This window comes from Hibiscus syriacus, unplaced genomic scaffold (genome assembly GCF_006381635.1).
Source record: "Hibiscus syriacus cultivar Baekdansim isolate YM2019G1 unplaced genomic scaffold, ASM638163v2 tig00110327_pilon, whole genome shotgun sequence".
In the NCBI taxonomy this organism is placed as follows: Eukaryota; Viridiplantae; Streptophyta; class Magnoliopsida; order Malvales; family Malvaceae; genus Hibiscus; species Hibiscus syriacus.
In genome coordinates this window covers 75,640-177,368 of record NW_024062684.1, presented here as the reverse complement: position 1 = coordinate 177,368, position 101,729 = coordinate 75,640, and the positions used below count along the sequence as shown (strand labels likewise).

Genomic DNA, 101,729 nt, shown 5'->3' with positions numbered 1-101,729 from the left:
CGTGCATGAATTTAATTATTTTTTTTATTAAACAATCCCAGTTTTTACTCGTGGAAAGTCAAAGGATATGGCCCCATATGGCTGTTGTATATTTTCTTCGATCGTCATATATTTTATATAAATTTTTTTAGGATTAAATTTAATTATTTTATTTTAATTTAAGTTTTAAGTTATATTTATAAAATCATTTGTCAACGTATCATATTATTATATCTATTTTTATATTAGTTAATAGTTTTATTTTTATAAACTTTTTTAAGATCCTGATTTTGTTATATTTTATCTGTATTTGTTTGATAAAATAAATTATTTTATTAATTCAAAAAGAAAAGGGAAGATGAATAAGATAGTCTGTAGACACCAATTTTTGTCCTGGTTATAAATATTATATTATAATTATTACTATTATATTATTATTATATTATTATTATTATAACAATTATATTATAACAATTATTAGTATTATTAATATCAGGTATGTTCTTGCAGGTTGTAAAACAAGCCCATGCTTCTCACGTGCTGCTGTCACTCACCGAACAAGACCCATGCTTTAGCCAATAATGCCATCACGTGGAATCTGCACAAATCAACAAAATCATCAAGGAATCAAAATCAAACAAATCCAACATAATCCCTAAAATTTCGGGATGAATTCACCTATACTTTACCTGCTCCAACCAAAGTCTCACGAAACAGAAAGAAATTGGCATGCAATGACAAAGGAGGGGTGGAGAAGAACAAGAAAAAATCACCAAATAAGAGGAGGCTCTGAAACGAAAAAAAGGAGGGGAAAAAAGGGACGGAAAAAAAAAGAAGAAGGAAAAAAGAGGGGGGAAGGGGATTATTCTTTCTCTTGTATTCAAGGATCAAGCAGTGAAATTGGGGGGGTTTCCCCATCGTTTTTGAAGTCAATAAATTTCAGTTTTAAGGTATTCCTTAAATTTCTTTTAATGTTGATAAGGCGTTATAGTGTAGTGTGTGTTTATTTCTAAATTAATAAAACTGAAAAAGAGAGCCTTCCCTTTCGTTATTTTTGACAGAGAGCTATACGAAGCGTTTTCTATTTTTTTCCAGAAATCAAGCATTTTTTTTTTCATTTCGAAAGTATTAAGCATTAACTAAACTAATAGATTAGAAGGTAATTTTTTTAGTCGGGTTTTGAAACAAATAAAAAATAAATATAGAAAAAGTGAAGAGATTCGATGTTGTTACCTGGGTTCATCATCCAAGTTTTCTTTTCACCAAATTAGGAACCGAGAACAAGGGTTGACATCGTCCAAGCCTCAAGAGTCTTAGGCTAGCAGCGTTGGCTTTCATAAGTTTAGATCAAAATAAATAAAAAAGGGTTAGAATTAGTGACTTACCCGGTTGATTTTTGAGGCGTCGGAGCAAATAAGGCCAGTAGCGTTTGGTGGCTAGCTGATGGTAATGGAATTTTTGTAAAGGTTTCGGTTGACGGCGTGTTGACCATGAAAAATCTTGGTCTCAGATGTGTACAGAATGAAGAGGGAAGCAACGAGAGAGTGGGGGAAGGGAAAACAACACATGGTTTTGGTTTTGTTTTAAAGGAAAGTAAAAAACATATTGAATAAATTAGGTTTAGTTTTTATATATTATATATATTATAAAAGCAAAACACGTTTGACATCCAAACACATGCCTTTTAGTGGGTTAATTTACAAGTGTTTTATAATTGGGATAATAGCGTGTAAAATCTTTTAGTTTTAGACATGTTATGTTTTAGTCCTTCAATTGAATCTTTCATGTTTTTATTTTGGTATTCATATTTTAAGTGTTTTTCTTTCTAGTCTTAAGTTTATGGTTTTGTTTATTTTATGATTGTTCTTATATTTGGTCTGTAATTTTGTTACTTTATTATTTAATTATATAATATGTTTAATTAAGGTACTATTCAATTTACATTTTGGTAGTTTAATTTCATTATTTGTTATTTTCATCCTTTTTGGTAATATTAAATTTAAGATTAGACTTTTGGCAGTACATTTAATTTTATTTTTAAGTTGTGACATTTATATTATTGTTTTGTATGTGGTATGTGCATTTTTATGCTTTATATTATTATATTTTATTTTTAGCCTTAAGTAAATGAGATTTATATTATATTTGTAGTTATTATTTTTTAGTATAAAAGATATTAGTGGCATATTAGCATCATAATGGTTTTTTTAGTATATAGTTATATATGTATTTTAGACTTTAATACTTATTGAAATGTATCATTTTTTTTGTATGATAGTCTCACGTGCATAACTCGACCATACGACATAATTGGCTTAAGGGTAATACCCTTTTAATTTAAATCGTTTCAAGCGGGTTGTCTTAACTATTAGAGGTCCGCTTTCAACGACTTAAATTAGAAGTGTATCCCATTAGTGACACCTAAAAATTGATTTATCACTTTAAAATTTGGGAACGGAAGATAAAGAAATGTTCGGCTATTTAAATTTATCGAGAAAAGGTTGTTATAACTATTTAAGATCTGGTCTCGATATTTTTAAATAATCGAATATTCTTTATCTTTCTAAAGGTTAGGTAATTTTAATTTAATCTATTTTGGTGATTTTAAATATTGTAAAATACATGTGTTGTTAATTTTGTTGGGGATCATAAATTAAATTAAACTCGAATTTGTAAATTTCATTGCAAAGACATTAATTAATTGATGAGGTACCGATTTAGGGCGATGTGGGGGTGCTAATCCTTCCCCACACGTAACCGACTCCCGAATCAAGATTTTGGTAATGTAGACCGCAAATTTGTCGTTTTAATTAAAATTATTTTTTTATAAAATGACAATGTTTTTGGGTGCCCAATCACACCCTAATCAAAGATTGGTGGCGACTCCTCGAACCATATGTTTTTATTGTAAAGGAATTTCCAAATTTTTCGAAACGAGAGATTTTCTAAAATCACATTGTTTTTAATTAAAAATCAAACATAAAGAGAATAATTAAAAATGATGTGGTTTTTCCAAATCTCACCTCGTTTAAAAATCGTTTCGACAGCTTGGCAACTCCGCTGGGGAATTTTTTTTTAGAGAGTCAGGCCTATAGTCGATTAATTGATTGTCTTTGCAATTGAAAGTTATAAATTCGATTTAATTTGGTTTTTAATCTCCAGTTTGGTTTTTTGTAATTTGATTTACAAATAAATAGTTGTACTGATTTGTTTGTTAATGGTTTTAGATTAATTGTGTTGAAAGAGGATTGATCTTTTAAGTATTTTGAGAATATGGGTTGTTTTATTTTCGCTTTTCCTCACACACACTACACAGTTGCATTTGCATAACATGAGCTAAAACCCCGCTCCGTCCTATTTAAGTAAGAGTGAAAGACTACTCCCTCGTGTGGTTTTCACCTCCGCATGGGATAGTGGATCGCTCCTGGAGCTCACACCTTATGGTCCTCGTGATGGTATTCACCTCCGCATGGACATAAGGAGGTGTGTTCCCTCGAAATTGAACTCGATCTACTAAAGCCTGTGATGGGCCATGATTGAGGGTTCGACAGCCCAAAGGGGCACTGGCAAGGACAATTCGAGAACCTATTACTTTAGAACTGAACCCAGCATGTAGTAAACATAGAGCCTGAACTTAGGTCGAGCCTAACCTGAACCTTAAGAATCCCGTGAGGAGTGTACACAAGGAAAAGCTTTTTGGGTCATTTATTTTCGTTTTTGTGAATAAATGCATGCGAACTAGAAATCATGCGGTTAGGTTTATTTTCTCGAACAAGCATGCGAATTAGATATCATGCGGTTAGGATTATTTGCAAATAACAAAAGCATGGAGGTAAATATCATGTCGGGTAGGATTTACTAAGCATGATTGGGTAGTCAGCATGTGAGGGTAGGTTTTATTTGTTACGATACTCATTATTTTGTTGTTTATATTATGTGTACTAACCCATTTTGGTTTTATGTCTATTTTATTTTTAATTTATTGCATTTGCATATTCATGTCATCCAAAGGTGTTAATTCGCAAGTGATTGACTAATAAGAAGGCTGGTCATAATGAGGCAAGAAATTCTTAACCATGTAATCAAAATCGAAGATCCGGAGGCGTTCAGATGATTTATGAAGAAGGATATCTGATGAATGAAGAAATTTGAACCTGATTGAAGACCGATCCACAAAGAAAGACATCCTGAAGATGTTCCCTCAGGAGATAGATGCAGTAATGCCAAAGACGAGAAGACCCTTCACAAAGACGTAAAGAGCACTTTCCATTGAAAGTGGAGATGTAGATCCCAAGATTCAATCCAAGGACAACCGATTCATCAAATGTGATAAAATACGCCGACCATTTTGGAGATGCAATGCTAGATTCTATGAAGAGTACGGTTCAAGTAAATGAAGAATCACAATTGTATTTTGATTACATGGTGTAAATAAATCTTGTTGTCTAAATGAAGGTTGTTCTATAGCGGTCACTGTTGGGATTAACACCTTTTGCATTTGCATTTGGCATCCACATTTGCATTCGCATTGCTTTAATTTAAGCATTTTTACATGCATCAATCATGAAAACATGAGAGTAACTCGTGAAGGAACTGTGGCAGAGAAATATTGGGAAAGTCCAAGCATCACTATAATACAAGGGAGAGAGCCATGGAAGATAGGATTGCTCAAATTGAAAAAATTCAACTGCAGTTGCAAGATGATCTAAGGAAAATGCAAGATGACATGCTTAAGGCTCAAGAAGATATGCTGTCTAAGTTGGCAAGTTTGTCGGAAGGGAGAAACCCAGAACATGGAAAGGCCCCTGAGCAAATAACTGGAGAACCACTTTATCCTCCAGGGTTTACCCCAGTACAGTCTCAAAATGTCCAAGGAATGTCTGTCCCTACCAAAGTGCACATCAATCCCGTTGGCGTTGCTGTGAATCTTCAACCGGAACCTAGTTCGCACCCCGAAGAAAGTCCATGTCACCAAGTCTCAGACCTTGATGAAGAGGCCAAAAAGAATGAAAACAAACAATTTCGGGAACAATTCGAACAATTAGCAAGTGAAGTCCAGATTATGAAGGAAGTATGTATCGACTGGACGCTAAAGAGTTTAGTTTAGTTCCTGATTTGGTCCTGCCTCCAAAATTCAAAACTCCCGACTTCGAGAAATTCGACGGTACTAGATGCCCTTCTGTCCATATTACAATGTTCTGCAGAAAAATGACTGGGTACATAGGGGACGATCAGCTTTTGATCCACTGTTTCCAAGAAAGCTTGACAGGCCCAGCTTTACGATGGTATAACCAACTAAAAAGAGCTGATATTAGGTCATGGAAAAACCTTGCTAAATCCTTTCTCGACCAGTATGAACATGTGAAAGATGTCAGGCCTAACAGATTGGTGTTGCAAGGAATGAAGAAGAAGCACAGTGAAAGTTTCAGACAATATGCTCAGAGATGGAGGGAGGTAGCAGTGCAAGTGCACCCACCATTAGAAGAGGAGGAAATGAATATGCTTTTCATTAGTACTTTGAAGGCTCCTTTTCTCTCTCACCTTATCGGTAATCCTTCCCGAAGTTTTTCTGATGTAGTTACGATAGGAGAAATGATCGAAATGGCAATTAAAAGCGGGAAGCTCGAGGGAGGAGAGTCCAGCAACAAGCCGCTAAAGAGGGAAAAGGAAAATGAAGTCACCAACGTGAGCCAGTACGATTCCAATAACATCACAATGTCCCAATCTCAGGGAACGGTAGCACTACCTCAAAATGACAATAGACAAGGGGCAAGGGACCCGAGGAGAGGGAGGCCTCAATTTGATCCAATTCCTATGACTTATAAGGAGTTATTTCGTGATTTATACGATCGACATCTAGTCTCTCCTTATCATGTGGTACCCATACAACCTCCTTATCCAAAATGGTACGATGCTAATGTTAAGTGTGATTACCATGGTGGGAATCCCGGACATTCTATTGAAAATTGCACTGCATTCAAAAGGGTCGTCCAAGCTTTGAGAAGGAGGAATGTTATCAATTTTGGTGACAGTGGACAACCAAGTATATCCCAAAATCCATTGCCAAACCATGCAGGAACTGGAATTAACGCAATCGCTGAAGGAAAAGGATGAGTTTTGTATTGAACAATCGGACTGTGGAGAAGCTGCCTGTAGTTTATAAATCTTTTGCAGAGGAGCGCGCTATAACTTTTTTCTATTGTCCATATCCTGGGGCAATAGTGATCTGATGTAAAGGGTTAAGCTGTGTGTTTTTACTTGCTTTTAATAAAGGATGCATTCCATTGGTCCAAAATGGCAAACATTCTCCCATGCATTTCATTTTTGGTTGTATAATGTATATATTATTTCTTTCTACTTACTTATATGGGAAAGATTCTCCCATATATATATGTATGTATATTCTCTTCCGGTATTCTTTCAGGAACTCAGATATCAATGATACAAATGCTAATGATTCTGACCCGGAGATTGATTTCGAGATGCCCATATGTTAAGGGGAAGTCAAAGGTTGTGATGACAATGAGGGATGTGAACTACCTTTGGAATTACTAAAGATGGTGGAACAGGAAGATAAACAATTCTGCCTCACGAAGAGCTTACAGAGATCTTGAATCTGGGTACAAATGAGGAAAGAAAGAAGTAAAGATTGGTACCACCCTGTCTGCTAGAAGGAAGACATAGCTTGATGGAGTTGCTTCAAGAATTTAAAGATGTATTTGCTTGGTCATACGAAGATATGCCAGGTCTGGATACAAGACTAGTTGTCTATAAACTGCCGATAATGCCTAATGGTAAGCCCATACAACAGAAATTGAGAAGAATGAGACCTGAGATGCTGCTCAAAATTAAAGAAGTGAAGAAACAATTTGATGTCAGTTTTCTCGCAGTGGCCAAATATCCTGAGTGGGTGGCGAATATTGTCCCAGTGCCAAGGAGGGATGAGAAAGTTCGAATGTGTATCAACGACAGAGATCTCAGCAGAGCGAGTCCAAAGGATAATTTTCCTTTGCCACATAAAGACACTTTAATGGATGATATCGCTGGAAATTCTTTATTCTCATTTGTGGGTGGTCTCCCTAGCTACAATCAAATTAAAATGCACTTTGAAGATATAAAGAAAACGACGTTTGTCACTAATGGGGCACCTGCATTGTATGGAAGATTAGCCCGATGGCAAATCCTGTTGCCTGAATTTGATATCCAGTTTGTAAACCAGAAAACGGTTAAAGGGAGTGCCATAGCAGAATTCATTGTAAGTAGGGCTTCCGAACAATATGAACCGTTGAATTTTGATTTCCCAGATGATGATTTAATGGATATCTCGATGGAAGAAACAATTGCATCCACTAGGAAATACTGGAAGATGAACTTTGATGGCGCTTCAAATGCCTTGGGGCATGAAATTGGGGCAATCTTGGTCTCACCAGATGAAGAGCATTATCATTTTACCAGTCGGCTCAATTTTGATTGTACAAACAATATGGCCGAGTAGGAAGCTTGTGTCATGGGTCTTAGAGCTGCTATTGAACTCAAGGTGAAAATGCCCAAGGTATATGGCGATTCAGCTCTCGTAATCTACCAACTCAGAAGAGAATGGGAAACAAAGATCCCAAACTGTGGAATATCGTAAATTAGTCTTGGAACTTATTGAAGAATTTGAAGAAGTGACTTTCAATTACCTCCCCAGAGAAGAAAATCAAGTGGCAGATGCATTGGCTCCTCTGGCAGCAGCCTTTAAGATGAACGAGCATGCAAATATGATGCCTATTGAGATAAAAGCTTATGAGTGTTCACCCCACTGCTTTAGTATTGAAGAAGAAGAAGAAGAAGAAGAAGATAGAAGGCCTTGGTACTAGGGTATCTTGCAATATATAAGGTATCAAAGTTATCCCAAGTAGGCGACCAAGAATGACAGCGGGATATGTGCCCAATGAGGAGACCCTATACGAGAAAAACTTAAATCAAGTCCTATTAAAGTGTGTGGACATTGAAGATGCCAAGACCGTTCTTGAAGTACATGAAGGAGTATATGGCACCCATGCTAATGGAATTACGGAGATAGAATGCACACCCCTCCTCATCCGTTGCATGTGATGACAGCTCCGTGGCCATTTTCTATGTGGGGCATGGATGTTATTGGGCAAATTTTTCCGAAAGCATCAAATGGCCATCGCTTCATTCTGGTAGCGATAGATTACTTCACCAAATGGGTAGAAGCAGCTTCCTATGCCAGTGTTACCCAGTCAACGATATGTAAGTTCTTGAAGAAGGAAATCATCTGTAGATATGGCTCACCGGAAAGGATTATCTCCGACAATGCATTGAACTTAAACAACAAGATGATGAAATCTGTATGTGAGCAATTCAAAATAAAGCATAATAATTCCACGGTTTATCGCCCAAAGATGAATGGGGCAGTGGAGGCGGCTAATAAGAACATTAAGAGGCTTATAGAGAAGATGACTGAAACTTATAAAGATTGGCATGAGAAGTTGCCATTTGCTCTGTTTGCCTATCGGACATCTGTACGGACGTCAACTGGGGCAACTCCGTTTTCTCTAGTTTATGGGATGGAAGCTATCCTCCCTATTGAAGTAGAGATTCCCTCGCTCCGGGTTTTATCAGAGTTGAAGCTAAGTGAGGCAGAATGGGTGCAGGCCAGATATGACCAATTGAATTTGATTGAAGAAAAGAGATTGAAAGCTATTTGTCATGGTCAGATATACCAGAAGCGGATGATACGAGCACATGGTAAGAAAGTTCTCCCTCGATAAGTCCATGAAGGGGATCTGATGCTCAGGAAGATATTGCTCGTTCCAAAAGATTTCCGAGGGAATTGAATGCCCAAGTGGGAAATATCCTATGTTGTCAAGAAAGCCTTTTTTGGGGAGCTCGAGTCTTGATTGAGTTGGATGAGTCCGAATTACCTTATCCAGTGAACTCTGACGCAACTAAGAGGGGTTTTGCTTAAAGATAAAAAAAATAAAAAATGAAAAAAATAAAAAAAATAAAAAAAAAAAGAAGAAAAAAAAAATAAAAAATAAAAGGGGGGTTCAAGATGCAAACTCGAAAAGGGCATTTTGAAACCAAATGAGATCAAGTTGAAAACCCGCAGAGGGCGGCTTGAGTTAAATTCAGAATTCGTGCATGGTGGAGGTTCTGAATTATTTTTGGAAGTGGAAAGAGCTCATGACATGTGTAGTGACAATGATAGTTGGTGATCAGGATTGAGACTAAAGATTAACGAGTCTCTATGAAAGCAACCAGAGGAGAAATTGAATGAACATGAGATTCAACACTGGTTTACGGCATCCAATAATGGGAGATTTTAGGGTTCAGAAATAGCTTTGCACTCTTAGGTGTCATCACAATTTTGGAATTCCTTTTGACAGAAGCTATGCTCGGGTCATTCTAACGGCGTGCCAGTTCAAAAGCATTTGTGTTATTGATATTTGAATATGCCTAACATTTTGTTCTTTTTCCAGTTAAAAGTTTGTCATATAGTTGCTAAAATTCTTTGCATTTATAAATAAAGAGATATTTTTCCTTTCCAATTCCCCTTTTACAAGCATTTGATTTTGAAAAAGTTAAAACATATAGCTTAGCTTGTGGTACATTAGATCATTTTGTATTGTTATGCAAAAGATGTTGAAAAGGAAGGTATTCTGAAGCTAACGTTGGTTTTAGCATGTATGTTTGTATGGCTGCGGGAAGCAGAAATCATGGGATTCATAGAAAATTCCAACCATTAATATATGACCCAAAGAGATTGTCATTCATCAGGATGGTCATGGGTACTGGCGGGTTTCAAGAAAGAAAGAAGTCAAAGTCCCGTCAAGCCGAGAGATATGACATTGAGATTGTTAACTGGGGTGAACTGGTCAAATGTCGGTGCCCAAGACGAAATCGAGGTTCATCAGAATCAAAGAAGATGATGTTCCTTCGAAGGAAAATGTGTTGAATTGCGTAATCGCATACATTTTAGGCATGAATAGGATCATGACATTGCATGGTGACTTAAATGTTTACAGGTTTCCCAATGATAGTGGAAGATTGAATATATTGAAGCATCAAGATGATGATGACTAGTTTTGAACTCCTAAAAGAATGATGACAACATTTGAGCCAGAATAGATCCATGTTCGACCTTTGAAACAAACCAAACTAAAGCCTTCACAAAAAGTAGTGAAGCAAAAGAAGATTGTTCGAGTCTTATACTCTCTGAATAAATTGGGGGCAGACGCGATCGTTGAAGATTATTCGAGTCTTATACTCTCTGAAGAAATAGGGGGCAGACGCGATTGATGAAGATTGTGGATCTTATACTCTCTGAAGAAATAGGGGGCAGACGCGATCGTTGAAGATTGTTCGAGTCTTATACTCTCTGAATAAATAAGGGGCAGACGCGATTGTTGAAGATTGTTCGAGTCTTATACTCTCTGAAGAAATAGGGGGCAGACGCGATCGTTGGAGATTATTGTTCGAGTTCTAGTCCCTGAAGAAAATTGGGCAGACCCGTAGGAAGATTATGTTCGAGTTCTAGTCCCTGAAGAAAATTGGGCAGTCTCGTAGGAAGATTATTGTTCGAGTTCTAGTCCCTGAAGAAAATTGGGCAGACCCGTAGGAAGATTATTGTTCGAGTTCTAGTCCCTGAAGAAAATTGGGCAGACCCGTAGGAAGATTATTGTTCGAGTTCTAGTCCCTGAAGAAAATTGGGCAGACCCGTAGGAAGATTATTGTTCGAGTTCTAGTCCCTGAAGAAAATTGGGCAGTCTCGTAGGAAGATTATTGTTCGAGTTCTAGTCCCTGAAGAAAATTGGGCAGACCCGTATGAAGATTATTGTTCGAGTTCTAGTCCTTGAAGAAAATTGGGCAGACTCGTAGGAAGATTATTGTTCGAGTTCTAGTCCCTGAAGAAAATTGGACAGTCTCGTAGGAAGATTATTGTTCGAGTTCTAGTCCCTGAAGAAAATTGGGCAGTCTCGTAGGAAGATTATTGTTCGAGTTCTAGTCCCTGAAGAAAATTGGGCAGTCTCGTAGGAAGATTATCGTTCGAGTTCTACTCCCTGAAGAAAAAGAGAGCGAACCTGTTGCCAGAATATTTTTCAAGTCTCACTTACCTTGAAGAAAGAGTGGAGCAGATCCCTTATCAAGTTTCAAAGTGAAGATGAATTTGGACAAAAACGCGTTGTCTTTTTATCTTTGCCCTATTCTTGTTAACACAATGATGAGCAAAGAGGGGCAGCTGTAGACACCAATTTTTGTCCTGGTTATAAATATTATATTATAATTATTACTATTATATTATTATTATATTATTATTATTATAACAATTATATTATAACAATTATTAGTATTATTAATATCAGGTATGTTCTTGCAGGTTGTAAAACAAGCCCATGCTTCTCACGTGCTGCTGTCACTCACCGAACAAGACCCATGCTTTAGCCAATAATGCCATCACGTGGAATCTGCACAAATCAACAAAATCATCAAGGAATCAAAATCAAACAAATCCAACATAATCCCTAAAATTTCGGGATGAATTCACCTATACTTTACCTGCTCCAACCAAAGTCTCACGAAACAGAAAGAAATTGGCATGCAATGACAAAGGAGGGGTGGAGAAGAACAAGAAAAAATCACCAAATAAGAGGAGGCTCTGAAACGAAAAAAGGAGGGGAAAAAGGGACGGAAAAAAAAAGAAGAAGGAAAAAAGAGGGGGAAGGGGATTATTCTTTCTCTTGTATTCAAGGATCAAGCAGTGAAATTGGGGGGTTTCCCCATCGTTTTTGAAGTCAATAAATTTCAGTTTTAGGTATTCCTTAAATTTCTTTAATGTTGATAAGGCGTTATAGTGTAGTGTGTGTTTATTTCTAAATTAATAAAACTGAAAAAGAGAGCCTTCCCTTCGTTATTTTTGACAGAGAGCTATACGAAGCGTTTTCTATTTTTTTCCAGAAATCAAGCATTTTTTTTTTCATTTCGAAAGTATTAAGCATTAACTAAACTAATAGATTAGAAGGTAATTTTTTTAGTCGGGTTTTGAAACAAATAAAAAATAAATATAGAAAAAGTGAAGAGATTCGATGTTGTTACCTGGGTTCATCATCCAAGTTTTCTTTTCACCAAATTAGGAACCGAGAACAAGGGTTGACATCGTCCAAGCCTCAAGAGTCTTAGGCTAGCAGCGTTGGCTTTCATAAGTTTAGATCAAAATAAATAAAAAAGGGTTAGAATTAGTGACTTACCCGGTTGATTTTTGAGGCGTCGGAGCAAATAAGGCCAGTAGCGTTTGGTGGCTAGCTGATGGTAATGGAATTTTGTAAAGGTTTCGGTTGACGGCGTGTTGACCATGAAAAATCTTGGTCTCAGATGTGTACAGATGAAGAGGGAAGCAACGAGAGAGTGGGGGAAGGGAAACAACACATGGTTTTGGTTTTGTTTTAAAGGAAAGTAAAAACATATTGAATAAATTAGGTTTAGTTTTATATATTATATATTATAAAAGCAAAACACGTTTTGACATCCAAACACATGCCTTTTAGTGGGTTAATTTACAAGTGTTTTATAAATGGGATAATAGCGTGTAAAATCTTTTAGTTTTAGACATGTTATGTTTTAGTCCTTCAATTGAATCTTTCATGTTTTTATTTTGGTATTCATATTTTAAGTGTTTTCTTTCTAGTCTTAAGTTTATGGTTTTGTTTATTTTATGATTGTTCTTATATTTGGTCTGTAATTTTGTTACTTTATTATTTAATTATATAATATGTTTAATTAAGGTACTATTCAATTTACATTTTGGTAGTTTAATTTCATTATTTGTTATTTTCATCCTTTTTGGTAATATTAAATTTAAGATTAGACTTTTGGCAGTACATTTAATTTATTTTTAAGTTGTGACATTTATATTATTGTTTTGTATGTGGTATGTGCATTTTTATGCTTTATATTATTATATTTTATTTTTAGCCTTAAGTAAATGAGATTTATATTATATTGTAGTTATTATTTTTTAGTATAAAAGATATTAGTGGCATATTAGCATCATAATGGTTTTTTAGTATATAGTTATATGTATTTAGACTTTAATACTTATTGAATATGTATCATTTTTTTTTGTATGATAGTCTCACGTGCATAACTCGACCATACGACATAATTGGCTTAAGGGTAATACCCTTTTAATTTAAATCGTTTCAAGCGGGTTGTCTTAACTATTAGAGGTCCGCTTTCACGACTTTAAATTAGAAGTGTATCCCATTAGTGACACCTAAAAATTGATTATCACTTTAAAATTTGGGAACGGAAGATAAAGAAATGTTCGGCTATTTAAATTTATCGAGAAAAGGTTGTTATAACTATTAAGATCTGGTCTCGATATTTTTAAATAATCGAATATTCTTTATCTTTCTAAAGGTTAGGTAATTTTAATTTAATCTATTTTGGTGATTTTAAATATTGTAAAATACATGTGTTGTTATTTTGTTGGGGATCATAAATTAAATTAAACTCGAATTTGTAAATTTCATTGCAAAAGACATTAATTAATTGATGAGGTACCGATTAGGGCGATGTGGGGGTGCTAATCCTTCCCACACGTAACCGACTCCCGAATCAAGATTTTGGTAATGTAGACCGCAAATTTGTCGTTTTAATTAAAATTATTTTTTTATAAAATGACAATGTTTTTGGGTGCCCAATCACACCCTAATCAAAGATTGGTGGCGACTCCTCGAACCATATGTTTTTATTGTAAAGGAATTTCCAAATTTTTCGAAACGTGAGATTTTCTAAAATCACATTGTTTTTAATTAAAAATCAAACATAAAGAGAATAATTAAAAATGATGTGGTTTTTCCAAATCTCACCTCGTTTAAAAATCGTTTCGACATAGTCCATATCATAATTGTTGCTGTTAAGTTGGTATTTTGGCATAGACGGAACCGTAATTTTATTGATATTAATATTATTATTGTAACATAGAGGAGGGTATGAGTTTGAGGGTTCTTAAATTTAAATATGTATAGTGTTGCTTTGATAATTTACATATAAAAACCATTTTACATGCCAATGGTATCAACAGCACATGTTTACGAAACTTAAAAAGATATTAGTACTGAATTTATATTACACAACTACACACACACACACACACACGTTCCAACAGATTTATTCATAAGTTTGGATGATTTGTATTAACGTTGAAGAATATCTTCCTGGAAGTATAAATAATTCAGATTTATTCTCCACAGTTCTCTAGGTATGGTGGGTGAGCTTTTCTTCTCTCTTTTTCTTATTAAATTAAAAAAAAAAAGCGTCTTAAATTGTAATCAAAACCCACGAATTTCAAAAGCGATTTCTGTCTTTTTATGTGCTGATCATATACTATTACTGGCTTTGGGTCGTCTTCTACTTTGATGCCTACGCATGAAAGAATGTCTTCATCTCAGTAGAAAATGATGATTAATGATACTATTCTGTACTTATTTAAAAAAAGTAATAAGAGAAAAAATGTGACAAGTAATTAATGTTTGATGACTAATGTTAAAATTGCAAAACATCTTTCATGAAAGCACCAAGAAATGTGTTCAACAGCTAGCTCAAATCACTTAATTTCTTCACACATTTATTACGGTAGATGAAATAGTAGCACAAAACTCTCTCGATTTTATAATTTATCATCAAGGTTTGAACTCGAGATCATATCTAAAAATATCGAACTTCAAATACAGTTTTTATGTAAGATATATATTATAAATTATATAATATGGTGTAAAGTTTAATTTATATGATCTTCATTATTTAATATATTTGTCCTATTTAGGGTTCAAATGTTAGAGTTTAGGTTTTATAAATACGTGAGAAAAATTATTTGATTTATAGGATGCTTAAAATTTAAATTACAAAACCTTACTTATTCGATGTTAAATCCTAAAAATTATAACCCTTAATTTTGAATATGGCTGATAACATTAAAATAGTCATGTTTATGCATTAGATAATATTTTACCAACAATCAGTTGATCTAATGGGATGAAACGCTAAATCTTGTAAGCAATGTTATCGATTCGAATCTTGATAGTGTGGGTGGAGGAAATTGGGTTAGGAGAACTGCCCCGTAAATAAACCTATATAATATTCTATCTGAATTAATCGATCAATAGATTAGATGTCGATAATTAAACAAAATAATATTATTTTGTATATATATATATAGTTTAGGTACAACATATAATTATCTTTATTCCATATTTTCCGCCATGGATCACTTAACAAACTTGTGCCCTATCCAACGCCTCTATAGTAAAATTCTCCAATAAGTGCTTTGCCTAACACTTTCTTTCCTTTAATTGCATTTATTATAACAACGTGATAACCTTCAAAAAGGGAAGGACCAGATTTGAAATTTGACCAGCTGTATACCAAAACCAAAACCCCTTTTAACATTTCCGTCAATGTTAATTTAATATATCATGCAATCCAGCAGATAACCCTTCTACTTCACAGTTGTCCGACAGCTCCAAAGAACACCTAACAATCAAGCACAAACAGTGAAATAAACGGTGAAAACACTGCATAAGCCCTTGTATTATAGCACAACGTACATTTTAGCCTTTATGTTGCTGGAGTTTTTAGAGCCTCGATGAGTAGGGTGAGCCTACGACGATGTCACGTTTTAAACAAAATTTCTTTTCGTTGATTACAAAAATTATCATTTTATTCCGAAAGCTAAACCTTAATTAGTATGTTAAGCAACTCCATCCGACCACGGAGGGGCTCGTGCCCCCAAATTATTCCGAAAGGCAAATCCTAAAATGTTAAGCAACTATATTAGTTATGAAGTTCAAAGATTTATCCCCTCTTATTATCTAGTCTTTACATTTATTTCTTCTCTTTGAATGCCTTTGGGTATCCAACCCACGTGAGTTTTTATAAATAATATGACCTGTTACACTAGTAGGTTTGACATTCGGTTGCTATGAAAACCATTTTTGTCAAAAGGATGGGTCATCTACGATGCAAAAGAGAGAAAGAAAAGCAACCCCTCCGCTGTATATAATCATATTTTCCCCATTTCTACCTCGACTCAAGGTTTACCTAAAACATTTTAATAACCCTTTGATTGCGACAATGGAATTATCCCACTTCCTTTCGTATCATTCTTACTCTTTTTGTTAGGTATCTCTCGTATCTATTTTAGGATTCTTTCTAATCATGTCATTTACAATGGCATATCTCATCCTCATTTATGTGGGATCATTTTAGCATTTTAAATTTATTGGAGTCTGTTTAAGAAAATCTAAACTCGTGGAGACCAAACTTTTTGGTCCTTTTATTATCTTCAAATTTAAGACTTTATTCATATGCTTTAATATGACATAAGTTAATCTATTAATTAATCAAAACTTTAGAATGCAGCTTTCACTGCTTATTGTTTGTTTACTATTCCTTTTTATATATTATGTGCATGGTGCATGGAGGCATGAATAAAAAACGTTGCAACGTTGGAAAAACAATATTGTATTCTCTTAATATATTAAAATAATAAACAAAATTATCGATTATATTTATGTTTAACCCAACCCTAGGGAATGAACAATGATTGAAGAATGGGTTCCCACCAATATTGACTTTTTATACCCTGATTAGGTACAAGTTTGAATAATTGTGTTACTTTCGTTTTGGTCATGGAATTGTGATTGAATATTTCATGATTTTTCTAATTTTATTTAAATAAACGTTGGTTCCGTAAATTATCAATTGAATATGCGAGATCGGGTGTTAAATTTTTTAAGTAAAGTCATTATTTTTCAGATAATATAGGGTGATGATATGATAGTATATATTATGAATTTTTTTAACCAATTAATAATATACATTTCACAGTCTCAGCTACTCAAATTCAATTTTTTTAGGAATAATAATATTTCTTTTCACGATTGAAGTCACTTAATGAATTTAATGAGATCTCATATTTAAAGTTTAATTTAAAAATAAAGGGAATTGGATAAAAAAGATCATCTCAAATTAAGTTTATTCATTATACAATATAGATCAACCAAATATTTTTACAATAATACCTCAATTATGATTTAAATTTTCTAAACTTTTGAAATACTTCATATTTTTTATATAGATCATCTTTACACTAAATAATTTTTCTGTTAAAAGTAGAAAATTATTGATGAGAACAAAATAGTTTTATCAGTACTTGACAGTATATCTTTATATAAAATAATATTTTTTTTTTTATGATTGAGGTCACTTAATAGTTGATCGATAATTTAGTGTAAAGATTTAAAATTTATATCCGACCTTTAATGATGATGTCAAATTTAAAATCAAGATATATATTTATATACTAATAGTTTGAATAGAAAATACATATAATCATATCGTAAGATTATAAATAACCGAAAAATATGTAACTCTAAAAATTTCAAAACACAACATATATAACTTAACGTAACATGCAGAAAAAATATAACAAAAATAAACATATACATACACATATAATATGATATGCATTTAAAACTAATATAAATAGATAACATAATAATTTGTTCATTTCACTGTAAAGTTAAAAATATTATAAACAGTCTATTAATACTTTAATATTAAAATTTAACATTATTTTAATTTTTAATTTGTTGTCGTAATTCTCATAATTCTTTATGCAGATACGATCATACGACTCTGCCAAAATATCAATATTTTCCGATCAGAACAATCATTCCTTCTGCAAACCAATTACCTGAAAACTTTTATTTTATTAATTTTATTAAATTCAATATATAATTCTCTCTCTCTCTCTCTCTCTCTCTCTCTGATGGCCTCCTACATAAAGTTAAAACTTCATCATTCATCACATCCAATTTTTATTCTCCCCTTTTTCCATAATTTTATATTTTCTCACAAATTTATATTTTGTTAAAATATTTTTAATTATAATATAATATATAATTATTTAAAATATTTATGAAGTGTCGTATATTTAGTAGTTGAGTATTTTAATAATATGTATTGTATTCACGTAATATTTATACATGATTTTGATTCACGTAATATTTTTTTAGGTGGAGGGGGTTTATATGAACTTAAAACGCTTCAAATGTATTCATTAAATTATATGCCATATTATTCGAAATTTAATTTTTATAAAATGAGTAAACTACACTAGTTATCAGACTTTAGTTGGTGTATTAATTTTAATATCGAACTTAAAATACTTTAAATCTAAAATTAAATTTTAGTTCGTATTTTCATTAAAACGTTAAATTATTAACAGCGTCGAGACATATTCATTTATTCTCCATTTTTTAATGTAAAAAGGATGAATTGTTTTAGTTGTCATTGCCAATTAATCTTCACTTATTTTCATTCGTTATTAGGTTGATATCAAAACTTTCGTATTTCACACCATTTTTTTCTATTTATTTTTATTTAAAATTCACTCAAAATTAATGAAAAAATATTAAAATATTTGATGTTATAATGCTCCGATCTTCTCTAACAATCATTTGATTATGCTAGTTTCTAGGTATGTTGTTCATATTGTTGTTTAGATTTTTGAACAAATCTCTCAAATATGAGAAAGCTCACAACCCTAAAAAATAATGGATCTTTTGTGTTTTCTATAGGTTTTAAAAAGGTTTTAGAACATCTAAACCGATAAATTAACATAAGACGATGAGTCGAGTTCATTGATATTTATGATAAGAGTAAAAATCGTTGAAGAATGATAATTTTTAACAATCGAAAATGAGTGAAATGATTTTAATTTTAACGAAGAAAATGATGAGGCGTGATAATAATAATTTTTTGACTTTAATGTCAGTACATATTAATATTAAACCGTCACGTCATTTTATTATTAATAGTTAAATAATTGAATGATCTAATCCAAATCTAAACTAAAATTTAATATTAAAGTATTTTAAAGTTTAGGACTAAACTCGATTTAACATCTAAAATTTAATTTATAATTGTATACTTTACATCTTATAAAAATATAAAATACTTTGAAATGACAATTTATTCCAAAACTATACATTATTACTATTTTGAACGAAAATATAATAGTATTATCAGCATATGAAAACAAAATCGACACATATGTACCGTATAGTAATGATGACTACTTTGCTTCAGAGCTACCAAGAGTCAAACAAGAAAATATGTTTATGTTTTTGAGTAAACTTTGGATGTAACCTCACGTATTTCTCAGCTTTTTCTGGATTTCCTTTATGTTCTTTTAAAGTAGCATCATGATTATTTTCCACGTCACTATCTCTCAATGTCGTGGCATCTCCCTCAACTAAATAATAAAACAACTCTAAAATAAATAAATAAATACGAAGGGTAAAACTTTTTAGACAATGATGTGAGGAAAACAAATTCCTCAAATAATGCTCAGATCCAATTATTTATTTGAATAGGGTTATTGCTACCGGAGAAGGTTGTATCGCATTGTAAGCAATGCGTTCCAAATCCATGCCGCATGGACTGCCAAGCGTTTCCCATGGAAAAAACCGTGCTCACTATTAAACTATTTCATGCATTATGCATGCAAACAACAATATTAAATAGTCAACTATTTAGGTGGAGCTATATCGAACTATGCTTTTATTTATAAATATTAAGATTTAAACATTATTTAGTGAATATAGTTTAATAAAAATAAATAAAAACTTGATGACAAAACCAAATTTGTATTAAAAATGAAATGATTTACAAGCATTGTCTTGTCCACCATCAACAAGATACGGTACTGGAACACACACACCGGTGATGCTAAACCCGAAAGCTAAAGCTAAGTTTACTCATGGCAAATAGCCGATCCTCGGTGGTTGGAAAAAGCTAGAGCCACCCTACACCTGAACGGCATTGGCAAACCAAATTTACTAATCCCTATAAGCAAAAAAGAGAAAGAGAAAACTCGGAAAAATCTTTTGAATTTATTGGCAGCAGCCCAATGAATGCAGGTGCATGTCCCGAGGAGATGCAAAAAACCAACTGTTATTGAAGATAGGAGATGATAGTTCTTTGTTTTTGCAGGCAAAAAGATTTATGGATATTCTTTTTTTCTCACAGTTTAATGGTGCATGGTCATCATTATCATCACTGTTATTTGTACGTGCCCTTCTGGTTCGGCTTTCATGGCCAACAGGTGCCAGTTTTAGCTCTGCTCCTTTTAGTAAATGCGTTTTGTCCTCCCATGAACCACACAGTCCCCCCATGTTTAGAATTCCACAATCTAACTTTTTCTCTTTCCCCCTGTTATTTAATTCCACTCAGTTTTAGGGTTTTTTAATCTTTGTTCAAATAAAGGATTGATATTTTACTTGAATTCTATGATTTTTATGTAAAAAACGAGTTTACATCAAGTCAGTTTTTTGAAAGATAATGTCAAATTAGATTCGATTTTATGATGAAAAATATACACATTATAATCTTAGAACAAACTTTTAAATTTGAACCTCTTATACGAATACATTAAAGATATATAAAAAGTTTTGTAAACAATTAATGATAAACTTAAACAGAAATCGTAACAAAAAGAACAAACATATACAGAAATATTTGGCATATTTAAACCCATTTTTTATATATTAATAATTGTTCATATGGAGCAATTTCGTGGGATTTTTTTTTGAAAACAATTGTTGTCCCAATCAATTTAAATAACTTTGTTGTTTAAAATATCATCGTTGCACGTTATGTTGGTAGGGAGTTTATTTAGTCGAATGAAACTATCATTATTAAATTCCAACCCACCAAAGATAACAAATGTTACATTTAGGTAAAGGTTTTATTATTATTGTGTGTCTTAATTTTGAAAAATATCTGTTAAATGTTATTTATGATTTTTTTATTAAATAACAATAAATAAATAAAATAAGACCATATAAGAAATATCACAAACTATTCGAGTTATACTCAATCAAAGTTTGGTCAACATTCCATTCAAATAAACTCAACTCGAGTTCTTCACGAGTTAAAACAAGTTAATTAATACCTGACTTTAAAAGCTCATGAATAAATTGAAAAAATTAATTTTTTAATTTAAATTAGTAATAATATTAATATTTATATATTTTAAAAAAATTATATTCTTAATGTTAAAATTTAAGTTCATGTTTCAACCCGAAAAATATGAAAATATCTAAAATTGTAGCAAATATGAATTAAACTTAATGATTTTAAATATGTGAGTTTCCAACATAAGTTAAATACATTTTTATTTTTTTGCAACAAATCAAATCAAATTTAATATTAATATTAAAAATGGCTTCCTCTCTCGTATAAGGTTGTGGGGGAAAAAAATTGTCCATATAATGCATTAACCATATTATTTCCTGAATTAAGGTTTCTTATTGATATGAAGACGTTGTGCACTCTTGGGATCTTATATATTTGTCTGAAAACGTCATTCTGTCATAGAGTTTTCTTCATTTGTTTGAAAATATCATACAACTGTAAAATCTTTATATTTAACTTGAAGACGTACGAAACATATGACATCTTTAAGTTAATACTATTTAATGTATCCTAAATAAAAATAATAATCCCAAAATAAATTATATTAAGAATTAAAAAAATTATTTATAATATCTCTGTCATTTTGCCTATTAAAGGCTTGCTCGTCCGTATAGGATTGCGGGAAAGAAAATTTGTGATGTAGGACCCTAATTAAAAAAATGAAATAGGAGATATTTGTGACGAGAGTTGGCACCGGCTCTTGAAAGCAAAACCGGTGGAAATAATGTGATTGATTTGATGAATGAGGGGATGGCGTTTTTGTCTAAAATTGAATTGACAATTCAAATTCCTTATTCCCCGTTCTCTGTACACGGAAACCTAAACCATCCCCTATTTCATTTTATCGCCTGTGCTCACTATCACGTGTTCCTCTCTTTCACATCACCACACCATCATTTTCTATCTCCAAATCAATATCATGGACGCTCTTGATCTTCCTAACATCAATTCCATCTGTCTTCCTTGAGCTTTCACCGTCAAATTTGCCTAGTTCCCTCTAAAGTTGACTTTCAATGTTCCAAGCTACTTTTTATGTCAGAAATAGATAAATACATGAATATAAAATAAATAAATGAGTATTATATATATAAATATATTGACAACATAACTTCATGAAAAAAAATGTAAGATTAAGAATAACAATATCAAAGTTCATAAATTTAATACATATGAAACTACACAATATGTTTGATTTCACCATTCTTTTATTATATTATAAAATGTTTTGTTTGACGAGAATGATTTTTAACAAATGTTATTAATACTTTTGACATCTGTTGTCATTCTTAATGAAATATTTTGTTTTATTTTCTCTCTGTGCATGGTGAATTGTAATAAAATTCAGTTGTCATTGTTGAAAAGAAACTACAAAATGTACTAGAGATTAATAATTAATTGAATTGAGTTAAATGATAAAAAATAAAATAATCAAGTTTATGAATATACTTTAATGTTTTATATTTAAATTTAGTGTATTTAATTAAATTTACAAAATTATAGTCCAGTTGAACATAATATATTTGTTTAAAATTTTATTAAATTTTAAATAGAATTATACATAATATTATGATATTAATTTGTTATAAGTTAAAACTACTCTCTATAACCATATATGATATATATTCATATTTTTTTTACATGTGTAAGTAAGATTTGTAATATTACTTACTAAATTAGATGTCCTCTAAAATTATATAATATATTTATAATTTTTTTAATAAGAGATTTGGAGAACAAAGTATCGATGAGAATATAAAAGAATTGATAATTTATAAGAATAATAAATTTGTAAAACTTAATTTCAGATGATTAGATTTAATAAAACACAAAATTAATTAATGAAATAAAAAAAAATTGTAGAAAAATGAAATTTTGTTGTTAAAAAAGGTAATTTGGTTGAAAGCATGTTCTTCGAATTTATCTAAAAGTTGACTTAAAATAGTGAATGAATTAGAGAAACAATAGAGAAACAAGAAAAATAAAGACTGAATCATAAACAGTTAAATTATTAAGTTAAATATGAAAATAATATTATTTTAATATTTAATTTTTAATTATTAAAATTTTATTAAAATTTAAAATCGAAATAAAAAATTAAATTAACTAAAATATCTCGATTTAAATAAATTTAAATTAATTTTTTTAAATCAAATTAAGTATTACTTACTCTTAAACACATTATATTTTGTCCCTAGATTTTTTAATGTCACACAACTGCAACGAGTTTGGTTAATTTAAAAGTTGAGTTAAATAATTGGTAAGCCGTGTATATAGAAATTTTCTCTTATGATACTCACTCATCAAAGTTAAATATACAACGAAAATCAGATTAATCAAGACGATATTTTAAAAATGGGAGGGCAAAAAAAAGTGATTAATTTAAAATTCAAAACTTAATTATATTAAAAAAATCATCGATATTAGTTCAAGTGGTAAATATTTTGTTGTCGTTTAAACAAGTTAAAAAATTAATATTTGTATATGTAGAAATTTTTTGATGATAGACTTAATTATTAAAATTAGATGTATAATATGAATTGATTAAGATTATTTAGGATAAAGTTGTTGGGTTGAATATATCTTAAAACGAGTCACCTAAATTATTGTCAGATTTATCAGTTTGTACACACCACTCGCCTGAGTTGAAAAAAAAAACACATACTAAAACAGCACGTGTCGTCTTTTCGGAATCGGACAATTTAGAATAATGACTATTTTTACATGCTATATTCTGCCTTGACCTTTTTGCAATATTATACTAAAATAAACTTTTTTCCAGTATTATTTAAATATCTAAATAATCCAAAAAAGACCTACAAATTTTTAATTTCATTAATCACTTTCCCATGGGGTGTTTTGTGATCATATCAACGTTAGCAGTATATATATATATAAAAATATATTTTGTTTTGTATGAAAATAATATAGCTGATAGGTCTCTATATTTACAAAGAGAAAGAAGAGAGAAACAGCCAAAGGTCAATGCAAGGCAGTTGGGTGTAATTTCAGGGAAGACCGATGAGAGAAACTGGGGACAGAGAGAAAGTTGTTAATTTAGTTTCTGGGGATTTAAGCTTTTTTTTAAATATAATTTTAGATTTTCTTTTTCTTTTTTGATTTTGTATTCTCTGGAAAAGTGTGCAGAGATTTCATAGAGTAGTATTAGAAACAGAAGCAAGAGGGAGGCAGCGGTGTTTTTTGCAGGTATTATCAGTGCTTCTTAAGGAATTTTACAGTGCTTTCCTTCGTCTTATTCCTTTCCCTCGTGATATTTTCTTGTTCTCTTTCCTTTTCTTTTGTTTATATTTATTTTGCTCTTTTTTTTAAACTTCCTGCACTTTTCTTTCTTGCTGCTTTGTACCTAGACAATTCCAACAAGATTGAAACAACCCAGGGTTCCAGTTCCAGGTGAAAGATAGACCTTTTTTTTGTAAAAAAAATGGGTTTTTCTTTTTGTTTATTTCCAAGTGATTGTATTTAAGAAGGTGTTATGGGGTGAGAATCTTTGTGAAAGGGTTTGAAAGCATATACCTTTGGCCATAAAGGAGTAACTTTTTTCCATACCCCATTTGAAGATTTTTTTTCTGAGTGTTTTTGAAGAGATTGAAGAACTAAAGGAAGGAAAATGGGTAGCTGTGGGAGGAGTGGTATAGTGAGGCAATATATAAGATCAAAGGTGCCTCGTTTGAGATGGACACCCGAGCTTCATCACTGTTTTGTTCAAGCCATCGGCAGACTTGGTGGTCAAGACAGTAAGTTTCTTCTTCTTATTCTTCTTCATGTTGTTCTCCAGTGTTGAAATAATGGGGTTTTTCCCTCATATTTTTTTTGACAGAAGCTACACCGAAACTCGTTCTTCAACTCATGGATGTGAAAGGACTCACCATTTCCCATGTGAAAAGCCATCTTCAGGTTCTCCATGCTGTTTTCACTTATGTTTTTCGTCTATCTTTGATCCTTTTGTTCACATGGGTCTTTCCCCCCCTTCATTTCTAACCAGATGTATAGGAGCATGAGGAGTGATCCTAGCAGACAAGGTAACTCAGTTTGCATATATTTCCATGATATTGATGTACTTTCTTCTAATGGTCATTTTCTGGTGTCAAGACTCAAAGATCATGAACTCCATTTCCACATGGTTTTTGGTAAAGAAAAACCCAACAGATGTATCACTTCATTTATTCTCTCTCATTTGATGCCAAAATTGACATGAACAGCTCATTAACTTGTTCACTTCCAAAATCTTCCACTATTGGCATGTCTGATGAAAACCCAATAAAATACCATAACTCAAAATCATTTTTTACACAGATAGGAGTTGTTCAACCTATCAAAGAACACAATCGTTTGAGAAACATGTTGGATGTACTGTAGATGCTTCAAAGCCGATTGAAGAATCGGATTCTCAACTGATATACTGTCCTCTTCCTTCAAAAAGGTCACTGCTTTACTTTATTCCTTCCCCCCATGGGGATTCAGACTCTCTTTCATAAAATATTCATACATAAAGTTAATCATGTAGTGCTTAGAAACAAACAAAAAAATATTGTACATTGCATGATCTTTTCTTTTTTGAAATCCCTTTTTTTCTTCAGGGCTAGGATCGAGACCAAGAGTTCTTCAGTCTCTGATCAGATTCCGTACTTTGTTGATGATTATCTGCAGCAGACCATTTCTGTTCATAAAGGAATAAAGCAGCATGGTAATGGGGCTTTCTTATGGAAACATACTCGAGCACAATCCATTGCCACGCCCTTTTCTCCTCCACTTGATCTTTACAATATCAGCTCCAAATATTCATTGGAAGAATCTGATTTCCTTAAGGTAAACATACATACATATCGTACACACAGATGCATACATACCTTGTCAGTTAACCCTATTACCTAGTTTCATCGTTCATTAGGTTCATGAACCATAAAAGGATTATAATTTGTCTGTTAATTGTGTGCTTTCCTTTTGTGTCAGTGATGTATAAATATATATGTAGTCTGGAAATATCATATTCTCTTATCTTGAAGTTAAAAGGGGAGAATTTTTTTCCCTTTTAGATTGAAATTCTGGGTTTTCTTTTTCTTTTCTTGTTAGCTTTTTGTCAATAATCTCTGTGATTGTTCTTTACATACTGTTGTGGTCCAGTGTGATTCTTAAGTTTTTTTTCTAATGAACCGGTTTGGTTCAAAATGAACCCTTAAACGCATTTTGACCGAGCATTGCTTCTTTTAAACCAACGGTTTTTTCAGGTTAGAAAAGTGGTGGAACAAGCAACCCTCTATTGAATTTCATGGCTTTCATAGCTTTTAATTCCCTTGTCTTGCGTAGTAAATGTTTCCCCATTCACCGGCCGGTGTATTGGTAATGGCCGGAAATGAGTAAATAAAAAATTTCATGTACTAGTAATCAAGTTTGATGATTTCCATTTCTCAGGTTTCCAAGGTTGATGTAAAGGATCACAAATACGTAGGTGGCGAAGAAGACGACAAAGTCGGTGGCTGTGAATTATCATTGTCACTCTCGTTGCAACGTCCGTCTTTTTCAGAGCGAGATCAGCAGCGGCAGCGAGGCGTTGTCGTTGGTCTCGGGCTCTAATTACAAAGACTGCTCGGGCTCATGTTCATACAACCTAAGTAGTATGAACTTGGATCTGTCTATTGCTCTTTGTGGAACCTGATGTCTACTTCGTTCCTATCTTCAGTCTTGTAATATTTTATTGTAGTTCGCTGTTAGTTTTCCCTCTGGTTAAATTGGTTTTAAATTAGGATATATGACTATAATATTTAGAATTAATTTGTCGTTATAATAGTTTGATATGATGATAAATTCAAGTTTTGAATCGGTTTAAATTTAGGGGCTGTTTGTTTGCCTCTTAATGGAATTATTTAACACTGAAATTCAACGTTGAATACTGAATCGTTCAACATTTAAAGTGTTTGTTTAGTACCTTTAAATTATTCAGTGTCAATTGATTCAGTAAAATAGTATTGAATGATTCAGTACAAAAGTATATTCTGAATCATTTAAAGACATATATCAAACATGTCATATTCAGAGGTAAATCATTCAGAGTTTCTGAATTATTCAGTATCTGTATCATTCCGTATTTGAATCATTCAGTAATTGAATCATTCAGTATTTGAATCATTTAACGATTAATCATTCTGAAATAAACAAACAGCTCATAGTTTTTTTTTTATAAAACTTTGGTTGAGTCGAGTTCGAATTTATTATCTCGAGATAATTATACAAATATTTAATTCAGTAATATTTAGTATTAACTTCATTTAATTTTTTAGTTTAATAATTATACAAATATTTTTACATATATTTAATAATTGATGTGATATGTATTATATCATTTAAAGCTTAATAACTAATAATATAATTTATTATATTTTTTTAGTATAACTATTAAAATTCGTTCTATTGATAAATTAATTTAGATTGTATACCGTAAAGGTGAGGATAATTTTTTCCACCAAGTTTATTTTATTTATAAACTTTAGAATTCAAATAACTAATCTCAATTAAAAAATTTAATGTCTTATCTTAATAGATCCGTTGATATAATCTATTATATTTTTTAATCCAAACATAAAATAAGTAGAGTATAAAATAATTTTTTGACTTTAATACAAACTATTAGAAATACTAATAATAAATTAAAATGAGATTTAAACTCGAGAACTCAGTTTCTAAAACTTATTTCTTACCATTAAGCCAAGGTTTCGAAATAAAAAGTTCGCTGGTACGAGTCTAATTTATAGTATACGTAATCATTCCCTCAATCCTTGTACTCTTCGAACTTTTAAAATTTAATTTATTTACTTTCAATTTTAATAATTTAATCTCTCTATATTTGAATTAAAAATAAAGTCCATTCCTCTATTAAACTTGAATATGTAACATTTCAACTTCAAATGTATAATTTAAAAATTCTTTCATGGTTTTGACTGATAAAAAATATATTTATAGAAAAAGATTAAATATAAGTGTTTCTTTGTAATAGAAGCCGTCTCCTCCTTTCCGTTTTTGGTAAAATCGGAAATTAAGGAAGTTTGGTAATGAGCAATTAAATTAATGTAAGATCTGAGATTAACGATTAACACTAATAATAATAAGAGTTTGTCACCTTGTTTACGTTGGTTAACTGGTTGAAGTGTTCGTCTGTTTTGTTTTTCTCAAAGAATCTTAAAACAGTTTGGCTTTAGCAGGTGACACACTCGCTGTCCACCTCCAGCGGTTCCTCCGTTATGTCCGCCGAGATGTGGATGATCATCCGCCGTGCTGGAATGGTTTTCATGACCATCTCCCTCTCCGCTTTTCTTCTTTATAATCCTTCCGGTCCCCCTCCGTTTGCTTCGTTTGTCGTCCTCTTGCTCTCGTCCTTTGCCTTCCCAACCGCTTCCTCCGGTTCGTTCCTATCCCTCTCTCACCAATAAAGATTGTAATTTAACCTCGAATAACCTATTCTGATATGATTTGATTCGATAGAATTGAATTTTTAATAAAATTTAGATCAGATCGGATAGAATTTTATAGATGATAATATCGAGTCGAGTTCATGTTTCCAATGAAAAATTTTCAATCCTACTCAATTTGGAGTATTAGTATAATTTTCATCTAAAACTTTTGGGAAAATTGCTAAAATTCTCCGTTTTTTATAGGTTTTCTAGTTAAATCATTATTTTATCAAATAAAAATATTTTTATATATTTTTATCGAATCATGTTGAATTAGAGATGAGTATTTCATTTGCATCCGATGGGCTTCGAACTTACACAATCTGGTCAAGTCAATTTATTTATTTTAAAAATTCGAATTCAGATTGTATCGAGTAAGATTTTTGAGGATGTAGTCGAGTCAGGTCCAGTTTTAGAGTGAAAACATCTTATCCGATCCGATCCGACATGACATACTATTATAATGATCTTATATATATATAGAAATAATTATAATAATATTTCTTTCTATTTTATTTTTTCAATTAGGTTTTTTATATAATAAAAAATAATTCTTTTAATAGAGTGTAATTTTTGACCTAAACAAATCGGGTTAGAATTTGGGGCAAGTGAGCCGAAAATCTGAACCGACCCATAGTTATCTCTAGGTTATGTGTAGGTTTTACTTTAAAAATTCAGATTAGATAACTGTAGGCGGAAAGAAATACTTCTCGAATTAGGTTTAGGTGGTGGGTCTATATTTCTCAAACCGAATCAAATTTAAATAAAAGGCGTATACTTTTCAAATCGAGTTGGTCACAAACCCGACCTAATTCGACCATTTGCAAACTCTAGTTACGACTCAAGTTAGAAACCTGGAATATGTTTACAAATAAAATTGTTTTCTTGTGCAGAGAGCACTGGTAAGGCTGAATCAAGTTCTGAAGAGAGCTTCGATGAAGAACAACACAGTTGTTCTAACGACATTAAACAGTGCATGGGTTACACCCAATTCGGTGCTGGACCTTTTTCTGACGAGCTTTAAGCTGGGAAACGGCACACGGAGGTTCTTGAGGCATCTGGTGATCATCGCCTTGGACGAGAAGGCATACAATCGTTGCCGAATCGTACATCGCCATTGCTTTGCTCTCCGCACACATGGCGTCGATTTTCGCGAAGAAGCTTACTTCATGACCCCCAATTACTTGAACATGATGTGGCGAAGGATTGATTTCTTAAGAAGGATGCGGATATCCTGTGGTTCAGGGATCCATTTACACGGTTCATCCCCGATGCCGATTTCCAAATAGCTTGCGACTATTACAAAGGCTCCTCCGATGATATGGAAAACAACCCTAATGGTGGATTCTATTACGTAAAGTCCAACAATCGGACCATAGAGTTCTACAGATTCTGGTTTTCTTCACGTGAAACTTATCCCAAACATCACGACCAAGCTGTTCTCGACAAGATAAAATCCCATCCTTACATCTCGGAGAAAATCCGGTTGCGGATCAAGTTCTTGGACACTGCGTACTTCGGCGGTCTCTGTGAACTCAGCAAGGATTTAAACCAAGTCTGCACCATGCATGCGAATTGCTGTTATGGGATGCTTAACAAGCTCAATGATATGAAGATCATGCTTCAAGATTGGAGGACTTTCAACTCGTTGCCGCTTAAACATCGGAACGTGTCGATTTTCACGTGGCGAGTCCCTCGGTTCTGCAGGTAAACCCGGAATTGTTTTCTTCTATACTGCAGGTAAACTCGGAATTGTTTTCTTTTTAAGTGTTGTCGCAGGAAGAGCGACATCGAACCCAAACAAGGATTGTGTAATTCTCATGGGATGAGAATCTCACATTCCCATGTTTGGTTGGCCGGGAATCTCATTTCCGATAATGTTTTATTACTAATAGTAGATTTTTTTAGATATATTACCGGGAATGTCATTACCTCCATTCCATTAGGTATTGTAACATTACCGGCATTTTAGACTAAAATGTCTTTAAATTTTTATTTTTTTCCAAAAATATTATTCTTCTGTCATTGAATAATAAAAATTCTACGAAGGTTAAATTACAAATTTATCCTTAAATTATTTTAGATTTACAAAAAAAATCTATAATTAAAATTTTATATGAAGTTTAGGAGTTTAAAATTTATTTATCCTTTTATTAAACATTTTTTATATTTTTAATTTTGTAAAAAAAATTATATAAATATTATGAATTTAATTTTTTAAAGAAAATATATAAATATTTTACAATTTGTAATATTATACAAATATATAATAAGGACAATTTGGTTAAATATACATTCCAATAATCTTTTATTCCTTTAACCAAACACGGTAATCTTACATTCTTGCTAAACCAACCAAACACAAAATACAACATTCTCAGTAATCCTATTCCTTGGTAATCTTTTATTCTCACCGATAATCTTACATTCCGTAAACCAAACTCACCCTTAAGGTTTTGTTCATACAACTTTGAACTGAAAAAGGGATTCCTGTTTTTCCTACAGGTTATAATGCCAACACCTCCGACGCTGGAGATATACCGATGTTCAACAAGGTTGGAAGTTGTATTGATGTTTAAATTAAGCTTTCTTGGTTCCTCTTGACATTTGTGCTAATTTGGGGCATTTCAATCCGTCTAACTTATTAACTTAAAAGATCATTTATAGTGCATCAACAATTTCAATTTTTTATATACTATATACGTCGAAGTAGTCAATAGTAGACCGGTGGGTCTCCGGCTGCTAAAAGATCATTTCCGAAGCCCCAGAAAATTGTTCACATATCTGTTCTAACTCTAATCAGCTTCCATCAGAGGAAATGTAATCTTACAAATGGATAACTGAACAACACAAGAAACACTTTATTATAAGGATTCCCAATGTGTGCTATGAAGAAATATTGTACATAGGCTGAATAGGCTATACAAAAATACCTTCTGAACGAGTGAAAAACACGGGCTATATATATCACAAGAACCATATGACGAGATTTTATCAGAGAACAGCATCGACATCCAGTTGCTGCCGGTCGATGAGAACACCTTCATTCCAGATCTCGATGCACCTGTAAATATAGTACAAAAATGTGAGTTAAGAATTCCAGACATAAAATTCAACTCAAGAGCAACCAGGGAATTATCGCAGTTTGTGACACACAATCCGTACAGGATAAGCATTTATTCTCATAGTAGAGGAGTATTCCAGCACGGCTACTCGAAACCACGGTAGAAACATGAAGATTACAATTCCTATATCACAGTCAATATAGTCTCCAAATATTTCAAACAATTGTGCAATGCAGATGCAAGCGCATTTTGACACGTAATGTGCAGAACTCAACTTATTATTTTATACCAGAATTTATGTGCAGTTTGTGAGAAATGCCGTCTAGGTTACATTGTGACATGGATACACACCTTGCTCCATCAACGGTTATACAGAGAAAGTGGCCATGTCGCCAACCGTCTTCAAAATGGCCAAAGAAGACATCACCAGATTTTGAATAGAAGCGACCTTCGCCATTGGCCTTTCCCTTCCAAAAGTTTGCAAACCATCGATCTCCAGTGTGAAAATAAAACCAGCCCTGCAAGACCAAATGTAAGAGAAAGTCGTAAAGATTGGTGCATATATTGTTTATCAGATGCTAACAGATGCATATAAAGTATGGGGTGCATGGAAAATTCACATCTGAATATTAGCTCCGTGTTTGAAAAGAAAAGTGACGATGGCCTAACCTTGCCATGCATCAAATCATCCCTCCAAGATCCCTGGAAAACATCTCCGTTACTGGAATAGTATGTTCCCACACCTGACCTCTTACCATAGCGCCACATACCATCATAAATGTTTCCATCGCCAAGAACAAGACGACCCTATATAAAATTTACACAACTTTCATCTGAGTTTATATCCCAAAAAAAATATACATCCTTCACAAATTGAGTTTTGTTGAATAAACCAGGGTTATATCAAAGTACCTTTCCTTCAGGAAGACCCCCTTGGCATCGTCCCCTGTAGACTCCGCCTCTATAATGCATCTCCACAATAGGACTCCACTTTTTCGGCGAGTCTCGTTCGGCTTCCTGTATTAATAATTACAACCAAAATCTTAATGCACTCATCACTTAAAATACCTTAAAGCTGAACGAAATGAAAAAGATTGAACATTAGAAATCACTTTAACAAAATGCAGATTACCAGCATAGAAGCCGCACGAGCAGAAAGTACTCCTTGCTTCTTAGGAACACCAGTCTTTCCCTTTAATACTGTAGATCCGTTGTTATAAATTTCCTTCATCACTTCAAAACTTGCATCGGTCAATGTACCCCAAGGCCTACTGGAACTGGGAAGTGCTGGGACTTTGACACCATTTTCAGATTTAGATTCTGAAAATTCCTTGGCATTCAATGTATTAACACCCTCTTTCAGTTCTTCTGAAGACCTTACTCCAACTGGAAGGCAGAAGATGCTGAGATTATCAAGCACTGGTGTAGCTTCTGAGTCAGCTGCTCTTTCTTTGGCCCACTCCTTCGCAAGCTCATTCCCGGGACCCAAGTTCCAGTGATTCAGTGATTCCCGACGGAAAGTAGGAATACCTGGACAACATTTTTGACCATAGTTTGGAAAAGAAATGAGCTGATTCAGTTTTCTAATATGAAAGATCTGCAAGTTCTTTAGAGGTTACATAGATGAACATGACTCATCAAATTGTTAATAGTTAATCCAATCTAACAAAAAAATTGCCATTGCTACCTTCCGAATTTTCCTCGTAATAGCTGGAAAAGTCAGTTTTTCCATCTAATAACGCAACCTCGTTTTGATCAGATCCACTGTCATAATTTCTACAACAGAAAAACATTTTATAATTTTATAAGCTTTTTATGGAGAGAATCTTAAAAGGCATTAAAGTATAAATGAGTTACAACTGAACCTAAAAGAGTAGATATCACTGGATTTTCTGTTCGGTACATCCTCAATTTCACTAGCATCATCACCGAAACCTCCAAATATGCCTTGTAAAGCTACTTTGTTTCCCATTTCATTGGAATTTGTCCTATTTATCGCCTTGACATCTTTTTTGAAAGTATCATTTGACTGTGAAGGATCTCTCCTCAATAGATTAAAAACAAATGGGAAACGTTGTGCCAGTCTATTGAAGAAGCCGCTTTTCTTTAAAGTTTGTTCTTCAAGATGACTGCAGTAACAATAATTTAGATGAGACTAAGAAGAGAAGGAAACAACCAGCAGAACCTGGATTCATTACCTATAAACCTACATGTGAGCAATTGAAAACTGGAAAATGATGTTGCAACAAACAGCAAAAACAGGAACCATGAAAACTAAAATATATTCTACCTAAAAGTGTACAAAAATTCACCATAAAGATAAAATTTAATAATATACTGGTTGGCATCTTACTTTTAGAAATTAGAATTCTTACCCCAAGATAACAACTGTTGTGACTAGAAGGTTGGGCTCCAGCTTAGGATCATGAACTACAGATATAATAATGTCCTTTGTGTACTCTGTAGTTTGACGGAATGTACGCAAAAAGGCTTGCAAATCATCATTGCTGATAACATTAGAACTTGCAACAACACATATAACTATGCCATCGAGGTCCTATGTCCAAAAATGAAATGGTTAAAGCTTTAATGTAACACATTCAACAAAGAAAAAGAGCAGGCTGCCCCATACAAAGAAAACAGGAAAAACAATTATATTTGAACCGACAAAAAAATAGGTGAAGGAGAACTTAAATAACATAAAGTAAAAAGTCATACATGCAAATATATTGAAACAGTTCAAATGAAACTTATGTCACATCTGCATTAAAATTTCCTTAATGATACCTTTACCCCTGCACCAATAAAAGGGCAGTCATGCATAGCTTGCGAAATTGAAGTTCTGATGTTGTAACCAGCTCCAAATCCAAGTTTTGCATTTTTGTACTTCCCAAGAATCTGAGCAAGTTAGCATTTGTAGAAAAGTTCCAGGAAAAACAAAAGAGGGATAAACAATGAAATCTTATAATTTTGGATCAAGAAAGTATGCATGTCTAAGTCCCTCAAATATCAACCAAAGTCAAGAAAAAAAGGGTCAGTAGCAGATTCAAAGGACAATGAAACATGAAGTTCAAGAACAAAATATAAAAGTTTGAGTAATAATAAACCAACAGGTAATAACTAGTACAAAATGCAATGTCAGTTCAACTTACATTTATAACTTCTGAAACTCCAAGTTCTTTCATATTATCATGAACTGCATCAATAAACTTTCTTTGCATCTCCTGGAGAATTCCCAGAGTTTAAGCATGGCATAAATTTCAAAGCCAACCCAATAAAGCAAAAGAAATGCTTACACTTATGACAATTGATATGGCATTTATGGCAAGTATAACAGCATTATTGGCAGTTCTCAAAGCCTCATCTAGAGTTACCAATTCATTTTTGAGCAAGGAGTCGGTGTCAATTTCTGCAAATAAGAACTGTGAGAACTCCTGACATTATAATGGGAAGCCTTAGGAGTTCATAAATGATATAAATATATTATCAAGTAGTTTTTAAAAGAAACGGTAAACACTCAACTAACAAAATCTTTATGTCATGTTTACCTATACAAAAGCTTATCAGCTCTTGAAGTTTTCCCACCAAATCATTGACCTGCAAATTGAGTTAACAATCAGTTTGAATTGTTGTCATAGTTATAAGCCAATAACCTCAAATTTCAAACTTCCCCCTACCAGTACAAAACCCATAGACAATCTACAAATTTCCTTTCGAATCTTAGCATATCCAAATCAAATGTAAACTCCTGCAAGATTCCAGCACAAAACCCAGAGACTCTGGCTACAAAATTCCTTTTAAATCTTAGCATATCCAACTCTAGTTGATTTTCAAATTCTCATTCGTTATTCTACATACTTACCAAAGCTGAAAATTTTAAGCTTTAGCACAAAAAGATTTCCAACTAAGGAGGTCATCTCCGATTTGTCTTTGCCATCATTATCAACTACTATAGACTATATGAAGTCCCCAGCTGCATATATGCTATGATTCACGTGTCTAATCCCTCCCCAATATATATGTATGTGTGCGAAACTCACCAAGCAAATAATATCACTTTGCATATTGTTGCATCCAAGGTATTGGGAAAAAATTGATTTTGCAACAATGTGAGGTTTGGACCCCAAAACATATGCACCAAAATGCCATGGAGATAGGCAGGCATGTAAAAAACAATAAATCTTGTTCTAAATTCAAACTTCTAGTAGAAATTTTCATTCTTGAAACAATGGACAAGTATGCCAAGGAATTATATACAATATACTTTTATACAATTATATCATATGTTCTTTATGTCAAAGAAAGAAATCATGTCACAACTTAGAGGCATCACTGACCTCATCAAGTCGTCTTTGCCCCTCAAAGGTGAAAGGTTTTAAAATAATAACAACAGAAAATCCATTTGAAGATCTTATTGCTTTAAGAATGTCCACTGCTGCAATGTGATCTGAGCCATACCCAGCACCAGCCACCTGGTTGTCAGGAAAAAAATGAGGAGCAGAAGGGATGGATCAAGCTCACTATAACAACCTACAAGTGCATTACATTACAACCAAGAAACAGCCGGATCAACAGGGAAGTTGGCTATGAAACAGAAAAATCTCTTGCTTTTATATACATTAGCATTTGCAAATTCCAATATTTGAAAGCTTATAATAAGCATCAAATTTACAAGGGACACAAAGAACTATAGCATATAAATTATGGATGCTCAAGAGTTTATGGAGTCTAATACACAAATGAGAAAACCTTTTACAAGTATATATGCTACTTATCAATGAATAAATACTGCTATAAAAACCATTCTGATTGCAACTAGCATACTATTCATGTAAATTTTCCTTTTATGTCATTTATAGTAGCAGGGTTATTGTATCATCTTGCCCAGCTGTATCATTTGACGATGAATAGTAATCAACATTGAATGCTTTCATTTTCTTTCTTTTTTTTAAACAAAAAAATAGAAGCAAGAGCCCAAGGCGAGGAATGTACAAACAAGGATAATAGTTTTTGCACAAGACTGCATGAAAATATCAGCTTCCACAATCCTTGGTGTAAGATCTGGAAAGGAGAACAAAATGAACCAAAAAAAAATCAGCTTAAGTATTTTCATGGACATGAAAAAATCAACAAAAGTCCTTGATGAAAGTACTTGATCTTGGAATTTATATGAGTTCTTTCTTCCAGCTACAAGTCACTATTAATTATATCATAAATGTAAATTTAAAATCTCAATCCAATCTTCTAAAAATCATCCTCCACAACCACCTTAAATAACCAGTCAATTTCTCTTTTATCCATGGGGGAATATAAAAAGACAAACATTTGCTCGTAGTTTCTACCTAAACTATTTAAGCATTAAAGCAAAAGACAAATTTGCTAACACCAAAACCCAAAACAAAACAAGTTTCAAATATTATGGTATACTATCAATCCTGGAATTCATAAAAGGGCCAGCCAAAATATCATGCAAAGACCGTTGGTTAAATATTTTCAATAATTTTAAAAGTTAAAAAACTGTATGTCATTTTTACACACTCACAAGCGTGCTAATGTCAAAATTATTGCTTTTGTTTATTGTTTGGAATTAGAATTTACATTCTCCTGATTTATAGTGATTGAGAAAGTGAATTAAAACTTTTTAATAAAAATTCACATGGCTGTTCCTTTCATGCCTATTTCACATTCATAGAATCAGTTACAGGGAAAGAAATCAGACACAAAAATTATCACGCTAAATACTCAACTTCAGTCAATTACAAAACAATATATATATATATCACTAAAGAAAAAGAAGGGTTCTAACATTTTATTCTGAGCAATGAGCAACAAAATTTTAAATTTCGAGTTAAAATAACTAAAATGAAATCTCTCAGTCTAGGTAAAATTTCAAATTTCAATTTGATATTTGGTTGATATAGCATGATATACTAACAAAATAGTTAAAGATAGGATAAAACCTTTTCCTAAAACCCTTTGTTGTAACTGCACATTTGATGCATCTTTCATGAGAACAGTCCTGGAAAGAAAAAAAGAAAGATATAAGAGAGAATCCAAAATATTTAAGCATTAAAAATGAGGTGATTTCAGAAGCTAGAAATCACTAGTAGATCTTAAACCAAATATTTAGGCATAACAGTATGACACGATTGCTCAAAATTAGCGAACTTGAAGAGAAACGTATCTATTCATAACAACAATCTGTCAGAATTTATAAAGGAACAATAAGATTTGGGAATTCTGAAGCAATTCTAGCAATCAGTTCTAGTCTAGATAAATAAGCAAATTAAAACACACCCATTTACAGAAAGCATGCCTTCTGCAAACTAAAACCTTTAAACCAAAACAAAAATGAAAAACAATTAAAAGGAAATATACCAAAATCTCAAAGAAGACGACTGAAAAGGCGAGTCCAAGCAAAATTCGAGCAGAGAATCTTTCCTACTACCAATGGCAATCACTTCGAGCACCCCACTATTCCCCTCCATGTTTTGCTCGTACCCATCTAACGATCTCGGTTGCTTCTCCATACTCATCGAAATTTTAAGGAGAGACTTCGGGTTGTAACTCAATCTTTTACAACACAAACTTTTGGCACCAAAGAATGAATTGAAGAAAACAGGGTTTGAAGATAAATGGGTCGATAAGGAAATGTGAGAAATTACACGAGAACCTGAGAAAATTGGGAACGACATTGAAGAAGTGGGCATTTCTCTTCTCTTCTGGCTGCAAAATATTGTCAGTCAGCTAGTTTTGCTTCCACCAGCAGATAGTTTTAAAGCATTATTCTGGGTAAACTATTCTACACGTCACCAACCTAAAACTATTTTTCTGTCACTTTCACCACTGAAATTTAGTCTTTATATTGATTTGATCATTAAACTTTAAAATACTTCAATTGTAACACTAAATTTTTAAAATTGATTTTTTTTATTCAATCATTAAATCGTTAACAGCTGGGTGATGTATAAGTTTAGTGCTTATGTGCTTTGATTTTGAAGCCAAAAATATTTTTTTATTCCACTTCATCATCTTCTTCCTGAAAATTAGGATTCTTCATTTTCAGTAGTCATTAAAAACTATTATTTAACAACTTCTTTTATAATCATCCTAGACAATGATGAATTTATCCTTTTGTTCTCTATCACTTTATTGGTCTAATTTTTTTCGAAACCTCTTTAAAATCCACGAAATTATACACAAAAATCCATCGTTTTTAGGGATATTCTATCTTTGTTAGATTGGAGAGATTTATGGTGTGTCAAAAGTATGGATACTGAGAAGCATTTTTTTCAACAAAAAAAAAGAACAACTTGCCTTGTAACTAGCGTGATCGAATGGCCATTGGAGGATACCGAAACTTTAGAATGTCGAACATTTAGATGAATTTTCGTTAATTTTTTATGAAGTTCCATAAGAAATCAATTCGAAAAAAATGAGTGAAATACAAACATTTTAATATCAATCTTGTTGCGAAACAATCAATAATAAACTACTATCGACAAACACTGACAATGAAATAAATTAATATTTTCTACACATGAACAAGAATATTTGGTCACATAATCACAATATTAACAATTTAACAACTTAATGATAAAAAATAATGTCAAAAGTTTAATGCTCAAATTGAAACGTTTTAAAATTTAATGATCAAATTAATACAAACTGAAGTTTGATGACTAATGGGATAGTGTACCCTAATATTTACTACAAAACAAAATCTAAACCAAATGGTAAATCACTTTACGATGATAAAGCCTAAAGCTTATCTACCGAAGTGATCGTTGTTATAGTTTATTATTGGGAGAGAGTTTACAAGAACCATCTGTTGGATTCTGCCAAGATTTCTTTGAGATCTGTTTTGGATTGGAGAGTCGGTCACGTATTCAGAAATATTTTTAAAAATAAATATAAATATATTAATAATATAAAATTTTCGTATAAAATAAATATAAATAAAATTTCAGACGAATACAATTAATAAAATAAACAAATAACACGTGATGGATCTGCCACCGTCACTAATGGATTATGGATAGTTGAAATTGATACGATTAAAACAACTATGGCCTGAAATTAGTCGTAACTACAGTGATGTCAACAAGAACTACTATACCCTCTGCATTTTCGTTCGTTTATTTATCATACCAAAGGGCCGGATTACGTATGCCCTTTGCATGTGTGGAGAAACTGAAAAAAAACCACCTCTACGTAAAACAAGTACATAGTTTCACCAACATACTTTGATTTCACTTGGATTTGATTAAATATATAAGATAAGATCGATTTACATCATAAAGATTTATACCTTTATAAGACAAAGTGAAAATAGACTATTAAAGTTATCTATTTATTTTTTTTCTTAAAAATTTCATTTTTATATTTCTTATTATTGATTCTAATCGTCTATTTTTAATTATCTAACAATTCTAAAAAATATAAAACTAAGAAAATTATAGGATATGAACAGATGTTGTCTCATGTGTGTGTGTATATATATATATATATATATATATATATATATGAGAGTAAGTACCCAATGGAGGATGATGATGGAAGCAAGTTTGTCCGGAAGGGATTGGGTCCACCGACCTGTAGGCTTCATCTCTATCCCTTTCTCTCGCAAACTCTAATTTATTCCGATTTTGTAATCTGACAGATATGTCCAAAATCAGGTAACAGAAAAAGGGTTGAGAGAGGAGAACCTGCTGAATGATGTATATGTGTTAAGTGTGATTGCATGACACCAAATCAGAGAAGAAACCGTTCTTTACAATTGTAGCTAAGATTTATCTTCTTACTCTTCTTCTTCTTCTCCTTCTTCTTCTTACTTTTCAATGTTCAACTCTCCCCCTTGATTTTAGTTTTTCTCAGTTTCTTCATATATGTGGGGTTTCAAAAGAGATTATTGGTAGTTGAGAAAAATATCGAAGGAAAAAAAGGTTTTGTTTTAAAGATGGAAGCATCTTCCTCCTCGGGGATTTTGTTTGGAATTAGAGAAGACAGTCAAGATCAGCAACAACAGCATTCCACCGTTCAAACTTCAGCTATGGGGCTAGCACCTCTGCCGCCGTCGCCGTCGCAGAAGAGAAGGAGAAACCAATCAGGAACACCAAGCAAGTATCCCGATCTTTATATATAAGTAAACCCTAAGTTTAGAATTGTACTATAAGAATTTGTTGTCTCTTGGCTTTTGTTTTTAACAGATCCAGATGCAGAAGTGATAGCACTGTCTCCCAAGAGCCTAATGGAAACAAACAGGTTCATTTGTGAGGTATGCAACAAAGGGTTCCAAAGGGAGCAAAACCTACAGCTTCACAGAAGGGGACATAATCTGCCATGGAAGCTTAGACAGAAGACCACAAAAGAAGTAACGAAGAAGGTATATATCTGCCCTGAGCCCACATGCGTCCACCACGACCCGTCCAGGCCGCTCGGCGACCTTACGGGCATCAAAAAGCATTACTCGAGGAAACACGGTGAGAAGAAATGGAAGTGCGACAAGTGTTCCAAGTGGTACGCCGTGAAATCCGACTGGAAAGCTCATTGGAAGATCTGTGGCACGAGAGAGTACAAATGTGACTGCGGCACTCTCTTCTCAAGGTATGTAACAAAATTTGCAGAATCCATTACAAGTCATGCATTACTTGTTCTTTCTCATTGGCACAAAAGGAAGAGGCGTTATAACAAACAGTTTCATGTTTTGTTTTTCCTTGGAACCACCGCCCCCTCTATTCACGTGCTGCTATATGGCATATGTAGAGTTTACTGTGTTTTTGTTGTCATTTTTGGTTATATTTATGGGTTTGCCGGACTTGTTTCAGGTCTTTGCTCTTGAAGCTGAGTCCACTCCTATCGTTGAAGAGGCCCCCCCTATCATTCTTCGAGAGTCCCCTCCCACCGATCAAGAGGCCACTGTCATCATTGAAGAGGTCCCTCCCACCATTCAAGAGCCCGATTCACATGGCGTCATATGTAGGCTTCTTGAGAAACCCTCTGACGTGCCGGACATGATGGATTCAAGTTGGCTCTCGTATGAGTTACCGGCCAGTACCATACCGGTATCTGAAGAGGAGAGGGAACAACTACCGGACACAATTCTGGATAACACCTTTTGGGCTAAGACCGCTGTTGATTTTTATCTACATGAGCGGAGCCAGGGGTGTTTCACTGACATATGCAAGCTCACCGATGATATCTATTTGTTGCTTGATCGGTCTTGGTGGGGCGTATTATTAGGGGTCGAAGACAATGGCTATTTCGATGGGGGGGTAAGTCTTATATTTTTCTTATATTTCAATTTGATTAATTTTTTTTTTAAATTTATGTAAGTCACTAATATATGTCTTTTTTTGTAAAACAGCATATCGATGCGTGGGTGACACGTCTTCTAATAATAAGAAAACTTAAGAAAAATAAAAATATACGATATACAATTATGCCGACGTCTTTTCACGCCGTTCACTTGAAGAATGCACGAGATGAATCATTTGATTTGGGCAATGGACAAGCTAAACTTTATCCTGCATGGTGGGAGGTCGATAAGGTTAGTATTTATTTTAGATTGAGTTTAAAGGTTTTATGAAATAAGTGCGCAAATGAATGAATTATTACTTATGATTGCAGGTGTTTATCCCTGTTTTGGAACGTAAACATTGGATTCTCGTCGAGCTTCAGCTCCCATCCCTTAAGACAATAGTGTATGACAGCATGATAAATTACATATCATTGGCTGATTTAAGAGATGTTATTAAGGGATGGAGCTCTCATTTGGCTAAATTCTTGGATGCGATCAATTATTGGACTCGTTCTGGAAACAAGAAGCCAAAGAAGCTCAATATTACAGTTATTAGAGACGAGACCGCGCCACAACAAACGAGCGGAGCCAGAGGAGATTGTGGTCCTCTCGTATGCTTGGCGTTGGAGCGTTTGACGACGGGAAGCATCAAGTATCTACCTCCCACCGATAGAGATAGAGCTGCAGTAGGCTTGTGGTTTCGGCATTATATGGCTAAATCGATATATACGAGACGCTGCCTACCTGCATCCGCGTTATAAAAATGTCCATAAACAATTGGTAAGTTTATATACTTTTGGTTTGAAAATGTTTGGTTAAGTACCTAGAATTCAATAATTTGCTGTTTGTAGGTTTTAGATGTGTAGAAAGTGTTGTTTGAGCAAATGTTTGGTTTCTGCAGGTTAATCTCAGAAGTGAACTGCGTGAAAATGATGTATGGCTGCAAAAGTTGATTCAATAGTTTAATTGATTGTTTTTTGATTGTTTAATTGATTTGTAAAAGTTGATTCAATAGTAGATGATCGGAAATAAGAATTATTGCTTATTTTTTGATTGTTTAATTGATTTGTAAAAGATGATTTGTAAAAGTTGATTTGTGTAATTGATGCGAACATAATTCTTATTTGTGCTTGTTTAATTGATTGAAATGTAATGGTTGATTTTGTTGATTTCAATCTGCATTATGTTGAAGGCAAAAATGACTATCGCAATGCGAAATGAAAATCGCAATGCGAAATGAAAATCGCAACGAGAGAATCGCAATGCGAAATGAAAATCGCAATGCGGAAATGAAAATCGCAACGAGAGAATCGCAATGCGATTTTCATTTCGCATTGCGATTTTCATTTCGCATTGCGATTATCTCGTTGCGATTTTCATTTCGCATTGCGATTTTCATTTCGCATTGCGATTCTCTCGTTGCGATTTTCATTTCGCATTGCGATTCTTTCGTTGCGATTTTTATTTCCGCATTGCGATTTTCATGTTGGGATTTTCATTTCGCATTGCGATTCTCTCGTTGCGATTGTAATTTCCGTGTTGCGATAGTCAAATGCATGCCTAATAGTGATAACAACTGAATAACAAGAGTTGGTTAAGTCAAATGGTTGGCCTGAGTCATTAATTCAACTGAAAATGTTAAAAGTTCACACATAAATCCACATAATACAACGTTTGCATATGAGCTTTTGATGGCAACGTTTACATAATACACATAAAATGTTAAATGTTAAAACGTTTACATAATACAACTGAATAACAACGTTTACATAATACAAAGTTCACACCATATGAGCTTTGGATTTTGATGAGGATCCATATTTTGGTAGAGGAAAAGATGATTTTGATGGCACTGGTGATCCACATGTCAACCTTGTATGACCACTTTCCTTGCACCGACTACATGTCGATCTTCTTCTCTTCACCCTTAGACGGTATACGATCGTGACTTTTTGGTCGGCCAGGTAGCCTTCTGTCCATGGCTGGTGGCAAAACTGTTTGTAAGTCATCTGGTATGTCCCACTCAGAAGGATGTGGAATAGGGTAGACAATCTCGGCATAAGTCTGTCGATAAACTTCTGTAGTGTAGCAATCCATAGCGTATGCGCTTGAATCATCTTGGTTTAAATGAAGAGCAACTTTTATAACATGGCCACACGGATAACCAGATGTTTGCCATTTCATACAACTACACGTCTTTGCATTTAGATCGACTAGCCCATTTAAGTTATTATCCAGTACTTGAAACAAAGTGTTTGAACATGGTTCAACTCTCCATGACGTTGACTTCACAACACGTTTCGTTATCTTTTTTTCAGTCCATGGTGTAACACGATGTTCCAATGTTCCTGTAAATTTAAATAAACAATACTTAGTAAAATATAAAATGATAAGTTACGAATTCAAAGAAATAATACCTGCATGGTTTCTTTTCTTGTAGTACCACTGTTGAATAGAGGCTCGAAAAAACTCCATTAACATAGTAATGGGTAATTTCCGGGAATGACGACTTAGAGCGTTGATTGATTCTGCACTATTAGACGTCATGAAACCATATCTTACTCCAAGTTGATGTACTCTTGACCATCTTTCAAACCCGACATCTTCTAGTGTTTGAGCACACTGAGGCAAAACACGTCTTAAACAATTTATATGCTTATTGAAATCCACTTCCCGATAAGCTTTTACAGCCTTCCAGTATGTCCATTTGTGCTTTTTTATACCAGCAGACCTTGATTTTAGATTTCTATACAAATGAACACCACAAAGTCCATGAAAAGCATCTGGGAAACACCTTCTAACAGCGTTGTCAATTGAGTTTGCCCTATCGGATATGATTGTCAGATTGCTAATAGGACTTATGCAATCCCTAAGATGCCCCATAAACCATGTCCATGAATCAGAGGTTTCAGATTTGCCAACCCCGTAAGCTATTGGCAATATCCCATTGTTAGCATCCATGGCTACTGCTAATAAGTTTACTCCAAGGTATCGACCTTTCAAATGTGCTCCGTCAACTATAATAACTGGGCGCATGCAAGTAATAAACGAACGAATCTACAAAATAATATACACAAGAAATATAATCATTTAAATGTGAAATGCATGTAACTAACAAAAATGAGTCAACAAAATTATATTGATTTACTAACCGTAGCACCAATGGCGATAAACAGCAACTCAAAGCGTCCATCTCTATCTGTTTGATATGAGTTACGACCCAGGATTTTTCAGCTTTAAATTGTGACAATAAGCCGGCAGTTGGGCAAACGATGCTTCTGGCGACCCCCTCAACAATTCCAAGGCATAACATTTGGCTCTCCAAGCTTGAGAATATGATATACTAATCTTGAACCGAGCATTCATGTCAGTCATAATTTCATGTCCCCGATATACCCTGCCATTCAAAACATTAACTCAGCCAGAAACCACCCAACACCTTTTTGTTTGCCTGTCTATGGTGAGGAAAAACTTGGGTTCTTGAACATGTATGTTTATCAATAAAAGTCCTAACTTGAAACATTTGCAATCTTTTATTCTCTTTGCAATCATACGCCACGTACAGTTTTTGTCAATCATACACCTTGTTTCGAAACGATCTTTGCTTGATTTGTTAACTTTTAGTTGATAGCCATCTTCCACACATTTCGTATACAAAGCTATCTTCAAGTCTTCCTTTGTATCAAAACAATCATCTTTCTTGATACGAATAACTTTTGTGTAACAATCAACTGCTTTCTTTATCAACTCTTCTTCCGGTATCTGAAGTAATTCTGGCATATTCCAGTTATACGCCCGTGGCATTTTCTTTTCTTCGGGGACTTTTTCTTCTTCTTTTTCTTCTTCAGGATTATATGAATTACAGAATGGATGTTCAACATGTTCATTCACAGTCGTAACTTCCTCCTCATTATCATCAATACATTCTTCGGCAACGGCTGTTTCATCATCAAAATTCGGGTATTGACCAATATCAAAATCATTACACGCAGGGTCTGTTTCTTCTTCTGAAACATCATCAAAATCCGTGTATGACCAATATCAAAGTCCGGATATTGACCAAGACCAAATTTCGAATACTGACTAGTACTAACAATTTTTCTGTTGGCTCATCATCGTCTAACTGGTCAATACGAAAATCGGAATTTGGTGCTGAAAGTTGATTGGGATTTGGATTAGAGAAAGGTTGTGGGTTTTGAGAAAAACTTAGTTGATTACTACCCGCTACTGACCCAACAATACTACTTCTAGGTTCAACAACATACAATGTAACATCATCTTGTGAAACACTAATGTAAGCAATGAATCGTTCAACATCTTTATTGTCGGTTAACAAATAAACTTTACCATTTCTCTGATAAGATAGCCTAAATCCACTTAGGGGCTCTAAATTCAATTTATTGAAACACGTAGCATTAGAGTTTCATAAGTTAACTTTTGTAAAGACAATTTTAGTTGAAGATTCATGGGTAAAGGCATATATTGTAAAACACCATTAACATTATCCCATGACCCTCCAAAACACAAATCTATCCAAACATGATCAACATTAGATGATTTCATGGTTGTAAATTAATTTACTAAACAGACGAGCTGCGAAACTAAAACCTGTTGCCGGATTGGGAAGGATGTCGTTGGATATAGGAACGGATGTCGCCGGAGAGAGTGATAGATGGAGATGGAATGAGTTGCGATTTAGGGATTTAGTTTATGATTTCAGTGTTATATACCCAAAATTTCAGTGTTGTGATTTACAGATTCTCGTTGCGATTTACGGATTATCGTTGCGATTTACGGATTATCGTTGCGATTTACAGATTCTCGTTGCGATTTACGGATTATCGTTGCGATTTACGGATACGCGTTGCGATATACGGATACGCATTGCGATTTACCCATACGCGTTGCGATTTACGGATATACGTTGCGATTTACGGATATGCGTTGCGATTTATGTGTTCGCGTTGCGATTTTCATATTCGCGTTGCGATTTTGGAAAATCGCAATGCGAATTTGTACTATCGCATTGCGATTTTCAAGAATCGCGTTGCGATTTTGGAAACTGATTTGCGATTCTGGGGATCGCGTTGCGATTTTTATTTCGCGTTGCGATTTTGTTGGTCATTTTGGCAAATCCAAAAAAAGTTGGTTAAAATCGTATATTATAACTTTTTTTTGGTCACTGAGGCGATTTTCTCTTAACTTAATACATCATATTAATCCGAGTAGAGATTTCAGGGTAGTTAAGATTGAGTAATTTGTTGATTGTATTTAGTAGTTTGATCTTAAAACTCATATTCAACTCAATGGGGAATGTTTTTGGAAAACAGGCAACAAGTCGGAACCTGTATGAAGCTTTTCAGCTGTTTTACGTTGCTAGTGAAGCTGGTGTACTTGCTCCGGCTTCACAGTCTCCACTGGTGGAAAACATTGATTCTTGGGATGATCAAGATATTTAAAGAGATTCACATTGATTTTTCACTCTAAATCGTCAAGTAATTGTTTGTCTTGATATCTATTTGTTTTGTTTTTGTCATTGTCTTGTTATATTGTTCTGTGAGTGGGACTGTGACCCTGTGAGGCTAGAAATAATATCGGACCCATTGGTCGAGACGAAGTATGTGATCCTGTGGTAAATTTTCATTTTCCCAGAGAATCCAGTTCAGCTTATCCACCTGAGCTGGCAAGCTCGGTAATGGAAATCCGTAAGATATATGAGCAAATGGAAGATCCAGGAGCTTCCAGCGAAGTAGATACTCTTCAAGATAGTTTCGCCTCTTTATATCGTCATCTGATGTTCCTTGGATCATTTGAGAAGGCATATTGGTTTTCTTAACATTTTCTATCTTATGGTTTTATATTTTCTGTTAAGTAATCAACAGCATTAATTTTTATTGGCTTGTTTTGAGAAGTCTGGTCATTAAAGTATTGCATAATATGAATCTCCAATAGTTTAAGGTCTATTGACTGAATGAAGTGCGAGTCGGAAATAAATAAGCGTTTTTTATGATAAATTAACTGCCTGAATGCATTGATTAAGTTTTGATCTTTCATCTAACTTGTATCAAAATGTTTTCCTCTTCAAGTTTTAAGCGCTACCTGTCTATGGTTTAGGCGAAAGCTACTGCATCTCTTGAAGACAAGTGGCTCTTTGTCAACTTGCAATCTTCCATGGAGTTCAGCTCACATATGGTATTTTTTTTCCACTATTTTTACTTCAGTTAAAACTAATAAGTATTTACTTAAAAATGTAATCTAATTTCGTGAGTTTGTATGTGTTTCTGAAGCTTATTTGAGATACATGGGAAATGACTCAGTTTCTCACACCATTCTGGCAGGTTAGTATGATGCCGTTTAGTTGTATTTGCCTTATTTCTTGCTTTTCTCTTTTCATAGACTTTCGAACTTTTTGGCCATATTCGCATTTTTAGCCATATTTGCATTTTTAGCTTTAGTTTCTTTCCTTGACCATGCTATTGCATCTATAGGAATGTGTGTTGAACTTCCGAAACCATTTTCTTGTGCTTAAATCACCAAGATTCTTACATGATATCGGTTTGTTGTGAACTGTTCTATGGATATGGTTATATAGTGATTCAGGTGAGGGTAGCTGGTGTTTCTTTTTCCTTCACTCTGATTTGTTACTATTTATATATCAGAGTCTGGCGAGTTGTGTTTAACTATGGATTACCTTATCCCGGTCGGTTAATCTCTCCTCAGATTACATCCAGAAAAAATAAATAAATTGTTTCCCTGTACAACCGAGCTAAGTTATAGTATTCAGGTGTTTGCTTTGACTGATACACGTTTAAATTGGATATGTATGTTATAACATTTTGGGAGTAGGGAATGGGGACCATTAGATTTTAACTCATTCAAGTTGAAAATTCGGGACAAAATTTTGTAGTCTCCTAGGGCAGAGTGATGGACCGATGTCCAGTCGAAATGATTGTCCTAACTGATGGGTTTATATATATACACACATACACACACGTTGTTCTTATTTCTCTGTCATTTTGCAGCTAATGTGATCATTCTGCTATTCTCAACTTGGTGAAGCCTAATCAAAACCGTTTCACTTGATTCGGCAAATTCCAGGAGCCTCGAGAGGGCTGGATTATGATAGTAAAGTAACGTTTGCGTAGTCGGGGCTTGCCAATTCTATGATCACGGTTGCATGAGAACGAATATCTTGAAATTCTGATATTTTTTTTTAGAAACACTTATCATACCCATTTGCCTTCTTGCATTGTGTTGCTCTTCAAGGAAGGTTAATTTACTAGGATAGGGGAGGGGGATTGACTTTTGAGGAACTAGTAAACTTTTTCATATATATATTCATACGTACACAGAGTCCACCTCTTAATGTCATTATTAATGCTGGTGCAGTTTCTTAATTGGTATTAAAGATTGGGATATCTAAGCTTGCGACAGCCACTACTTTTAGGTATCCATCCATACATGGTAATGGTGTGGATGGTATTAAAGCCCACGGATTTTTCAAATCTATTCACAGTCCTATCTTTTATCTATATCGCTACGTGCATGGGTCATTATCATCTGATGATGTGCAATTAGAGGGAGGAAGTTGGGGGAGGGTGTATGTGGTCCACTGTATTCTGGTTTGGATAGATAGCCATTAGAAAATTATTTGAAGACATCAATAAATGACAGTTTGTAGAATTGCTCGTCTAGCTCAGTTGGTAGAGCGCAAGACTCTTAACCTTGTGGTCGTGAGATCGAGTTTCACTGAGAGTAATTCATAACGGAGGTCTTTCACAGAAGCTGTCCTCAATTTGAGAATAGGGTCAACATAATAAATGACAGTTTATCATGTTTTAATTTGGATAAGGGTCGTTCATGAAAGACGTTGATCAGATTATAGACTTAAACTAAGAGAAGATGGGATAAAGATAAATAATTCCCCTCTACGAGAGAGATGATTTTTCTATATATTATATATTGTTGAATAATCGAGTAAAGAAAACGAAAAGAAAACAAGAGTTTTAACGAGGTTCAACAATGTGCTTACGTCCTCTGTACTTTGGGCGGCCCTAGATTTTTTTTTTCCATTCAAAATGTCATAAGTTTTGGTTACATCTTCTTTATAATAAATAAACTCTGGTACATATTTACAAAAATAACTCTGTACCGTATTGTGGGGCGCCATTCTTTGTCATCTTTATCAATATATTTATGAGTTATACCTAAATTAGGTGTTTGATGTCACATTAAGTATGACGTTTTTTTTTTTATAAATGAATATCAGAGTCATTATAAGTTCGTTTATCTAGTTTGTTGGATGTCTAGCAATGAGGTGATTGGACCTGCCAATTACTTATTAGGAATGTATCAAGTGATCCTTGTTTCAGAACAACCAAGTGATTCAGGATGAGATTTTTGTAATAAACCGTAACAATTTCGATTAATTTTAAAATCTAAATTAAGTCTATTTTTTTTCATCCACAAGTTTTAAACAAAACTGTAAAGGCAATGTGGGAACAGTGAAAGTATTGGTGGTGGTCCTAACCGAAAAGGGGTGGGCCGGTGAGGGGATTGGGAGGCAAAGGTAGAAGGCAATGGAAGCTACCACATAAACCCTAAGCTGCCCCTCCATGGGAAACATGATAGGACTTTGACGGAGTGCAAGGAAGTAAAATCTTAAAGGTAGGCCAAACATATCAATCAGGTTACTTGTATAAACAAAATTCTAACTCTAATTTATTTCTTTTTATGCAAAATAAATTATCAAATTTCTAACAGAAATTAAATGTTTACAAATATATTTTTTATAATTTTTTTATTAAGCTAAATGTGATTATAAAGTAGTATTTGTTCTAAATACTCCCAATCATTTGACGATGAAAGCTTAACGATTCTTTTAACTAGTGAAATAAGTTGGTTCGTACATTTTTATCATAATTTAACTAAAAATAAAATATATATAAAAATAATATTTTCGTAATTATTTTATATCAAGTCATAATAAAATCGTTTTAATCTCGAATTTAAATTAATCAAATCTAAAATTTAAATTTTATATAAAAGTATTAATATTATTAAATTGAATCAAATTAAAAGCGATCTATATATTTTTTTCATCCCTGGCTGTAAATCCAGCAACGTGATATTCACTGTTTGTCCTTCGTTTGTTACTACTCCGTCCTTTGGAAAACCCCATGTACTCCTTCCGTACTCCTTCTTATCTACGATTTTAATACTTTTTTTTTGATGTATAAGAAGGTAAAATAACATTTCATGAAGCCTCCCTTCTTTACCCTTAAAAATAATTTGATAAATATGTATTTTAATACTTGAATTTAGTTTAAAATTTTGCTTTAATATTTAAGTTTTCTATTTATTTAATTAGGTATTATATTTAACTTTAAACTTAAATGTGGTATCTAATTTTTTTTTCAATTGAAGATTTGAATTTGATCATTTTATTGAAATTAATATAGTTTGTGATTTAAATTAATATTTGAATTTAATTTTATAGTTTAAATCGATTAAAAGATTACAAGTGTTATTTTAGATAAAAAATTAAATTTAAATATAAATTTAAATTATGAAATTAAATTTAAATATTTAATTAACTAAAAAGTAAGTATCAAATTAAATTTAAAAATAAATTCAAGTATTTATTTGTAATAACAAAAATTAAATATCAAATAAAATTTAAATATATAATCAAATAAAAAATATAAGTATCAAATTAAACGTTATAGTCAAAATAGATTTATTTAATTAAAAATAAATAAATAAATAAAAACTAATCAAATGATATTCTTGATAAAAAAAAGGTGCTATACATATAAAATGTATATGAGTTATGGATAGTTAAAAAATATTCTAAATAAATATTATTTTATACTTTTTTATTATTTAAAAAAATAACACTAAATAAAAATAAGGGTAAAGTATATAAATGGTCACTAAACTTTTTAGATGTTTGCATTTAGGTCCCCAACTTTTAAAACTTGTAATACAATCACCAATCATTTAGTTCGTTTGTAATATGGTCCCTGACGTAACCGTCGTTTCACTGCCGTTAGGGTAAATTATATAAATGGTCATTGAACTTTTTAGGCACTTGGATTTTGGTCCCCCAACTTTTAAAACTTACAACACAGTTATCAATTACATTTTAAACCCCAAAATCCAAAATGCTTCAATTACATTCTAAACTTCAAATTCAAAAATACTTCAATTACATGCCTAAACCCAAATTCATAATCCATTCTCAAGATCTACCATAACAAACTAAACTTGAAGCAACAACCCTAAACCCTCAAAACATAACCATTTCATAAAAAATTAACCAACTATAAGTGAACAACAAGTAACATAATCACTTATAAAAAAAACAAGTGATTATGTTGGGTTTAGGGTTATGTTGGACCTAAATACTCAATTCAGTTTATAAAATAGTTGACTCAAAAAAAATTTGATTTGAGTTTATAAAATTGAAATCAAGTCAAATTGAATTGAATTTTCGAGTTTCTGTTTAAATTTAATTATAAATATTGATCATATTATAATATTATTTTATTCTAATTCAGTTCATTTTATAAAATAGATGACTCGAATTTTTTTCGATCTGAGTTTATAAAATTTAAATCAAGTCGAATTGAATTGAATTCTCGAGTTTCTGTTTAAATTTAATTATAAATATTTATAATACTCTAATATTATTTGATTCTAATTTAAATAGTTTTTTAACCATATACAATACATATATTTCTTCATTTTTTCCATATGTGATATGCATATATCATACAGAGTCAAGAGACTTGACTCAAACTTAAAAATTAATCCACTAATTACTAAATTTTTTTAGATATTCAAGTTGTATTTTACAACTCGATTTTAACTTGAAAATTTTTAAAGTTGAGTTTATGAAATTACAACTCAAAGTCAATTTGTATCAAATTTTTTTGATCAATTCAAGTCGAAAAATAATTTTTCGAATCGAATAGAGTATTGTTCACTTATAGTTGGTTAAATCTAGTTTTTAAATCCTAAACCCAACATAATCACTTGTTGCTATGAACTAAATGTTGTTGATTATGGTGGGTTAATTGGTGGGAAATTTAACATTTAGGGTTATGTTTTGAGGGTTTAGGGTTACTGCTTCAAGTTTAGTTTGTTATGACATGTTTTAAGAATGAATTATGAATTTGAGGTTGGGCATGTAATTGAAGTATTTTTAGAATTTGAGGTTTAGAATGTAATTGAAATATTTTGGAATTTGGAGTTTAGAATATAATTGATGAATGTGTTGCAAGTTTTAAAAGTTGGGGACCTAAATGCAAGCGCCTGAAAAGTTCAGTGACCATTTACATAATTTACTCTAACGGCAGTGAAGCGACCGTCATATTGGAGACTATATTGTAAACGAATTAAATGTTTGGTGACTGTATTTAAAATTTTAAAAGTTGGGGGACCTAAATGTAAGCATCTGAAACATTTAGTGACCATTTATATACTTTACCCTAAACATAATCCATTTAAAAAAATATGCCCTTTTCCTCCATCGCAAACCAACAAAACCATGTAAATTCTACACACAACATTCCCACTCTTCTCACCCATGCTTAAACCATGTCCAACCCTCTCCCGCCACCACCACCTCCGTCCTTACCTTCAACCTCCCACCACCACCACCACCAACCACCGTACATCACCACACCAACCACCTCCACCAACCGTGAATACCGCAAAGGGAACTGGACAATCCAAGAAACTCTAACTCTCATCACCGCCAAAAGAATCGACGACGAACGCCGTGCCAGACCTTCCACGAGCCCACCGTCGAAACCAGGCGAGTTAAGGTGGAAATGGATCGAGAACTACTGCTGGGATCACGGCTGCTTCCGTAGCCAAAACCAATGCAACGACAAATGGGATAACCTCCTCCGCGACTACAAAAAGGTTCGACAGTACCAATCATCGTCGTCTTCCCAACAATCCCCGTCTTACTGGTCCATGGACAGGCACCAACGTAAGCTCCATAACTTGCCCACCACCATGTCCCCTGAAGTCTTCGAAGCACTCAACGATGTTCTTCAAAGAAAATACACCACCCATCAGCAACAGCCACCTTCGGTTTCTCAATCACCGGAGCAACTAGCTGGTAAGACAGACCGGCAGGCGCCGGAGATTGAAGCTCCGGTTACAATTTCAGGTACTGTTTTCTATTTTTTATTATTATTTTAATTTTGGGGTGCTGCAGGATGCTTGGAGTATAGCATGTTAGTAGTAATGTGTCAGAAATCACAAAAGAGAAAACTTTTTTCGTATTTTGTCTTTCAGCGATTTATATATAATTACATTCATATATAGTCAAACTTGCAGGTTTGAAAACTCTGCTCCATTTCATTTATTAGGGGCCCATTCTTTTCATCAATTTTATAGATTTTGATGTTCTATATTCACGATTTAAAATTAACACGATTTTATGATTTAAAATATCACAGTTTATTAAATTATTATAGAATAACGCTAAAGTACATAGATGATTCTCTTATAATAGATTATTGTTTTATTAAATTTCATCAGTTATAAAATAATCTTTTAATTATAGGATGTTATTTTGTTAAGTTATCATACTATTCAAAATTATAAAATGATTACTTGAATATTCATTTGTTCCAAACTCGTCATCTTCTGTTAAAAAATAAACAGTCGTAATAGATAAATATTAATATGTTGATTGGGATGTAATAAAATACGATCCTAAAATTATTTTAATTGTATTTTATGAATTAAACTTTTGTTTACATTATGTCATTGAACTAATGTTTGAAATATAATGTTAACGAGCGAGTGCTTAAAAATAATGATGGTGTAAGTATACATCATTAAAATATAATTTTATCATATCTTAATCAACATATTAATATCTAGTTCATATGAGCTTTTTTTTAATGAAAAATGATAATTTTGAAATATATGAATAGTCGGGTTATTATTTTGGAGCTAAAAAAATAATGTTTAGTCACAAAAATATTTTATAATTTTTAATAGTCAGATGATTAAATAAAATAACGATCTATAGTCGAGAAATCATCTGTCTACTTTCCTCATAGAATAATTATTACATAATATATCGTTCAATTTAATAATTAATTTATATATGTATATATATATATATAGTGATAAGGAATCGTTTTTTTATAATTTAAGTATTTTTTATTAATAATTTAATTTTATATAATTATATGTGAAGTAATCATGAAAAGCAGTGAGGAAGAGTAGCATTCATGATTGTGGGTGCTTGAAGGACCTGCCATACATTCTATATTTTCATGACATAGAAGTTATCCTAGCATGATTTAACTCACTACAGGTTTTAAATTTTGTCGGTAAGAGCGGAACCTAAAGCTAATATTCAGAGATATTAAATTATTTAATTTTAAATATATAAGAATATATTAAATATTTAAACTTAAATTTTAGAATAAGAGTTAACTTCTTTAATATTTAAATTTATAGGTACTTTAGTGACTTAGTCTAAAAAGACTATAAGGACAGGGCCCTGCTCATGCTTTGGTTCGATAATGAAGTCTAGAATTTAGTGTAGGGACCTGAAATAAAATATAAAAATATTGGAATGGTCAAAAGTATATATATATTTATATATTTCAATTAGTTAAAGGGTTAAAAGGCTAAAATTGAAATTTTAATCTTAGGGTAGGAGTGAAAATGAAATTTACCCACAAACCAACGGGTGCAAAAGACCATGCTAGACCCTAGCTTTAGTTTGGTCTCTAACCTCTGTGTTTGCGATTCATTCTTCCAACTTTTCGGATCAGTTTATTAACGATTTGAAAGGGGTAAAAGTGGACTTCATTAAATATTAGTATATTCGGTGTATTTTTTAAATAATGTGACATGTTCATTTTATTTATTGTAGTTCATGTCAAACATTTACATTTAAGGTTATAAAACGAGATTAAGTCCGATTAAATGTAATGGTTGTATTTTAGTTGAACACCTAATTGTACTTTTTATTTGGTATACATTGTGATTGAGCAGAAGAGACTGATTCCTCGGAGACAGAGTCAAGTGAAAATCTGGATTCGGAGACGAAACGTAAAAAAGTTCGAAAAATCGGTTCGAGCATAATGCGGAGTGCCTCCGTCTTAGCTCGAACCCTTAAAAGCTGCGAAGAGAATAAAGAGAAACGACACCAACAAGTGATGGAATTGGAACACCGTCGACTACGGATCGAAGAAACTCAGAACGAAGTCAACCACAAAGGGATGACGGATCTTGTCGCCGCTACGACCAACTTATCCGGAGCTATTCAATCCCTCATCGCCAACCATTGCGATAAATCGTGAATTTTGTTTTCTACGTACCAAATTTTATTTGTAGACATTGCTCAATTCTTTCTTTAATGATATTTAATTATGATTATTGTTGGCTTAGTGATTAATGATACATACGTACAAGCATAAAATTGTATTTGTCATTCTGAAGTTGGTTTCTTGCCATTATTACATTCCTCAACTCTCTTCTACATCAGGATGGATCACCAGATTTCACATGCATGATTTTCATCTTTCTTTGAGTAGAGCGGCTGCCGCATTAAAGGCACCACCGCCGACCACCCCGAACAACTATAAGCATGATCAGAACAGTGAAATAAATAAACGAAATAAAAAATACAGAGAAAGACAGCAAGACATACTGACATGCATACAAACATTACCCTCATGTAAGCTGAAGTTCGTTAGATCTTTGACATCCACCGCCGATAATATGCTCTTGATCTGACAGAGTAACCGACGTTGAAGACGCCACAACCTCCGAGCTCGTCCCATCGTCATAACTGGATGGAGGAAACGCTTCAGCAGCAGTATGAAAACAAGAACTCAGTTTTAGGGAACAACATTCTCAATATTCTCCTTGCATGGATTGAGCTTCATATCAACAAATATAGCATCCCTGCATTCAAATTTAGGACAGTTTCATTTATGCTCACAATTGCAAGAGGGTTTCCGATCTTCCTAAAAGCATCGGCAAGCACATTTACGTCGATATTCAGACTATATCTCCAAACAGCATCACAAAACTCCGAGGGTAGTAGTCCTGTAATATGCTTTTTTGATGCTCTTGACAAAGCAAGTCGACAAGTAAATCAAGACCCTTCCCAAAGTTCAAATGCATCAAACATATAATGATAACCAATCTCAAAAGAAAAAATGGTCGTAGTCCTCCACATTTATATGATACTTATCAACCCAATCTATGGCATCAACATAACAATACAGCAACTTCTGAACCCTTTCAATTACAAAATTAAGAATGTATTCCAAAGATTTCTGATAGATGGTGACAGAACTGGAAGTCGATATCGGTCTCCCATCCTCGTAGATGAACCACTCCACAAAAGTTGCCTTCGTAGTGAGAAAGTATCCATTGAAGGAGGATAACAACATCAGATACCGCTCAACGAGGTGCAAGAAACAAACTAGTGACATATAATCAAATATGTTCCACCAATCAACAAGTATATTCTAAAGCTTCAAGGAACTTGAAAATAACTGCAGGATAAACTCTATCATCTTTGAGACTTGCAATGAAGTTCTTCCATGCTGCATTCCATTGTAAACATTCAAGAATCTTCCCAAAAAGTTCAGTCTTAAGTCGACCAGATCCAAGGATTATCAAAGCCACCTTTCCAATTTCCCTATATGACAAGCTGTTGCATTTTGATCTGGTCAATTCCAAAATGACTTCTTCAAGTAAATTTCTTGAAGTTTCTGATCCCCTTAGAGAGATCATATTTTCTCGCAACGAATCTCGACAATCAAGTGGAAATACATAGCCAAAGAAATCCTTTGATGACAGGTTGATGAATTTCATCAAATCCTTTTGCGCATGCTGGCTCTTAAGAAACTTGGAATACAAGAGAAAACGTGCAACCTCATAGATTTGAGTAAGAGACATGCTTCGATTAAAGGATGACAAAGAATTCGTGCATGGGAAACTATAGAGTCGCACAAGCATTTTCAGGACTTACAGGCCAACGTCTACCAATTCTGAGCACCAATACCTCCTTGCAGCCGAGACAAATTGACGGAATGAAATGGAAAGCCACTTCTGGTTTCTGCAAACTTGTTTGTTATCCAGTATTCTCAGCCATTCAGCATCGGGATTCATCAGAAGATAGACAGTAGTCCAATTTTTAAATTGTCTCCACAAGCCGAAATAATTCAAGCAGAAGTCTTCATACCTTCCCAAATGACTTTCTGAATTTATCACTGAAAAGAACCTGAGGTCAAGGAAAATGAAAAACAATAAAGGTTAGCGCTTAGTGTCGAATGCATATAGAATGTAACGGAGTCTCAATAACTTGATAGAACAAGTAGAATGATAACAAGTTTTAACAAGCAAAAGTCACAACCTTCCCCCTAGCATTCTGGAAGAGAACACTGTCATGATTAAGTCAGTCATCAAGCTGATCAAACTCTTTCCTGGCATAAAAAATAGCTTTAGCTAATCCCTTGACTTCATCAGCATCGAAGAAACAATGGCGCGATTTAGCATCATGAACTAAGCCCTGCCAAACAGATTCATGTTTGGCCAGTGTTCTTCCATCCCCCAAAATCCAGAGGCAGTACCCGAGAAAGGCATTAAAAACCCACTGCAACTTATTACAGAACTCCAAAAACTGAAGAGTAGAAAAGGTTAATCCAAGGAAATACCTGGCCTTTGTTAGAGCAACATTGGTTCTTTGAGAATTAGATACAAAACCGATTTCTCATGAATGATTGGATCTCACAGTTGATATTGTTATGATATCTTCCTCACCGCCCTGGAACCCGTCCACTGACTTCACCTTCACTTCGAAGTTATCACTTTTCTCATAATTCCTACCAAGCTTCTCCTGAATTGCAACAACTTGAGCAGCATAGGGAGATATAATGTCAACACTAAGCCTCTCTCTTGAGCTACTCCATGCTATATGCAAAAGCAACAAAAATAAATCAATCTAAAATTACAAGGATATTTCTTTCTGATATTAGTATGAAGTGAATTGAAAAGGCCTCATCTAACCCTCAAAATGATTTCTTTAAGGCCAATGCAGCATATGCCAGAAAATTAATTATCCAGATATAAGCAAACTTATCCAAATACATACATAATTCAAAATTAGGCTCATGATAATTAAATAATTACCTTTGAACAGAGATTGCACCAACACCTGCACGACAGCTACCTAACCATATTCCTGCAGCTACGCCCCAAACCAACCATTTCTTCTCTTCCAGAAACATTTATAAAGGAATAGGGACCAAACACAGGGCATGGAAAATAATGTTTCTCGTAACTCTTATGCTTAACATCAATTGCATCCAGGATACGGTTACTATAGAAACACGTTTATCGGAGGAAGGAGCATGGAACTTCGTGGAGGCAGCAAACATTGCAAGGTTGAGAGGTGACCTTGATCATTTTCAGGAGCTTGTTGAAGCATTAAAGGCAGTTGATGGTATCAAAGATCAAAGGATATTATCTTATTTACTTCACTGAGGTTAATGTTTATATGCATGTCATTAGATGAGCTCTGATATCTTGCCGTTTTCCTTGTGTTTTAGTTTCTAGCATTATTTCACCGTTTGGATCATGCTTATTGTTATTTTGATGTATTTTTTAGGTAATGCTTATTGTTATTTGATGTATTTTTTAGGTATATCTAGGAGATGTATTTTTTAGGTAATGCTTATTGTTATTTGATGTATTTTTTAGGTATATCTAGGAAAACTTGTCTTCGTCATCGATGCTGGTATAAAAGAATGTCAGCAGAAGAAACCTGCAGGTGGTGAAGACTTTTTGAGGGATGCAATCAGCATGCTCAATCTAATGAAGCGACTGCATAATATACTAGAACTGAGGTTAATTTCATGCATTGCTTGAAAGATACCGTTTTGCGCATGATTAGTGAAATATATTTAAAACTTCCCACTGCTTTCTCCATTTCTTTTTCAGTAGGCTGAAACTCGAAAGTAGCATTCCAATAATCGGTGCCCTTTGCGAGGAGCTGCATTCAGGGTGGCCTGCAATGGTGCCTTTTCTGCGTGAGCAACGTTATTTGGAAAAAGATGAAAACCATGTATCCGAGGAACCCTGTGACCACTGTGGTGTGAAAAAGAGTAGATGTAAGGGTGAGAAATGTAGAAAGGGCAAGAAGCCAACTTCAGAAGCTACTGGTAATCCCAAACCCCAAAGCAACAATAAATCTAAGAAAAAACAAGAGTGGAGGCCAAAATCGAAAGTAGAAAAAGATGAAACCCATATATCCTAGGAATCCGATCACCATTGTTGTGTGAAAGAGAGTATATGTAAGGGTGAGAAATGTAGCAAGGGCAAGAAGCCAACTTCAGAAGCTACTGTCAATCCCAAACACCAAGCCAATAATAAATCTAAGGGGGGAAAAAAAGAATGGAGGCCAAAATCGAATGTAGATAAGCATTCATGAAATACTAGAGGGTAATGTGTTTTTCGAACCTATAGTCTGAAGTTGTAAAGTGTTTTTTGAACCTCAACCTCTCTGAAAGTCTCAGTAGATTCTAAATTTTATTGCCGAATCGAAAGCAAGAAAGATTATGTAAATCATATACCGCATAACAGTGAAGCCAAGCAATTTGGTATATTATCGAAGCCAAAACTGCAAAAACAATTAATCCATTTGAAAAAAATAAAACAACTCATCACTTTATTTCTTTAAGTGATCATCTGAAACTTACATAGAAGTTTCGATATCGCTTGTACAGTTTCCAACAAGGCTTAAAGGTCTAATGAAGCACACACTACTCAAGAACTGTATACCACCAGGATGCCAGAAAATTTCCCGAAACCTCCAAAACTCAATTCTCCTCATTGGTGTCAAACAACTTCATTTTTGATAAGGGTGTCCTCAAGTACCCTTCCACCTGATGCTTCCTTGGTGAAAGCTTCTTGTACTTTGCGAACTGTTCTTTGGCTTCATCATTCCTATCAAGCAAAGTATATATCATCCCTTGACAAAAATACGGCCTATAATCACTGGGATCTTCTTTGGCCAATTCTTGATAAGTCATAAAAGCTCCTTCCACGTTGTTTTGCAAGAATTGTATCTGGGCAATTATGAACCGAACATCCCTGGCTTCTTTGTCTTTCTTCTCTTCTTGGGCAAGGGATAAAGCCTCTTCCAACCTCTTGAGCACGGCTTCTCCTTCCCCACAACGGTCCATCAACAAAGCATTCTCGAACAATGCCTCAAAAGAGAAGGGATTCGACTGAAGAATTTCCTCAAACACTTTGCGTGCATTCTCCTTTTGACCCATGTCGCCCAACAACCTCGCCAACAAGAATTTCCAATCCGTAACCTCAGGTTGAGCAGAAACCAAACGATTCAAAATACTAAGCGCTTCTTCGTCTTCGTGGTTTTCGAGCTTCTGGTATAAGAGTGACTTCAATGCCTCGAAGGCTTCCTCGTTAGATTCCAGAAACTCAGAAAGTGGTGAAGTTTGCTTCTGCTTTGCGTCCTGGGTTTTCCCCGCCTCTTCCTTTTCTTCCCGAAAAGCAGGTTCTTGTTCAACCATTGCTGGTGCAGGGTCAGCCTTGGCAGGGAAGTTGGAGAATTTCCCAACCATTAAAGCGGTGGCACCGACCAAAACAGCCGTCTTGGCAAAGGATTGAAGCTTCTGAGCAAGGGGTCGGTTCTTGCTGTTCGTCTCAGAAACAGGAACGGAATCAAGCTTTGCAGAACAAGCCCTGAGCCTGAGGGGCTTGGGTGAAGGAAAACCCAGAAACGAAGCCGACGAAGAAGACGAAGAAGGTGATTTCAGAGGGAGGAAAGTGAGGCGTGGTGATGACAACGTGGCTAGTGCGGTATTCATGGCTGAGGGTGTTTTAGGGTTATTTATTCTTGGAATCTTTGGTTTTCTCAATATTGAAAGAGACGAAGTAGGAGACTGAGGCAAAGAATGAAGGTCTACTGTATTTCTATTGAGAATTCAAAGGCTTTCTAATTAGTTAAAAATTAGGTCTGTTATTCGATGAGATTCGTTCGAGAGATTGAAGAATCCATTGCAGTACTGTTGAGCATTCATGAGGGGGTCAGATTCATTCCAAGTATTTTAATTTAATTAATTTTAACCAGATTGATTAGTATAGATACTTAAAATGATTAAATTGACTAATATAAACTAATTTTATAATTATATATAATAAAACAATTAATAGTATAATTAAACTTTAACAAATTTAAATTTAAGAATTCTTATAAATAAAGCCTGTGAATTCGAAAAGCTCTTATAACTATTAATATCATCATTTAAGATTGTAGTTAATTTCTTTTGTGTGATTATTTGTTTGTCATCGTCTTCATGTAACTCCTAACACAAAATTTCCCACAAAACAACATATATTTCCCCAAAATCATCAAACAAAATTTTAGATCACAGTAAGAATTAACCCTAAAAAAGTATGTTTATATATACAATATTGTCCTGAGCTTCCTTTTTCGGACTAAACTACTTCATACATTCTTTTTCATACAATGGAGGTCTAAAAATGTCTTTTTCCAAGTCGAGAGTTTCGAGTTCTAGCTATGTGAGGGTATCTTTTCAGGAACAAACTATTCGAACTTCATGACTCGATGATGATTATTTGGAAACAACCAAAAACCAACATCAAGCAATGTATATAACATCACTGTTGACTTTGGGTGCACATTGAACTGCATCATATCCCTATCCTCTTTATACCACATTCCGAGCAGAACTTGGATGTTTCCCTCAGGTATAGCGCCCCGCATTCATCGCAGTATTTGGGTGGATTTGTAGGCTGAAATGTAAGCATTTCAAGGGAGTTCAGAGTATATTTTGATTTTTATATCGACAGACGCATAAACATGCGTTAACATGGAACCCAAAAGATGCAAGCGTGCAATTGAAAGATTGGAAAAGGCCAAATAGAATCCCTCACCATAACATGCAAGCGTCCTCCAACGTGATCTCCTCCTGCTAGGGGTTGTAAGCAAACTATATGTTGAGGCATGGTCGGCGACTGGTGAGAGTGATTAATTTCGGGTAAGTGTGATGGTGTCCCACATTGATGATTCGGGGGAAAATGAGCAGGATGTTGGTTCTGGTGAACTGGCTGATGATGGTTCTGGTGAATAGTATGATAATGGGGCTGATGTGCCATCGTAGGTATATGATGTTTTGAAGGAGTCTGCTGCTGATTCTGCAATAATTGAAACAGTTTTTCAAAGCAGTGTTATCTCCAAGTCACTTTGATCCTTGAATACCATAGAACATGAGATGCTTAATTTAAACGTAGACACACTTCTTTGCAATGCAAGAACCCATAAATTGTTATCATATTTAATTACTAAATACTAATATTCTTCAAACTGAATATTTAAATTCAAAGAAAATAAAGGTCCAAGAACAGAAACCCTAAACAGAAAAATCTTCTTATCCTCAATGTTTTGCCCTTTAAAACTTCTAGAATATGTAAGACATTTTCTTCATGCTAAATTAAATTCTGTTGTTTGGAAACTCCAGCCAAAACAACTGTATCAGAAACGTGCCTATACTTATTCATAGGAGAGCTCTTACTTCATTGACAGGGTGAAACCCTTGAGGATTTGGCAACGCGGAACTATCTGCGCCGGTGTAATCCTGCAAAATTTTAATATGATTGCATCATATCTCATTACAGAGATGGAGGGAGAGAGGAGAGGGGGACTTAATTACATGTAATCCTCAAATAGATAATGCACCAGTATGATATGTACTAAGTGGTTATGGTTTATGTCATAGTTAGTAATATGGACTTACACACTCATAAACTCTTGGGGTGCGTTTGGTTCACGAAATGTAAGATTACCAGTGGGAATAAAAGATTATCAGGGAATAAGATTACTGGGAATGTTGTATTTTGTGTTTGGTTGGTTTAGCAGGAATATAAGATTACCGTGTTTGGTTAAATGAATAAAAGATTATTGGAATGTATATTTGACCAAATTGTCCTTATTTATATATTTGTATAATATTACAAATTGTAAAATATTTATATATTTTCTTTAAAAAATTAAATTCATAATATTTATATAATTTTTTTACAAAATTAAAAATATAAAAAGGTTTAATGAAAGGGTAAAAAAAATTTAACCCATGAACTTTATATAAAATTTTAATTATAGATTTTTTTTTGTAAATCTAAAATAATTTAAGGATAAATTTGTAATTTAACCTTCGTAGAATTTTTATTATTCAAAGACAGAAGAATGATATTTTTGAAAAAATATAAAAATTTAAGGGCATTTTAGTCCAAAACGCCGGTAATGTTACAATACCTAAGGGAAGGGAGGTAATGACATTCACGGTAATATACCCCAAAAAATCTACTATTGGTAATAAAACATTACCGGGAATGAGATTCCCGGCCAACCAAACATGGGAATGTGGGATTCCCATCCCATGAGAATCCCACAATCCTTGAACCAAACACCCCCTTATGTGTTCTAAGGCATATTGGATATTAGATTTCAAGGAACATCCAACTAGAATTATTGTTCAAAGATAAAGAATCGAGTCAGAAAAGAGGGTATGGATCTTACAGGCAAGGAAGGGATGTTGGACACTGTGTTTGATGATACGCGCCTATACTTATGCCTTGGAGAATAGAACTTATAGTCTTGAGCGGAGATAGCAACCTCATTCCGACCCGTTAGTCGTTTAAACCTTCAGCAAATAGAAACATAGACAGAAGGCAGGATGCTTATGGGAAAATCTCTATCAAAATCCTCAAAGTCCAAATGCCATGACTTGTCAGCAGTTAAGAAAGTGTTTAAAACAAACTATAATGCATGGAAAAAATATTTCTGCACTAACACATGTCATGAGAATCCGGCTAATAAATGGAAAGATCGATACAACCAAGTGGGCTAACTTCTGTATTTTGATTACACGAAAAGCAACAAACTGATTCTTATGTAAGGGGCATACACAATGCTCCTTAGGGGAAATCAATTGGCCAAATAAACAAGAAATAGTACACACATGGCACTGATAAAGTAGTAAGAAAAAGGAGCCACGCTGATAAAGACCAGGACATATAATCAATCATATGTAAAGAAAATAAATCCATGTGAATAACTTACCACTCGGCATCCTCAACAGGCACATTATTTGGTCTCTCAATGATATCCAAACCATTAACAACCACAAAACGAACTCTCTTTTCCTCTTGTATAACTAATTCTGGAAACCTTGTCCTTGTTTCAAGAGATGTTGCAAGTTCTCTTCTTTTATACATATAAGAACCTATAATCAAATAAAGGGGCCAGATTAATTTTTAAAGAAATGTAAGGAGACATTATCCTCATAATATCGAGGAAACCAATATACTACCTTTTTTAGGAAATTTTTTAGCCAATCTTCTGTACAATCCACCAGCAGCTTCAAGGGCTACCCCAATGGTCTTATCGCGGATGCCATTCAAGGAAGCAATCCTCAAGTTTACATCATTAACTAAGGTTTCATACAAATTGGCAACATACATTAAGGGCAAAGCAAACCTAGGATCACCTTCATATTGTACATCTCTTGTCTTTCTCTTATTCAGTTTGTCTTGTCCTGACTGAGCATTATAGTCGGCAGGCGACTCATTATCAACCACTTCAATGACATGGTCATTAATGAAGTTATCCACTATGATTTGCAAAAATCTGCCCCTAGCTGATTCAATAGGCGAAACATCTGTGGTTTAAAAACCATCAATTCCCAGTCACATAATTTTATGATCAATTTCAAATGTAAAAAAGACGGCAAAAATTGCATATGGGTTGAAAAAAACAATAACACTTCTGTGGTTTAAAAACCATCAATTCCCAGTCACATAATTTTATGATCAATTTCAAATGTAAAAAGACGGAAAAATTGCATATGGGTTGAAAAAAACAATAACACTTCTAAATAATTAAAATTTTGAAACTTGATTCCAAGCGGAAAAATCAAATAATTTTTTTTATAAATAACAGAAAATCATGTTAGAAATCAGTACTAAATAAATCAAATCATCAAATGAAGCCTAAAGAATTAAATCGAAATATTTTTATACCTTCAATTGTCAAAATACTGAAAGCTCCTCTAGAAGAGTCGCTATTGTCTATGCTAGAGCGCTCCTCTTCCTCCGCTCCAACGCCATGAATTGTCAAAGAATCTCTATAAGATTCATGCAAACACTCCTGGTACCAAAAAAATTTAAAATCAAGATTTTTCATTAATAATAAATAAGAAATGGTGGTGTATTCATACAACAGTAGCGGAACCGGGATGGTCGTGATCGTGGTGATCCAAAGCATCAGCAGCATCGACGGCGTCGATTTCAGAAGGGCGAGAGTCAACGGTGTTGAGATCGTGAAGAGAAGTGGCGATGAAGGAATTACTGTAGTGTTGAACTGGAAGCCTACTCCCCATACTTTTCTAATTCAACACTTCCTTCTTTCGCTTCGTCGCTGTAGGCTGCCAAAGACAAATGCAAAGAGACAGTTTAAAAGAAAACGCCATGATTGTATCGACTAACTTTAGGGTTTCCTTGTTTTTGCTCTGATTGGGAGTGCGGGAAGATCAAAATTTGATCTTATTAACGGCTATTTACAGAACCAAAATGGGAAGAACACAAAAAACCAAGCCTGAAACCATACCTGAAACCCAAACCTCGCTCTTTGCTCTCCACACCTCTTCCCAAACCACTAGGGTTTGACTTTTATTTTTTTTCTCCTTTTCGTAAGCTACTTTGAGTATTTAAGCTCACGGCGCCTCCATATTATCTTTACTTACCATTAACATTTTAAATTTGATAACCAAAATTAATTTAAAAATCCATTTTTATTACTTACAAATAATATTTAACTTACCATTAAAATTTATTTTGATCAAAGTAAATTGGAGATGCTAATAATTTTATAATAAGTAAATTATTTTTAAAGTAAAAAAAAGTAATTTAATTCTCATTGACTATAGAAATAAGTAATTGGAGATAACATATGATTGTGTTCAATATTTTATTTGTTTATCCTATTTTATTTTGTTATTTAAAAATTGTATTATTTTAGTTTAATAATTATTATTGTTTCATGATAAAATACATTTACTAAATTATGGTTTTGAATCAATTAACTGGTTTGATCTAATAATTTCTTTAAAAAATTAAATTGATTGATTTTTAAATATAAAAAGTAAATTTATTAAATTAAAATAAAATTGATTAAATGTATCGACATATTTTATAATATTTTCATTGACATATTTTGTAATTTTTAAGGAAAAAAATGAACTATTATTTGGTGACTGACATATTTTGTAACTTTTAGAAAAAAAATAAACTAGTTGGTGCTAAGTGGTGACCTCGGGTGTAATTTACCCTTGAATGATATAGAGTTAGAGATTAATAAAAAAAAACTATTTGGCAGTCATTCACTTAATAATAATCAAATGGTGAGCACAAGTAACAGAAGGGCTGTCAAGCAGAGCAGGGATCCAAATTCATATCAGTCAAAGCTTTTAAATACAATGAGCTTGCTCTTAATGTTTTATCTACTTCTACAATGAAATTCCAATATAGTTGAGCTATCTCTTACTTGAAGCAAAACCTAAATCAGCTTCAATGGATCTTTTCCATAAAACCCGGCATTAATCATAGGGAGAAAAGCTTGAAGCAGTCTATCCGAGGGACCATCCTCATGAAAACATGACACCGAGTTTCTTTTCAAAGTCATCACCATCTTCGTCCTCCTCTATGTATTCCTCTTCAGCGTCCACATTTTCACCCTCCTCATAGTTATATTCCCCTTCATCAACCTGTTCATAATAATTCTCTCCTTCCCTTTGGTCATCTGCCTCATATTCATGATCTTCTATGCTCTCATCTCCAATGATCCCATCCTCGGCCTCGACCTCACTCGTGTTGAGTGGTTGAGAAGATTCACCATGAGTGACTTTCGTTATCCCGATATCTGCAGTTGTGGGACTGGATTCTTCCTCTTTGTTTGCCCCTTTCAGTGTCACTGATGCTTCTTTGTTATTGGAAATGCTAATCAAGCTTCCCTTGCTTTGTTTTTGTTTAACGTCTTCTTTATTTATGGATGCTATACCATTCCCTGAAGCTACACCTTCTGATTGTCTCTTTCTCTTCAGAATCTCACTAAGAGGCATTGGCCCTTTGAATGAAAGATCGCCTTCAGTTTGTTGACGATCTACAATGCTCTTTCGCTTTCCAAGAGACTGGTGCTCCTTATTATCAGTGTTCTTTCCAACTTTCAGCTCTGCAAGACTTTTTGGACCTGCAAACTCAGAGCTCCTCTCATCCATTACTTCTCTTCTAATCCTTGGGCCACTGAAATTTCGACCTTCATTGTTGTTGAATTCCCCTTCCAGCCTTCCTTTTATTCTGTCATGAAGCCTACCTTGGGAAGGGGTTTGAGGATTTCCTGGTGAGTGTCGTCCCCAGTTTTTCCCTCTTTCCATCTCCCTTTCTGAAGGTAAATCAGGTCCATGGCCAACAGATCTCCCGGGAAGCTTTATTCTACCATGAAGACGACTGCTCAGGGACCTCTCATGTGAAGAACCCCGGTAAGGTCGTTCCCCTTCATAATTTTCCAGGGCTTGATCATGATTGACAACGGATTTCAGGCCATTAACCCTCCTACACTTAGCCAAACGATGTCGAAGGTCTGACTCCTCAACATGATCAGGAGTATCAACTCTTGAGGTACCCCTTCTCTCAAAAGTAGATGATCCCAGAGGTTTCCTCTCAGATGAAGCCCTCTGTTGGTTCCAATCATAATTCCCTTGTACATGGTCAAATGAATCGTAGCCACATTGATCATGAAACATTTCTTGATCAACATCAGCCGTGGCATCAAAATTAGCAGATCGACCAATGTCATATTCATTCACATTCCTGCCCTCGAGTCGTCTTGTACCTCCATATTGGCCTTCAACATGGTAGAAATCAGAATCTCTAAGCTCATCATCCACGAGAACATCAAAACCAGGAGAAGATTCCCTCAAAAATTCATCAGTGTCCTTACCATGAAAACGCGGTTCATCTGAAGCACGGGCCTGATGCATGCGGTTAGAATGGACCATAGAGCCGCCATTAACAACTGAAGTAGTTTTTGTTGCTCTATGTCGAGGAAGTACCTCATCAATTGTGTGAGGCACATGTTTCTCATTTCCAGTACCACTCCTAGTGAAAGCAGCTTTAACTTTAGCAGCAGTTTTATTTTCAGAAGCTATTCCAACAGTATTTGAAACATTAAATGGAGGAAACTTCCGTGGCTGAGGTGCTTCAACGGCACCAAAAGTCTTCTTCAAAGAATGAGACTCACTCAAAGTGGTAGTTGCCGCTGGTTGCATGGCTTTATTATTTGTAGTTGGACCATGCAAAAAAGCACATCTGTCACCTTTAATGCAAAGCCCTTTTTGGAAGAAAATACATGGCACCGGTTGTTTGCTGGTGCCGTAAGAAGCACCCTGGCTGTAAGGCATATGACTAGAAAGCGCTGTAGTTGCTGCTGTGTGCAACGAAGACTTTGAGGAACCTGTTGGACTTGTTGCTTGGGTTCCCATCAAGCCATCAAGGGGCTGAAAAGACAACGTCAAAAGAACAAGAGCATTGTCAAAACCAGTCCAATGTACATCACAGTATAGGTGAAATAGCTGGATATAGTGCCGAGAAGACTCCCACTGGAAACCTGTAACATTAGCATAACAAAGAGATAATAATACTGGTACAAGAGAAGAGAAGAAACTTACAGGATGCCGAAATCCGCATTTTGGGTTCAAGCAATTCCCATTCAACCAGTAATAGCAATCCCTTGGGTTAACACGGGCATATTCACTGTGACGATACTCGCATTCACTTCCCTATTGGCATAGAAAATAAAATAAATATTAGTTACGGTAACATTCATTGATGTCAAAAGGTTAATAGAAGCACAGTAACTACACTCACAGCATCTTACAATTAATGAAGTAAATCATAAAACAACTTGATGCCACCTAAAACAATTGGTTCTTATCCATAAACAAAAAAGATGAAGACGTGTATCAAAAGCTACTTCACAATTGGTTCTTAATTCAAACTGCAGTCAGATGACAATAGAAACAGTCTCATAGTGACAATATTATAGATGATGCATCGAAACATTCTATCATAGATAGCAGGATAAGCACATCACAATGGTAAAACAGCAGATCCTAAAATTACTTTTCTTTTAACAATTAGAAAGAGTTTACCCGAAGTATCATCAATGTTTCCCCCATCTTTTGGACGAGTAACTTAAAGCCGTAACAGTGCCATATGAAATACAACACGGTACTAAATCAATTCCCCAAAGCTAACATTAATTCAGCCAAGAAAACCTATATTTTTAACTTAGGCTTTACCACAAAGAAACTAAGATAAGTTAGCAAGATCTAACCTTTTAACAGCTCAGAACACAACAAATAAATCCGCTTTTCCGATTAATTTTATTTATTTTTAATGTAAAGTTAAATATATAACTAAACAAACAGCAATCGAAAAGTGCGAGTGAATTAAATCTGAAACCCTAACTTAAGTACTAAAGCGGGATCCCAGAAACAACAAGATCTTTGTTTCAAACACCAAGGGAAAAAGAAAACCTTTTTGCAGGTTAAAGGGGAAGCGAGAAAGTAAACGCAATCTGTATTCCTCTTCAAAGCCTCTTCTTCGGCCGATGTTTTTGTAGCACCCATCACCGTCGTCGCCCCCTGCTGTTGTTGTGGCGTAGTTGCTACCATGGCGGATTCTTCAAAAAAAAAAAAACAAAGATCCCCAAAAAAAGTAACAGAAGAAAAGATCCTTCTTTTATTAGATCGAATCTTTCAAATAATGAAATAAAAGAAGGATTCAAGACTATGCAATGAGGGAGAGAGGAGGAGCCGCCACAAAAGAGATTAGGGGCTAAGGGGATGAAAGTAAATTATATAAGAAAACTGGAAGGCTGGCTATAAGCTAAAAAGGAAGAGAACTTAATGGAAGGAGGAAATTAAAAAAAAAAACAATAATAAACCAAGTTGAAGGAAAAGGGAAAAGAAGGGAGAAATTGTAATGAGATATTGAGTGTAGGAATGGCTATGGGTGGGTTTTGCTCTTAGTCCTGAAATGAATCTCCGTCTTTGTTCTCATCCCGTTTCCTGTCAGAGATTTTTTTTATCCCGTCCCTACTCGAATTTGAACTCGACATGATCCCAGAAAAATCTAGCATCCGTAATTTTCATAAAAAATAAAAAAAATGATCACCAAAAACTGAAAAATTAGTTTACATGATTTACAATTCAAACTACAGTCAAAAATTCAAATCTAATTTTAAATAATTGTCTAAACTCTAAAATAAAACACGTACATAATTAAATACAAACTTGTTCCGATATTCAAATCATATAACGAAGATGCATACGTAATATTAAGTCAAATAAAATCATCCAAAATCATCGTGCCACTTTTTTCACTTTCTTTGGTAGCTCCATACATCGAGAAATTTATCAATAAATCAACCAAATTTTATTTTTTTTATAATTTTTATAATTAATATAAAAATTATAAAAATTATATATATATATATATAATCGGGGCGGGACATGGATATCTTGTCCCATTTCCGAACCCAAAAAAAATATCGAATTTTATCTCGATATCCGATTCAATCCGATATTATTTAAACCCGACCCGAACTTAGCTAGGTTTTGAATTTCCCCATCTGGTTCGGATTGTTTTGTCCTTCCTAGTTGAGTGGGTGATGTGTGTTCTTTATGTTACATACACAAACATAGTGGGCTTGTTTTGTGTTCTTTTTTTTCCCCTTTATTATTATAAAATCAATGTTGATTTATTTAATATTATTTAAATTTATTAAAATATTATAAAATATTATAAATTATTATAATATCAAAATAATATTATAATATTTTAATTTTTTTAAAATGAATTAGTCTCAATGATATAAAAGAAAATATTATTATTAAAAAATTGAATTTAAAAACTACATTTAATAACTTCATTTAAAGGACGATTTTTGATAGCTTTATTTAGGTCTTAGTTTACAATGACATTTTTTTTCTTCTCGTAGAGTCAAGATATTTTATTATCTCAATTTTAATTTGAGAAAATATTTTTTATTTAATTCAAACATATTTTGAATGATTTAGTATTTCATCTATCTCAAAATTAAAAATCAAATGTTATTTCAAATTGATTCAATCTGAATAATTATTAGACATTTTTTAACATAAAACTTAACTGTTGTCTCTCACTATTGTTATCATTGTTCTCATAATTTCTTTAGATCATTATCATCACTTAATCATTCATTTTCTATCCTTATTATCATTCGTAGAGTCAATATGTTTTTATAACTCAAAATTAACGATAGTGACGTGTCAACATAAAGTAGTGCCACATTATTTTTGAAAAACAAAAAATATTACGTTAGTAGTTATGTTAATATTTTAATGATAAATGATTAAAATAAAATAAAAAATATTATTAGTTATGATTTTGAAAGAAAATAATTGTATAGTTAAAACAAAATTAAAACGATAATTGTATGATTAAGTATATAGTTTATATATATAGGAGTAGAGATGATAAAAAAACCTAAATCCGACAGGAAAAATCGAAAATCGAATTAAACGAGGATGATGAAAAATCGTTTATGCTAAACGGGGACGGAGACAGGGAAAAACCGTTTATGCTAAACGGGGACAGGGATAGGGACGGGTTTGGTAATCTCCGCCCGATTACCTAATTATCCGGCTCGATACCCGGCCCGATACCCGACCCGATAAATATTAAAAATAATAATTATATATATAATACTAATAAATTTAATTTAAATTAAATTAAAAAATATATATAATATTTATAAATTAAATTTAAATTAAATTAATATATATATATATATATAATATTTATATATTTAATTTAAATATATATATATCCGACCCGATACTCGTTTAAATAACCGCTTATGCTAAACGAAGATACCTATTTTCCCATGGTTTTCCCGATTACCCGAAGTGAATCTCCGTTTAAATCTCCATGATTTTTTAAGCGGAAACAGATACAAATTTTTTATACGAAAACGGAGACGAGGAACCAATACCGAACCCGGGCCGTTGCCATCCCTATATACGAGTAACGTAAAATTCCTACTAACGTTAAAGAGAAATACAACGGCGACACGGTGAGTAATTTAATATCCTTTTTCCTTTTAGTTTCTACTTGTTTAGTTCCAAAGCCTCAGACCCTAACCCTAATACTCTATTTGGATCTTGGCTAAAGCCATCGTCTCTCTTCCTCCTTTTGATACCAAGACGGATTCGAATGAAGGTTTCTCGGTTGTCTCAGAGAATCCTGTAAGTTATTTACTTGAATCATCCGTAATTTTGTTTATCAATGTTCAAACTTATTGTTCCAAAGGAAAAAATTGATGAATAATCACGCAATCTAGTGATTCTGATTTAATTGACTGTCGATATGGTTTTATTTTTTTAGTTTCATTTTGTTTATTTTATACACTTTTACTGTATTTGATCCCGTTCATCTTGGTCCTCCTCCAGGTATCTTTGCTTGTATCATCATTCAAATTCTTCCTTCAGTTTTTTTCATCGATAATGCAGCCTCCTGTACCAGTTCCGCAAGGAGCCTTGTCGAGTTCTGCAAGCTTTTCCTTTTCTCCAAATCCTCAGTTGGTTCAGAATGCACAAAATCAACCCGCTAAATCTGTAAGACAATGATAAAAGTACTGAATTGTAATTTCACTTTGTCATACTCGGGTTAAGTTTTCAAAAATTTCAATGCTCATTACTCTTTGACCTACAGCTAGTAGGGATTTTCCGCAAGTTTGGATTGTTTGTAGCAATTTTTAGGAAGCTTTGCGGTGTCAAGAATATTTTCGAATGGTGGACGTGACATAGAATTTTGCGGAATTTAAAATATGTAGGAAATAAACAGTATGCCTCAATTTTAAGCTCTATTTGTTGTCATCAGATTTCATTGAATGGATTCTGAATGCAGTTATAGCTGTAGTTGGTATTAGTTCAGTACTTCCTAACATGGTTCCCGTTCAGCCTTTGAATTATGTGCAATCTCTTTCAATCCCAATCTCAATTTAGTACTTCACTGCTTGCAAAATGGTGTCTAGCAATTGCTTATGCATCTACAGAACGGATTTGATATGGAGTTCTTTTGTGCCACTGTCTTGCAAGTTGGAACTTTTTTGCTGATTGCAGGATACACCAGCCACTGGTACACAAGCTGCTCCTGTATCATCTGCGTTAACTATTTCTCAGCCTGGCCAAATGCCGGTCCATAACTCTTCAAATTTTACAGTGAATGCATCTACCACTCCGAATTTTGCTCCTATAACTTCATGGATGCCTGCCACTCCATCTTTCCCCATGTGTAGTGGATCTTCTGGAACTCCAGGAGCACCAGCACACCCTGGGTTAGTACCATCTGTCCAGAAGATTACTGCCTCGGCTGCTGCTGATTATCCCTCTCCTGCAGTTCCTGGACCCAGTGCTCCTGTTTCATTAAATCCAGCTGTCCAACAAACATATCCTCCCTATGCATCCTTAGCTCCTATGGTTTCTTCCCCACGTGGATTTTGGATGCAACATCATCCAATAGGTGGCTTTCCCAGGCCTCCGTTTGTGCCTTACCCTATTATTTATCCTGGACCCTTTCCTTCAACATCAGGTGGTATGCCTCTTCCTGCACCATCATCTGATTCTCTACCTCCTGGTGTTAGACCTCTGGGAATGAGTCCTTTTGCACCATCTACTGCTGCTCTTGCTAATCAACCATCGGCAATCCAGGCAGGATTACCTCAAGGAATTGGTACGCTCAGGGTTTCCATGCTAGATTACTGATCAACTAACAATGTAAGAACTGTTTAACTTTCATTATTGCATCATGAAGTTAATTTTTTATTCATTCGTATTTAATGGGGTTCTGCAGATAATAGGAAACTAGTCCATGATGTTAGCACCAAAGCTGAAACTGCTTTCAGTGAACAATCTGATGTCTGGACCGCCCATAAGACTGACATGGGGGTTATTTATTACTATAATGCATTAACAGGAGAGTCGACTTATGACAAACCTGCTGGATTTAAAGAGGAGGTACATGTGGATATGCATGCATATGTTTTCTATTAGTAACTTTGTTGGGGTGAACCAGTTTTTTGATTGTAGGCATTTTAATTGACTGATACGGTTTTCAACAAATTTCCCAAATATTGGCTGATTAGCATTCTTTAATGGATGCTATAGGAAATTTCATTTACAATAGAACAGCCAGAAAATGTTGGAGTATCAAACATTAATCATATGATACTGTTTAAGTTAATCAGAAAATTCCACATTGATTAAGTTGATATAAAACTAAAAATATTTGCATATTCGCATTTGTGTGTACTTGTGAAGTATATATGATATTATTTCTGGCTCTCCACTAGTAGCTGTCTTGAAGTCAAAAATCAGTTTCTGTGGTTCTTCTGTATAGAAAATTTTCTATGATCAATTTGCCCTGGCATCTGTATTTTCTGGTGGCTTCTCAGATGCTAATTCAAATTAATGCCAATTTCTTTTTTCTTTCACTTCTGTGTGCAGCCTGATCAAGTTACTGTGCAGCCAACTCCAGTTTCTGTGTAAGTTCTTTACTTTCACATCCACAAGTTGCTATGTGGCATATATCATCAGTCAGAACTGTAATATTGACATTGCTGAAAGAGATATACAGTTAATTACTTTTTTTTTATAGGAATTGAGGCCTCATTAAAAACCCCCTTCATGATTTAAGGAACTCATATTGAATTCCTAAATCGGAGGAAGGAGGAAAAGAGTGCCTTAAACTTTATTAATAAAGATACATAAGATACAATAATAAGATAAAACCCTTACAAACAACCTAAAAACCCAAAATAAAATATCCCAACAACAAAGAAAAATTAACCAATACCAGACTTAGCCAACCCATCAGCCTCAATATTGGCTGTCCTAGCCACCCATCTAATAACTCCCTCGACTTCTTTGAGTTTAACAGCTACCTCCCTAACAATGGAGGCATAGACAACAAGATCCATCCATAATCCAATCCACTACCATTTTACAATCTGATTCTATAATCAACCGACCCTTAATACCTCCTCTCACTGAGTGAAAGAAATTTAAACCCTCCTTAACAGCCTTTAACTCCATCAGAATAGGTGGACCTGGACCAGAAGCCGTCTTAAAAGAACCTAAAAGTCGACCTTCTTTATCTCTTAGGATACCTGCAATTCCATTGCTCTTCCAGTCAGAACTAGTAGTTGCATCCACATTCAATTTAACAAAGCCCTTAGGAGGGAGGGACCACGGGATGGTAGAGACAATTGATTTGTTTGGAGGGAAACATGAATCCCCAAGGGAAGGGTCACTGATAAGGGAATCCAAAGAAATGACCGAATCTACAAACTTAGCTAGGAACCAAGATGCAAGCCTTACTCTAGCTAAGCAAAATAAATTAGTTTGATCCAACTTCCCTCTATCGAAGACGATGTCATTTCTAGCTTTCCAAACAGTCCACATAACAACAACCGGAATAAAGTTCCAAATAGTAGAACCGGAATTTAGATCTTCCCAAGCTAGAAGAAAGTTTTGCGCATTTCCATGAAAGACCGAACTGATACTCTAATACTGCAAAAATTTATTCCACAAAGACCACACGACAAAACAAGAGAGAAATAAATGAGAAGGGATTCATCCACCAAATTACATAAAGGACATGAAAGATCTACAATATCCGAAACCCCTCTTTTAGCCAGTTCAGTCCTCACTGGTAGTTTTTGAAGGACCACCTGCCACATAAAAGTCTCAATCCTTGGTGGCACCAATCCTTTCCACAAAATTTTCTTCCAAAAAGAGTTCACCTGAGAAACCGAGGAACAAATCTTCACATATGAATTAACAGAATAAACACCATCCCCTTTCCCTTTCCAGATCAGAGCATCGCTGGCATCTTTAGACAAGCAAAAATTAGAAATGATTGTCATCAGATTAGTCCACTGTTCAAATTCCCAATCAGCCAAATTCCTCCTCAATCGAATATTCCAAATCCAGCCTAAAGAACTAAACTCGCCGAAATCAATCAATTTACCACTCTGATTTGAAGAGATAGCAAACAGCCTTGGGAAAGAGACCTTCAGAGGGCAGTCCATTACCCATTTGTGCTGCCAAAAACGGATAAACTGACCACAACCAACTTGAGTTCTGCACATACTTCGAAATTTTGAGCCAAATGAGTCTTCTTTAAAATGAGAATTAACCACTGAACTCCAAATCCAAGAGGATTGAGCTGGTATCTTGCTATTGAACAGTAAAGAGTAGGGATCCAGATTGTATTTTGAACATATCAACCTCCTCCAAACAGCCTTCCTTTCATTAGCAAACCTCCAAGACCATTTCCCCAGTAGAGCTTTGTTCATATTAATAATATTCAACACTCCCAAACCTCCCTCCTCCTTAGATTTGCACACATTGGACCAGCTGACCCAATGAATCTTGTTTTTATCCGTTCCACCTCCCCATAGGAATTTAGACATTATGGAATTGAGTTTGGAATTAACCGAGGAAGGAATTTTAAACAGAGATAAATAGTAGGTTGGAAGTGAACAGAGAACCGATTTAATCAAGACTAACCTCCCTGCCAATGAAAGAGTGTTCGATTTCCAACCTGCAAGCTTCTTGTTAAATTGTAAAACCACCGGATCCCAAAGAGAGGAAGAATTCCTAGATGCACCGAGAGGCAAACCTAGATATTCAGAGGGAAAATTCCCAACTGCACAACCAATAGACGAGGCCCACTCCTCAACCTCCTCCGCAGCCGTATTAACACCAAATAATATGCTTTTCTTCAAATTCAATTGAAGGCCAGAAATCAGTTCAAACACTTTTAGGACCCTCTTAACATTTAAAATCTGATTCTTCGAAGCTCCACAGAAAATAATTAAGTCATCTGCAAATTGCAGATTAGATAAATTAAAAGCCGTCTCATTTCTTCCAAATTGCAGTCCAGAAAACAGTCCCTCAGTTACCTTCAGAACACCATAAAAATGTAAAATACTAAATAAAACTTCAAAAATATTCATTTATTTACTGTTCTATTGTTGTATGGTTTTGTAAATATTCTCTAAAAATAACTGTAAATTTGGAGATATAATAAGTAACTATATATTTTTTTAAATATACCTAAAAGTAACTGTAAAATTGGGAATAGAATAAGTTACATTTAAATTTTTCTTATTCTACTAGAAATTTTTTAAAGTATTCCCTAAGAATGAGTTACATTTTATTTTTAGTATTATTTGAAATTTAATAGAATATTATATTATTCTTGAATTCTTTTGTAATATTATTAATCGGTATTTTCAAATTGGGTATTATTGTTTAAAATATCATATAGTTATTTAATATGCTATATTCCAGTCAACCCTTTGTGTGTTGGATATCATTTTACTGTCTTGAGAAAGTGCCATTCTTAGTAGAATTTCATATTAAATGTCATGTCCCTTTTTTATAGGGAGCAATTGGCAGGAACGGATTGGGCACTAGTTACCACAAATGATGGCAAAAATATTACTGCAACAGCAAAACCAAGGTAGTGCGTCCAGTTTAATTCACATCTCTAACCTGTTTTACTCCGATGGGCTTGTTTAATGGAATTGTTAGTGTGAATTTTTTTCCTGTTAATAGAACAATGACATGCTCTTCTGCCATATATATATGTGTGTGTGTTCTTTTTTAATGTGCACTCTTAAGTCAGTGCAAAACACAGTTGCTTGTAGGATATGAATGAGTTGTGTCTGGAATTCAGTGGGTTAGAAGTGAAACTATTAGGGACTATGTTACTTGTACTCGGGTGTAACTGTTGGACACAGGTATGGTTAGACTTTTCTAAGCTTTCCATATATTTCTAAGATCCTTGGAGGTCATATCCTCATATTCAAGTGCCTGATACGGGTACTTCATGAAAAATGAAGAGTCCGATCAACATGGATAAGGGACTTTATGGTTTATGGTTATAAATGAAAAAAATTTCGTCTGGAATTTTGATTTGCACTGGTCGGGCCTTAAGAATTAAGAAGTTGCTGCAACAAGGATTGTGATTGTTCTAAAATTTGGGAAACAGAAGATCCAGGGCTATATTGCTATAGTTGCTGTGAAATGCTCTGTAAAATTGTTGCTGGTATATGGCCACAATTGGGAAGAATAGTGTGCTGTTCCTAAACCTTAAAGTGTAAAGGAAAGTGAAATGTGCCATCAAATTGACAATTTCTTTAGGAACCTTAGTCTATTTATTCAAAGTACTTCTATAAATGTAATGTGAAAGAAATGCCAGTTGCTTGGCCTTTAATAAGGGGAACTATATACAGATTAGTCATTAATTGCTTTAACAGTAAAATGCTTTGCTGTTTGAAGACAACATAATAACCAATGCATAATGGAGTTTACTTATGTCTAAATTGCCACATTCATCAAGCCTTGTGCATTTTCAAATGAGCAGATAATGATGTTTATGTGCTGTATTCCTTTTACCTCCATTTTGCTTTTGATGATGTGTATCCCAGATTTTACATTATCTTCATCCTTATGAGCCTAGTTTTATAATCACCTTTTAGGATTCGAGTGAATTTTCAAGGAAACAAATATTGGACATTGCTAAAACTGTTATGCTGATTGAACTTATTTCCTACTTATGGATATTTTCCCGTTTCTCATTGTGTTTTTATCTATCAGATTAGTAGCTGGCAGATCCCTTGTGAAGTTACAGAGTTGAGAAAGAAACAAGATAGTGAAGTATCAAAGGAGCATGCAGCGCCAGTATCAATTACTGATGTAGTGGCAGAAAAAAGATCTACGCCAGTAAGTTTGAGTGCTCCTGCTGTTAACACTGGTGGCCGTGATACCATTCCTTTAAGAACGTCAGGTGGTGCCTGGTTCCTCATCTGCACTGGATTTAATTAAGAAGTTGCAAGATTTTGGAGCTCCTTCTACCTCAACTGTTCCTGTTATGCCAGTAACAGCAGCAAATGATTTAAATGGCTCAAAAGTTGTTGATGTTAAAGGTTTGCAGAGCACGAACAACAGAGATAAGCTAAAAGATGACAACGGGGATGGTAACATATCTGATTCCTCCTCAGATTATGAGGATGCAGTCACTGGACCTTCTAAGGAAGTGTGTATTATGCAATTTAAGGTATCTATAGTGCCATATTTTGTTGTATATTCTCAAGTTTGATTATCCTTGGTTTTATTACTGCCATCCGATCTTGTAGCTGGAGTGAATTGTTTATCATGCTAGTGAAATTCACAGGAAATGCTCAATGAACTGGGGGTCGCACCATTCTCAAAATGGGAAAAAGAACTCCCAAAGATAGTGTTTGATCCACGTTTTAAGGTTTGTTGAGGCTAAAGATTATCTATTATTTTTTCTTCATAGTTATAGGGAACTTACCTGCTTCTGGAATTCCTTGAACAGTTATCATATGAATGTTGTTGAACGAGAAAAAGGAATAATCCTAGCCGTTGAACTATATGTCATTCTTAATTATGATAAAATGATCGCTTAAGTATGCAAATGAAGAGATCTTATTTTGCTGTTAATAATTAAGATGTGCCTTCTCTTTGTTGCATGCTCTTTTAGTTGGTAACAAATTTAGTTTTCCTATTTGATGTACTTCATTATGAAGTCATACTATTGAGTTTTAATTTCTAAAAGTGCATCCTGTTGCAGGCTATTCCAAGTCATTCTGCTAGGAGATCCTTATTTGAACACTATGTTAAGACACGAGCTGAGGAGGAATGCAGAGAAAAACGAGCAGCTCAGAAGGTTGCAGTAGAAGGATTTAAGAAGTTGCTGGATGAAGCATCAGAGGTTTCTTTAATTGTCCAAAATTCAGTGTCATTTTTTGTTGCATATGTTGAAAATCTTTCTTTGAAACTGCCAAACTGTAGATTTTTACAAGCTGATTTTTCTATTCTAAAGGATATTGATCACAACACCAATTATCAGTCTTTCAAAAGAAAATGGGCAAGTGATCCACGATTTGAGGTTTTGGACCGTAAGGATCGGGAACTTCTATTAAATGAAAGGTAATATTACTAGGATAGACTCGGATCATTATTTTTATTTAGTGTTTGTGCTTTATGCAGAAGGTTGGCACTAATGAGAGAGAGCTACTTGACTATTCCTCTAAGACATTGAAAAGCTTTTAGCCTTTCTTATCTACTAATAGCTCCAAATTTTTGGTTTCTTTGACTTTTACAACATATTATTTTCTTTCTTTTCCCTTGTGCCTTCATTTTGTTTTGAAGTAAGTTAAATGTCTTAGTTATATCTGTTGCTTATATCCAATTTGTTGTTTTGTTCTCTCTGTGCAACATGTGTCATGCCATTATAATCGCATGTGGTATGTTTTGATTCCAATACTTAATTTATGTTGAACTTGTTCAGTTGACTCTAGACAGAGGAGGTGTTCTAATAATAACATTGAAGGCAACATTTGTCTCTTATAAAAAAAAAAGAGGCAACATTTGTCAGCAGGTACTAGGCTAGAGACCAGATTCTAAGATTCAATTTGGGCGTGTCCTTTAGGCTTATATCTCTTTTGGTTTGAATGGTTAATGCCTGAATTTCTTCCTGTACTTTTCTTGAACTGGTTAAGAAATGTCTCTGCTTCTATCTCAGGGTTCTTTTGAAGAGAGCAGCTGAAGACAAGGCTCGAGCCATTCGTGCTGCTGCTTCTTCTAGTTTTAAGGCCATGCTTAAAGAGAAAGGAGATATCAATGTTAATTCCCGTTGGTCCAGGGTATGTGCAATTTAAATTAGGACATTTGGTTAGTGGTTTTCTTCCTACCTTTTGGAGAGTATGTTCCTCAACATTTGGGCATCTTGCATATCTTTTGCATCTTCATTGGGTTGCTCATGTTTGCAAGTCTGCGAGCATGTAAAAGATAAAGAGAATTGGTTCCTATTACCTTTAATAAATATGATGAAAAATATGACCCATTTTCTTACCTTTTTCTTTTTGTTGTTTCAGGTGAAGGATAGCTTGAGGAATGATCCAAGGTATAAATCTGTTAAGCATGAGGATCGAGAGGTTTTGTTTAATGAGTACATATCTGAACTCAAAGCCGTAGATGAGAAAGCAGAGCGAAAGGAGAAAGTGAGAAAAGAGGAGGAGGTATAATTTCTCTCTCCCTCTCCCTCTATCTTTTCTGGCATAAGCAAACTGGTAATGTAAGTTTGTCCTGTTCCGCAACAGGATAAACTAAAGGAAAGAGAGAGAGAGTTGCGTAAAAGGAAAGAGAGAGAAGAACAAGAAATGGAAAGGGTGCGGCTTAAAGTTCGCAGGAAGGAGGCAGTTTAATCTTTTCAAGTTTTGCTTGTGGAAACAATTAAAGATCCCCTGGTATGTACTTTTCTCTAACAATTTTCCAGATGATACAATACGAAATCAACTGTTATTTTTTTTATAAGAATTGAAGGCCTCATTAAAAACCCCCTTCATGATTAATGGAACTCAAAATGATTTCCTTAATCAGAGGAAGGAGGAAAAGAGTGCCTTATACTTCATTAATAGAAAAAGATACATAAGATTTAAAACAACATAAAAAACCCTAACAAAAAACCCGAAGATCCAACATAAAATACCTCTAAAAACCACACTGAATTAGCCTATACCAGCCTTAGCTAGAGCATCTGCCTCCATATTGGCTGTTCCAGCAACCCATCTAATTACACCCACCAAATCTCTCAGCCTTCCAGCTATATCCCTGACAATTAAGACATACATCTCAGAACAAATAACACCATTCTTAACCCAATCTACTGCCATTTTACAATCAGTTTCAATAATCAACCGACCCTTAATACTTCCTTTCAATGAATCAAAAAAATATAATCCCTTCTGAATAGCCTTTAGCTCCATCATAGTAGGTGGACCCGGACCTGAAGCCTCATTGAAAGAACCTAGAAACATACCAGCATCATCTCGTAGAATTCCAGCAATTCCACTTCTCTTCCAATCCCCACTGGTAGCTGCATCCACATTCAATTTGATAAAACCCTTAGGAGGAGGTGACCAAGGGATCGTAGTGATAATAGAATCGTTATGGGGGATACAAGAATCCCCAATGGATGGGTCACAGATAAGAAAGTCCTTAGAGATAGAAGAATCTTAATACTTAGCTAAGAACCAGGAAGCAAGCCTAAATCTTGCTAAGAAAAATAAGTCAGTCTTGTCTAACTCTTTCCCTTACAAAACAATGGCATTCCTGACTTTCCAAACAATCCAAATAACAGCACCAGGAATAAACTTCCAAATAACAGATTTAGTGTTTAAATCTTCCCACGCTAGGAGAAAGCTTTGCGCATTGACATGAATAACCGAACTTATGCTCCAATACTGCATGAATTTGTTCCAAATTGACCACACAATAGAACAAGAGAATAATAAATGAGAAGAAGATTCATCCACCGATTTACAAAGAGGGCAGTAAACATCTTCAATTCCCGTAATTCCTCTTTTAACCAATTCTGTCTTCACTGGCAGCTTTTAAAGTACCACCTGCCACATAAAGATCTCTACTCTTGGAGGCACCAAACCTTTCCACAAAATGTTCTTCCAGAACTGTACTTCCTGGGAACCCGATGAACACACCTTCACACACGAGCTAACAGAAAAGACACCAGCCCCATTTCCTTTCCAGATCAGTCCATCAGAAGCCTCTTTAGACAGACAGAAATTCGAAATAATTGACATCAAATTTACCCATTGTTCATATTCCCAATCTGCCAAATGTCTTGCCAAAACCTAATCAACTCACCATCACCCACTTGAATTCTGCACATAATACGAAACTTGGAGCCAAATGAATCATCTTTAAAATGATTATTGACCATTGAACTCCAAATCCAAGAAGCTTGAGTTGGAACTTTGCTATTAAACATTCATGAGGAGGATTCAAGGTTGTATTTAGAGCATATCACCATCCTCCAAACAACATTCCTATCATTAGCAAACCTCCAAGACCATTTTCCCGAAAGGGCTCTATTCATATTGATAAGATTTATCACTCCCAAACCTCCCTCATTCTTAGGCTTGCACACAGAGGACCATTTAACCCAATGAATCTTGTTTTTCTCCAATCCACCTCCCCATAAGAACTTAGAAATAATGGAATTAAGTTTAGAATTAACCGAGGAGGGGATTTTAAATAGAGACAAATAATAGGTTGGTAGTGAGCAAAGAACCGACTTGACCAAAACTAACCTCCCTGCCAAAGAAAGAGTGGCAGCTTTCCAACTAGCAAGTTTTTTATAGAAGTTCTGAACAATCGGATCCCAAAGTGATGAAGAATTCCTTTTTGCACCAAGAGGAAGCCCTAGGTAATCAGAGGGAAAAAACCCAACAGAAGAACCAATTGTTCCTGCCCACTCCTCAATCTCCTCTTGACTCACATTGACACCAAATAATCTACTTTTCTTTAGGTTCAGTTGAAGTCCAGACATGATTTCAAAGACTCTAAGAACCCTCTTGACATTTAAAATCTGCTTCTTCGAAGCACCACAGAAAATTATAAGGTCATCTGCAAACTGCAAGTGAGAAAAATTAACAGCAGTCTCATTTCTACCAATTTGCAAACCAGAAAACAACCGTTCAGATATTGCCTTTAAAAGTAGTAGGTTTAGAAGTTCCCCAACTAAATTGAAAAGCAAAGGAGAAAGAGAACAACCTGACGAAGACCCTTTGCCATTGGAAATTCCTCAATAGGTACCCCATTGACCAAAACAGAAACCGAAGCTATTGTAACACACTGTCTAATCCAATTACTCCATTTGGTTCCAAAACTCATTTTCTCCATAACTAGAAAAAGTATAGACCAGTCCACTGTATCATAGGTGTTTCTGAAATCCACCTTAAATACACATCCCTTAAGTCCTTTTTTCCTCCAGAAGTCTACCCCCTCATTAGCTATAAGAGAACAATCCAATATTTGATGACCTGGGATAATGGCAAACTGTGTAGGACTGATTATATCATTAATACAGTTTCTTAATCTCCTCGAAAGACACTTTGAAAGAATCTTGTACAACCCTCCTACTAGGCTAATAGGTCGATAATCATCTAAACCACCAATGTTGGCCACCTTTGGGATTAAAGTAATGAAAGTGTGATTTATCCCATGTTCTCAATCTTTCCCCAAATAAAAATTGTGGAAATATTTCAGAATATCTACCTTGAGGATAGACCAAAATCTTTTAAAAAAACCCATATTAAAACCATCCGGCCCGAGAGCTTTGTTGCTATCACACGATTTAATAGTCCCAAATTTCTTCCTCCGAAAACTCTTTTTCTAATAGAAGACTTTGTTCCTCTGAAATTCTGGAAAAATTCAGCTTCATATCTTCAACTTCCAAGGTAGACTTAGAGTTATAAATTTTGAAAAAATGGTCCCTGACACTAGCTTTAATAATAGTCGGATCTTGAATAATCTCACCATTAACATTCAGAGCACACATGCGATTCCTCTTCTTTGTAACTGAAGCACATGTATGAAAGAATCTTGTATTGTGATCCCCTTGTTCCACCCATTTCGATCTAGATTTTTGAAACCAAATCTGTTCCTCAATTTTATACAGCCTCCATAATTCTGTTCTCATAGAAGACAATTCAGCTCCTTGTTCTCTTCCATTTGAGTCTTGCAACTGCTGGAAATTTTCCTCTGCCTTGTGGATTCTTGTTTCTAATTCAGTAATCTCCTTTGCTGGAAATTGGTCTCTTCTACCTGCCCATGTTTTTATTGCCAGTTTGGTTGTTTTCAGACCTGCCAGAATACCAACTCTGTTCTTTTTTCTCTTGCTGTCTTTAACAGTAGAATTAACAAGTTACTCAAAGCCATCCTCGTCCATCAAATAATTAAAGAGTTTGAAAGGTTTTGTACCCCAACTAACTCTTCTATTCTTAAGAAAGATAGCATAGTGATCTGACACAGCCCTAGGGAGTAAAGTTTGAACAATATCAGGAAAAGCTTCCAAGAAATGAACATCCACTAAGAACCTGTCCAATCTAACAAAAGTGGGGATATCCTGATTGTTGTACCATGTGAACCTACCCCCATTCAAAGGTAAATCAATTAATCTTGTGTGCTGAACAAAATGACTGAAAATCCCCATTGAAATTCTGTTTTTAGCTCTTCCAATCTTCTCTACTTCTGATAAATAGACATTGAAATCTCCTCTCACACAAAGAGGAATACTCTGTCCATTAATGAAATCAGCTAGTTCTTCAAAAAAACTGACTTTCTCTTCCTCAACATTAGGCCCGTAGACATTAATAAAACCGCACCTAAGTTGGTTTGATCGAAATTTCCCGAAAATGGAAATAAACCTTCTGTTAATAACATGATCTTCCAATTCAAACGAACTCTCATCCCAACAGCTCAATAATCCTCCAGGGGAACCCACTGCTGGAGATTCGACAAACCCTTGGAGGGTATTCAAACCACTCCTTAAAAAATAACTCTGAACCTTCTCCAATTTAGTTTCTTGCATCAGAAGAATTAAAGGTCGATTCTTTAAAACCAAATTCTGAACAGCTCTCTGTTTTTCCTTTCTTCCCAAACCCCTAACATTCCATGTAATAATGGCTAAATTATTATTCATCATTTAATAGTCAACAACCTGAACATCCCAGAAGAACAACACCATCAGACTTGTCTTAAAACTTTCTCCAAGTTAATGATTTTTTCCAAAAAGGTTGACTTCCCTTCCTTAAAAGAAACCCCCAATAGCTTACTAATTTCCCAAGTAGAAAGTGCTTCCTCCATAAAAACCGAAAAAGCTGGAGAAGAAACTGTTGAAATGCTAACTTGATCTAATGCATCCCTTAACAATAATCTTTTAACACTTCTGTTGATAGTCTTGGAATTGAAGTTATAGTTGTCTCCATCTGAAAGCCACCCTTCAAACAAATTATCCAAATTTCTGTCAGCTTCATGTCTCTTCATAGTAGATTCCACGCAGCATTCCACATTAAAATCTGCTACTGCATTGACAGGATGAGCTGAACTTAAGTCCAAATTTTGCTCCTTGTGCCTATCTAGAGCTCCCTCTTTTTTCGGAATTACACTTTGATCACCGAACCAGTGTCTTCTCTCCCTTGACCTTTTATACACCCTTTTGAAACTGAGAATTCTTCTCCTCTCCATCGGTTCACTCTTAATAGATGAAGAAGATTTAAACCGGTCAACCGATCTTCCCCTAGAAATCCATTTTTTAGATGCATTGGACCCAACCAACATTAAATTTTCTGTTTGATTCACATCTCCACTGTTATCTGGATTGTCCTCCAGTAGCTTGTTTTTAACGAACTCCATGGTTGGGACTTCAATTTCCACCTCAGATTCTTCCCCACTTGTAAGTACCTTATCTAACTTCACTTCTGCCTGTAACACATCTCCAGCATGAATATTTAATTCCCTATTTAACAGTGGAATATACCTGCCCATAATATCTCCTTTTCCTCCAGCAGTCCACTTTAAATTGTAAACAGGACCTGCAGGAATTATTTTCTGCATAAGCGTATTAGAATCCAAATTATCATCCAATTTGGCTTCAGATTCTAGGCCCACTCCTTTCCTCAACCCAAGTCCCACATGTTCCCCTAAAGAAGATGTATCCACCTTTAGTCTTGAATCTTGGTCAACATTATCATGCCCCAAAGTTGGACCTCCAATGCTTTTGTGCTGGATGGGAACAACTGCTGCTGTATCCTCACCACAGAATTCAACAGCCGAAAGTTTTTTGTTCCTATTATTTTTTTCAAACTCCCCTCGATGTCCGTGTTACCCCCTTGTTGTGTATCCCGAACCCATGCATCTACACTGTTCTGTACATCCACTTGGTTCCAGTCCGACGAATTCTCCTCCCAAGGATCGACTGATTCTTTCTCTTCAACCACATCTGCTCACTCAGGAAAAAAATCATCACTGCCTTCTACCTTAATCTTAATAACGAACGACCTTTCATACGTGTTAATGGTGACATGGGAAGGAATATCAAACGGGCTCTCAACCCTCAGCAGGATATGCGCCACTCTGCAATCCTCCCTTTGGTCTGTTTGCTCCTGTATCTTCACTAGCTTGCCCCATCTCGATGCCATGCTTGTAAAGAATGAAACCGACCAGCAGTTTAATGGAACACCTATCATGGAAATTGCACAGTAAGCTAATGGAACACACCCATCTTCCGTAACAGGCTCCAGCATTTCGAACCAGAAGGATAGAGCCTCCCACTTATCTTCCATCGCTGCCTCTTTATCCTCCACTGTCTGGAAAACTAACAAACATGCTTTTTTTGCATAACCCCACCTTACCACCTTGACATTGAAGCCCTCATTCCATAATGCCTTTTGTAATCAACTTCAAAATTCGCCTTGCAAATGCCTGTTAAAGACGAAGTGAGCCATAGCCTTTCCTCCATTGGAATAAAAACTTCCAAAGGTTTTTTCGCGTTCCTCTTAACCCCCACTACCGTATCCTTGTATGTCCTACCATCGTGAAACTTATTCATCAACTCCTTCATCCCTACATTTTCAACTGGAGATACGAATCTTCTCCCTTTCGATTCCTCTGCTACAGAATCTACATACCCCTCCACGCTATCAATCTTCATGCACCTCGTAGAACTATTCTTCTGATATTTCGCAATCGTCACTGATATTCTCCTCCCATCGAATATGGCTTTATTCATCCTTTCCTTTGCATTAAGCAGATCCTCCTTGCTTGCAAAATGCACTAAAGCAAACGTATTTTCCTTGTATTTAGGTCTGTTATTAACAAACGGAATGAACACCTTAATAACCTTGCCATGATAACTAAAACGTTCCCATAAAGCACTACTCTGCACCCTCCTACTGAGATTATCGATGAATGCTGCCCACGTTTCTCCTCCAGGAACCACTCTACCCTTGCCTGAAAAACCATGACCTTTCGACTCCTCTCTCACTCTCTCTCTCATCTTTTTTTTTATCAACTGTTGTTTTGAATTTATTTATATTTACTTTGTATAACCATATCTTTTGTGGAAATCTCACTTGCTTTTGTTTCCTTGTTTTATAACTTGGATAAAATCCCGAATCATTCAACATCAAATTAAGGCCAAAATTCTTAAATGCTTTCTTTTGTTGGTTCATTTGGAATCTGTCAAACAGTTGATGCCTTTCTTTTATTAATCTTTCTAGGCATCTTGGACTGAATCAAAGTCTAAGTTGGAAAAGGATCCTCAAGGACGTGCAGCAAACCCTGATTTAGATTCATCTGATATGGAGAAGCTCTTCCGTGAACATATAAAAATGCTGTTTGAGGTAAATTTGCCACTACATTATATCAATAAAGACACTGCTCGTTTATGAGTTGAAGAAACGAAAGGAAAGGACATTGTTGTAACTTTTAAGGGATTTATTATGCATATTGTTGAACTGCTTTTAAACAATCGTAGCTGACATAACCCTTTGATTCGGCCTCTTGTAGAGATGCTCGAATGACTTCAGATCTCTGTTATCCGAAGTCATAACTCAAGATGCAGCTGCTCAAGAGACCCAAGGCGGTAAAACAGTCCTCAATTCATGGTCAACGGCCAAACTTCTTCTGAAGCCAGATCCCAGGTATAACAAAATGCCAAGAAAAGAGAGGGAAGCACTATGGCGTCGACATGCCGAGGATATGTTGCGTAAGCAAAAATCAGCAACAGATCAAGAGGAAGAGAAGCACACAGATGCTAAAGGCAGAAGCTCTGCTGGTGATTATGGAAGATACACATCAGGTACAAGGAAAGTTCATGAGCGTAGATAGCTTGGTTTCTTGAGAAAAACTAGGTATTTGTAGAATTTGCGGATTTTTAACATATAATACACACACACACATATATATATAATGATTTAGGCTCTGGTTTAGTTAGTTTCCCTTCATGCTGAAGTAAAACGGGTTCAAAAAGAAATTCAACCATATATTTATCAGGTAATCGGAATTTGTTTGAGATGCTTGATGTAGCTTTTCTGATCATTTGGGTTTTGTGTATGTAAAATTTAAACAAACTTATCCTCTTGAAATTCCGGTTTGTATAAAAATATTAGTTAAAGCATCCATGGCCTTTTTCTTGTTTTGTTCAGCTTCAATGGTGGATTTGAGTGGGCTCTTTAATGAGTCCGCCTGCTCGACTAACCTTTTCTCCTTTGAAGAAACTCTTTTTCTCCAGATGCAATTTCGGATGAACCTTAGAATTTCTCCAGATTTTTGAAGATGAACTTGATTCATTGCGTGGATTTCTCAAGGGAATTTTGGGTTTGCTAGAGCAACAAATCAATTGATTCGGATTCAAAGGATTTTTCAACTTAATCAACTCCTTTACATGAAGCTTTTTTTTCCAGCCAATTTTGCATCCAAATCCTTAGCTTTTCGAAGTTCCCTTTTCATGGACTCAATGTACCTCCAGTTCTATATGAATGTCTGCAACTTTCCAGAACACCATTGAAGTAAGCCTCTTAATTTTTTACATGAAGTTTTCATTTAAAAAAAAACAAGTTCTTATATTTTTGTTTGCACCCAATTGAACCTTTAAATTGAAAAAATTAAATCAACTGAACTATTTGATCAATTTTGATTGTTTAATCTTAAAGGTTTTCTAAATATTATTGTTAAATAAAAATTTATGTTTCTATCATGCGAAATATATAGATTTTAAAAATATATATATAATTTAACAAAATTTATAACGATAAAATCAAAACAATAAATTTATGAAAATAGCATTTGATAGCACTAGTGTCAATTACTTCAGAAGATTGTTAGACTTGACGATAACGTTGGTCAAATTATCTAAGAAATAAATTATAATATTTAAAAATTTTCTATTAAATTGAAATGACTATTTTATTACATGTTAATAATTTTAAATTAAGCAATAAAAATTATAAAAATATTAATGATCATTAATATGATTTACTTTATTATATTAATATTAGTATCCGTTGACCATGGACATCTACTTAGTCGGGGGACAAGTTTGTGCTTGAAGCGAATGGGATAGTTGTAGTTAGACTGTTGTAAACGGGCCATGAAAGATCCGTCTCGTAAGCAACTTCCCCCGGTCAAACGGAAATGGCTTTGGCTACATAAAGCGACAACCATCTCAATCTCCATCAATATTTAATATGAATAAACCTTAAATTCTATCTCTTAAATTTTGAATCTTAAATAAATATATCATTCAAATAAAAAATATTATTTTTCGAATAATCTAAAGTGATTCTGTTCAAAAATTATCTAAATCTATTAACAATATATATTCATTATATGATATTGTTTGCGAAGTCAAAACTTAAAAATGAGAATTATATAAATATTTAAATTTTAAATTTTAAACTTCAAAAATTAAATTCTAAACTTTAAATACTGCTTGATTTTAAGTTCAAATGATTGATAATATAAAAGTATATACAACTGAAGTAATGTTTTAACTTTTTTTATATATCTTTCATTTCATAATTCTTATTTTATAATTATTCTTTAATCTATACAATTATTAAAATCTAATTATAATTAAAACAAAATAATTTATATACCTAATTAAAAACAACTATTTGGCTAATTATCCAGAAAATAGTAAAAATGTTTATTAACATTTTAAAAAATTATCATTTCTGTCACTTTCTTCATCTGACCCCCTGTCCATTGCATCCAAAGTTCACAAATCGAAACTCAAAACATATTAATTATTTCTGAGGAAATTTGTCAGTTTATAGGGGCGAAAGAGAAACATCTGACAAACTTCATTGCCTTCACTGTATAGTTCTTCATCACTCAAGCAACAAGCACGGTCGTAGTCATAATAATAGCTGCAATGCTGCTAGTTCAGTGAGTTTAGCCTCTATTTTTATATTTTTGTTTTTGGAGTGGTTGAGTGAAAGCAAATCGATCATCATTTTCATGGATTACGAAAGAATCCAAAAGCCTCAGGTACTTATTCTTCTCGCAAATCTCTCTTTTTTTAACGGCTTTTTCTTCGTTCAATGCTTTGTTTCTTTGTTGTTTTTGGTAAAATGAGAAAGCGAGCTAGAAAGAAAGAGGAGTTTTCGATTTCATTTTTCAAATCTTCATTTGCTGATCTTTAACTCAAATCAATTTGTAACTGAAGAAAAAAAAAATCAAATCTGTTTTTGTGAAAATGCGTAGAGCGGAGGTGGATTTTCCCCAGCTAAGCTAAGGACTATGCTATTAGGAGTAGAAAAGAAAAGAAAGCAACAACAAGAAGAAGAAGAAGAAGAAGAACAAGTTGAATCTTCAATAGATTTAAGATCTCAACTTTCTCACCTTGATGATGATTCAGGTATTTTCAATTTTATTTTATTTAATGTTTTTTTGACGTATTTTTTCATTTGATGCATATGAAAATAGAGTCAGCCAAAAACAAAAGTTGAAGAGAGTGGAAAGAGAGTGGAGACTGTTGGTTTTCATTTTAATTTTCTTTTTTGTGCTGGGAAAAGTGGTTCTGATAGTTGCAAAGATGTAGATGTGGTGAGTGTTCTTCCAGAATGTTCCACTTCCACAACAGTAGATTCCATGGCTGCTTTGCAGAATGATAGCAACCGAAGATCAAAGGATCATTCTTTAGGCACTACGCGGAACCAGTTCATCGAGGATCATTCTGGTTTAGATTATGATAGCGGACATGACAATATGAGTGTGTCCACATCAATCTTTGAGTTTCAGAAGAACGAACGGGCGCCACAAAGGGTTCCCCTTGGTCCGTTTTCTAAGCCAGCTCCATCTAAATGGGATGATGCCCAGAAATGGATAGCTAGTCCTACTGCGAATCGGCCAAAAGCGGGGCAGGCTGGCCCAGGGGTGGGATCAAGAAAAGGGGGTAATGTTGGTTATGGGGGACAGTCGTCTACTAAGGTGGTTGTTGAAATTCCAGATCAAAGGATGGTTCCTTTTGAAGAACCGGATACAAAACGGATTGATATGAATCATGCCAAGAAAGATGATGGGATGCAGAAGTTTGTGAATTGGGAAAGTGATTCATACCCGATTGTGGATTCATATGGGAGTGTAACCCCCAGACCGATGCGGGTAACCCGATCCGATCCGGGAAGTCACATTAGGGCCACCGGAGCGACCCACTATAAAAATAGCGGAAATTTAAAACTTTTATTGAAACATGTAACTTATAAAAATCATTTGTCACTATTTAAAAATAAAACATATTTCCAGACTCGTATATAAATCAAAATACAATTACATGCCCCCTAATCACATGTACCATACTCTGCAACAACGCCGGAAGAACTCCCTTACTGAAGTCGATAGATGCACTGGTACAATTCTTTTAACCTGAAAAGGTGAGTAATAGAGTGAGCTTTGGAAAGCTCAGTAATACAGAACTACCAGATGATGCTGAAAAACGTGCAGATACAGATAAACATATTTTCCTTATTGGTTCAGATATTTACAGATTTTTATGATGAGCAGAGATCCTACTGATATTTCAGGTGGTAACGGACAATGAGCTTTTGTTTCAGAGAAATATTTCGGATGACTGAGTTCAGGAGATCAGAATAGGTTTTCTAGTGTGTTCCCAAAAACCATGTAACTTTTCAGATCTTTTTAAAACATATATATATACCCCCATCCGTCACGAACAAATGTATAGGTTCCCCAGAACCATACAACCCCGTCACTAACAGTAAGGCCCTGAGCACACAGCCGAGGAACCGGTAAGTAAGGCCCTGAGCACACAGCCGAGGAACCTCCAAGTAATCTTCCTCCAACAATACCCCCCAATAAAACATGTTCCGTCCGTAAACGGATATATCAAAAATCAAAACATAATTCAAGTCAAGTATCATATCAGAATCCAGGTCATGTATCAGATCAGAATCCATGTCAATATCAGATCAGAATCCAGGTCAGGATCATAACAGAATTCAAGTCGGAAATCAGATAAAATATTTATATGATTAGGGAACACACCAGAGTTTACAGATATTATTCAGAGGTATTGGATAATCTTAACAGGTAGAGAAACATGAATATTCAGTATACCGATAGGATATCAGAATTTAGAATCACTATTTGAAAGAGTTCATTAACTGACAGAATCATCAGTTATTCAGAATGTGAATTATCAGGATATTATCTTATTCGGACAGTTTTCAGAAGCTGTACGTAATCAGAAGGGTATTCAGAATCCTTTACATCCATGTCGATTGATCGGATAATCGAACAACTTGAGAACGAAGATTCAGAACCTTAACAATCTATGTCGACTGGTCAATTCATTTTCCTTCTAGGGTATTTACTCTTTAATACCACAAATTCTTGTTCGTAGACCATTTTCGGAATTATCGCTGAATAAATCTTCCAATGACTTTATTTCATTTCCACGCTTCCACAATATCATGAAATGTTGACGTACTTGATTAATTTGTTCATAACCCATTGTAATTGTACACTACGTAAACTCATCAGAGTTTCCAGACTTATCCAAATCACTTACTAAATCCTCAGTCATTGAGGTTACCTATTTCATTTAGCAGTCATCTCCATTCCAGTTACTTCAGAATTTTCCAGAGTAATTCAAACGTTCCTGAATTTCAGATACATGTTGTACTTCCATCCCATTCAATTTGGTCTTCGTGGTTGATTGTTGAACAAACGTCCAATTCTTAGTACTGAATACGATCTAGATCTGAGCTGAACTGAATACTCCCAAGATTCATCATCGAGCCAAACTTGAGAAGACGAACATATGTTCCAGTAATATCTATGCCATTCAAGTATTGACATAGCTTTAGGGTTGATCTACTCACTTAAATTATTTTCCATTACCTTTAAAGGTAGTCCAATACCTATGCTTACTTGGATTCCTTAATTAATCCAAGACATTTACTTAATTTAGGCCATAAGGTTATTTTGGTAATTTTGATGTTCAGTTTTATTCCATTCATGTCAGAACTCGAGGATATTCAATCATTCATGAGCTTGGTGATATTCTTGGGTCATTTCCATTACAGGGGTATTTTGGTCATTTATAGATCTACGGTATTTCAATCTTTTCCTTCCATCCGATCTTATTATTTAATTCAATCTTATCATTTACTTCAGTCCTTTCGAACAATTCTGACAGCAGAATACCCCCGATAAATTACTCTTCCAGTATTTACTCATTATTCGAATATTTTCAGGTCAAGTGTCTTCTCATACTTTACAAACGGAATATCATAAATTTTCCAGCACTAAGTCAGGATCTTAACAATTAAATCCGTACTTAATCGAGTTAAGTACGAATCCTCTAAGTATTTTCTCATTCAGAGTCATCTCAGACTATTCTACCTCTTAAGGGCATTTCCGTAATTTCTTAACCAGATAAGTTCGATATTAGCTCTTAACGAAAATAATATAATTTAGAGATCCTATGATTAATTGATTTCTTGAACAATCTCTGATCTTGAAATAATTCCCTTAACACACTTCTAGTATCTTGCATAAACCTTCTTGGGGTTAAAAACCGGTTCTCCATAATTTCCAAGTAAAACTAACATTTCTTATGCACATCAATAGTTTTAGCAGATCAATAATTCTTCTCAGATTTATTAATCCACTTCCCGAGACAATTCTTATCATTTTCCAACATAAGGGTAATTTCGTAATTTTCCCTAATCGAAATATTATCTTAATTTATCATCTAAGTACCTTTAATGAGATAAATTATAATCTACAATCCATGGTTAATTCTTTTATTACTTAATTCCGGAACTTGTAATTTAATTCAAACCGTCCTCCAATTTCTTATAATAGTCATCTGAGCCATATTCAGTTATCTACTTTCTACCGTATTCGTACCTAGTGTAGATCTTCATTAATTACACATATGAGACCAAACATTTCCATTCATGCATTTATCAATACCAACATGTTCCATAAAGCATAAAGAGGTAGTAAAGTATTACCTCGATTTTCGTGTAATACTGATCGACCATAAAAATTCCATTCGAACGCCTTTGATCTTCAATTCAACTTCCAATAATTCCTCAGATACATATCAACATAAATTATATCAGAAACGGAGCTTAATTACGATAAACGGATCGAATCGGGTGATAAATCAGTGAAAGATGGCTTACCAAGTTTGAATTTGGCGAAACGGACTTCGGATTCGGATTCAGGACGTCGAAAGCATAAAATATGACTTTTCGGAAATTTGAAATTTTCGGTCAAAATCAAAGTCAACGGGTTTGACTGACAATTTCGAGGCCTTCGGGTTCGAATTTTGAAAAACGGACAGCGGAATCGGATTTGGAACGTCGAAAAATGTCAGGATAGGTATACTCGGTCGAAGTCAAAGGTCGTTTAATGCCCGATCAAAGCCGGTCAAAGTTTTGGTCAACAGTGGTCAACTCCGGTCAACGGTCAACGGGTCAACGGTCAACGGGTCGGGTCAACGGGTCGGGTCGGGTGAACGGGTCGGGTCGGGTTAACGGGTCGGGTCGGGTTGTGACCGGTCAAACCGGTCAAAACAGTTCCAAAACCGGTCAAACCGGTCACTTTTCCCTTCCCCACGCGCAGTGGCGGCGCGTGGGGGCGCGTGAACAGTGATAAAATCCCGGAAAAATTTCTAAAAATTATTTTGAGCGATTTCGAGATACTTACAAAGCTCGGTTCACAATTTTGAACGGCGGAGAGCTCGATTTCAACAAATCGGGAAGTTTGACCGGTTCACCTCCCAACGCGCCGCCGTCGCCGGAGAAAAAGGAGAACACCGTTGGACTCGGAACGGCACAAGGAACACGATGGTGCGGGAGGTGTCGTAAACGGATGACCCAATCGTCGTGAATCGATGAAAAACCAACTAAAAACCGAGTTATTACCGACGATACTTCCGACTGAAATTCACGACGAACGGCGATGATTCACGACGAAAGGTTTGAGGGGTTTTGTTCCTCGGTTGACAACGAACACGATGGTTGTTTCGGCTTGTCGTTTGGAGGTCGGACGGCGAGTAGATCGGAGTTGGAAGTAGGGAGAACGGGAGAGGAAAACTGGAAAATTTTCCAGAAACATACGGGAGTCTGGGGGGTTTATAACATCTCATAATTAAAGATGGCTAAACCAAGAGTTTAGCCACTGAACTTCCTGCACTTCTTAAAACGGTCTGTCAACTTTGAAATCTTACAATTTAATCCCTTATTTCTTTCAAAATACCAAATTAAATCCACCAATTTATATTTTCTTAAATTTAGCCCATAAATTGGGGTGTTACAATTCTCCCCTCCTTAAAAAAAATTTCGTCCTCGAAATTCATTCATGTCACATAATTGCATAAATGAAACTTCCATCGGTTCTTTCAAATCTATCAATAGTTTTTATAAAAGTACGATTCCTCCACTTATCCTTAACCAGCTGAGCATACATTTTATTGTAAATTTTCCTTATTTCAATAAAAGAATTTAAAATTTTCTCGAGTAATCAATCTCTTCAGAATTCTCCCTCAGTCCAAGTAAATAATCAGAACAACTTTATTCTTGTGAAATCAATTCAGCATTGGATACGTGAATAGGCTCGTAGAGCAACAACATATCTCAATTTCATTTACGGAGTCGAGTCAGAAATTCTCAGATAAATAACTCTCACATGGCTCATGAGATACTTTACAGCGTTTAGACAGATGTTACTGGTATTCCTTTCTGTACAAATATAGCCTTAGCAGACAGAAACTTTGGTTTACTCAATACAGATAGGGACTCAGCCCTGGAGTTCCGGCTCAGAGAGGTACGATTGCAGTCTAGGGGCATGTACTGATCAGACATATTTTTGACATTTGACCGGCCGGTCTATCTTGACAAATCTTGACTCAAACCATAGCTCTGATACCACTAAATGTAACCCCCCAGACCGATGCGGGTAACCCGATCCGATCCGGGAAGTCACATTAGGGCCACCGGAGCGACCCACTATAAAAATAGCGGAAATTTAAAACTTTTATTGAAACATGTAACTTATAAAATCATTTGTCACTATTTAAAAATAAAACATATTTCCAGACTCGTATATAAATCAAAATACAATTACATGCCCCCTAATCACATGTACCATACTCTGCAACAACGCCGGAAGAACTCCCTTACTGAAGTCGATAGATGCACTGGTACAATTCTTTTAACCTGAAAAGGTGAGTAATAGAGTGAGCTTTGGAAAGCTCAGTAATACAGAACTACCAGATGATGCTGAAAAACGTGCAGATACAGATAAACATATTTTCCTTATTGGTTCAGATATTTACAGATTTTTATGATGAGCAGAGATCCTACTGATATTTCAGGTGGTAACGGACAATGAGCTTTTGTTTCAGAGAAATATTTCGGATGACTGAGTTCAGGAGATCAGAATAGGTTTTCTAGTGTGTTCCCAAAAACCATGTAACTTTTCAGATCTTTTTAAAACATATATATATACCCCCATCCGTCACGAACAAAATGTATAGGTTCCCCAGAACCATACAACCCCGTCACTAACAGTAAGGCCCTGAGCACACAGCCGAGGAACCGGTAAGTAAGGCCCTGAGCACACAGCCGAGGAACCTCCAAGTAATCTTCCTCCAACAATACCCCCCAATAAAAATGTTCCGTCCGTAAACGGATATATCAAAAATCAAAACATAATTCAAGTCAAGTATCATATCAGAATCCAGGTCATGTATCAGATCAGAATCCATGTCAATATCAGATCAGAATCCAGGTCAGGATCATAACAGAATTCAAGTCGGAAATCAGATAAAATATTTATATGATTAGGGAACACACCAGAGTTTACAGATATTATTCAGAGGTATTGGATAATCTTAACAGGTAGAGAAACATGAATATTCAGTATACCGATAGGATATCAGAATTTAGAATCACTATTTGAAAGAGTTCATTAACTGACAGAATCATCAGTTATTCAGAATGTGAATTATCAGGATATTATCTTATTCGGACAGTTTTCAGAAGCTGTACGTAATCAGAAGGGTATTCAGAATCCTTTACATCCATGTCGATTGATCGGATAATCGAACAACTTGAGAACGAAGATTCAGAACCTTAACAATCTATGTCGACTGGTCAATTCATTTTCCTTCTAGGGTATTTACTCTTTAATACCACAAATTCTTGTTCGTAGACCATTTTCGGAATTATCGCTGAATAAATCTTCCAATGACTTTATTTCATTTCCACGCTTCCACAATATCATGAAATGTTGACGTACTTGATTAATTTGTTCATAACCCATTGTAATTGTACACTACGTAAACTCATCAGAGTTTCCAGACTTATCCAAATCACTTACTAAATCCTCAGTCATTGAGGTTACCTATTTCATTTAGCAGTCATCTCCATTCCAGTTACTTCAGAATTTTCCAGAGTAATTCAAACGTTCCTGAATTTCAGATACATGTTGTACTTCCATCCCATTCAATTTGGTCTTCGTGGTTGATTGTTGAACAAACGTCCAATTCTTAGTACTGAATACGATCTAGATCTGAGCTGAACTGAATACTCCCAAGATTCATCATCGAGCCAAACTTGAGAAGACGAACATATGTTCCAGTAATATCTATGCCATTCAAGTATTGACATAGCTTTAGGGTTGATCTACTCACTTAAATTATTTTCCATTACCTTTAAAGGTAGTCCAATACCTATGCTTACTTGGATTCCTTAATTAATCCAAGACATTTACTTAATTTAGGCCATAAGGTTATTTTGGTAATTTTGATGTTCAGTTTTATTCCATTCATGTCAGAACTCGAGGATATTCAATCATTCATGAGCTTGGTGATATTCTTGGGTCATTTCCATTACAGGGGTATTTTGGTCATTTTATAGATCTACGGTATTTCAATCTTTTCCTTCCATCCGATCTTATTATTTAATTCAATCTTATCATTTACTTCAGTCCTTTCGAACAATTCTGACAGCAGAATACCCCCGATAAATTACTCTTCCAGTATTTACTCATTATTCGAATATTTTCAGGTCAAGTGTCTTCTCATACTTTACAAACGGAATATCATAAATTTTCCAGCACTAAGTCAGGATCTTAACAATTAAATCCGTACTTAATCGAGTTAAGTACGAATCCTCTAAGTATTTTCTCATTCAGAGTCATCTCAGACTATTCTACCTCTTAAGGGCATTTCCGTAATTTCTTAACCAGATAAGTTCGATATTAGCTCTTAACGAAAATAATATAATTTAGAGATCCTATGATTAATTGATTTCTTGAACAATCTCTGATCTTGAAATAATTCCCTTAACACACTTCTAGTATCTTGCATAAACCTTCTTGGGGTTAAAAACCGGTTCTCCATAATTTCCAAGTAAAACTAACATTTCTTATGCACATCAATAGTTTTAGCAGATCAATAATTCTTCTCAGATTTATTAATCCACTTCCCGAGACAATTCTTATCATTTTCCAACATAAGGGTAATTTCGTAATTTTCCCTAATCGAAATATTATCTTAATTTATCATCTAAGTACCTTTAATGAGATAAATTATAATCTACAATCCATGGTTAATTCTTTTATTACTTAATTCCGGAACTTGTAATTTAATTCAAACCGTCCTCCAATTTCTTATAATAGTCATCTGAGCCATATTCAGTTATCTACTTTCTACCGTATTCGTACCTAGTGTAGATCTTCATTAATTACACATATGAGACCAAACATTTCCATTCATGCATTTATCAATACCAACATGTTCCATAAAGCATAAAGAGGTAGTAAAGTATTACCTCGATTTTCGTGTAATACTGATCGACCATAAAAATTCCATTCGAACGCCTTTGATCTTCAATTCAACTTCCAATAATTCCTCAGATACATATCAACATAAATTATATCAGAAACGGAGCTTAATTACGATAAACGGATCGAATCGGGTGATAAATCAGTGAAAGATGGCTTACCAAGTTTGAATTTGGCGAAACGGACTTCGGATTCGGATTCAGGACGTCGAAAGCATAAAATATGACTTTTCGGAAATTTGGAATTTTCGGTCAAAATCAAAGTCAACGGGTTTGACTGACAATTTCGAGGCCTTCGGGTTCGAATTTTAAAAACGGACAGCGGAATCGGATTTGGAACGTCGAAAAATGTCAGGATAGGTATACTCGGTCGAAGTCAAAGGTCGTTTAATGCCCGATCAAAGCCGGTCAAAGTTTTGGTCAACAGTGGTCAACTCCGGTCAACGGTCAACGGGTCAACGGTCAACGGGTCGGGTCAACGGGTCGGGTCGGGTGAACGGGTCGGGTCGGGTTAACGGGTCGGGTCGGGTTGTGACCGGTCAAACCGGTCAAAACAGTTCCAAAACCGGTCAAACCGGTCACTTTTCCCTTCCCCACGCGCAGTGGCGGCGCGTGGGGGCGCGTGAACAGTGATAAAATCCCGGAAAAATTTCTAAAAATTATTTTGAGCGATTTCGAGATACTTACAAAGCTCGGTTCACAATTTTGAACGGCGGAGAGCTCGATTTCAACAAATCGGGAAGTTTGACCGGTTCACCTCCCAACGCGCCGCCGTCGCCGGAGAAAAAGGAGAACACCGGTGGACTCGGAACGGCACAAGGAACACGATGGTGCGGGAGGTGTCGTAAACGGATGACCCGATCGTCGTGAATCGATGA

At 34.5% G+C, this 101,729-nt stretch overlaps 9 protein-coding genes and 2 pseudogenes across 10 annotated transcripts; 7 read left to right on the top strand and 4 right to left on the bottom strand.

Moving 5' to 3' along the window:
* Positions 1–9,797: 9,797 nt before the first annotated feature.
* Positions 9,798–26,757, top strand: LOC120118204 (annotated as a pseudogene).
* Positions 26,758–28,292: 1,535 nt separating this feature from the next.
* Positions 28,293–30,264, top strand: LOC120118209 (uncharacterized protein At4g15970-like). Its single transcript, XM_039138324.1, is given in 3 exon segments — positions 28,293–28,322; positions 29,384–29,708; positions 29,711–30,264. Coding segments are annotated over 3 exon segments (846 nt in total). The 3' UTR covers positions 30,202–30,264.
* A 998-nt stretch (positions 30,265–31,262) lies between these two features.
* LOC120118108 (protein ACCUMULATION AND REPLICATION OF CHLOROPLASTS 3-like) lies at positions 31,263–38,330 on the bottom strand. 2 transcript variants are annotated; one of them, XM_039138235.1, is made up of 16 exons: positions 37,934–38,330; positions 37,516–37,574; positions 36,552–36,616; positions 35,893–36,027; positions 35,104–35,152; positions 34,852–34,964; positions 34,708–34,779; positions 34,343–34,453; positions 33,931–34,112; positions 33,421–33,684; positions 33,243–33,331; positions 32,688–33,085; positions 32,468–32,572; positions 32,225–32,362; positions 31,907–32,073; positions 31,263–31,554 (listed from the first exon to the last, which is right to left on the bottom strand). In XM_039138235.1, exons 1-16 carry the CDS (start codon positions 38,263–38,265, stop codon positions 31,485–31,487), a joined length of 2,349 nt encoding a protein of 782 aa, XP_038994166.1. In that variant the 5' UTR covers positions 38,266–38,330; the 3' UTR covers positions 31,263–31,484. The 2 variants fall into 2 exon arrangements, with proteins under 2 accessions (XP_038994166.1, XP_038994167.1); XM_039138236.1 differs by having other exon boundaries at positions 33,243–33,319.
* Positions 37,517–61,908, bottom strand: LOC120118109 (protein SLOW GREEN 1, chloroplastic-like). The gene is made up of 3 exons (XM_039138237.1): positions 60,677–61,908; positions 39,059–39,063; positions 37,517–37,529 (listed from the first exon to the last, which is right to left on the bottom strand). Exon 1 carries the CDS (start codon positions 61,748–61,750, stop codon positions 60,737–60,739), a length of 1,014 nt encoding a protein of 337 aa, XP_038994168.1. The 5' UTR covers positions 61,751–61,908; the 3' UTR covers positions 37,517–37,529; positions 39,059–39,063; positions 60,677–60,736.
* Positions 40,515–41,396, top strand: LOC120118207 (protein indeterminate-domain 5, chloroplastic-like). Its single transcript, XM_039138323.1, has 2 exons — positions 40,515–40,674; positions 40,765–41,396. Exons 1-2 carry the CDS (start codon positions 40,515–40,517, stop codon positions 41,394–41,396), a joined length of 792 nt encoding a protein of 263 aa, XP_038994254.1.
* On the top strand, positions 53,413–56,203 carry LOC120118110 (trihelix transcription factor ASR3-like). The gene is made up of 2 exons (XM_039138238.1): positions 53,413–54,042; positions 55,896–56,203. The coding sequence occupies exons 1-2, from the start codon at positions 53,460–53,462 to the stop codon at positions 56,201–56,203; spliced, it is 891 nt and encodes a 296-aa protein (XP_038994169.1). The 5' UTR covers positions 53,413–53,459.
* On the top strand, positions 59,606–60,298 carry LOC120118112. Its single transcript, XM_039138239.1, has 2 exons — positions 59,606–59,764; positions 59,859–60,298. The coding sequence occupies exons 1-2, from the start codon at positions 59,721–59,723 to the stop codon at positions 60,172–60,174; spliced, it is 360 nt and encodes a 119-aa protein (XP_038994170.1). The 5' UTR covers positions 59,606–59,720; the 3' UTR covers positions 60,175–60,298.
* Positions 61,909–62,354: 446 nt separating the features above from the next.
* On the bottom strand, positions 62,355–66,669 carry LOC120118106 (uncharacterized protein At2g02148). Its single transcript, XM_039138234.1, has 9 exons — positions 66,571–66,669; positions 66,182–66,388; positions 65,985–66,111; positions 65,276–65,623; positions 65,026–65,188; positions 64,483–64,606; positions 63,479–63,541; positions 62,841–63,101; positions 62,355–62,699 (listed from the first exon to the last, which is right to left on the bottom strand). Exons 2-9 carry the CDS (start codon positions 66,341–66,343, stop codon positions 62,598–62,600), a joined length of 1,350 nt encoding a protein of 449 aa, XP_038994165.1. The 5' UTR covers positions 66,344–66,388; positions 66,571–66,669; the 3' UTR covers positions 62,355–62,597.
* A 658-nt stretch (positions 66,670–67,327) lies between these two features.
* On the bottom strand, positions 67,328–70,975 carry LOC120118105 (zinc finger CCCH domain-containing protein 17-like). The gene is made up of 3 exons (XM_039138233.1): positions 70,556–70,975; positions 69,686–69,796; positions 67,328–69,514 (listed from the first exon to the last, which is right to left on the bottom strand). The coding sequence occupies exons 1-3, from the start codon at positions 70,691–70,693 to the stop codon at positions 67,607–67,609; spliced, it is 2,157 nt and encodes a 718-aa protein (XP_038994164.1). The 5' UTR covers positions 70,694–70,975; the 3' UTR covers positions 67,328–67,606.
* A 2,207-nt stretch (positions 70,976–73,182) lies between these two features.
* On the top strand, positions 73,183–90,015 carry LOC120118104 (annotated as a pseudogene).
* Positions 90,016–91,776: 1,761 nt separating this feature from the next.
* Positions 91,777–97,763, top strand: LOC120118205. The gene is made up of 4 exons (XM_039138321.1): positions 91,777–92,014; positions 92,231–92,384; positions 92,535–93,130; positions 97,758–97,763. Exons 1-4 carry the CDS (start codon positions 91,985–91,987, stop codon positions 97,761–97,763), a joined length of 786 nt encoding a protein of 261 aa, XP_038994252.1. The 5' UTR covers positions 91,777–91,984.
* The last annotated feature ends 3,966 nt before the right edge of the window (positions 97,764–101,729 follow it).

Excerpts from the sequence above, each read along its gene's own strand:
- LOC120118108 (XM_039138235.1), bottom strand. The coding sequence starts at position 38,265 with ATGCCCACTTCTTCAATGTCGTTCCCAATTTTCTCAGGTTCTCGTGTA. Across the intron at positions 34,965-35,103 it reads GCTGATAAGCTTTTGTATAG|AAATTGACACCGACTCCTTG; the intron begins GTAAACATGACA and ends TCTTATTTGCAG. Across the intron at positions 34,780-34,851 it reads CCATATCAATTGTCATAAGT|GAGATGCAAAGAAAGTTTAT; the intron begins GTAAGCATTTCT and ends GGAATTCTCCAG.
- LOC120118207 (XM_039138323.1), top strand. The coding sequence starts at position 40,515 with ATGGAAGCATCTTCCTCCTCGGGGATTTTGTTTGGAATTAGAGAAGAC. Across the intron at positions 40,675-40,764 it reads AAACCAATCAGGAACACCAA|ATCCAGATGCAGAAGTGATA; the intron begins GCAAGTATCCCG and ends TGTTTTTAACAG.
- LOC120118110 (XM_039138238.1), top strand. The coding sequence starts at position 53,460 with ATGTCCAACCCTCTCCCGCCACCACCACCTCCGTCCTTACCTTCAACC. Across the intron at positions 54,043-55,895 it reads AGCTCCGGTTACAATTTCAG|AAGAGACTGATTCCTCGGAG; the intron begins GTACTGTTTTCT and ends GTGATTGAGCAG.
- LOC120118112 (XM_039138239.1), top strand. The coding sequence starts at position 59,721 with ATGCTCAATCTAATGAAGCGACTGCATAATATACTAGAACTGAG. Across the intron at positions 59,765-59,858 it reads CATAATATACTAGAACTGAG|TAGGCTGAAACTCGAAAGTA; the intron begins GTTAATTTCATG and ends TTTCTTTTTCAG.
- LOC120118109 (XM_039138237.1), bottom strand. The coding sequence starts at position 61,750 with ATGAATACCGCACTAGCCACGTTGTCATCACCACGCCTCACTTTCCTC.
- LOC120118106 (XM_039138234.1), bottom strand. The coding sequence starts at position 66,343 with ATGGGGAGTAGGCTTCCAGTTCAACACTACAGTAATTCCTTCATCGCC. Across the intron at positions 63,542-64,482 it reads CCAACATCCCTTCCTTGCCT|GATTACACCGGCGCAGATAG; the intron begins GTAAGATCCATA and ends AAAATTTTGCAG. Across the intron at positions 62,700-62,840 it reads GAGGACGCTTGCATGTTATG|CCTACAAATCCACCCAAATA; the intron begins GTGAGGGATTCT and ends CTTACATTTCAG.
- LOC120118105 (XM_039138233.1), bottom strand. The coding sequence starts at position 70,693 with ATGGTAGCAACTACGCCACAACAACAGCAGGGGGCGACGACGGTGATG. Across the intron at positions 69,797-70,555 it reads CCCCTTTAACCTGCAAAAAG|GGAAGTGAATGCGAGTATCG; the intron begins GTTTTCTTTTTC and ends CTATGCCAATAG. Across the intron at positions 69,515-69,685 it reads AATGCGGATTTCGGCATCCT|CCCCTTGATGGCTTGATGGG; the intron begins GTAAGTTTCTTC and ends TTGTCTTTTCAG.
- LOC120118205 (XM_039138321.1), top strand. The coding sequence starts at position 91,985 with ATGGATTACGAAAGAATCCAAAAGCCTCAG. Across the intron at positions 92,015-92,230 it reads AAAGAATCCAAAAGCCTCAG|AGCGGAGGTGGATTTTCCCC; the intron begins GTACTTATTCTT and ends GAAAATGCGTAG. Across the intron at positions 92,385-92,534 it reads TCACCTTGATGATGATTCAG|GGAAAAGTGGTTCTGATAGT; the intron begins GTATTTTCAATT and ends TTTTTTGTGCTG.